Raw genomic sequence first — 142,135 nt, forward strand, 5'->3', positions numbered from 1 at the left:
AGTGTTTTATTTTTCATGAACGTTTTACAAATGTTAGATTTTTCCTTCCACTTTAACGTTAGAGTATTTTTGTGTAGATTGATGACAAAAAATGACAATTAATTCAATTGTATCCCACTTTGTAAGAACAAAATGTGGAAAAAGTCAAGGGGTGTGAATACCTTCTGGAGGCACTGTAAATCCTATGAGTACCTTACCAAACAGCACCTCCAATTCTACTTCATGGTATTGTAACTATATTGTATCTACATACCTCTCCCAACCCTTTTTTGTTTGTACCTTATTTTTCCTCCACCCAGAACGTGTTATCTGAATTTATAATTTGGGTGGTTCAAGCCCTGAATGCTGATTGGCTGAAAGCCGTGGTATATCAGACCGTATACCGTGGGTATGACAAAACATTTATTTTTACTGCTCGTTGGTAACCAGGTTATAATAGCAATAAGGCACCCCAGGGGTTTGTGATATACTGTATGGCCATATACCAAACCGCCTCGGGCCTTATTGCTTAATTATACAACGGGTGGGTCTAATCCTGAATGCTGATTGGTTAAAACCGCATTCCAGCCGGTGTCTATTCCACAAGTTACCACTGGCAAAATCTATGATGTTAAAATGCCTATTTACTCTGTTCCATCTGACTGCGCAATCCACTGTCTCATCAGCCCAGCATCGGCTTCTACCTGACCTATGGAGAGCATCAATATTGCAACGTTTTCCTCATGATCTGAGTGACGTTTCTGTATAGCTGCAAATACATGAACTATCCACCTGCGTGTACACCTGCTGCATATGACCAACTAACCTCTGGACCAAGTGGCCTTCGCTTCAGTTAACGACTGCAGGGGTCAAACGGAACATGACACCATAGTTGAACAAACTTCTTGTAAACACTGACACATAGGGCCATCACGTTCACATAGACATTAGATTATTACCTTGAATCTTCCAGTTTACCACGTGGTCGAAAGGTAAAACCATGGGTTTGATTCATTTCTATAGAAACACCTCATCAAGTCATATTATTGATATTAGATTTTAGCTAGAATCTTGGCAGCCATCCAGGGATTAATTATATTTTTCCATTTCCTCAAATGAAAGTGCTCATAAATGGTGGATACATTTTTCTCTTATCTTCCAGACTTGTTAATATAGCCTTTGACAAAATGGTTGTTTGTTGATAAGGTGAGAGATGGATGTCTCAAAGGGAACATTTGAGATTGATATAATGAAAGGAGAAGGTGAATATTTTATCCTGAAAAGAGTGGAGATATGAGAAACTAGATAGTGCTGTTTCTTGAATTAAGTGAAACATTGCCACCTAGTGGTCTTACTATGCTACTTCTATGTTCAATATTCCTATGTGCTGTTTGTATTTTGCAGTCTGCACTCTTCATGATGGCCTCCGGACATTACTTCTGTGTGGCTTGAGATGCATGCTAAAACGCTGCATATCTGTCTACCATCCTAGGTCCCTTGCAGAAGAAATGTGAAGATTGTCTGTCAGTGGAACCACTGCTCCCCAAAATCTTCCAGAATGACTTACCATTGTTTGGAGTCAACCTGAGTGGATGATTGACAGCTAGCGACACGCAATATTAGATTATGTGTTCCTAGATATGACAGAAAATAAGTACTTTTTCTTCTGGATCCCTTGAGATATATGTGGCCACCTGCTCATCGAACATCTTATTCCAAAATCATGGGCATTAATATGGAGTTGGTTCCCCCTTTGCTGCTATAACAGCCCCCACTCTTCTGGGAAGGCTTTCCACTACATGTTGGAACATTGCTGCGGGGACTTGCTTGCATTCAGCCAGAAGAGCATTAGTGAGGTTGGGCACTGATGTTGGGCGATTAGGCCTGGCTCGCAGTCAGCGTTCCAATTCATCCCAAAGGTGTTCGATGTGGTTAGTCAAGTTCTTCCACACCGATCGACAAACCATTTCTGTATGGACTTCGCTTTGTACACGGGGGGCATTGTAATGCTGAAACAGGAAAGGGCCTTCCCAAACTGTTGCCACAAAGTTGGAAGCACAGAATCTTATAGAATGTCATTGTATGCTGTAGCGTTAAGATTTCCCTTCACTGGAACCAAACTTTACAATTGGCACTATGCATTGGAGCAGGTAGCGTTCTCCTGGAATCCGCCAAACGCAGATTAGTCCTTCGAACTGCCAGATTGGGAAGCGTGATTCATCACTCCAGAGAATGCGTTTCCACTGCTCCAGAGTCCAATGGCGGAGAGCTTTACACCACTACAGCAGACGCTTGGCATTGCGCATAGTGATCTTAGTGATCTTAGCTTGTGTGCGGCTGTTCGGCCATGGAAACCCATTTCAATGAAAAGTTGTGCCGACATTGCTTCCAGAGGCAGTTTGGAACTCTGTAGTGAGTGTTGCAACCGAGGAGACAATTATTACCAGCTACGTGCTTCAGCCCTCCCGTTCTGAGCTTGGGTGGCCTAGCACTTCACGGCTGAGCCTAGACATTTCCACTTCACCATAACAGCACTTAGTTGATTATGGAGATTTCATGCCTGTGCACTCAGTTTTATATGCCTGTCAGCAACGGATGTGGTGGTAAATAGCGAAATCCACTCATTTGAAGGGGTGTCCACATACCCTAAACAAAAGTATCAATGCATCCCTAGCTGTGAACCTATCAACTCCCACCAGGGAGAGAAGCCACATTGCTCAAACTGATATTTATGGTTCCTGTTTGCATTCCATGCAGAAAACATTACTATAACGCTAGTGACATTTTATGCAACCAAATCGAAACACTTGAGCCGAGAGTCAAATGAAGCTAGGGCAGAATGCATTTGTTCCCAGCAACTGCAAAAATCGATTCTCATTCTATGGTGGGAAAAGTGCCCAGTCGTCATACTTGAGTAAAGGTAAAAGAGAATTGAGAATGACTCAAGTGAAAGTCACCCAGTAAAATACTTCAGTAAGTCTGGAAGTATTTGGTTGTAAATATACTTCAGTATCAAGAGTAAAACATATTTAATTCCTTATACTAGGCAAACCAGACTGCATGATTGTATTCATTTACAGATTGCCAAAACACATTTACAAATTAAACATGTTTAGTGAGTCTGCCAAATCAGAGGCAGTAGGGATGTTCTCTTGATAAGTGTGAATTGGACCATTTCTGTCCTGTTAAGCATTCAAAATGTAACGAGTACTTTTGGGTGTCAGGGAAAATGGAGTAAAAAGTACACCTCTTTAGGAATGTAGTGGAGTAAGTTGTCAAATATAAAGTACAGCTACACCAAAATGTTTACATTACACCCCTGCTCAGCTTAGAGAAAGTAAATCCTTCGTTTATTTTCCTTTGTCTGAACCAGACAAAAAAAAAAGTGAATACTGTCCAGCGCTTTCTCCCCTCCCAAACCCCACTAGATGGCGCATGGAGTAGAAAACCACACTAATTGACAAGACTTCAGAAACGTCAAGAGAACCATAAAGCTAGGCCCATTGACAATGTAAATACACACACGGACCAAAGATTAAACACAACATCCTTCCTTGACCTTTGGGTCATGTTAAAACGGCAAAGGTCCAAGGCACTACATCTCAGTGCAAGGGGCTTCACTACAGTCCCTGGTTCAAATCCAAGCAGAAGCGCATAGGGCAGGGCACAATTGGCCAAGCATCATCTGGGTTTGGCAGTCATTGTAAATAAGTTTGTTCTTACCCGAATTGCATAGTCAAAAATAAACCTTAGCCTGGAATCTAAACAGAAGTATGGATTCCAGGACATCTAGATCCACAGAATGCAATAATCTGTTATAGCTATGCATCAAAGGATGGGATTCAAACGGCAGAAATCTGAAGCAGCACAGGTATCAATAAAGCACACATGGAAGGGGTTTTGACAATTGTATTTATTGTTTAGTACAACCGTTAAGTCAACTAGTAACATTATCTATTGAGATGCCAAATTGCATTCCATGTGTAGGCCCAGTCTTCCAGTAACATCATAGATACACAAGCCTGGGGGGGAAAAAAAAAGTTAATTCATGGACCTACAACAGCAAAGTCATGTGCTTTGAGACCAAACCCCACTTCACATAAGCAAAAAAAAAAAACTGCAGTGGCACAAAGATTAGACTTGGGGTGAGTTGAATGGCACCCTATTCAGTGCACTACTTTGGGTAGTGCATTAGGGAATAGGATCAGGGTGCCACAGACCTTTAAAAGAGACTAGCAGTTCTCTGAATAGTAAAAGATGCCATACAACACCTGCAGTGAAAAAGGTGAAATCGATCAACATGTTACCAACACAGATGAACAACCATTGATCAATAACTATTATTAGCCAGATGTAACAGAGACAAGATTCCAAAACGGCACTATGGAAGAGATCATGTCAAGGACCTATGCATAGAGACATGCTTCCTTGAAGTACATATACTGCCAATTTTCATTAGGTCTGAAGATGCAATGACAAAAGCTAAATAGCCAAAGAAATGGTCTGTATGAAATGGTCACTAGCGGTCAAACCCTTGTCTCCTCAATTTCTCTCAAAGGACTTTAGCTCCTCTCCAATGCATTGAGAGGAATTGACAGCTAGTAACTTAGACAGCCATGGAATAGAAGCAACAAGGGAACAAAAATAGCCACATGTAAAGCTATTGCAAGTACACTTATAGCAGGAGAGTAATTGAATTCACAAACAGGGAGAACTTTATTATTTTCTTCAAAAAGGTAGGTGGCAGTGAAGACAAAAATACTGGCCATTAACTAAATATAAATCAATCTTTGGATATGTAAAAAACCCTCTAGTATACAATCCCCAATAGACAGATATTCAGTTCTCGGCACCGCCCTCTTTGGTTTCCTTCTTGGCCCGCACCTCTTCCAGTTTCTTGTCCTGAGAAGAAATAGACGTTCAAAACAGTGACATTATCCTTCAAAACATTTAAACAGACCGTACAAAGCGTGGCTTGTCAGTGACAACAACGTATATTCATATTTTCCATCAACAATCTGTCATGGTTGACCAGTGACATTGGTGTTAACTGTTAGAAGTAATCAACATTTTGATTTCTCACTGAGGTCTCCCAACTCTGAACACAGAGATAAGTGATCAAGTCCTTGAGACCCCCCCCCCCCCTGCTACAACTGGTAGCAGGGTCAGACTGTCACTGCAAGAACGGTTTGCATGTAAACGATAGCAAGAGGCCAACATACCTTCTCCTTGAACTTCTCACTCATGGCTGCCTGAAGGGCCTCCTTGTTCTCTTTGTTGGCTTCCATCTTCTGGTTAAGCTTCTCCTCAGCTATCTTGCTGAAGTTGTTGTTCTCTTCCATGGCTTTCCTTTGCACCTCCTTCTCATGCTCCCTCTTCTCAGCTAGGTGCTTCAGAACCTCTGCTTCATGGGACTGGAGGATGGCGCAAGGGGGAGAGGAGCTTGATTGACACCCAACAAAACATTTGACTACTGCAATACTGTAGAGCAGGGCTCCCCAAAAGGCAGAAACCAGGCCAAATACAGCCCCCAAGTTCAGAGTAAATAATGTTGAGGCTGGACATTAATAAAAACCAGCACCAAGTGATTTTAATTTGGTACATTTGTTCCAAAGTATTACCCCTCTAAAAAGGTTATCCTATACAAATATAAGCAAGGATTAGGTTTAGTCAAATATCAGTTTGGGCTTGTCGGTCAATTCGCAGTCTACAAATTGTGCAATTATGTTCTGGGCCCCCTCTAGTTAATCTCAGGCATAGAGGCATGTAATGCATCATGGCAAAAGGTTAACGTGTATCCACACACTAGCTCTATCTATCTATACTGCTCATATAAAGGGAACACTTACAACACAATGTAACTCCAAGTCACTGTGAAATCAAACTGTCCACTTAGGAAGCAACACTGATTGACAATAAATTTCACATGCTGTTGTGCAAATGGAATAGACAATAGGTGGAAATTATAGGCAATTAGCAAGACACCCCCAATAAAGGAGTGGTTCTGCAGGTGGTGACCAGACCACTTCAGTTCCAATGCTTCCTGGCTGATGTTTGTGACTTGAAAGCTGGCGGTGCTTTCACTCTAGTGGTAGCATGAGACGGAGTCTACAACCACACAAGTGGCTCAGGTAGTGCAGCTCAATGCGAGCTGTGGCAAGAAGGTTTGCTGTGTGTCAGCGTAGTGCCCAGAGCATGGAGGCGCTACCAGGAGACAGGCCAGTACATCAGGAGACGTGGAGGAGGCCGTAGGAGGGCAACAACCCAGCAGCAGGACCGCTACCTCCGCCTTTGTGCAAGGAGGAGCACTGCCAGAGCACTGCAAAATGACCTCCAGCAGGCCACAAATGTGCATGTGTCTGCTCAAACGGTCAGAAACAGACTCCATGAGGGTGGTATGAGGGCCCGACGTCCACAAGTGGGGTTTTGCTTACAGCCCAACACTTTGCAGGACTTTTGGCATTTGCCAGAGAACACCAAGAATGGCAAATTCGCCACTGTCGCCCTGTGCTCGTCACAGATGAAAGCAGGTTCACACTGAGCACATGTGACAGAGTCTGGAGACGCCGTGGAGAAAGTTCTGCTGCCTGCAACATCCTCCAGCATGACCGGTTTGGCGGTGGGTCAGTCATGGTGTGGGGTGGCATGGCATTTCTTTGGGGGGGGGGGGGGCGCACAGCCCTCCATGTGCTCGCCAGAGGTAGCCTGACTGCCATTAGGTACCGAGATGAGATCCTCAGACCCCTTGTGAGACCATATGCTGGTGCGGTTGGCCCTGGGTTCCTCCTCATGCAAGACAATGCTAGACCTCATGTGGCTGGAGTGTGTCAGCAGTTCCTGCAAGAGGAAGGCATTGATGCTATGGACTGGGCAGCCCGTTCCCAAGACCTGAATCCAATTGAGCACATCATGTCTCGCTCCATCCACACTGTCCAGGAGTTGGCGGGTGCTTTAGTCCAGGTCTGGGAGGAGATCCCTCAGGAGACCATCCGCCACATCAGGAGCATGCCCAGGCGTTGTAGGGAGGTCATACCTGGTCATACCTGAGCCTCATTTTGACTTGTTTTAAAGGACATTACAAAGTTGGATCAGCTTGTGGTGTGGTTTTCCACTAATTTTGAGTGTGACTCCAAATCCAGACCTCCATGGGTTGATAAATTTGATTTCCATTGATAATTTGTGTGATTTTGTCAGCACATTCAACTATGTAAAGAAGTATAAGAATATTTCATTCAGATCTACAGTGTTATTTTAGTGTTCCCTTTATTTTTGAGTAGTATATATATTTATTTAAAGGTAGTTATATTTCAGGATATAATTAAGCAATATATGGTATTGATATAACTATTTGTTCACTAGTTGGTGGTACCAAAAGTACAGTTTTTGTTCATTAGCTTGTTTGCTTTTTTTTTTTTTTTTTAACAGGGAGACAGCACTTTATTGCCATGACTGATGAAAACTTGTGGCTCAGTCTTGTCCATCTGCAGCAGACATATGGTGAGCAATATGTCTGGAATATTGAAACAACCAGTACACCATGTAGCAGCTTTTTTTGGTCCTCCAATAACCGGTGTCTGCGTTAAAAATCATAATCTGTCAACCTCTAGAGACATCACTACAGACCCTGATTTGATACTGGGCACCATCACAACCAGCCGTGATCAGGAGTCCCATAGGGCAGTGTACAATCGGCCCAGCGTCATCCGGGTTAGGGGAGGGGTCGGCCGTCATTGTAAAATAAGCATTTGTTCTTAAGTAACGTTCCTAATTAGAAAAGTATTATACTGCTCAATTCAATTTGTGACAAGTCTATTAGCCAATATATGTTACAATAGTATTTAAGTGACTTATTTTATCTAGTAAAAAACAGTTCAACTAAACATAAAGAATCACAAAATGCTTAGTGATAAATTAGCTGTATTATTAGTTCAGGATTCAAAAGCTGACATTTTTTTATAGGAGCACATAAATGTGTTCATTTTAAATAAAATTAAAGTTACTGGTTGAAATATTTTTGGTTTTCCATGTTCAAGCACATTGTACCCCCAAATATTTGCATCATTAAGAAAGAAAGTGTTCAGCTGCTCTTTTAAGGGACAGGCCATTAGTGGTAATCTTTGTCTGTGCTAGTTGCAGACAGCAACAGCAAACTAATATTGAAAAACTGCATGTGGTCAAAACAGTGCAACTAGCCAAGAAACAGACAAAGTCACACTTCAGTAGCCTCTCAGGTCAAGTTGACCAACTTCTATATTTGGGCTTGGGATTGAAAAACTTCCCAAATTGTGTGACCACCCAACATAGCTGGTGAAATAACATTGTTAACCATCAAAACATAGCCATTTAATATCCTATTCCCACACCTAGTAAATACATTCCCCAAAATGTGTCAGTCAAGGCTAGGATTTTCACCCCCCAAATATGTTTTTAGATAACAATATACACCCTTATTCATGGGTGAGGGTAGGTGACCTTTTTTCTGAGCAAGTTTTACCTTTAGAGGACCCCTTTTAGCTCAAGAGCACACCCATAAGCAAAACCTCAGTCTAGCATCTTTAACTGGAGCACAATCTACCTTCCTCCTTTCCTCTGCAGCCTCCAGTTTCCTCTGGATCTCCTCCAGGGACAGGTCCTTCTTCTTGGGGGGAGACAGAGGGAACTCTCCCTTGGCATCTGGAGCTGGAGTGCCCAGGATCACCTCAAACGCCTGGCCAGATGCACGTTTGTCAATCTCTTTAACCTGAATATCTATGAGCGGACAAATTGTGCATGTTATTAAATCAAAGTTCATTGGTGGGCCACAGAGATGCAACAAATTGCGTGTGTTGCAACAGTGCAATAACTAACAATATACACATAATCCAAAAATCAGAAGCAGCAATGCCAGAGTCCAGAAAATATATAAGTGCATATAGTCAGCATATGACTAGAAACTGTACATCAGCCATAGTTATATAATGAGCCATGACTAGAAAGCAGTATACACAAATGAACTCCAGATGAGGAATACATGCAGGCTGACAGAGATAAGGGAATGGGGCAGTCATTGGTAAAACTGAAACTAGAAAGTGAACGTCACAGGGAGAAAGGGTACAGAGAAGGCCACTGTGTGGACATTAAACTAGGGTTCCCCCCTCCAAAAACCAATGCATCTGTCACCTGGACTGCTGGGAATAGACGTGACTGGTCAAAACAATACAGTGGAAGCGCATCATTAGACTGGCTTCCACTTGGTCATTTCTTTCAGATGGAGGGGTGAGAAACTACTAATTTCACAGCTTTCAAAATCACAACCTACCTCCACAGGAGGCCGCCATTTCAGCAGTGGACAGCAAGTCAATGTACCTGGAAGAAAGTTTAGTCACATTTACTTACAGCCCTTTTAACACTAGCAGTTGTCAGTGCCTTTACAGTAACCCAGCCTTAACCCCAACAACCAAGCGTGCCAACACTTGCTATTGCATTAGTACATCCTTGAACATGAAGAACCACACTCCCAAGGACTGGATGAAAACTCCATCTCATCTTTACAAGGTGCCTGAATAACAGCACTAGCACCCTCTAGTGGGATAGAAACACAATTTACTGTGTGTTTAGGTGGAAGACTGACGAAACAGCAGGGTAAAGCAAAACCAGGTCCACTCAGTGGCGACATCCTTCGGTCATGTTCAACAACGACCAAACACCCTATTAATGTAGCCTATTTTAAAAAGCTGTCTGGAATTCATTCACAGCTAAATAACTACATGGCACATTAAACTACATTAGCCACATGCAATCAAAATACTACTGTAGATTGGCCCCTTCAATGCCCATCTACAGCGTCTCAGTTCAAAGTATGCATGCAACAGAATGGCACTAACAGGCCATGGTTAGAACAAAAAGGCTAGAGCTTTCCGAAATTGCAGGGTATTGAAAATGCGATTGGGAAGCTGTAGAGATATTTGGCAGCTATAACCCAGACGAAGCCAACAAACCTAATCTATGAATATTCAAGCAGGAGATATTCAACACAAGCTGCAATGGTGCACATAGCGATCTATCTATAAGCCACAGGGGGACAAAGAAAAGAAAAAGTTCCAACCGCCGCAAATTCGAGAGCACGCCAAACTGCAAGAAGAATGCGAATCGCCGCATACATTTGAATGTACAGGAATTTGACTGAAATGGTGCTACTAAAAGACAGACAATGATGCTGAGGTGTGTAAACAGTTCGCGATAAATTGGGAGGGACACCTGCAGCAATCAAAAGCTGTTGTCTTGAGGTTGACAAATAATAGGTAACGTTTCAGGGTCAACACAAAACTGTCGTATAGCTTCCAAAATATCAATTAATGGCTATTTCGTTTGATTGCAACTAACGTCAATGAGACGAGTTACAAACAAAGAGGAGCGCGTGTTCAAGGCAGCTCCGCCCGTTTAGCTATTCGCATGCTGCACCTCACCACACCAAGAGCGTAACGTTAAGTTTAATTTTTTTAAATAGGCCAGAAGTCAACGAGAAATAATTTAAAACGTCAAAGCTCATAATTGTTAATGGCGACTGAACGCTTCAAATACCGATGGTAGCGTTCATTTTGCAAAGCACCCTGCAAACAAAATGTTTAAAAAGTAGTTAATGGAAACGCATCAGTTGATGGCTGACCAAAGTAGAAAAATTAGCTTCTTTAGCTTATCTTTCAAAGTGACGTGTATATTATTTCTGTAAATTCATGACTTTACTAGCAACGTCGTGTGGTCAATAAAATAATTTGCGTCAGACTATCAAGTGTGCATCCCTAACCAGCAAGTAAAAAGTGTCAAGACAAACACTCATTGGTCGACGACAACTAACGTTAATCACCGTCTGAAGCTGAACAGATCAAATATGGTTAACGTTATTGTGGAACAACAAGTCATCCACCATTAGCTCCATGTTCTTTTTTACAATTGCATACATTTTCATCAATGAAAGACATGAAGTTACCAATGTCTGAGCAACAACCTTTAACGTTGACTAGTTACTGTAGGTTGGTTGCTAATTAACGTTAAAACAAATGTATTTTTTTTAAACGATGTCGTTTAGCCAAGATTGAAGCTGAGGTAACACATTCTATCACCACTTGACAAAAAAAATGTTTAAGGTAAAACCAGTACCATCATAAATCAGGCAAGATTACCTACAATTACAATCTTTAAGTCATATTTTTGGTACGGATAACGTTAGCTATATTACACCCACCTTAATAAACAGTGAAACAAAATTCTCCTTAACAGCCAGACTTTGACCGCGAATTCTATGCTCGAGCATGGCCAGTTCGCGCATAAAAAGCCCCAAATGTGTGTCGTCAAAGACAATTCTACAATTCTATTGGCTGTTTCTTACTCTCTCCGCACTCCTGGTAGTTGTAGTTTTAGTGCTTTCTAGATGTCAACACAGATAGACGAGAATCCTCCAATAATTTCAGTTACTTTGGTAATGAACTTTAAATTAACATATAAATGGATTGTTTCAATTTAATTGATAAAAAAATATGGGTATTTTGGGGAAGAAATGTCAATAGTGTGTCTTTGACCTACATCAGTCAGTCAGCCCTTGAATGAAGTGTGTGATGATTCAGGGTGTGCGCCATTACATAAGTCTTCATTGTTTAGCTCCAACTAACCAGATGTGGGTTCTCGACCGGGCGCTCTAGAGGACTGTAGGGTAGCTAGCTATACGATTTATTTACGTTTTGATCACGTTGTCTGCACTATTTTATTTTTTGCAGCATCCTCCATAGTCATGACTGTCATTGTGTCCTACTTTGTTTTTATCACACAGAGATATATGACTGCAAAGGATCCATGGAATGACCCATATTTCCTCCGGAGCCAGAAAGCTGCAGTCATACATCATTTACCAACCATTTGTCTGACGTCAGAGGACTTGCGAGGACTACACCCCCAATCCTGAAAGAAGTCAGCTTCAGCTGGGACCATAGTCACCAAGAAAACAATTGGTAAAACACTGCGCCGTGAAGGACTGGAATCCTGTAGCGCCCGCAAGGTCCCCCTGCTCAAGAAAGCACATATACATGCCCGTCTGAAGTTTGCCAATGAATATCTGAATGATTCAGAGGACAACTGGGTGAAAGTGTTGTGGTCAGATGAGACCAAAATGGAGCTCTTTGGCATCAACTCAACTCGCCGTGTTTGGAGTAGGAGGAATGCTGCCTATGACCCCAAGACACCATCCCCACCGTCAAACATGGAGGTGGAAACATTATGCTTTGGGGGTGTTTTTCTGCTAAGGGGACAGGACAACTTCACCACATCAAAGGAACGGTGGACGGGGACATGTACCGTCAAATCTTTGGTGAGAACCTCCTTTCCTCAGCCAGGGCATTGAAAATGGGTCATGGATGGGTATTCCAGCATGACAATGACCCAAAACACATGGCCAAGGCAACCAAGGAGTGGCTCAAGAAGAAGCACATTAAGGTCCTGGAGTGGCTTAGCCAGTCTCCAGACCTTAATCCCATAGAAAATCTGTGGAGGGAGCTCAAGGTTTGAGTTGCCAAACATCAGCCTCAAAACCTTAATGACTTGGAGAAGAACTGCAAAGAGGAGTGTGACAAAATCCCTCCTGAGATGTGTGCAAACCTGGTGCCCAACTACTTCTATGATAGAGTTCAATGTGTCAAATCAGAGGGCCTGTTGTCCGGACCTCTGGCAGTCTCTATCGAGGTGCCACAGGGTTCAATTCTCGGGCCGACTCTCTTCTCTGTATACATCAATGATGTCGCTCTTGCTGCGGATGATTCTCTGATCCACCTCTACGCAGACGACACCATTCTGAATACCTCTGGCCCTTCTTTGGACACTGTGTTAACTAACCTCCAGACGAGCTTCAATGCCATACAACTCTCCAACGACAAATTTGACAGAGCTTGAAGAATTCCGAAAAATATTATGGGCAAATGTTGCACAATCCAGGTGTTGAAAGCTCTTAGAGACTTACCCAGAAAGACTCACAGCTATAATCACTGCCAAAGTTGATTCTAACATGTATTGACCCAGGAGATTGAATACTTCCTAATCAAGATATATATTTAGTGTTTCTTTTTCCATAATTTTTTCAACAAATGTTCAACATTTTCTTCCACTTTTACATTATAGTATTTTGTGTCGATCGTTGACCAAAAATGACAATTCAATCCATTTTAATCCCACTTTGTAACACATCAAAATGTGAAGAAAGTCAAGGGGTGTGAATAGTTTCTGAAGGCACTGTAGTTGGAGGATTTCATTTGCGACAGCAGCACTGTTTACTTTCAGTGTTCTCTGCTGCTGTAGCTTATACTGCTGTAACCCACTATGGTTTTGTATTCCATCAGCATTCCCAGTCCTGCTGTGCTGTGTTGAGAGAGAACGAGAGAGTGTGTGTCTGTGCGTGCGTGTGTGCACTGTGTAAGGCTTAAAAACAGCTGTAGTATTAACACTGATCACATCATTAAAGGGATAAACTGCAAGGAACTTTACCCCCCACTTAATCTATCTGAAAAAAAGGAATTAGGTTCAGTGAGACAGACATGTTTTTTATATGTTGAGTTTATGGGATAATCCCTATCACTCCATGACAAATCTTAGAAAATTGGGGTAAGGGGGTGAGAGCATACATAAGGTTAAGGCATAATACTTAGGCTATTGACGAATTAGTTAACACAATGCTTCTGTTGGACAATGATGCCTCAAAGAGAAGCAAGAATCACATTTCTTTAAGATATCAGACTAATATCTGTTTGGCACCTTGTTTACCATCCTTTCAAGTCACCATATGGTGGTCCCCTTCAGGCAAGATGGTTAACAGGCGTTACATCCCCCTTTCTCATTGTCTACACCCATCTACCATCATCCAGCTAATGCATAATTAGGATTGAATGATGGTGACTAATTATGAATAATGGTGGTAAGTGGTAGAACAATGTATTCCCATAATGTCAGTAGTCTTTTTAGTGTGATCCCTGACAAAATTGAATCCATGACCTTGCCATTGCCAGCACCATGCATGCTCTTACCAACTAAGCCACATACTTCTTCGGACAGTATCTTCTTCCTACATGCACCAGTAGCTAAGATTCATGGGCTAGATGAAACGTATGTTTTGTGATTGAATACACTCAAGGCCTCTGTATTAGACACACAAAAAGAAAGGTGGTTATGTAAATGTTAGTGTTGGGATAGAAGCGGAATTAAACTTCAATCAATTTGAAACGACAAACTATTTAATTTCATTATATTTTTAGCTCGATTCTCTATCCTGATGGCAAAGAAAAACAATAACCCAGATTTAGAAGAGGCATTGATTTTGTTCAGGCTGTGATGTCGAGCTCTCTGAATATTTTAAACTTCCCTGGGTTTATATTTAGATTGCAATTTTGCTGTTTGTGTCACTTCGGTTCTAGCTCACTATTTAACCAATTGCATTCTATATCAGTTGTACATACCTTAGTTGAATGCACTGATTGTAATTCGGTCTATATAAAACTAACTAAACATATATCATCTAAAAAATAACTAAAATATACATACATAAGGCATTTTCAATACAAAGCTTTTGTATTGTCATGGCATTGTGTGAGATCTTTCCAGAGTTTGTGTGACTGTACAGAGAGGATCCTGCTCTCTCTTTCCAGGCCAGTGAAGTCAGTGTTCATTGATTGAACTGCTGTAGTTCAGCATGCTACCCATTTAAATTGTCTTGCTATAATCGCTGAGTTACCTTGACCTTTCTGGTATGGCCTCATCATTTGAACTGTATATCTATCCATGGATACATCCATCCCCTGTTTGTGACAAAGCCAGAGCCTACACGGTCAGGCACATTCTGTTGATTGATCTGGCATTGCCATCAAAACAAATCACATGCCATGTGTACTTGTAAAATAAACAAGCATAGTATGAGAAAATATATGTTTATTTTTGCACCTCAATCAAGGAGAGATTTCAATCACAATGTGTTCGAGTTCCCTGGTTTAATAAAGGATACTTAAAAAAGGATCTGCTGCATTGTCTGCTCCTGTACAAATTGTTTAGGAGGGGTGCCTCATCTGTGCCCTGGAGAGCAGAATGAGCAGATGGTGCCTGCCAGCCTGCCACTGTCCCCCTCCCAACCTGGCAGCTCTGGTCTCCCCCACTGATTGGTCTGGTCCTCTATTCCACGACAGGAAAAAGACAGAGTGACATCATTGACCAATATGTGCAGATGTGACATGTGTGTGGCAGGGGATTTGGGGACTAGTTGAGGCAATGTCTATCTCTCTCTCTCTATAAAGCCTCGTGTTAATTTGAGGGTTCAAGTGTTTACACCAGATTAAAGCAGTTTATAGTTGTTGCTCATCTACATACCAAAACATCAAAAATGTACATTTGGGTCCACCAAAAATATCCTTGTGGGTCTTCCAAAACTATCAGATGAACCCATGTTTCAAATAACCCCCATAATCTATGTTAGCTGCCCATTTCCTTTTACACATCCTATTAAAAAAGTATGCGAACCATGGAAATTCTTTAACTAGGTTAGGTCCACTATGTAGTCTGTCATTCACAAAACAATTTCTGTATACAACAGGTCTTTGTTGCTGTTCGGCAGCATAAGGATTCCTCTAGTCTCTTGTTCTGGTAATTTAAATCCCATTTACACAATTAAATGGAGGTTATCTGACTTCAGGTTGTGAGGTGCGAAGGGCAAACTGCATGGTGGATCTGTAGCCTAGAGATGAAACAGAGGCTAACTGGTACACACACACACATTTGTTTTACTATCCAAGTGGGAACCAAAACATGTATTCATCCCATTCAAAATTCTGTTTTCTTTAACCCCTAACTCTTTAACCCCTAACTCCCCTAACTCTTTCTGCGAAAGCGATCAAATCAGTCGAATGAAGCACAGCAACTGGACGCAAACCATAGTTTGCAGTGCATCAGTACCACTGTCATGGAGGACGTAAACTCAAGCACCAAAGTAACAACTGAGGTGGAACCAACAACAGGAGTGGAACTCACCCAGCCTCCCAGACCTGCAGTCGAGAGGAGACTACCAGGGCACAGACCGTATGTGAAGTGGCCTGGCGCCAGTGACAAGAAGTTGTGGGAAACAGTGAACACTGACCTTACCTTGACCCTCGAGAAACTTCGAGGCACAGTGGAGAAGAAGTTGGAGAGAATGGGGGACATCATCTATGAGTACGGGACAGAAGGATTTGGAGTGGAAGAGGCAAAAGGCGGGAGAAAAGTTCCAACCCCACCAGTTTCCAGGAGGCAACAAGAAATCAAGCGCCTCGTTCAAGAAAGGCGACAGCTTAAGAAACAGTGGAAGAAAGGCTCGTAAGTGGAAAAGGAGGGCATAGAGGCACTTCAGGCTGACATCAAAACCCGGTTGGCATCCCTCCGTAGAGCAGAGAACCTACGGAAACGCAGAAGGAAGAAAGAACAAACTAGAACTCGATTCTATAAAGATCCTTTCAAGTTCCTTAAAAGTTGCTTCACGAAGGAAAAAAGTGGAGCTCTAAAAACAACAAAGAAAGACCTAGAGGAGCACCTGAGAACAACAAACTTTGACTCAAAGCGACATGAACATCTGGCCATCCCATCAGTTATCCCACCCATTGAACCCCCGGAACATCATATTGAGACCAGCCCTCCGACGTGGAAAGAGGTGGAAAACACAGTTCGACGGGCAAGAACAGCATCATCCCCGGGGCCAAATGGAGTCCCGTACAAAGTGTATAAGAATGCACCAGACGTCCTGAGGTTCCTCTGGAGGCTTATGAGAACAGCTTGGCAAAAGAAGATAATACCCAAAGTGTGGCGTAGGGCACCTGATCCCTAAGGAGAAGGATGCAGTGAACATCAGCCAATTCCGCCCAATCTCCTTACTGAATGTCGAGGGTAAAATCTTCTTTAGGGTCATTACACAGAGGATGGCCGAGTACCTGCAAAGGAATGCGTACAACGATACATCTGTACAGAAGGCAGGAATATCAGGGTTCTCTGGTTGCTTGGAACATTCCAGCATGATCTGGCACCAGATCCAAATGGCCAAGGTGGAGAAAAGGGACCTCCATGTAGTCTTCCTCGACCTTGCCAATGCATTTGGCTCTGTGCCCCATGAACTCCTGTGGTCTGCCTTCAGATTTTTCCACATACCGGACACCATCACAACCCTGTTGAAGTCGTACTTCCAGGATCTGCAGTTCTGCTTCACCACCTCAGAGTTCACCACCTCATGGCAGTGCCTGAATGTAGGTATAATGGCGGGGTGTACCATTTCTCCGTTGGCATTCATAATGGCAATGGAGGTTATCATCAGCTCCTCAAAAATAGGTTGCTGGTGGACAGCGAGTCGACTCTGGTTTCCGCCTCCCTCCACTCAGAGCCTACATGGACGACATTACAACATTGACCACCACTGTCCCATGCACCAGGAGACTGCTCAGAAAACTCGAGGAGAACATCAGCTTGGCCCGTATGAAGATTAAACCATCCAAGTCACGCAGCATCTCGATTGTGAAGGGAGTACTCTCTGACCTGAAATTCTTAATCGGAGATGACCAAATCCCAACAGTGTCTGAGCAGTCGGTAAAAAGCCTTGGAAGGTGGTATGATGCAAGCCTGAAGGACAAAGACCAGGTGCAACAGCTGCGCAAAGACATCAGTAGTAGCCTACAGTCCATCGACAACACCCAGCTACCTGGAAAGTTAAAGGCCTGGTATCTGCAGTTTGGTCTCCTACCCCGGGTGTTGTGGCCCTTAGCAGTGTATGAGGTTCCAATCTCAACAGTGGAGAAGATGGAAAGAGGAGTCACAGGCTACTTAAAGAAGTGGCTCGGAGTTCCACGATGCCTTACCACCATAGGCCTCTATGGAGATGGTGTCCTCAAGCTGCCCCTCACCAGTCTAACAGAGGAATTCAAGTGTGCAAAAACCAGGCTCCAGATGACACTGAATGAATCTCGAGACCCAGTGGTGAGCAACAACGCGCCGACCTTGGCAACTGGGCGCAAATGGAGGCCTGGAAAAGCAGTCCAGGAGGCAACAGCAGCCCTCAGACATGCTGACATTATGGGTCATGTTCAGCAAGGGAGAGGAGGCCTTGGGCTAACAAGCCGTGCTGCTTGGAGTAAGGCCACTGCACCAGAGCGGCGGAAGATGGTAGTGCAGGAAGTACGCCATCAGGAGGAGGCTGCAAGGTGGGCCAAGGCAGTCTTTCTTTCCAAACAGGGACAGTGGACTCGATGGGACAGTGTGGAGAAGAGGAAGATCAGCTGGAAGGATCTGTGGGCCATGGAAGCGAGGCGGTTGAGCTTTTCCATCAGAGCAACATGACGTCCTTCCAACACCAGTTAATCTTCACCAATGGTATCGTGACTCCGGACTGTGCCCTCTGTTCCATGCCAGCTAACCTCAGGCACATTCTCACAGGGTGTAAAACAAGCCTCACCCAAGGACGCTACACTTGGCGTCACAACCAAGTCCTTTAAAACCTTGCGTCCGCCCTGGAGGACAAGCGAGCTGCCACCAACTCCCTACCACCCCCAGCAGCATCACACCCCTTACGGACAAACTTTGTCCGCAACTTCTCCAAACCATCCAGGAACAGTTTGGTGACGAACAATGCCTTTTCCAGCATGATGGAGCACCTTGCCATAAGGCAAAAGGGATAACTAAGTGGCTCGGGGAACAAAACATCAATATTTTGGGTCCATGGCAAGGATACTCCCCAGACCTTAATTCCATTGAGAACTTGTGGTCAATCCTCAAGAGGCAGGTGGACAAACAAAAACCCACAAATTCTGACAAACTCCAAGCATTGATTACGCAAGAATGGGCTGCAATCAATCAGGATGTGGCCCAGAAGTTAATTGACAGCATGCCAGGGCGGATTGCAGAAGTCTTGAAAAAGAAGGGTCAACACTGCAAATATTGACTCTTTACATCAACTTCATGTAATTGTCAATAAAAGCCTTTGACACTTATGAAACGCTTGTAATTATACTTCAGTATTCCATAGTAGCATCTGACAAAAATATCTGAAGACAATGAAGCAGCAAACTTTGTGGAAATGTATATTTGTGTCATTCTCAAAACGTTTGGCCACGACTACATGGAACCCAAAATGCTTCTAACTGGAACCAAAAAGGGTTATTCTCTGGGGATGACCAAATAACCATTTTGGAACCCTTTTTTCTTCGTGTACAATGATACACAAAAGTCAACTGATAGCATGAGGGAGAACACAATGGGTGGTTATTGGTCTGTGGTTCTCTTGGAGGGCTACCACTGTGAAGCAGTTTTTTCTAGTATCACTACACAGACAATAACACACACACACACACAGCAGCAGCAGCAGCTGATCTTCAGGAAGCATATCCCTGCGAGACAAAGGAGAAAAAAAATCCCATTTCAGGAGCACTAAGGTCTGGCTCTACGTGCTGTGGCTGGAGATGACCCACTGCTTCTAAGAAGTGGGGATGAAGTAGTCCCAGTTCCCAGTCTGGCCAAACATGGCCTCATGTTGTAAAGGTCTGTTTAAGAAAACAAGGCTGATGTGATGTTTGGCTAAGTCCTCAGAGGAAGAGAGGTGGCTATAACATGTGCAGGTAGCTTGAAACATCTATGAACTCAGTTACAGCATCTTGGATTTCTGCGACTGCAGCTATGCTGTATGGATTTACCCAGCATAACAATATCATTTTTGCAAATATTGATATAAGAGGCACGGAACATCTATATGGTGTTTAGATACAACCATAACTTATGTAAGGAGTGTTACATAATATCCTTCTCAGCTTCTCCTTTCTCTACTTGGGAGCCTGCGAGCTGCATCCCAGCTCCCACCTCCCTAGCTATACCATTCACTCTCCAGGCACAGTGTGTGTGTGTATTTCAGTGTTTATGTCAGTGTGCCCACAGTGCACTCCACTGTACTGCACGGCACATGAAAACACACAGAAATACATCCCGTGCTGTCCATTTGGACCAAAGTAGAGGAGCACAAACCGCTTGGTATTAAATTAGACTGAATATGCAAATGTAATAGCAAGGGCTACAATTTTGCTGTTTTATTTACGTGATTCTAATATTCCACTGAACAGCCCAAAATGGTTTACAATGAAATCTGGAGGGGAAATCCTTGTGAGATTTCTTTTGATTTTTGATACAATGTAGAATAATAATTAGGTCATCACACCTTTACTAAAAGTATTTGGATAAAAGACTAAGGAAATCTGAATGAGCTAATGCATTTGTTGGTAGAATGTAGGTTGCATGTTTAAAGACTGATACCTAGAATACCTGTGAAGATTGTTGACAAAAAAATGTGCTCAATACTTTTTCAGGCCTTTTTTGTATACCCTTTGCCCTTGTGGTAAATACTATAACCTCATGTTATGCTCAAACACCTCAATGTCAAGACTTGAACACTAAATATAGTGGCATTATTTGGAGGAGTGATTGAGGTATCCCTATGCCCTCAGGTTGTTGAGGATGAGGCCAAAGCTGCCCTATCACAGCCCCAGATTAGTGATATGACCTCTTGATGACTCAGGGCAGGCGTCAGACAGGGGCATCATCCTGGTGTCTCTGTCCCATTAGCTGATCAGCTCTATATTATTCTCCCTGATCTGACACATACACACAACACACATACGCCATGTCCTCGACCCCCCCTATCGCTGCAGCTCACAGATAATGGTCACGTCTTGGGCCTGTTGCCTAATGAGGACCAACAGATGGGACGGACTCTCTCTCTCTCTCAGTCTCTTTCCCAGTCTCTCTCTCTGTCTTTCTCTCCCAGTCTCTCTCTGTCTCTCTCTCTCAGTCTCTCTCTCTCTCTCTCTCTCTCTCAAGGCATAGCATAGCTGATTGTCTCTGTGTGGAGTGGGATGGTGATAACACACTGCAGTGTTTTCCATTGACAGGGCTATTTCTAGACCACACTGTGTTGCTGCATGATGTCCACGTCCTCATTCTAGGAGATTAGACCTTGAAGTAGAAGTAAACAAGCAAACACATCTATTGATCAGAGGTTGATAGCTTAAATGAGTTCATGAATAATTCACTAAGCAAAGCATCAATGATAATTGCATTGGACATTAACACTGAAACTGTTCTCCATCAGCATTTCTAGATATGCATAAGGCCTACTTGTTTTACAAACACAGTACAACCATATTACAGTCTGACCTACATCTCTGTTATTGTAGACGTATCAGGATGTTCAGCTATGTTGTGCATCCTGCTCTTTGATGATGTTTGGCCTTTTGCAATAAAGTAGAAAATGCAACTTGAGAAATGCCTGTTTACCTTATATAGTCAAAACTATTCAAAAAACACCAACTATGTGGAAAGTGCTGAAATTACATCCTTGACCAAAAGTGATACTGATACACATAACATGGATACATATTAATTGTAGTGCTTCCCTGGCTGGCTTCCTCTATGCCCCAGAAACAGGGAAGAACCCCGCAGTGTTGGTACCAAACATACAGCAGTGAAGTGAGAGCCTGACCCACTTGGGAAACGGTTATTGCTTCATGTTAGGATTTGTCTGAGCCCTGGAGCCTGCTGGAGGCAGGGGAGCTCACAGCAGAGAGAGATGGAGGGGAGGGGGGAGGGAGAGAGAGATAGAGTGAAAGAGAGGTAGAGGGAGGGAGGGTGAGGGCCTATGGAGAGAGAGCGAGAGATAGAGGCTGGCTCAATGGATGGGTAGGCAGGGGTACAGAGAGAGGGGGAGATAAAGAGAAAGAGAGGGAGATAAAGACAGAGACCTTGAGGGAGAGAGAGGCTGACTATATGATAGTGTGCAGGAGGGGTGGGTTTGGAATCGCGTTGCTGAATCAGGGCTCGTTACCATCACAGCGTTCCTCTGGGACCATGATGTCAGGGCAGAATGGGGGGATGTGGAGGGAAGAGGAAAGCAAAGGGAGGCAAAGATATTGGGAGGAAGGAGGAGGTAGACAGCGAAGAGAGGAGAAGGAAGATGAAAAGGGAGGAGCAAATGAGGAGGTGGTAACCACAAGGGTATTGACAGAAGAGAGTACAGGGGTGATATAAAGTACAGATGGCTGTAATGCTACAAACTAACAACCACTAAAGTCTTTAGGGGTGAATGGAGACATATGGCAGAGAGCAATTTAGGAGTGATATCACTCTTATCCTATGATATCACTTATCTTTGGATATTACTCTAAGCCCTTTTAAGCCAGAATCAATGCAGCCAGAGTTTGGTGGTATCAGTTTAATCCGTTTTACACAGGGTTGTAGAGATTAAAAATACAATCAATATCATTTTGTTTTGCTACCAACACTGAGTGGTTCAAATTGTAATCCAATCTGGAAGTATTACTCTGATCCTGACATTATTATACCAACAGACTTTAATATTACAGTAAGAGATACAGCTGCCATTGAGAACTTCTGGTGTGGTGAGGTCCAGATGCCATGTTAACTCCTGGCATGGGGGACTCTAGTCTGCCATTTCAAAGTATAATCTGACCACTTCACCAGGGCTTTTGGGTAGCACTAAATTCAGCTCCATCACAACATGACAGATCTCTTTAGCGGCCCGGAATAGCAGGCGTATTTAATAACAGGTACATTCTCCGAAAGGAATGTCTCTGAACTGTTACAACCCAAAGGGAGAGACAAACAAAGTGATTGCACAGCTTTGGGCACACATTTTGTACCCCACCAGTCCCATGTGGTTGGCTTGCTCGTGGTCTTTATTGGACAGCAGCCTCTTAGTCTCTCTCAACCTGAAAAACAGTCAGGAACTCCCCTTCTCCCCCTCCCCTTCTCATTCACATGAGTGAATTAAGGTCTGGTGGCAGCAGAGAGGAACTGTGTTTGCATAGGGATTGTACCTTGATTCATTCCAATTCCCAGTGGGGGACAGCTGTTGCTGTTGAACACAGCGTGAATGGAGTCAATCAATATTCTAGCGCTACAACCGGTCACCATGTAGACCAGCAGGACAGTCACAATGGATGGGAATAATCACCATGGCAGCAGGTGTTGTCCCCTCTAGAGCAGGCTAAGTGGTATTGACAGTTGCTATCAGGACTCCGTAATCTAAGATAATAGTTTAATTTATCGATGTAACTTGGATCAAAATGTTGTTATTGACAGACCCTTAAACTCAATCATGTCGGAGACAATTTCCAATGTTTTTCTAAGATTTGTGCAAGACATTGATCTTTGGCATTTTACACATAAGGCATGTTATTTTAGCGATAATGATTTGATACCATATGAAAATAGTCTCTTGAGCCAGACGGCTTTCTTCCACAATCTTTGAATGCTTCATAGGCTTCCGTTTCTCCAAGGTTGGGGATATCCGAGATGTCGGATGTGAATAGGGCAAGATAATCTGCATTTTGCAATGCTGTATGAGAGTGATGCTAAGCTGAGGTTGTCTGACACAGTTTATGTGATGAGAGCGACACACACACCACCCCAGTGTGATGCCAAGCTGACGCTGCCAGCCTCCGCCCCATGCGAGGAGGGATGATGTAATTTACTTAAATTGCACTGTTGGTTAGGGTCTATACGTAAGCATTTCACTGTAAGGTCTACATCTGTTTTATTCGGTGCACGTGACAAATAAACGTTGATTTGTCTGCCGCCTCAGTTGTGTGTGTCTATGTGGATGTGGGCCGTGTTCACAGCCTTGTGTTTTGTCTATGGACAAAGGATGAAGTCACTGCCAAGCATGGCTCTGGTGGCGAGGAGGAGAAGGGGTGGTGGTGGACAGGGAGGAGAACAGGGAGAAGAAGGAATATGAGGAGGGGAGCCAAAATCATCAAACCTGCAGTTATTTCATAAATGCCTTTTTGAAAAGAATACCTCCACCTGCTGAGCCTGCTTCACAGGATAAAAGAAAACACATCCCTAACAACAACCTTGTTTTTAGTGGTAGAGTAATGTTTTGGACTTATCTTGTACCCCCGTTATCTTCCCAGTTGGAATCTTCCAGACACTTGTATGAGAGGATTAGGGCCTAGGCTGGCTGACCATCATTCATAATAATGTTTTGGTCACACTTACCCAAACACAGAATTGTGCAACAGTCTAATTTGTTTTGAAAAGGGCACTGAACACAAGACTGGCCAATAGATATGGCTGTCAGTTAAAAGGTGGACTCTATGGGAGGACATCCCATACACTACTGCTCTGGTGCCTGAAATGATCAATGGACTGCATCTCTAGTATCCACTGTGAATAGTCTTACTGGATATAAAAGTAGAAATCAAATGTACAAAATGTTACCACAAAGAAACCTCCTTCACTCTCGCTCTCTCTGTCTTTCTGTCGTTCTCGCTCTTTGTCTCCCACTGCTTTCCCTTTTACCCATTCTCTATCCTCCCTATGTCTCGTCTCTCTCTTTCCTCCCTGTTCCTGCCGAGGCTGTGCTTGGGATGGATGGCACGTTGAGCTACACGTGATAAAAAGGCTGCTCCACTCTGAGAAGGCTGGCATACACACACTCTCTCTCTGACCCTCATCTCCATGGCACCAGTACCAGCCTGATCAACAGCTCTAGATCGCTCGCTTTCTTTGTTTCTCCCTCGATTTTTCCATCTCTCGAACCCCAACTCTCTCTGTCTCTCTCTCTCTCTATCGGTCGGTCTCTCTCTCTGTCCGTTGGTCTGTCTTTCTGTCTCTCCCTCGGTCTGTCTCTCCGTCTGTCTGTGTAGTTACTAGATCATCCTGTGATACAGTCTTATCAGACATGCCCTGGTCATGCAGGGTGATGCAGCAATCCTAGTTCTGGATCATTAGGGATGGGATGGAGGGAGGGGTAAGCCATTGAGTTGATGTCGAAAAGTATTGGAAAGTTTGACTAAAATCTGTTAGTTACATGACATTAATCTGATCGTAATAGAACCACAGTACATTTCAGCCAATCTATTATAGTACATTTCCTCAATCTGTTTGTATTGGTTTATGGTTTTAACCACATGTATTAGTTACATTTCCTGTTAACCCTGGTGCAGTCATAGAATCTTGGACGACATATCTGATCAACTCTTATTTGGAGGAGTGCCGGTAGTACACTTCCATTATCATTACATCTCTTCTCTACACAATGTGTCTATCGTGCCCCCTCCTTTCCTCCCTCCCTTGGTACTGATACAGTCTCCATCTCAGGCTGCTTATCTTGCCAGCACACAGAACATTGTTATCCCTCGAGTTAAAAATGGGACAAAGCTCTGCTCCACTCACTACTGTAGAAAGACACAGGCACATATGAATGTGTCCCTTTGGCTTGGGAGGATTACAGTTCAATACAAGACACTGGGGCAGTCGATAGTGTGGCAGAGAGGGAAGGAGTAGGACCTAGCTTGGCACTAGCTGTTATTATAGAAGATAGAAGTTTTTATTGTTGTCTGTATTTTGTATGGTTGTCTATGTGTGTTCATTGCTGTGTCTGTGTTGGCTGATGCAATCGAGACAGACAGACAGACAGACAGACAGACAGACAGACAGACAGACAGACAGACAGGCAGACAGGCAGACAGACAGGCAAACAGTCAAGCAGACAGACAGGAAGGAACGATTACAGGCAGGCAGACAGTCTGACAGGCAAGCAGAAAATAGTGGTGTAGATCCTAGCAGAACATATTCACTTTCTAGACTAGAGCGAGCATCAGGACAACACAGGGTGTGTCAGCAACTCAACACTCAGCAACTGATGACTTTCATTGGTTGTGATGAACATTCTATTTGTTGGATTGGGGGCGAACAATGAATGTGCAGTAGTCTAACATTCTCTAGGTCTTTGTCGTTCAATTAGTTAAGACCGATACATTTATCTATTCGATCTGGTTACAGCTCTTATTCCAGACAGTGTCTCTTTGTGCCACAGACATAACAGAGACTGTCACAACAAGCCGACATGCTGAAGTCTGGGTGGTTAGTAAGGAAATGGCTCCCCCTGGTGGACATAGAGTACCACATTAGACACTAACACACAGCATCACTGACAAGTCCATCTCTAATGTCTAGCCATCAGTGATGGACAAAGTACCCAATTGAAATACTTGCGTAAAAGTAAAGATTCAAGTAAAAGTGTAAGTCACCCAGTAAAATACTACTTCAGTAAAAGTCAAATTGGTTGTTGTTTGTTTTGTTTTATTTAACTAGGCAAGTCAGTTAAGAGCAAATTATTATTTACAATGACGGACTACACTGGCCAAACCCGCACGACGCTGGGCCAATTGTGCGTTGCCCTATGGATTCGAACCAGAGTGTCTGTAGTGACACCTATAGCACTGAAATGCAATTCATTAGACAGCTGAGCCACTCGGAGCCCAAATATACTTAAGTGTCAAAAGTAAAAGTATAAATCATTTCACATTCAACAAACCAGACGGAATCATTTTCTTCTTCATACTCCAACACTCAGACATCACAGACAGTAGGGATGACCAGGGATGTTCTCTTGAGAAGTGTGTGAATTGGAGTAAGAAGTCAATTCCTTTACTAGGAATGTAGTGAAGTAAAAGTAGTCAAAAATATAAAATAGTAAAGATACCCCAAAAAACTACTACTACTTGTCCTGCTAGCCTTAGCCCTTGTCCATGCCCATGCAGTGGGCAAAGCTGTTTGTAATGTCATTGGAACCAGTTTTGTCCACTGGGTGTTTTACAAAAAATAATTACATTCTCCAACTTGGTACCTAGGTGATCCAATATACACTATATACACACAAGTATGTGGACACCCCTTCAAATGAGTGGATTTGGCTATTTCAGCCACACCAGTTGCGGACAGTTGAATAAAATCGAGCACACAGCCATGCAATCTCCATAGACAAACATTGGCAGTAGAATGGTCTTACATGCTCTAATAAATCAGTGAGTTCAATGTGGTACCGTCATAGGATGCCACCTTTCCAAAAAGTCAGTTCGGCAAATTTCTGTCCTGCTAGAGCTTCCCCAGTCAACTGTAAGTGCTGTTATTGTGAAGTGGAATCGTCTAGGAGCAACAACGGCTCAGCCGCACTCAGGAGCGCCATGTACTGAAGCACATAGCATGTAAAAATCATCTGACCTCGGTTGCAACACTCACTACAGAGTTCCAAGCTGCCTCTGGAAGCAACGTCAGCACAATAACTGTTCGCCTGGAGCTTCATGAAATGGGATTCCATGGCCAAGCAGCCGCACACAAGCCAAAGATATGTAAATCTCACTGCCATTGGACTCCCGAACAGTGGAAACGCGTTCTCTGGAGTTATGGATCACGCTTCACCATCTGGCAGTCCAATGGACGAATCTGGGTTTGGAGGAGGAAGAATATTGTTCTGGTACTCTTTTTCATGGTTCGGGCTAGGCTCCTTAGTTCCAGTGAAGGGAAATCTTAACCCTACATCATACTAGGGGACCAACTCCATATTAATGCCCATGATTTTGGAATTCGTTTTTCGAAGAGCAGGTGTCCACATACCTTTGGTCATGTAGTGTACTTTACAATATGCAAAACATAATGTTACTCCTGGGTTCGCAGCAGGACTGAGGTATTCTAAGACGGAAGTTGAAGAACCACCTCTGGCTTAGAAGAAAAACAGCAAACACCAATTATCTATGTGAATCTTTGTGGATTTATTATAGCATGTTGCCTACCCACCTGAAAGAATCGACATGTGGAATTATGCTAAATACAATATACTGCACATACCACAACTGAGAACAGGGTACACTACGAGACACACCTCTGATTTTTCCTCCCCATAGAATGAGCATTTACCTTGAGTTATTACATGAACGACTCCAGTAATAAGTACATCACAAATAAGAGCATCAGTTGCCTGCACTTCAGACAAAACCATACAAAGATACACACAGCCCAAACATTTCATAAAAAGACGATTGAAAATACAGCATGTTCATTCTCTTGTATTGTATCGTGAATGTATATTCACTATATGAACACATGTATATATAGTGAATAGACTCTTCCTCGCGTAATATCACAATATATACAACAGTGTAATAACTGGCATCCTGTAATGTTAAACAGTATATATTGGCATTAATTACTAAGTACTGTATATGGCTGTCCTTCTGTTCACCGTGCATCTGGTCCTGAGTGTTCATATCATTAGTCTATATCGTGATCATGCATATCTCCCTTCTCACAGCTCTATTAATGTGTTGATGAGTGAAATAGAACAGATACAAGTTCTCTCAGACAGGCTGCTAGGTGCAGGCACGGACTGGCCACAGGGCAGTTCGGGCAAATGCCAGATGGGCCAGTCTAAATTTTTGTTTTTGTGCAGAATTACCATTACTTAGATAATACTAGGGGCTTCAAGAAAAAAAGTGGGCCGGTGTGCTGGCCTCCAGGGGGGGTAAAAAAATGGGCCTGTGTGAATGCCCGGGCTGTCCGTCTGTGGCTGAGTGGAGCAGCAGGAGGCAGAAGGCATGCTGCCATCTCCATACATGATGCAACACTTTGGTGGTGGTGTTGCTTGGTGCTTGCTCCCATGCCCAGACAACAGGCATATGCTGACCACACTGCAAGTGCACAAGCCTTCCATCTCCAAGGCCTTGCTGTGAGTGTGGGTGGTATTCCTCTTTGAGCCGGTACATCATTAACATATGTACTGTTGTGATAAATGTGACATTTTTCTATACAGTTTATCATCAAAGACCTGGTAGACGTCTTCTACGGGACAAATAGCCCAAATACTGTTTAAAATTACTTCAGAGATATAGGGGAGGGGGTGTTGGTAAATTCAATCTAGAGTGTGCTCTGGGCATCCCTAAATTCAGTGTTGTCAGATTGTCCGTTCCTAAATTCAAAGGAGTAGGATTGATCAGAGCATTCTGACCTTACAACGAGAGTCAAGCACCCAAGCTAACTGGCTAACGTTGACTATCTACTTCCAGACTAAAATGAGAGAACACCTCACTCTGCTAGGGTGAGTAAAATAGTCAGAGCTGGTTAGGCTGTTTTCATGTCATCCAGAGTGTTGGTGACTGTAACTGTGCTGCTGGCAATGCTTTTTTGGCCGACGTTTACTGACACCGGCCATATTCAACGGGTGTTGAGCGTTCATAAATTAGTTATTCTGTGCTCTGGCACCCTCAGACGAAAGTGCTCTGAAATCGGAGTAGATAACCAGAGTGAATTTACGAACGCACCCATAGAACACAACAAAGCAGGTTTGTGTCAACTGCTACCAGGCACATTTTCTGAGAAGTCTGGAAAAATATAAATCCTTTTAATGAAAGACAGCCTTGAGCTGAGAGGAACACAACAGCAGTTTTCACATGCCGTTGTGAAACTGTTACACCAGCTTTACACTAGTGTACACACCCTTATGTTATAGTAGGATAAATGGTTTCCATAGCTAGGGCTGACAGTGAAGAGCAGAATCAACAGCCTCTGCATAATCAAAACAGTTGCTTTGTGAGGTGTTAAAAGTTCAGTTTGTTATGTAATTGCCAGCTGAAAAGTACCAGCGGCCTGGGTTGGCCACAAGTCCGCCAGAACCAGGGCCCAGTGAGACACGGGTGCCCGCGTAGATGGAAACAGAAAAGTCTGAGCCTACATTGAGGTAAATCCTGTATGGAAATGCGCCAACAGCGTCAGACTGCTTCAACAGTACATGGTTGGCAGTGAGAAACCATTTTAGGTTCATTTCAGGAATGTTTTAAAAGATAGGGACTGGATTGTCAGGCTACTCATAATGTTAGCTTTAGCATCTAGCTAACCTTTGCAAATAAACACATCAACACTTCTGGTCACAATCACAGCAATCATCTCGATCCATTAGCTTTAGCATTAGCCCCATTGGTTGTCATTAAAACCATTTGAACAACGTTTAAAAACCCATACATGCAGTACATACCACACTGCCACTCTGTATTATAGTCTCAGATGTGAATTCATGATTACATCAATGTCCGTGTGACACCGAAAGAGGAAGCCAGCTGCCTCTTGTTATACAGTTAACTCACTCTCACCTCATTCTTCATACACATCCAGTACATTATAATACATCATTACTTTCTCTTCCAGACCAATCAAAAAGCTCTGAACCACTATTGGCCACTAGGATCCGCCCATCGTCGCACATGATTGGCTGTGTTGAATCAGTGGCCAATTAATAGACACCAGTAGGATATTGGAAATGTTTTATTTTTTCACTTGTGACTTCTCCGTTGCTGAATGTTTTGAGTCTTGATTGAATCATAAAAATGTGTAGTGTACAACAGTATATAATCAGCATACATCCATTGTTTCTCATGGCAGTGTGTTGGAGTAGAGGTGATCTTTCCACCCACACACACCAACGCTTTTCTTAAGAGTCTTTTCAGATTGGGTGATAGAGACTATTCCCTGTCCATCCTATCATCATCCTTCTCTCTGCAGCTCAGCTGCTGTTCAAAACAGGCCCATCATTCTCCTTCATCGGTCCTTCTGTATCGTTCTACCCATCTATCCCGCTTCTCCAGTTCTCATCAGCTTCACCGGAGGTAAACATCGGTGCTAGTTAGGGGCCTCCCCCCAGGCAGCCTTATGATCCCTCATTCCTCTCAGAGCTCTCTGTAGGGAGTGGGGCCTCCTCTGCCGTGGGAGACTGGGCTTCTCCCAGACCATCTAGACAGAGACAAACCAACAGGACTGCAGTTAGTTAGCATTTTCCACCTAATTTCACCAGGAAAGACCCATGGGGTTAAAATCCTATTTTGTGAACAGAACCTGGAACCCTGGGCAAATAATTTTGTTTTAGGCCTACATCTACTAAATTAGACACAGAGACCGAGAGAGACACAGAACACAAAAAAACAGGTTAAGCTAACCCACCTGTGAGGTGGAGCTCGGACAATTTGAGTTGCAGGTCAGTGGGGTTGACCCCAGCCGGTGAACCCAGGATGTCAGGTAGGGCATTCCTTCTCCCCGAGCGACCCGAGGATGCAAAGTCCAGCTTGGGCTCTACCACCTCCGTCATCTCCCCAGGATCAGAACCCTGCTACTGCTGCCTGGGAGAGGGGGAATGAAGGGAGAGAGAGAGAGACATAGAGGGTAAAGAAATAGTCACACCAAAAATATCTACTCTTTAGGATGAACTATTTTCTAGTGCCGTTTTTGTCCACAGGAGGGAGTCCTTGAAATATTGCAGAGACCTCAGATTTCTCACTTGTTTTTTTGCACCACTAAAGCATTTCAATTTTTGTCCCTCCCCCCCAAAAAAACAGGTAACACATCTAATAGGACACTTATCTTCTAATGTTCCACCTCAGCTAGAACAGGGCTGTATTCATCAGAGATGCAGCTCAGATGGACGTCATCCGTTTGTCAGTTTCATCTGGGACATGGCTGGAAACAATAGCTTTCTCCTCTTTGTACATACTGGCTGGCTGGCTGCCTGCCTGCTCTCATGGTGACCGCTGTAGTTGGGGAGTCTGTTTTGCATTCTCTAAGCTACATAAGTGACAGGCAGAATTACATCCCCGGTCTCACGCTATTGCGGGAGTGCACACAGCTAAACACCAGGGTTGGGCTCAATTCAGAATTGACTTCCACTCAACTCATGAGTTGAAATTCTAAATTGGCCACACCACAGGACATAGAATTTGAATTCAAGTGTCAGGAAGAATTTAATTCCGTGCAATTCAAATAAGTTACACTCAGTCATAGAACATAATTTTAATTGAATCTGACAGGTCACACTTCCAGATACGAAAGAATATATCCCTTTTCTCTGGAAACTATGTTAATATACTCTTTTAACTTTAGTGCTTAGAATATACCATTATATTTTCATTTGTTTAGCCTATTTCTGAAGGCCTCAGGGTCAACTTGAGTTAAACGAATGCATTCTGGGAAATGTAGTATTCCCCCCATTGAACAAAATCTAGGTAATTCATGAAATATAGTAACTTTGAATATTTGCATACAGGTTCTGTTTTCCATGATCATTACATTTTAAGAGAGTTTGTCCTGAAAATCTATTGCTTATGCATGTACATGTAATATATACACGCCCCGTTTATATACACACACAATATATACGGGTCGGCAGGTAGCCTAGTGGTTAGAGTGTTGGACTAGTAACCATAAGGTTGCAAGATCGAATCCCCGAGCTGCAAGGTAAAAAATCTGTTGTTTTGCCCCTGAACTAGGCTGTGATTGAAAATAAGAGTTTGTTCTTAACTGACTTTCCTAGTTATATCTTTTTTTTTACATTTATGTTCAAGATGTACACTTTTTATTAGGTACACCACCCGTTCACAAAAATGGTTAGCTCCTACAGGCACATGAGTCACCTAGACTTGGCTTGCTACAGTGCCTTGCGAAAGTATTCGGCCCCCTTGAACTTTGCGACCTTTTGCCACATTTCAGGCTTCAAACATAAAGATATAAAACTGTATTTTTTTGTGAAGAATCAACAACAAGTGGGACACAATCATGAAGTGGAACGACATTTATTGGATATTTCAAACTTTTTTAGTAAATCAAAAACTGAAAAATTGGGCGTGCAAAATTCTTCAGCCCCTTTACTTTCAGTGCAGCAAACTCTCTCCAGAAGTTCAGTGAGGATCTCTGAACGATCCAATGTTGACCTAAATGACTAATGATGATAAATACAATCCACCTGTGTGTAATCAAGTCTCCGTATAAATGCACCTGCACTGTGATAGTCTCAGAGGTCCGTTAAAAGCGCAGAGAGCATCATGAAGAACAAGGAACACACCAGGCAGGTCCGAGATACTGTTGTGAAGAAGTTTAAAGCCGGATTTGGATACAAAAAGATTTCCCAAGCTTTAAACATCCCAAGGAGCACTGTGCAAGCGATTAATATTGAAATGGAAGGAGTATCAGACCACTGCAAATCCTCCAAGACCTGGCCGTCCCTCTAAACTTTCAGCTCATACAAGGAGAAGACTGATCAGAGATGCAGCCAAGAGGCCCATGATCACTCTGGATGAACTGCAGAGATCTACAGCTGAGGTGGGAGACTCTGTCCATAGGACAACAATCAGTCGTATATTGCACAAATCTGGCCTTTATGGAAGAGTGGCAAGAAGAAAGCCATTTCTTAAAGATATCCATAAAAAGTGTTGTTTAAAGTTTGCCACAAGCCACCTGGGAGACACACCAAACATGTGGAAGAAGGTGCTCTGGTCAGATGAAACCAAAATTGAACTTTTTGGCAACAATGCAAAACGTTATGTTTGGCGTAAAAGCAACACAGCTGAACACACCATCCCCACTGTCAAACATGGTGGTGGCAGCATCATGGTTTGGGCCTGCTTTTCTTCAGCAGGGACAGGGAAGATGGTTAAAATTGATGGGAAGATGGATGGAGCCAAATACAGGACCATTCTGGAAGAAAACCTGATGGAGTCTGCAAAAGACCTGAGACTGGGACGGAGATTTGTCTTCCAACAAGACAATGATCCAAAACATAAAGCAAAATCTACAATGGAATGGTTCAAAAATAAACATATCCAGGTGTTACAATGGCCAAGTCAAAGTCCAGACCTGAATCCAATCGAGAATCTGTGGAAAGAACTGAAAACTGCTGTTCACAAATGCTCTCCATCCAACCTCACTGAGCTCGAGCTGTTTTGCAAGGAGGAATGGGAAAAAATGTCAGTCTCTCGATGTGCAAAACTGATAGAGACATACCCCAAGCGACTTACAGCTGTAATTGCAGCAAAAGGTGGCGCTACAAAGTATTAACTTAAGGGGGCTGAATAATTTTGCACGCCCAATTTTTCAGTTTTTGATTTGTTAAAAAAGTTTGAAATATCCAATAAATGTCGTTCCACTTCATGATTGTGTCCCACTTGTTGTTGATTCTTCACAAAAAAAATACAGTTTTATATCTTTATGTTTGAAGCCTGAAATGTGGCAAAAGGTCGCAAAGTTCAAGGGGGCCGAATACTTTCGCAAGGCACTGTATATAAAGCAGGCATTCAGTTGCTGTTCTATTGAACGTTAGAATGGGCAATACAAGCGACCTAAGCGAATTTGAGGATGGTTTGATCATCTGTGCCAGGCGCGCCGGTTCCAGTATGTCAGAAACGTCCTGGGCTTTTTATGCATGAGTGTCTAGGGGTTACTAAGAATGGTGCGACAAACAAAACATCCAGTCAGCCTCAGTCCTGTGGGCGAAAACAGCTCGTTGATGAGAGGTCGAAGGAGAATGGCAAAAATCATGCAAGCTAACAGGCAAACAACGACGCAGTACAACATTGGTGTGCAGAACGGCCTCTCGGAAGGCACAACTCGTCGGTCCTTGACACGGATAGGCTATTGCAGCAGACGACCACACCTGGTTCCATTCAGCTAAAAACAAGAAGAAGCGGTTCCCAGTGGGCATGCAATCACCAACACTGGACAATTGAGGAGTGGAAAGACATCCTGGTCCGATGAATTCCAGTTCCTGTTGCGTCATGCTGATGGCAGAGTCAGAACTTGGCGTAAGCAGCATGAGTCCATAGCCTAATTCTAAATGGTGTCAATAGTACAGGTTGGTGGCGTAATGGTGTGGGGATGTTTTCCTGGAACACATTAGGTCCCTTGATACCAATTGAGCAACCTTTCCATACTCCGAAGAATTCAAGCTGCTCTGGAGGCAAAGGGGGGGGGGGGGGGGGGGGGGGTTTCAGACCTGGTACTAGATGGGTGTACCTAATAAACTGTTTGTATAGACAACACCTAATATATAAATAATTTTCATTGAATTTCACTGAATTCAATTTCCTTTAAATTAGAATTGCAATTCTGTATCCTGTTTACTACTTCAAAATGAAATTAGAAAAAAGTCAAGAATTCAATTCTGAATTGAGCCCAACCCTGACACACACAGCGATAGGAAGAAAGAAAACTGCACAATGTGCACATGCATTTATACACAAATACACTCACACACATTGAGCTGATGTTTCTATGGCAACGGGTGAAAAACCACCTCTGGCAAGCAAATGAACCATTCCCTCTTCTCTTTCCCAGTATTCAGTTCTCTTGAAATAACCCAGTCTTCTTCAGTACAATCCATGTCTCCACAACCATATTGAGGTGCCACACACACACACACACACATTAAAGGACAGGGGCCACAGGTTGGCCATCTGTTAGCACTGAGCACTAGCGTGAGCCTAATGGTTCCTCCTCATATCCATCACTGGTTTGTCATGGCCTAGTTTCAATATGACGTCATCATAATCACTGTGTCCTGGTGTCACACAACCCTTTCATGCAATCACACACACAAACACAACTCCTCGCCGGTCACATGTTGACTGGTGTCGGGCAAACACTGGCATAAGGTGGGAGGATTGGTAAGTCCTCATACCATGTCAACATAATAACACAGCAGTTGAGTGTTCTGACATGGGTAAGGAGATGTGTGCATGCACACGATGGCCCTTTGTCAACAGTTATTATCGCTCTCACTTCACACTGCTTACCCTCTCCCTTTCTCTCTCTGCTCATCCACTTTTAAATCACTCCCACTCATCCTGTCCTTGTCTCTCTCCACAATCTCATATAGAATCTCTCCCTCCAGTCTCCATTTCTCTGTTTTGACCCTGGCCTATTTCATAGTGAAAATAGGCCAGAAAAACGATAATACATTTCAAATTGGCGTTTTTCTCCAACTGAAATTGCTTTACATTCAATAGGATACTAGACATCTCACCCCAGGCCCTTCAGTAGGGTACGATAACACATCACATTCCCAGGCTTTTCAATTGGCACCCCCTACAGAGACCTTAGGGAGTGGATATGAATGTGTGGCTGTGTGTGTGCTAAGCTCTGCCCTCTGTCTCCAGACCGTTAAGTGTGTGTGTAGGCGTCTAGGAAGGCAGGAGGACAGTTTCTTCCTCTTCCCCTCTCAGGCCTTCACATGTCAGAGCTTCTCTTTGTGTGGCCCTTCCAGCCTCCAGAAGCAGAGAAGACAAGCTGCAATTAGCATGGGCAGGTCTACAGCTGCATTCATGGCTACATACATTACATTACATTACATTACATTACAGGAGAGGCCTGTCACGGTCTGTCTGCTGAAATCATAAGACGCATTACAAGCAGGCAGGAGACAACAGGACTAATCAGGGCCAAGCAGGACCATCATGCAATGGGGAAGGCTGACAAACAGATGCACTCCAAACAAGTCTGATGGTCTCCAGAAAAGTACAGAATGTGTTATCCAGGGTTGGCTGGCTGACAGAAAGGAAACAGGTCTACTGCGCTCCAGATATGCGTGTGTTATCCAGGATTGGCTGGCTGAGACAGACAGGAAACAGGTCTACTGTTATCCAGGAGATGTTTGTGTTATCCAGGGTTGGCTGGCTGAGACAGACAGGAAACAGGTCTACTGTTATCCAGGAGATGTTTGTGTTATCCAGGGTTGGCTGGCTGAGACAGACAGGAAACAGGTCTACTGTTATCCAGGAGATGTTTGTGTTATCCAGGGTTGGCTGGCTGAGACAGACAGGAAACAGGTCTACTGTTATCCGGGAGATGTTTGTGTTATCCAGGGTTGGCTGGCTGAGACAGACAGGAAACAGGTCTACTGCGCTCCAGATATGCGTGTGTTATCCAGGATTGGCTGGCTGAGACAGACAGGAAACAGGTCTACTGTTATCCGGGAGATGTTTGTGTTATCCAGTGCTGGCTGCTTCAGATGTGTGTAATACCACAATCCACAGCCATCAACGACAGTTGAAAAGGAATACATTATGTTTTGATCTATACATCGCTGTATAAAAAAATAAATAAAACATTTGTCTAGCAAATGGAACACTTCTGAACCAAACCTGACTAATGCACAGCATCTGCAGTGGAGGCTTAGAATAATGACCCCACTAGGTCTTGTTGGGAGGGATCATTTTGTATAGAAACGGTGACCTATATAATAAATAGGATTGTTTCGTCAGACAATATCTGTGGTGTGTACTGTGTAGAAGACAATACTAAAGCCAGGTAATATACAAGCATTTTGCTAAACCTGCAATAACAACTGCTAAATGTGTATGTGACCAATAAAATGAGATTTGATAAAAGAACTCTTCATTCAAATCGTCAGAGGGCAAGGGTTGTTACAACGCTGCTAAGCATAGAGAGCTCAATAGGCTTCTGACATGGAGTTAGTGGGGCTCACTTCCCTTCCTTAATGTAGATCCAAAAACCTGGATACACTACAAAGTAAGTGATAATAAATGGTGCCAATTACTCACAGGGCCTTTAACTAACTGCATGTCTAACCGGGCACCGGTTAGTTGAGGTAGTAAGTACAGTTGAAGTCAGAAGTTTACATACACTTAGGATGGTGTCATTAAACCTCGTTTTTCAACCACTCCACACATTTCTTGTTAACAAACTATAGTTTTGGCAAGTCGATTAGGACATCTACTTTGTGCATGACAAGTAAACTTTCCAACAATTGTTTCCAGACAGATTATTTCACTGTATCACAATTCCAGTGGGTCAGAAGTTTACATACACTAAGTTGACTGTGCCTTTAAACAGCTTGGGAAATTCCAGAAAATGATGTCAATTAGCCTATTGGAGGTGTACCTGTGGATGTATTTCAAGGCCTACCTTAAAAACTCAGTGCCTCTTTGCTTGACATCATGGGAAAATCAAAAGAAATCAGCCAAGACCTCAGAAAAATTATTGTAGACCTCCACAAGTCTGGCTCATCCTTGGGAGCAATTTACAAATGCCTGAAGGTACCACATTAATCAGTACAAACAACACTACGCAAGTATAAACACCATGGGACCACAAAGCTGTCATACCGCTCAGGAATGAGATGCGTTCCGTCTCCTAGAGATGAACGTACTTTGGTGCGAAAAGTGCAAATCAATCCCAGAACAGCAGCAAAGGATCTTGTGAAGATGCTGGAGGAAACGGGTACAAAAGTATCTATATCCACAGTAAAACAAGTCCTATATCGACATAACCTGAAAGGCTGCTCAGCAAGGAAGAAGGCACTGCTCCAAAACCACATAAAAAAGCCAGACTACGGTTTGCAACTGCATATGGGGACAAATATAGTACTTTCGTGGAGAAATGTCCTCTGGTCTGATGAAACAAAAATAGAACCGTTTGGCCATAATGACCATCGTTATGTTTGGAGGAAAAAGGGGGAGGCTTGCAAGCCGAAGAACACAATAACAACCGTGAAGCACGGTTGAAGCACAGCATAATGCTGTGGGGGTACTTTGCTGCAGGAGGGACTGGTGCACTTCACAAAATAGATGGCATCAAGAGGAAATAAAATTATGTGGATATATTGAAGCAACATCAAGACATCAGTCAGGAAGTTAAAGCTTGGTCGCAAATGGGTCTTCCAAATGGACAATGACCCCAAGCATACTTCCAAAGTTGTGGAAAATTGGCTTAACGACAACAAAGTCAAGGTATTGGAGTGGCCCTGACCTCAATCACATAGAGAACTTGTGGGCAGAACTGAAAAAGCGTGTGCGAGCAAGGAGGCCTACAAACTTGACTCAGTTACACCAGCTCTGTCAGGAGGAATGGGCCAAAATTCACCCAACTTATTGTGGGAAGCTTGTGGAAGGCTACCCGAAACATTTGACCCAAGTTAAACAATTTAAAGGCAATGCTACCAAATACTAAGTGAGTGTATGCAAACTTCTGACCCACTGGGAATGTGATGAAAGAAATAAAAGCTGAAATAAATCACTACTATTATTCTGACATTTCACATTCTTAAAATAAAGTGGTGATCCTAGCTGACCTAAAACAGGGCATTTTACTAGGATTAAACGTCAGGAATTGTTAAAAACTGAGTTTAAATGTAGTTGGCTAAGGGGTAGGTAACCTTCCGACTTCAACTGTACATGCAGGTAGTGTTAAAGTGACTATGCATATGACAATAGAGACTAGCAGTGGTGTAAATAGGGGGAGAGGGGGGCAATGCAAATAGTCTGGGTAGCTATTTGACTAGATGTTCAGGAGTCTTATAGCTTGGGGGTAGAAGCTGTTTAGAAGCCTCTTGGACCTAGACTTGGCACTCCGGTACTGCTTGTCGTGCGGTAGCAGAGAGAACAGTCTATGACTAGGGTGGCTTGAGTCTGACCATTTTTAGGGCCTTCCTCTGACACCGCCTGGTATAGAGGTCCTGGATGGAAGAAAGCTTGGCCCCAGTGATGTACTGGGACGTACACACTACCTTCTGTAGTGCCTTGCGGTCGGAGGCTGAGCATTTGCCATACCAGGCAGTGATTTAACCAGTCAGGATGCTCCCGATGGTGCAGCTGTAGAACCGTTTGAGGAAGAGGACCCATGCCAAATCTTTTCAGTCTCCTGAGGGGGAATAGGTTGTCGTTCCCGCTTCACAACGGTCTTGGTGTGCTTGGACCATGTTAGTTTGTTGGTGATGTGGACACCAAGGAACTTGAAGCTCTCAACCTGCTCCACTACAGCCCCATCGATGAGAATGGGGGTGTGCTCATCCTCTTTTTCCTGTAGTCTACAATCATCTCCTTTGTCTTGATCACATTGAGGGAGAGGTTGTCATCCTGGCACCACACGGCCAGGTCTCTGACCTTCTCCTTATAGGCGGTCCCGTCGTTGTCGGTGATCAGGCCTACCACTGTTGTGTCATCGGCAAATGTAATGATGGTGTTGGTGTTGTGCCTGGCCGTGCATTCATGAGTGAACAAGGAGTACAGGAGGGGACTGAGCACGCACCCCTGAGGGGCCCCTGTGTTGAGGATCAGCATGGCAAAAGTGTTGTCACCTACCCTTACCACCTGGGGGTGGCCCGTCAGGAAGTCCAGGATCCAGTTGTAGAGGGAGGTGTTTAGTCCCAGGGTCCTTAGCTTATTGATGAGCTTTGAGGACACTATGTTGTTGAATGCTGAGCTGTAGTCAATGAATAGCATTCTCCCTTTTGTCCAGGTAGAAAAAGGCAGTGTGGAGTGCAATAGAGATTGCATCATCTGTGGATATGTTGATGAAATATGCAAATTGGAGTGGGTCTAGGGTGGGTCTGGGATGATGGTGTTGATGTGAGCCATGACCAGCCTTTCAAAGCACTTCATGGCTATAGACGTGAGTGCTATGGGTCAGTTGTCATTTAGGCAGGTTACCTTAGTGTTCTTGGGCACAGGCTCTACGGTGGTCTGCTTAAAACATGTTGGTATTACAGACTCAGACAGGGAGAGGTTGAAAATGTCAGTGAAGACACTTGCCAGTTGGTCAGTGCATGCTTGCAGTTCACGTCCTTGTAATCCGTCTTGCCCTGTAAATGTTGACCCGTTTAAAAGGTTTTACTCACATCGGCTGCGGAGAGCATGATCAGTCTTTTGGACCAGCTGGTGCTCTCATGCATTTTTGAGTGTTATTTGCCTAGAAACGACCATAGAAGTAGTTTAGCTTGTCTGTTAGGCTTGTGTCACTGGGCAGCTCTTGGCTGTGCTTCGCTTTGTAGTCTGTAATAGTTTGCAAGCCCTGCCACATCCGACGAATGCCAGAGCCGGTGTAGTACGATCCGATCTTAGTCCTGTATTGGCGCTTTGCCTGTTTGATGGTTCGGAGGGCATAGCAGGATTTCTTAAGCTTCTGGGTTAGTCCCGCTCCTTGAAAGCGGCAGCTCTACCCTTTAGCTCAGTGCGGATGCTGCCTGTAATCCATGGCTTCTGGTTGGGGTATATATGTACGTCACTGTGGGGACGACGTCATCGATGCATTTATTGATGAAGCCAATGACTGATGGGGTGTACTCCTCAATGCCATCGGAGGAATCCTGGAACATATTCCAGTCTGTGCTAGCAAAACAGTCCTGGAGCTTATCATCTACCTCATCTGACCACTTTATTGATCTAGTCACTGGTGCTTCCTGCTTTAATTTTTGCTTGTAAGCAGGAATCATGAGGATGGAATTATGGTCAGATTTGCTAAATGGAGGGCGATGGAGAGCTTTGTTTGCATCTCTGTGTGTGGAGTCTAGGTGGTCCAGAGTTGTTTTCCCTCTGGTTGCACATTTGACATACTGAGAGAAATTTAGTAAAACAGATGTAAGTTTCCCTGTATTAAAGTCCCCAGCTACTAGGAGCGCCGCCTCTGGGTGGGCGTTTTCTTTTGGCGGAATACAGCTCATTCAAATGCTGTCTTAATTCCAGACTCTGACTGTGGTGGTACGTAAACAGCTAGTGTGGTCTACAGCTTATCATGATACTCTACCTCAGGTGAGTAATAGCTCGAGACTTCCTGAGATATTGTGCACAGCTCTTGTTTACAAAAATACATCATCCGCCGCCCCTTATCTTACCAGACGCCGCTGTTCTATCCTGCCGGTACATCGTATAACCAGCCACCTGTATGTATGTTGATATTGTCGTCGTTCAGCCACGACTTCGTGAAGCATAAGATGTTCCAGTTTTTAATGGCCTGTTGGTAGTTTAATCTTCCGCTTAACTCTCCGATTTTATTCTCCAAAGATTGCACGTTTGCTAGCAGAATGGAGGGAAGTCTGTTTATTCCATCACTCGCTCACTTATTCTCAGAAGGCAGCCCGCCCTTCGGCTCCTCTTTCTCTGCGCAGAACACGGGGATAGGGGCCTGTTCCCGAGGAGGCAGTATATCCTTCGCGTCGGGCTCGTCAGAGTCGTGAAAGGAAAAAAAGGATTCTGATAGTCTTTGGTGAGTAATCGGAGACCTGATGTCTAGAAGTTATTTTCGGTCATAAGTGACGGTAGCGGCAACATTATGTACAAAATAAGTACAAAAATAATTAACAAACAACGCAATTTATTTTATTTCACCTTTATTTATTTAACCAGGTAGGCCAGTTGAGAACCAGTTCTCCTTTACAACTGCAACAGAAAGAGGAACATATAAACAAACAAAACCCACCCATGGCTGCACCCCTGCCCAGTCATGTGAAATCCATAGTCGGGCCTAATTTATTTCAAATGACTGATTTCCTTATATGAACTGTAACGCATAACATTTTTTAAATTGTTGCATGTCCAATTTATATTTTTGTTCAGAATACTTTAAAAAAATATATATCTGGTTAATATCCCAGAGATCGATCTTTTATGATTTCTCATTGGATCTCCCGAGCTTAACACCATTCATTGAAACACTGCCATAAGTCATTTTGAGACACAAAATAGAATCTGAAATGAACGGCTTTGTCAGAGCTTTGGATTTCATACATTTCTGATCCAGTAATAAATAATAAAAAATACAAAGTCACCCGTGGGCCACATCTCAGTCTGACTGTCCCTAGATGACTGGGCGTGTGTCATTATCCATCCTTAAATATGAGAGTGGAGCTCAGGATAGCTGAATGAGGTCACAAACACCATAGCAGCTATCCTACATTACTGGAATCAGCCCTCGTTGTCAAAACTGACTTGACTTGATAGGGGACTCTGGGAAGGGACAGTGTGTATACTGTACTAGCTGCAAGGGAAATGATGTGTTACAAAGCCAACACAGCCATCTGAAGTTCCGGTTTAATAAATGATGCTAGGGATTACTGCTCTCTCTATTTATAGTTTCCTCCTCATGCTCTTGATTATTTTCTTCCCTTTCTCCACTCCGTGTGTTATTATAAAGCTTAATGTGTTCTACTGGCTGCCATGGTAACAGCAGCATTGCAATCAGCCTCTCCATAGGATGGAAGGTGAAACCCTGCAGAAATGGGGGGGGGGGGGTGAGAGCGAGCAAGTGAAGGAGCGCAAAAGGAGGGAGAGACAATGAAAGAGTGATAATGAGTGAGAGGGATAGAGATATTCTTTACATTCTGTTTACACTGACTGGTTGTCCTTTGTTTCAGGGGATTCATGGGTCATTATTTTTTACAGTCGGTTGGGTGAAGCCCAATCAATATTGCATCTTTCAGTGCATTCACAGAGAGAAAGAGAGGAAAGGAAGAGAGAAAGCCATGAGGAGGAGAGTAGAGGAAGAGAAGATGGCAAAAGAGAGGTAGACCGATCCAGTGAGACAGCTTGATCACAAGCCCCCAGACTCACACGTCCCAGTAGACCTCTCGCTCGCCACTGATCCCCAGAACGTTTACACAGCATCTCGCCTCATATTTCACAAGCTAAGTTCTCAGACGAAGACTAATCAGAGGAGACTTGCATTCGGTGGCTCTCTCTCACAGGAGATCTTAAAGGCTGAATGTGACTGTTCGTCTAGCTACCTGGTTGTGCCTCAGGCTACCACCCACCTAGATGAGCCACCTCTAGCTACAAGTTTAACAAGTGTGCCCTCAGTAAAAGGTGCTACACTGAAGTGTCCACTTTAAGAACAAGTTGTTTGGAGCGAGAGAATCAATCTGCTACTCCCGTTCTTTATCACACAATATCCAGAAGGAAAAATTGGTAATAAAATGTCATAACTAGTTAACTGTCAGGTTGTAACCTAGTCCTGGTTGAAAAGACATCAGATAAAGATGTATTTTTTTCGCCTGGAACAGACCAGATGCCATATCTTGGTTGTTATCGGTCAATCATCCCATGTAGCATTATATTTCCTTCCTTGTGAACACTGGTGATCAGGTTCAAGAGGCCCTTATCATGAAACCATAAAGTCTTTCTTCTGAGAGACGTCAGAAGTTAACAATGATTAACTCTGGGGTTCAAAGTGTGTTCTAACCCATAAAAACAAACTGTCAAAAACATGACAAATGAAGCAGAAAGAGTGTGTGTGTGTGTGTGTGTGTGTGTGTGAGCAGAGTGCCCTCGTGATCACCAAACAAGCAATCCATTGTGCTCCTTTCCAGAGGGTCAATCACAGCGCTGCATCCATGGTCATTCAGACTCATTAGCATATTTCCAGAGGGATTTAGAGCCAGTCTGGCCCCGCTCCATAACATGGGGCTTATACTATTTGTTTTCTTTCAAATACTTTAGCTGCGTTTCGTTGACCGATTTGATCAACGATGTGGCAAAGGTTGACGTGGCTCAAGCCTAATGAGATAGTTAAACTATTGAACTAACGGTTAGTGGAGATGACAGAGACAAAACTCATATTACACTTAATGCAATTGCGAGCTGCAGTATCAACTCGCCGTTTATTGAAAACATTCTGGTGCATTTACTCATAGCGTAAATGATTGTGAGAGGAAAATGCCACCCTGAGAACTTTATGGAGTAAAAAGGGGGTCAACAACGAGCTGAATCTGAGACTTGAGAAGAGATGAGAGAGAAGAGGAGACTTGGAGTCGGAGTCCCCAACATGTGACAACAGCCTGTGCCAATAGCAACAACCAACCATCACACATCAATATTTTAGCCCACAGCCTCTTGCAAGAGTGTGTACAAGACAAGGCTGTCCCCTCTCGCCACATTCCCCCGTCCCTCGTCTAAACAGACATGTAAACAGCGCTGTGCCGTGGGTCACATCTCTTCTCTCTATCTGGCCTGCACGTGCTTCTCTCTCTTGCTGGACAGGGCCACACACACGCACAGAGAGAGACACGGCCCGCAGGCAGTGTCTGACAACAGCGCTTGGCTGGAAGAGGGACAGTGGCACAGAGACAAAAGAGCAGAACACACACACCTCGTCTCATCCTGATGGTACAACTACACTGACACAGACACACACACATTCTCTCATCCTGACGGCACAACTAGACTGTAGACACACACACCACTATTACATTGACTATATTGTTGTTCTGTTTTTGTCAGAGATTCAAGAGGGATCTTCAGGTCACTCAATGCGAGCCCTTATTAATAAAAGCCTAATTAATAGTACCAATTGAAATCAAATTGAACCCACCATTGTGGCTGAGACCAACTTAACAGACTCTACCTTAGGCAATCTATGAAATGAGCTCTTCAGAATATATTATTGCTGCCTAGTAAACATAAACTATGTCTGTCGGACGAACTGTTTAGGAGAGTTAGAGAACTGGTTACAAATGATCTAATGAGATCGACACTCGATTCTCCATCATTATACATTATCCCAGGTCCCAAATGGCACATTACTCCCTATATAGTGCACCACTTTTGATCAGAGCCATATGGGCCCTAGTCAAAAGTAGTGGACTACATTAGGAATAGCATGCCATTTGATATGCATGGTCTTGTCTGAAGATTCAGAATTATAAAAGGACTAGTCCTATTGATCTTTGGCTGATGGCTTAGTACTTACTGAAAAAAAAAAGACATCCTGACAGAAATCAAGATGGCGCTGAAGAACATGGCTGACGTTTTACATTCTCCCAAAGAATTGTGCAATTTTCATTTTCTTTTGTGTAACTTATTTACTTACTTATTGTGGAACATAATGCTGCTGCTACCGTCTCATGACCGAAAATAACTTCTGGACATCAGAAAAGCGATAACTCACCGTGGACTGGAAGAAACGTTTACCTTTAATGATTTCGACGAGAAAGATATCCTGCTTTCACTGGAACAGGCCCAGATCCACACTTTTTGCGTGAAGAAAAGACGGCGGAAAGGGGATGCAGATCTGGGAGGCGAGCGAGTAATCCGGAGGCGAGCGAGTAACCCGGAGGCCAGCGAGTAATCCGGAGGCCAGCGAGTAATCCGGAGGCCAGCGAGTAATCCGGAGGCCAGCGAGTAATCCGGAGGCCAGCGAGTAACCCGGAGGCCAGCGAGTAATCCGGAGGCCAGCGAGTAATCCGGAGGCGAGCGAGTAACCCGGAGGCCAGCGAGTAACCCGGAGGCCAGCGAGTAATCCGGAGGCCAGCGAGTAACCCGGAGGCCAGCGAGTAACCCGGAGGCCAGCGAGTAATCCGGAGGCCAGCGAGTAATCCGGAGGCCAGCGAGTAACCCGGAGGCCAGCGAGTAACCCGGAGGCCAGCGAGTAACCCGGAGGCCAGCGAGTAATCCGGAGGCCAGCGAGTAATCCGGAGGCCAGCGAGTAACCCGGAGGCCAGCGAGTAACCCGGAGGCCAGCGAGTAACCCGGAGGCCAGCGAGTAACCCGGAGGCCAGCGAGTAACCCGGAGGCCAGCGAGTAACCCGGAGGCCAGCGAGTAACCCGGAGGCCAGCGAGTAATCCGGAGGCCAGCGAGTAATCCGGAGGTGAGCGAGTAATCCGGAGGCGAGCGAGTAATCCGGAGGCGAGCGAGTAATCCGGAGGCGAGCGAGTAATCCTGAGGCGAGCGATTAATCCGGAGGCGAGCGATTAATCCGGAGGCGAGCGAGTAATCCGGAGGCGAGCGAGTAATCAGGAGGCGAGCGAGTAATCCGGAGGCGAGCGAGTAAACTCCCAATGCCTTCCCTTCTTCTTGCTAACATGCAATCATTATAAAATAAAATAAAATAAAATGACCAACTATTAAGATTATCCTTCCATCGGGACATTAAAAACTGAAACAGCTTATGTTTCACCGAGACGTGGCTGAACAAAGAAACAGACAATATAGAGCTGGCAGGATTTTCCATGCACCGGTAGAACAGAGACGCTACCTCTGGAAAGACGAGGGGTGGGGGTGTGTGTCTATTTGTCAATAACAGCTGGTGCACAATGTTTAATATTAAAGAAGTCTCTAGGTATTGCGCGCCTGAGGTAGAGTACCTTATGAAAAGCAGTCGACCCCGCTACCTACCAAGAGAATTTCATAGCCGTCTATTTACCACCACAAAGCGAAGCTGGCACTAAGACCGCTCTCAATCAACTCTATAAGGCCATAAGCAAAGAAGAAAATGCTGACCCAGAAGCGGCGCTCCTAGTGGCCTGGGGACTTTAATGCAGGCAAATTTAAATCAGTTTTACCAAATTTTTACCAGCATGTCACATGTCCAACCAGGTAAAAAAAAAAAAAAACCTAGACCATCTTTACTCCACAAACACACAGAGATGCGTACAAAGCTCTCCCTCGCCCTCCATTTGGCAAATCGGACCATAATTCTATCCTCCCGATTCCTGCTTACAAGCAAAAACTAAAGCAGGAATGCTACACTACAGGACTGTTTTGCTAACACAGACTGGAATATGTTCCGGGATTCATCCAATGGCATTGAGGAATACACAACCGCAGTCATCGGCTTCATCAATAAGTGCTTGATCAATAGGCCTGATCACCAACAATGATGAGACGGCCTATAGGAAGGAGGTCAGAGAACTGGCAGTGTGGTGCAAGGACAACAACCTCTCCCTCAAAGTGAGCAAGATAAAGGAGCTGATCGTGGACTACAGGAAAAGATGGAACAAACAGACCCCCATTAACACCGACGGAGCTGTAGTGGAGCGGGTCGAGAGCTTCAAGTTCCTTGGTGTCCACATCACCAACAAGGGTCCAAACACACCAAGACAGTCGTGAAGAGGGCACGACAACACCTTTTTCCCCTCAGGAGACTGAAAAGATTTGGAATGGGCCCCCAGATCCTCAAATGGTTCCTGACCGGTTGCATCACTGCCTTGTATGGCAACTGCTCGGCATCAGACCGTAAGGATCTACAGAGGGTAGTGTGAACGGCCCAGTACATCACTGGGGCCAAGCTTCCTGCCATCCAGGACCTATATAATTGGCGGTGTCAAAGGATAGCTCATAATATTGTCAGAGACTCCTGTCACACAAGTTCTAGACTGTTTTCTCTGCTACCACACGGCAAGTGGTACCAGAGAACCAAGTCTAGGACTAAAAGGCTCCTCAACAGCTTCTACCCACAAGCCATTAGACTGCTGAACAATACATTTAAAAAATAGCCACCGGACAATTTACATTGACCCCGCCCGTCTTGTACACTACTGCTACTCGTGGTTTGTTACCTATGCAGTCACTTCACCCCCACCTACATGTTCAGATTACCTCAACTAGCCTGTACCGCTGCACACTGACTCGGTACCAGTGCCCCCTGTATATAGCCTCGTTATTGTGTTACATTTTATTTTAGCCTACTTGGTAAATATTTTCTTCTTCCTGAACTGCACTGTTGGTTAAGGGCTTGTAAGTAAGCATTTCATGGTAAAGTGTACCCTTGCTGTATTCGGCGCATGTGGCAAATAAAGTTTGATTTGATAACTACACTGTAAACACGCGCACACACACGAGACGGCTGCAGCAGGGGGATTGACATTGAGCAACCTCAGAGAAACAGGTCAGACTGGAGGCCCTTCATTTGAAATTCCACGTAGGGAGTAATGTGTGTGTTTGTGCTGCCTGCTGTCTGTGGAAGCCTATTGAGTTACAGCTGTCTGTGCAGCCCCGCTGTCTGTGCAGCCCCGCTGTCTGTGCAGCAGCCGTCTGTGCAGCAGCCGTCTGTGCAGCAGCCGTCTGTGCAGCAGCCGTCTGTGCAGCAGCCGTCTGTGCAGCAGCCGTCTGTGCAGCAGCCGTCTGTGCAGCAGCCGTCTGTGCAGCAGCCGTCTGTGCCCATCAGAGGCTGTTGGGGAGTGCCACACACACTCATGAAAACACACACATTCATGCTTGTGCTGGGGAGCGAACAGACGGACTGATGGACGGACTGGAGGGTGAAGGTCAGCCTAACCCAAAGAGCAAAGCAGCCAACTCATCCTTCTCTCCAGAGAGGACTCCTCCCTTACTATAATCACTCTGTCCTCTACAGTGTACCTATCAAATAGAGGATCATTATTTGTCTGCTGTGCTTGTGCGTGCGAGTGAGTTATATATATATATATATTTGTGTGTGTTATACTCTCAGTGAAATCACAGATCCCCTGGAGAACCTTGACTGACATTTACCAACGTTTACCAAAACATCCCTTGTGAAACGCCACCCTGCCATAGGTCACAGCAAAGGTCAACAACCTTCAGCTTCAGTCAATCACTGACTGGGTTGCCATTCTTAGGTCACTGGCCTGCACAATACAATACAGAGGAGTAATAAAATACTAGCATTTATTATTTCGCTGCTCACACACACACACACACACACACAGTGGTCTAGCAACCAAACCAAAGGCTGAAGCCTCACATCAATATGAAGTGAATTCACTGCACTGTTTTGAACTACATAGTGACAACTGAAAAACAACATGTCATCTTGTTACAAGGACACCCCAAAGCCTGTCTATCCCCTCCATCCCTTCATAGGCCTACAGATCATCTTCCTTACAGCAACTGTTCACCACAGTGCAGTGAATTCACTCTGCTGCCAATGACTGGAACGAATTGCAAAAATCTCTGAAGCTGGAGTCTTATCTCCCACTCTAACTTTAAGCATCAGCTGTCAGAGCAGCTTACCGATCACTGTACCTGTACACAGCCAATCTGTAAATAGAACACTCGACTACCTCATCCCCATAGTATTACTTACCGTCTTGCACCCCAGTATCTCTACTTGCACATCATCTATCACTCCGGTATTAATGCTAAATTGTAATTATTTTCACCACTATGGCCTATTTATTGCCTACCTCCCTACTCTTCCACATTTGCACACACTGTACATAGATTATTCTATTTATTTTATGTTATTCACTGTACGTTTGTCTATGTGTAACTCTGTGTTGTTGTTTGTGTCGCACTGCTTTGATGTATCTTGGCCAGGTCGCAGTTGTAAATGAGACCTTGTCAACTGGCCTACCTGGTTAAATAAATAAACATATTGGTCTTCATAACCACCTCATGTCAGACAACAGGAGGAGTATGAAGAAGTGGGATCATGTTGATGGAATGGTACTGAGAGCTACAGCTTTCTCCTTCCCGTTCCACACACACACGCACGCATGCACGAGTAAAAGGCAATGAAACACCTTCCCGGCTGGCCACCATCACATTACACAGCAGCTCACTTAGTGGTGGTGTGGGGGGGGGGGGGGTTGAGTGGTTGTGTATGTGGTCTCCATCACATTACACAGGAGCTCACGTAGTGATGGAAACATCAGCTTGTTTTTTATAAAACCAGCCGACCACCACCGCAATGAAATCAGTTAGAATATGGAGTATAGAATGGTAGTGTTAGCTAAGGTTCTCTCTATCTCTCGCTACAGGACCACCCACCCAGGGCCTAGGCAGAGTGAGAGGGAGCAGCAGTAACCCATAGTCAGTCTCTTTTATAAGGGACACTCACCACTCTCTGTTAAAGATCTAGTACAGTCATTTCAGCTTTTTCCCCTTTGTTTTGTGTCATATTGTACAACAGCTGATGAAACTAACACTGTAAAAGTGTAAAAACATTTGATCAGTGTTATTTCCTGATTGTATTTTAATCAGGAGGTTTGCATTAGCAGGAGTTTTGGATTTCCATGGTGACATCACCATGCGGTAAACTGGTTAATAGACCAATTTCAGTTTTCCCCTCCCCATTCAGACCACCCCCAGACCTTCCTAGCAAAATGATTATTGCTTGGGAAAGTTGCCAAAAAGCTATTTTTGCCCATTTTAAATGGAAATCTATTACAGTAAGGTACTAAATTGTTACCCAGAAATGGCTGCATTGGGACTTTAATGGACCTCCAAACGTCTTAAGAGGGCCAGATGGGCAGAATGCTGATGATATGGAGGAGGAGGAAGAAGAGGGAGAGAGAAAGAGGAAGGATGAGGTTAAGTGGTTTCGCTGATTACAATAACAGCCTCTGTTCCATTCCATTCCCTGGGATACACAGAATATGATTTTTCTTGCATCTGAAATGTCACTTGAGCCTGGAGCGAGTCCTGAGAGGAGCGAGTCCTGTGAGGAGCGAGTCCTGAGAGGAGCGAGTCCTGAGAGGAGCGAGTCCTGAGAGGAGCGAGTCCTGAGAGGAGCGAGTCCTGAGAGGAGCGAGTCCTGAGAGGAGCGAGTCCTGAGAGGAGTGAGTGAGTGGTGCTGTAACTGGTCAGAGGTCAATAAGCCACTTCACTGATAAAGAACCAGCCAGAGCCAGTCTGTCATTTCACAAAGTATGTAGCCTACTGTCCATATCTTTCATTCTATGTATATTATTCCAGGTGACCAGCTGGACGTAGTCAAACTGTTTGCCAGGTGTGAAATAGTGGTTGTTGAAAGGACTACGCCTAAAAAAAACTAAAAGGAGTGTCACTGTTAGTTATTTCACTTCCTGTACTACAAGAGAGAAGATGTGTCTGAAAAGCAGTGGCACCATGGGGAGATGGGAGCTCTGTCATTGTCCGACTAACCCACACACCAAACTGACAGCAGACTACACAGGCACTGTGATATTGGTCTCCTGGGTCATTGTCCCTTCTAGTCCTAGATCTGTTCTTTCTTCTATCATCACAAAAGAGATGATGAAAGCACACCAGATATGTAAATAGACAGAAGCACACACACGGCTGGTGGTACCTTAATTGGAGAGGACGGGCTCTTTGTAAAGGCTGGAAGGGAATAAATGGAATGGTATTGACCATTCCATTCCAGTCATTATTAAAAGTCATCCTCCCCTCAGCAGCCTCCTGTGACACACACAGCAGAGGAAGAGTTCAATAAACTGCTATCTGATCTAATTTCAAGACAATGGCTTCAGACAGAGCAGGCTTGTATACAGGCCTCATAAGATCACAGTTTTGATCTGGCTTGCCTTGTCAGATTCAGCAGAGCTGCTCAAATAAGCCATCATGGTGCCCCAGGCTAACTTTTCCTGCATTTTCTATCTTGACATTTGTGCCTCCAAGGTTGACACGATAGACAAACAAGACAGGTCTGAGGCAGGCTAGATCGTAATAATTATGGGTCCCCAGTGCACAAATAACTGCTCATCACCCCATGGAGACAGATGTCAAAATGTTATACATTCTGTTTTTTCAGAGAACCGTGGAGAAGCAGATGAAAACCAGTTTAGAGGGCTGAGGGGGAGCAAGCATTTATGAAAACTACCAACTTGGTCTAAATATGTCTAATTCTGTTGGAGAATATCAACAATTGCCGTTATTATAGAGCATTATGATGATCAGTTAGCCACAGTACCGTAGTACCCTTTGGCCGCCCACGTGTTGGGGCAATTACACATTGGAACAGAGCTGAAAGCTTTGCTTCATCAGCCCTAAAGGCAACACTAGGCGTGCTCATCTAGAAGTGACAGATCAGTAGGCCACTGTCGTCAAGTAATAAAGAAGCATTAAAGAAAGGCCTAACCCTACCTTCACATTCTCATTCATTCCATTCTAAATGTTTGTAATTGCCATAGAAAGCCCACGTTAGATACCATAGCTGGCTTGCTTATAGGTGTACAACGGTCATTTTATTGCGCATATATTTGACAATGAATTAAAGAATTCATTTTGAATATATTGTAGCTCTGAAATGGCCTACGTCAGATTCCTAGGTAAAAAGCATAAATCTTGCTGTTGACGCACTATTCCATAGCCTTTATTGGATTTAAATTTACCAAAAACGTGTGACATTGCAGACTACAACTATCCCGCTCACATCCCATACAGGTGGTTATGATGTGCAACAATATAACAACAATGTAGCCTATCATTCTCCATCTCCAGTGGGCTACTAGTAGCACTCACCTCACCAACTGGATCAGTGCGCGTGCCAAGGAACAGCAACGTGTCCGAAGTTGTGACTACCCGGCCACCATCCTCCTCTTCGCGGGGGGAAAAATGAAATTATGCCGTAGTGTGGTATTCCCTTTTCTTAAAGTAGAATAATCCGATCAATTACCACCGAAATTGGTCCACTTCATGTTATACGGATCAGGTTTCCCGTTCTTCTTGTGCCTCAATGTACGCTCGCAGCGCAATTGAAAAGAACGTACCAATATTTTTTTAAAGAAGGGGCGCACAATTCCTACAGTTTTTCTGAACGTTAACAAATGTGATATCTTTAACCTTTTTTGCATTACATAAAATATATTCAGTTGAAAATAATGTTTTATTAAGATTATATGAAGTCCTGGCCAATAAAAGCCATAATGATGAGCAAATAACAACCAGCCCTCCAAAATGGAACAGGCGCAGTTTTGTCCAATAGCGGAATTGAGAGAATGTGGATTGTGTTTCAGGATTTATCCGGTGTCCTAATCGCTGTGTGCGTTTACACAGGTCTCCAAGATTTGTTGATAAAATGCATTTGTGATCTGCAAGATGTACGGGGGTAATGAATGGGCTAATAATCATAATCACTATTAAAGGATGAATTAGGCCTAATTAGCACCTTCTTTAGAGGCCCAGTGCAGACAAAAAAATATTTTTATGTGTTTAATATATATTTTCAAACTATGAGGTTGGAATACATCGGTGAAATTGTGAAAATCATGATAATGGCCTTTTAGTATAAGATATATTTGAAAAGACTGCCTCAAAATGCCTGTTTTGGTGGGTTGGAGTAATAGCCTGTGGTAAATGAGTTAATAAACCTCTGCCAATAACAGCTCGGTTTCAGTTTTCCCCTAACTACTCAGACCACTACCAGATAGTCCTAGCAAAAGTATTGATTGAGAAAATGCTCTTTGCTGAGAATCTATTTGTTTCCTTTTGACCATTTTTATTGAAAACAATCACAGTAGGGTACTTATAGTAATTGTTACCCAGTAATGATTTGAAAATGAGATATGCATAGATAATAATGGAGAGTAGCAGCAGCGGAGAAGGGGGGGGGGGGTGCAATGCAAATAGTCTGGGTAGCCATTTTGATTAGATGTTCAGGAGTCTAATGGCTTAAGGGTGGAAGCTATTTAGAAGCCTCTTGGACCTAGACTTGGCGCTCCTAGTAATTAACCGTTTTCGGCCCAAATTGGTGAAAGCGCAGAAGCATACAAAAATATTTGGTTTCCCTTCAATACAGATTGCTATAACATATGCTGTGTTAGCAGATATGTAAAATACCTATCCAGGCATTGTAAGATCTGAAATGTATCAGTGACGCCTGGGCAGAGGAACGCGACCAACATGATGGCCTTGTTCCTCTGATGGTGACGACAGAGATGGTTGCCTCGCTTCGAGTCCTTGGGAAACTATGCAGTATTTTGTTTTTTTTATGTATTATTTCTTACCCCAAGAAATCTTAAGTATTATTACATACAGCCAGGAAGAACTATTGGATATAAGAGCGACACCAACTTACCAACATTACGACCAGGAATACGACTTTCCCGAAGCGTATTCTCTGTTTGGACCACCATCCAGAACAACGGATCTTATCCCAGAAGCTGATCCAAGACAACGGCGCCGCAGAAGGGGCAGACGGAGTGGCCTCCTGGTCAGGCTACGTAAACGTGCACATTGCCCACCGCTCCCGAGTATACTACTCTCCAATGTCCAGTGTCTTGACAACAATGTAGACGAAATTCGAGCAAGGGTTGCCTTCCAGAGAGAGATCAGAGATTGTAACATTCTCTGTTTCACGGAAACATGGCTCTCTCGGGATATGTTGTCGGAATCGGTTCAGCCAAAGGGCCTCTCCATGAATCGCGCCAACAGAGATTAAACACCTCTCTGGGAAGAGGAAGGGTGGGGGTGTATGCTTCATAATTAACGACTCATGGTATAATCATAACAACATACAGCAACTCAAGTCCTTCTGCTCACCCAACATAGAATTCCTCACAATCAAATGCCAGCCATATTACCTTACAAGAGAATTCTCGTCAGTTATCTTCACAGCTGTGTACATTCCCCCTCAAGCAGACACCAAGATGTCCCTGAAGGAACTTCACTGGACTATGTAAACTGGAAACCATATATCCTGAGGCTAGATTTATTGTAGCTGTGGATTTCAACAAAGCAAATTTGAGAACAAGACTACCTAAATTCTATCAGAATATTGATTGCGCTTTGCGTGGGGGTAATACACTCGACCACTGCTACTCTAACTTCCACGATGCATACAAAGCCCTCCCTTCAGGCAAATCCAACCACGATGCCATCTTGCTCCTACCGTCATATAGGCAGAAACTCAAACAGGATGCACCAGTGACGAGAACTATTCAACGCTGGTCTGACCAATCGAAATCCACGCTTCAAGATGGTTTTGATCACACGGACTGGGATATGTTCCGGTCAGCCTCAGAGAATAACATCGACCTTTACGTTGACTCGGTGAGTGAATTTATAAGGAAGTGCATTGGAGATGTTGGACCCACTGTGACTATTAAAACCTACCCTAAACAGAAACCGTGGATGGATGGGGACATTCGCGCAAAACTGAAAGCACAAACCATCGCATTTATCCATGGAAAAAGGTCTGGGAATTTGCTGAATATAAACAGTGTAGTTATTCCCTCCGCAAGGCAATCAAACAAGCGAAATGCCGGTACAGGGACAAAGTGGAGGCCCAATTCAACGGCTCAGACATGACACGTATGTGGCAGGGTCTACAGGAAATCACGAACTACAAAAAGAAAACCAGCCACGTCACGGACAACGACGTCACACTTCCAGACAAACTAAACACCTTCTTTGCCCGCGTTGAGGAAAATATAGTGCCACCGCCGCAAGCCGCTAACAAGAACTGAGGCGCCCCTCTTCTTCTCCGTGTCTGACGTGAGTAAAACATTTAAACGTGTTCACCCTCGCAGGGCTGTTGGCCCAGACGGAATACCTAGCCACGTCCTCAGAGCATGAAAGACCAGCTGGCTGGTGTGTTTACAGACACATTCAATCATTCCCTATCCCAGTCTGCTGTCCCCACATGCTTCAAGATGGCCTCCATGGTTCCTGTACCCAGGAAGGCAAAGATAACTGAACTAAATGACTACCGCCCCGTAGCACTCACTTCTGTCATCCTGAAGTGCTTTAACTTAAGAGACTAGTCAAGGATCATATCATTTCCACCTTCCGGCAACCATAGACCCACTTCAGTTTGCATACCGCCAAAACAGGTCCACAGACGATGCAATCGCCATCACACTGCACACTGCCCTATCCTATCTGGACAAGAGGAATACCTATTTAAGAATGCTGTTCATTGACTACAGCTCAGCATTCAACACCAAGGTACCCTCCAAGCTCATCGTCAAGCTGGGGGCCCTGGGCCTCAACCCCGCCCTGTGCAATTGAGTACTGGACTTTCCTGACGGGCCTCCCCCAGGTGGTGAACGTAAGAAACAACACCCCTACCTCGCTGACCCTGAACACTGGGGCCCCACACGGGTGCGTGCACAGCCCCCATGTGTACTCCCTGTTCACCCACGACTGTGTGGCCATAGCACGCCTCCAACTCAACCATCAAGTTTGCAGACGACACAACAGTAGTGGGCTTGATTACCAACAACGACGAGACAGCCTACAGGGAGGAGGTGAGGGCACAGAATGTGGTGTCAGGAAAACAACTTCTCACTCAACGTCAACAAAAAAAAGATGATCGTGGACTTCAGGAAACAGCTGAAGGAGCCCCCCCACCCCAACACCTACATTGAAGGGACACCAGTTGAGAAAGTGGAAAGTTCCCCGGCATACACATCAATGACAAACTGAAATGGTCCACCCACACAGACAGTGTGGTGAAGAAGGCGCAACAGCGCCTCTTCAACCTCAGGAGGCTGAAGAAAAGTGGCTTGTCACCCAAAACCCTGACTAACTTTTACAGATCCACATTCGAGAGTATCCTGTCAGGATGTATCACAGCCTGGTACGGCAACTGCTTGCCCTCAACCGCAAGGCTCTCCAGAGGGTGGTGCGGTCTGCACAACGCATCACCGGGGGCAAACTACCTGCCCACCATGACATCTATATCACCCGATGTCACAGGTAGGCAAAAAAAAGATCATCAAAGACAACAGCCACCCGAGCCACTGCCTGTTCACACCGCTACCATCCAGAAGGTGAGGTCAGTACAGGTGCATCGAAGCTGAGACAGAGAGACTGAAGAACAGCTTCTATCTCAAGGCCATCAGACTGCTAAACAGCAGCCACTAACTCAGAGAGGCTGCTGCCTACATGGGAGACCCAATCACTGGCCACTTTAACAAATGGATCACTAGTCACTTTAAACGATGCCACTTAATAATGTTTACATATCTTACAATACTCATATCATATTTATGTACTGTATTTTATACCATCTATTGCACCTTGCCTATGCCGCTTGGCCGTTGTTCATCCTTATATTTATATGTACATTTTCTCATTCACCCCTTTTAGATTTGTGTGTATTAGTTGAGGTTGTTGGGGAACTGTTAGATTACTTGTTAGATATTACTGCACTGTCGGAACCAGAAGCACAAGCATTTCGCTACACTCGCATTAACATTTGCTAACCATGTGTATGTGACAAATAAAATGTGATTTGATTTGAACATGCGTGCCAATTAAAGATCTTGACTACTCAGATGCAAGGCCAAATTAGGGCGTAATCCAGCCCAGGTGTGCAGCCTGGTTGGTTGTTAAAAGCTACCTCAGTTTTATCAATTGTAGCATAGCAGAGGCACGCTGTCCTCTAACCTACAGAGTCACATTAGTTGGTGGCATGGGACTCATGATGGCAAACACGCTCAGGTTATTGTTCAAGCAACTGGTTTGGTTTTTACTTGTGGAAAACTTCTTAATCTCTCCTGCTTTGTCATATACTTATAGCGCTGACACATGGCGAACACCGCAATTTGACAATCGTCCACGCTTTAAACAGCCTCCACTCCAACAAACAGTTTCAAGGCCAGTTCGAGTAGAAACTGTCGCTGTGACGTGCCATTCAGACTACATGGAGATAGTCGTGAAGGCTGATCTGTTTAAACTCGGTAATCTAATCGACGTGGATGACCTGCGACTTGGAGTTGAACAGTACCAAGACCAAGAGCCGTGTAGGGCTACAGCTTCAGCAGCCGGAGATGAGTACAGAATATTTGCAGCACTTTCGGACTGTGGAACCAAGTACATGGTAATATATATTTTTTTAAATTCACTAGTTGACTTCTTGAAACAACCTTCTCTTAAATGCTGCTTTGTGACTCCACAGCTGAACGAAGACTCATTGATCTACGCAAACCTCCTCAGATATACACCCAGAACCACACCAGATGGTGTTATTCGAATGGCTGGTGCTGTAATCCCAATTGAGTGTCATTATGAAAGGTGAGTTTAGGCTATACTGTTGTATGACGGTCATAGGAATCCTGCGTTGACCTATTGGTGTATTTACCGGTCTGTACTTTCTGTTTCAGGAAGTACAGTTTGGACAGCTCTTCTCTCCAGCCGACCTGGATCCCTTTCACCGCCACAGTGTCTGCTGAAGACACCCTGCAGTTCTCATTGAAGTTTATGACAAGTGGGTATATAAATCCTGGGCTGCATTTCGCAGGGTACAATTTTGTTGACCATTCAGATAATAAATCAAAAGGATACAATGGTGCTCTCCCAGAAGCTTGGTAAAACCCGGGAATTGAATGTTCAGATATCAAATGTATTTATATAGCCCTTCTTACATCAGCCCTTCTTACATCAGCAAGCAATGTAGGTGTAGAAGCACGGTGGCTAGGAAACTCCCTAGAAAGGCTCTGAGGGGTGGCCAGTCCTCTTCTGGCTGTGCCGGGTGGAGATGTTCAAATGTTCATGCATGGTCAAATAATAATCACAGTAGTTGTCGAGGGTGCAACAGGTCAGCACCTCAGGAGTAAATGTCAGTTGGCTTTTCATAGCCGATCATTGAGAGTATCTCTACCGCTCCTGCTGTCTCGAGTTGAAAACAGCCGGTCTGGGACAGGTAGCACGTCCGGTGAACAGGTCAGGGTTCCATAGCCGCAGGCAGATATAAATGTACTATGTAGCACAAATGCCCCTCTGACATGCAAAATACAGAATCACATCAGACAACTGTTATTGGGGACACTTCTATCTGCAACGTTATACAGTTTGCCTCCTAAACATGGCCCTCATTTTAATCCATTATTAGATGCTCACTAGTTGAGCGCCTCTTGACAATATGTTCTGGCCGTGGTAGTTTTAATAGCGACTCGTGTTCGTACCTTTGAAACGCATCGCTTGCAGTACGGTCTTTCTTTACTGCCATTTCCTTTCCAGGTGACTGGCTCTATGAGCGGGGTTCTGGAGTCTACTTCCTGGGTGATCCCATCAACATTGAGGCGTCTGTCAGGGTTGCTCACCACACCAGGCTCAGGGTCTTTGTTAGCAGCTGCGTGGCCACACTGGACCCTGACAGCAACTCTGTCCCCAGATATGTCTTCATTGAGAGTGATGGGTAAGCAGGGGGGGGGGATGACTTAGAATGACTTATCCGGCTGGCCCGTAGAGAACGATAGAAGATGCCATTTGAGGGCTTCCACCATTTTTATGGTTTCTTTGAGATGTCTTAATTGGTTACTAAGGAAGATGCCCCAATATGTATTTTAATATCTCCCTCCAGGTGCTTGACGGATTCCCAGCTGCCTGGTTCCCGCTCTGGTTTCATGCGTAGAACCCAGGACAACAAGCTCGGGTTCCACATTGATGCCTTTAGGTTCTACCAGGAGGACAGGGCAGAGGTGAGGGCGGTATTTAATAAAAACAATGTTGTAGAGGCCATTATGGGTACTGTAGTTAAATTATTCTACAGTAACATAATTTACAGACATTATGTAGGCTACTGTGATTCTGCATCTTTGTTTTGCTTATCCTGTTTTTCACAGCTGTACATCACCTGCCACCTTATGGCAGTCCCTGTCATGGACCATGCAGAGCCTAGCAACAAGGCATGCTCCTTCATTGATGGCAGGTGGGATAAGTCACATTTCCTTAGCTACTGGGCTGTGACCTATTCACTGGAATAACCATAGCTTTTTAAAAAAGTGTGTGCTCTTGGTCCATGAGTAGATCTTTCATACATTTCAGATGGAGGTCTGCTGATGAGAATGATTTGCTATGTGGGCCTTGTCCAAGCCTGAGTAGACAGAAGGGGGTTGATCAAGCTCCAGCACAACGTCCCCTCAGTCCAAGACTAGGTGGTAGCCAACTTGAACCTCGTGTCTACCGCAACAAACCCCCAGCCTCTGGTGACAATTGGAGTATTGGGATGAAGGCCAAGAAAGGTGTATTTGACATCTTAATCCCTCTATTCCATCACCACCTTCTCAAAACACATTGCAGGGGCGGGACCTTCTCCAATATGGAAATTGGGGGAAGACTAATTGAGTGTCTTGACTGCAAATGTATGTGTTGTCCTTTTAGTATGGGACCAGGATACTACTTTGGGCCCCATGATTGTCCTCCCAAGTAAACAGAAGAGTACACCTCTATCTCCACGGACGAGTGGAGGTATCGATATACCTGGCTTCCCTGCCTCAACAGGGGACAGGAAGCCCGTATCACCTGGCAGTCTTTGGCGTGGCATGGACTTCAAGAGAGGTAATTTGACTCTGACATGGCATAATCTTATTCCTTATGTAGTGGACTACCTTTGAACAGGTAGTCTTGAGAACCCAACCCTAGGCAACAGCAGTGACTAGGGTCTGGTTTCAATGACTGACTCGTTTGGCAACTTCTCCCAACAAATCACGAGGCAGAACGTCATGATTTGAAACCAAATTTTGCAGGGAATACCTTTGCAGTGGTTTTAGTGAAGGTAGTTGAGGCGAACTAGCCACTTGCATAATGCACTCATTAAAAATAACTGATCTCCATCTTGCTAGCTACTATTTTGTATGTATTCAACCGGTTAAGGTAGTGACTTAGGCATCTATGCCAAACTCGCATTCTAGTACGTACAGAAGTGTAAAGCCAGTTTTTAAAATGTGTGGGAGGCAACCAGGATGTCTAGACTATTGCCCAGACCATGATGCACTGGTCAAAAGTAGTGCACTCTATAGGTCATCGGGTGCCACTTCGGACACCTGTCTTTTCCTATCCCTATAGGCTAGCAATTCTGCCAACACTAGCTGTGTTAATCTGTTACATTTAATTCCAGGACCTTATTTCGCCCAATCCCAAAATGAGGTTAGTCCCTTGGGCCCAAGGGTCGGACCCAACAACAAGCACGGTCTCGTTAGCTCTGCAACATATGATGGCTTCGTCAGGCAGAAAGAACTAATCGCCCAACGAGGTAATGACAGTACGTTACTGTTTTGAATGTATGATAATTGCATGTAGGCTCTGTGCTAAATCGTCTGTTCTCAGAGCTGGAGGCCACTCCAGACCCTGAGTTGATTCCTGCACCTGAGCCCATTGGAGACCTTGAGGTTACCACAGAGAAAGAGGGTCTGGGTGAAGAGGAGGATCAGTATGAGATTGGAACCTATTGAAAGGGTATGTATGGGATGATGGTACTGCTATTTTAGAGGGAAATAACCTGCACATGGCAAGCAGGTTAGCACTTATTGGGATGGCTCCGCAGAATGTTCACTAGCTGGCACAGCCACAAAGTAATAAAATATGATTTTTAAACATTAACCTCACTGCCAACCCTAATGCCTAACATTAAATTAAAAGCATACATTGTTACAATGTAGCCAATTTTGACTTTCCATCTGGCACATCTAGTGGGAATTGCTCGGTATTGTCCTGGAGGCAGAACTGTCTCAATAAATGTCAACCTGCACATGGCAATTGCCAGTATCACTTAAATATCTGCTTTTGATGTGGTTTCATAAAGAAGGGATATGTTCCCAGTCCACTATCCAATTTCTAGAATTGGAAGGCGCTGTTGTTGTGGGTGGCCCATAATAGACTTGCTCCAAGCAGCAGCAGACTCCAACTCACTGAGGTTGGTGCCGGTCCTGATGTCCCAGCACACAAGGAGGATGACCCTACAACAAAGTGACATAAGCACCACATCTGCTCCTGGCGACGTCAACCAGGGACGGGACTACCACAACACTGAGACGATGCCTGTTAATCTCTCTGAAAAATAAATGATTTAATGCTACTTCGACTGACTTTCTGTCTTCACCATTATGCACTACATGCTAGAGTAATCTGAAATATTGCCTTCATTTGTTAAAAAAGTGAGGGCCTGTTTGCGTAGCCAGACATCACATCCTGGATTAATGTGACTCTGTCCCAAGGTTCCTGATTGAGCATGTAAGCTACAGGGCATTCTGAGACATTGGGCTTGCTATGAAGGGTCTGAGGAATGGGTGGACTGCACAGGAGGTTGGTGGCCCCTTAATTGGGAAGACCGGGCTTGTAACTGCAGTGGAATGGTATGAAACCCATGGTTTCCCGTCTTCCCTCAACCTCCACTGGCGGACTGGAACCAGAAATCGGCACTGGCATTTCTAACTGGTCCTTTTCCATAATCCGCCCCTCTTTTGAGAGACTTCGACTATTGTCCAGAAGGATAATTTAGTGCTAAAACCCAAGTGTTTGGGTTTAGTGTGGTGTGGGCCTAGCCTCAATCAATGGAAAGTTCCTCCCTGACTACATTGCAGATGCCTACCAGATCTTAAAATGCCTGGTTATGTATATAACAAATCAGCTAACCACATACAGCACTTGATGACGTGGCACACAACCACTGGTTGCAACGCTTAAGCATCTAGTTGGGCAGGCGCTACGGGATTGCCACAGCACCTGTTCTGATTTCCAAAAGCCAGAGATGAGAAATTATCAGGTGCCAATTCACACAAATTATATGGCTGCTTCTAGACAGGCAGCACAATTCTGCTCTTTTTCCACTAATTGGTTTAGACCAATCGCAACAGATTTTCAAATCGGATTGGTCAAGAGGCCAATTAGTGAAAAAATGAGCAGAATTGGGCTGCCTGTCTAAATGCAGCCAATGGCCTTAGGGTTCTAGGCCCATATTCCCAAAGCATCTCGGACTATAGAACAGCTTACCAATGGATCGGTTTTGCCTTTTAGATCAGTGCACTAGAGCCTTGTTCACACTGCAAGGCCTAATGCTCACATCTGTCTTTCAAAAAAAGTATGTATTTCACCTTTTTAACCAGGTAGGCTAGTTGACAAGTTCTCATTTACAACTGCGACCTGGCCAAGAAAGCAAAGCAGTGCGACACAAACAGGGTTACACATGGAATAATCAAACGCAGTCAACACAATAGAAAGTGTATATACAGTGTGCAAATGAGGTAAGGCAATAAATTGGCCATAGTGGCAAAATAATTACAATTTAGCAATTAAACACTGGAGTGATGTGCAGAAGATGAATGTGCAAGTAGAGCTACTGGGGAGCAAAAAATATATAACAGTATGGGGATGAGGTATTTACAGCTGAGCTATGTGCAGTGATCTGTGAGCTGCTCTGACAGCCAGTGCTTAAAGTTAGTGAGGTAGATATGAGTCTCCAGCTTCAGTGATTTTTGCAATAGGTTCCAGTCATTGGCATCAGAACTGGAAGGAAAGGTGACCAACGGAGGAATTGGCTTTGGGGATGACCAGGGAAATATACCTGCTGGAGCGCGTGCTACGGGTGGGTGCTGCTTTGTTGTTTTGGAATGCTGACTCTCCAAGCTAAGGTGACAAAGCCTACCATGGATGTTCCCAGTTACTTTGAATGTTAAAAATGATCGTGTTAGAACACTTAAACCCTCAAAGGACAATGAAACAATTTTCTGGCTTGCCACAGCAGTCAACTAGCTAGCTAGGTAGCTTTCTAGCACATTCAATAATTTGTCTAAGCAATACATGTTCTTGTCAACCGACTAACTAGCAAGCAACAAGATATGTACAATAGCAGTCTAAAAACCACGAGGGCAAATAGATCAAATTTGACCGTTAGACACAAGTCGCATGGCCAGGAATCAAATTTGTATCTGATTTCAAACCACCTTGGAAGGTCAGGTCCAGCACCAGACAAAAGCGGTCGCTTAGGGTCCCCGGACACTAGGGGGCCCCCGACCCAAAAAGGTTTATACACATATACAGTACAAGCCAAAAGATCAGACACACCTACTCTGCTAACCATGTGTATGTGACAAATAAAATTTGATTTGATTTGATTTGATTCAAGGGTTTTTCTTAATTTTTTACTATTTTCTACATTGTACAATAATAGTGAAGACATCAAACTATGAAATAACACATGGAATCATGTAGTAACCAAAAAGGTGTTAAACAAATCCAATTTATATTTATTCAAAGTAGCCACCCTTTGCCTTGATGACAGCGTTGCACACTCTTGGCATTCTCTCACTTAACTTCATGAGGTAGTCATCTGGAATGCATTTGAATTAACAGCTGTGCCTTTTTCAACTAGGCAAGTCAGTTAAGAACAAAATCTTATTTTCAATGACGGCCTAGGAACACTGGGTTAACTGCCTTGTTCAGGGGCAGAACGACAGATTTTTACCTTATCAGCTCGGGGATTCGATCTTGCAACCTTTCGGTTACAAGACCAACGCTCTAACCACTAGGCTACCTGCTGCCTTGTTAAAACTTTGTTTGTGGAATTTCTTTCCTTCTTAATGCCTTTGAGCCAATCAGTTGTGTTGTGACATGGTAGGGGTGGTATACAGAAGATAGCCCAAATTGGTGAAAGACCAAGTCCATATTATGGCAAGAACAGCTCAAATAAGCAAAGAGAAAGGACAGTCCATCACTACTTTAAGACATGAAGGTCAGTCAATCTGGAAGATTTCAAGAACTTTTCTTCAAGTGCAGGTCGCAAAAACCATAAAGCGCTATGATGAAACTGGCTCTCTTGAGGACCGTCACAGGAAAGGAAGACCCAGAGTTACCTTTGCTGCAGAGGATAAGTTTATGCATGCGCAAACCAGCTGGCTGGTGTGTTTACAGACACTTTCAATCATTCCCTATCCCAGTCTGCTGTCCCCACATGCTTCAAGATGGCCTCCATGGTTCCTGTACCCAGGAAGGCAAAGATAACTGAACTAAATGACTACCGCCCCGTAGCACTCACTTCTGTCATCCTGAAGTGCTTTAACTTAAGAGACTAGTCAAGGATCATATCATTTCCACCTTCCGGCAACCATAGACCCACTTCAGTTTGCATACCGCCAAAACAGGTCCACAGACGATGCAATCGCCATCACACTGCACACTGCCCTATCCTATCTGGACAAGAGGAATACCTATTTAAGAATGCTGTTCATTGACTACAGCTCAGCATTCAACACCAAGGTACCCTCCAAGCTCATCGTCAAGCTGGGGGCCCTGGGCCTCAACCCCGCCCTGTGCAATTGAGTACTGGACTTTCCTGACGGGCCTCCCCCAGGTGGTGAACGTAAGAAACAACACCCCTACCTCGCTGACCCTGAACACTGGGGCCCCACACGGGTGCGTGCACAGCCCCCATGTGTACTCCCTGTTCACCCACGACTGTGTGGCCATAGCACGCCTCCAACTCAACCATCAAGTTTGCAGACGACACAACAGTAGTGGGCTTGATTACCAACAACGACGAGACAGCCTACAGGGAGGAGGTGAGGGCACAGAATGTGGTGTCAGGAAAACAACTTCTCACTCAACGTCAACAAAAAAAAGATGATCGTGGACTTCAGGAAACAGCTGAAGGAGCCCCCCCACCCCAACACCTACATTGAAGGGACACCAGTTGAGAAAGTGGAAAGTTCCCCGGCATACACATCAATGACAAACTGAAATGGTCCACCCACACAGACAGTGTGGTGAAGAAGGCGCAACAGCGCCTCTTCAACCTCAGGAGGCTGAAGAAAAGTGGCTTGTCACCCAAAACCCTGACTAACTTTTACAGATCCACATTCGAGAGTATCCTGTCAGGATGTATCACAGCCTGGTACGGCAACTGCTTGCCCTCAACCGCAAGGCTCTCCAGAGGGTGGTGCGGTCTGCACAACGCATCACCGGGGGCAAACTACCTGCCCACCATGACATCTATATCACCCGATGTCACAGGTAGGCAAAAAAAAGATCATCAAAGACAACAGCCACCCGAGCCACTGCCTGTTCACACCGCTACCATCCAGAAGGTGAGGTCAGTACAGGTGCATCGAAGCTGAGACAGAGAGACTGAAGAACAGCTTCTATCTCAAGGCCATCAGACTGCTAAACAGCAGCCACTAACTCAGAGAGGCTGCTGCCTACATGGGAGACCCAATCACTGGCCACTTTAACAAATGGATCACTAGTCACTTTAAACGATGCCACTTAATAATGTTTACATATCTTACAATACTCATATCATATTTATGTACTGTATTTTATACCATCTATTGCACCTTGCCTATGCCGCTTGGCCGTTGTTCATCCTTATATTTATATGTACATTTTCTCATTCACCCCTTTTAGATTTGTGTGTATTAGTTGAGGTTGTTGGGGAACTGTTAGATTACTTGTTAGATATTACTGCACTGTCGGAACCAGAAGCACAAGCATTTCGCTACACTCGCATTAACATTTGCTAACCATGTGTATGTGACAAATAAAATGTGATTTGATTTGAACATGCGTGCCAATTAAAGATCTTGACTACTCAGATGCAAGGCCAAATTAGGGCGTAATCCAGCCCAGGTGTGCAGCCTGGTTGGTTGTTAAAAGCTACCTCAGTTTTATCAATTGTAGCATAGCAGAGGCACGCTGTCCTCTAACCTACAGAGTCACATTAGTTGGTGGCATGGGACTCATGATGGCAAACACGCTCAGGTTATTGTTCAAGCAACTGGTTTGGTTTTTACTTGTGGAAAACTTCTTAATCTCTCCTGCTTTGTCATATACTTATAGCGCTGACACATGGCGAACACCGCAATTTGACAATCGTCCACGCTTTAAACAGCCTCCACTCCAACAAACAGTTTCAAGGCCAGTTCGAGTAGAAACTGTCGCTGTGACGTGCCATTCAGACTACATGGAGATAGTCGTGAAGGCTGATCTGTTTAAACTCGGTAATCTAATCGACGTGGATGACCTGCGACTTGGAGTTGAACAGTACCAAGACCAAGAGCCGTGTAGGGCTACAGCTTCAGCAGCCGGAGATGAGTACAGAATATTTGCAGCACTTTCGGACTGTGGAACCAAGTACATGGTAATATATATTTTTTTAAATTCACTAGTTGACTTCTTGAAACAACCTTCTCTTAAATGCTGCTTTGTGACTCCACAGCTGAACGAAGACTCATTGATCTACGCAAACCTCCTCAGATATACACCCAGAACCACACCAGATGGTGTTATTCGAATGGCTGGTGCTGTAATCCCAATTGAGTGTCATTATGAAAGGTGAGTTTAGGCTATACTGTTGTATGACGGTCATAGGAATCCTGCGTTGACCTATTGGTGTATTTACCGGTCTGTACTTTCTGTTTCAGGAAGTACAGTTTGGACAGCTCTTCTCTCCAGCCGACCTGGATCCCTTTCACCGCCACAGTGTCTGCTGAAGACACCCTGCAGTTCTCATTGAAGTTTATGACAAGTGGGTATATAAATCCTGGGCTGCATTTCGCAGGGTACAATTTTGTTGACCATTCAGATAATAAATCAAAAGGATACAATGGTGCTCTCCCAGAAGCTTGGTAAAACCCGGGAATTGAATGTTCAGATATCAAATGTATTTATATAGCCCTTCTTACATCAGCCCTTCTTACATCAGCAAGCAATGTAGGTGTAGAAGCACGGTGGCTAGGAAACTCCCTAGAAAGGCTCTGAGGGGTGGCCAGTCCTCTTCTGGCTGTGCCGGGTGGAGATGTTCAAATGTTCATGCATGGTCAAATAATAATCACAGTAGTTGTCGAGGGTGCAACAGGTCAGCACCTCAGGAGTAAATGTCAGTTGGCTTTTCATAGCCGATCATTGAGAGTATCTCTACCGCTCCTGCTGTCTCGAGTTGAAAACAGCCGGTCTGGGACAGGTAGCACGTCCGGTGAACAGGTCAGGGTTCCATAGCCGCAGGCAGATATAAATGTACTATGTAGCACAAATGCCCCTCTGACATGCAAAATACAGAATCACATCAGACAACTGTTATTGGGGACACTTCTATCTGCAACGTTATACAGTTTGCCTCCTAAACATGGCCCTCATTTTAATCCATTATTAGATGCTCACTAGTTGAGCGCCTCTTGACAATATGTTCTGGCCGTGGTAGTTTTAATAGCGACTCGTGTTCGTACCTTTGAAACGCATCGCTTGCAGTACGGTCTTTCTTTACTGCCATTTCCTTTCCAGGTGACTGGCTCTATGAGCGGGGTTCTGGAGTCTACTTCCTGGGTGATCCCATCAACATTGAGGCGTCTGTCAGGGTTGCTCACCACACCAGGCTCAGGGTCTTTGTTAGCAGCTGCGTGGCCACACTGGACCCTGACAGCAACTCTGTCCCCAGATATGTCTTCATTGAGAGTGATGGGTAAGCAGGGGGGGGGGATGACTTAGAATGACTTATCCGGCTGGCCCGTAGAGAACGATAGAAGATGCCATTTGAGGGCTTCCACCATTTTTATGGTTTCTTTGAGATGTCTTAATTGGTTACTAAGGAAGATGCCCCAATATGTATTTTAATATCTCCCTCCAGGTGCTTGACGGATTCCCAGCTGCCTGGTTCCCGCTCTGGTTTCATGCGTAGAACCCAGGACAACAAGCTCGGGTTCCACATTGATGCCTTTAGGTTCTACCAGGAGGACAGGGCAGAGGTGAGGGCGGTATTTAATAAAAACAATGTTGTAGAGGCCATTATGGGTACTGTAGTTAAATTATTCTACAGTAACATAATTTACAGACATTATGTAGGCTACTGTGATTCTGCATCTTTGTTTTGCTTATCCTGTTTTTCACAGCTGTACATCACCTGCCACCTTATGGCAGTCCCTGTCATGGACCATGCAGAGCCTAGCAACAAGGCATGCTCCTTCATTGATGGCAGGTGGGATAAGTCACATTTCCTTAGCTACTGGGCTGTGACCTATTCACTGGAATAACCATAGCTTTTTAAAAAAGTGTGTGCTCTTGGTCCATGAGTAGATCTTTCATACATTTCAGATGGAGGTCTGCTGATGAGAATGATTTGCTATGTGGGCCTTGTCCAAGCCTGAGTAGACAGAAGGGGGTTGATCAAGCTCCAGCACAACGTCCCCTCAGTCCAAGACTAGGTGGTAGCCAACTTGAACCTCGTGTCTACCGCAACAAACCCCCAGCCTCTGGTGACAATTGGAGTATTGGGATGAAGGCCAAGAAAGGTGTATTTGACATCTTAATCCCTCTATTCCATCACCACCTTCTCAAAACACATTGCAGGGGCGGGACCTTCTCCAATATGGAAATTGGGGGAAGACTAATTGAGTGTCTTGACTGCAAATGTATGTGTTGTCCTTTTAGTATGGGACCAGGATACTACTTTGGGCCCCATGATTGTCCTCCCAAGTAAACAGAAGAGTACACCTCTATCTCCACGGACGAGTGGAGGTATCGATATACCTGGCTTCCCTGCCTCAACAGGGGACAGGAAGCCCGTATCACCTGGCAGTCTTTGGCGTGGCATGGACTTCAAGAGAGGTAATTTGACTCTGACATGGCATAATCTTATTCCTTATGTAGTGGACTACCTTTGAACAGGTAGTCTTGAGAACCCAACCCTAGGCAACAGCAGTGACTAGGGTCTGGTTTCAATGACTGACTCGTTTGGCAACTTCTCCCAACAAATCACGAGGCAGAACGTCATGATTTGAAACCAAATTTTGCAGGGAATACCTTTGCAGTGGTTTTAGTGAAGGTAGTTGAGGCGAACTAGCCACTTGCATAATGCACTCATTAAAAATAACTGATCTCCATCTTGCTAGCTACTATTTTGTATGTATTCAACCGGTTAAGGTAGTGACTTAGGCATCTATGCCAAACTCGCATTCTAGTACGTACAGAAGTGTAAAGCCAGTTTTTAAAATGTGTGGGAGGCAACCAGGATGTCTAGACTATTGCCCAGACCATGATGCACTGGTCAAAAGTAGTGCACTCTATAGGTCATCGGGTGCCACTTCGGACACCTGTCTTTTCCTATCCCTATAGGCTAGCAATTCTGCCAACACTAGCTGTGTTAATCTGTTACATTTAATTCCAGGACCTTATTTCGCCCAATCCCAAAATGAGGTTAGTCCCTTGGGCCCAAGGGTCGGACCCAACAACAAGCACGGTCTCGTTAGCTCTGCAACATATGATGGCTTCGTCAGGCAGAAAGAACTAATCGCCCAACGAGGTAATGACAGTACGTTACTGTTTTGAATGTATGATAATTGCATGTAGGCTCTGTGCTAAATCGTCTGTTCTCAGAGCTGGAGGCCACTCCAGACCCTGAGTTGATTCCTGCACCTGAGCCCATTGGAGACCTTGAGGTTACCACAGAGAAAGAGGGTCTGGGTGAAGAGGAGGATCAGTATGAGATTGGAACCTATTGAAAGGGTATGTATGGGATGATGGTACTGCTATTTTAGAGGGAAATAACCTGCACATGGCAAGCAGGTTAGCACTTATTGGGATGGCTCCGCAGAATGTTCACTAGCTGGCACAGCCACAAAGTAATAAAATATGATTTTTAAACATTAACCTCACTGCCAACCCTAATGCCTAACATTAAATTAAAAGCATACATTGTTACAATGTAGCCAATTTTGACTTTCCATCTGGCACATCTAGTGGGAATTGCTCGGTATTGTCCTGGAGGCAGAACTGTCTCAATAAATGTCAACCTGCACATGGCAATTGCCAGTATCACTTAAATATCTGCTTTTGATGTGGTTTCATAAAGAAGGGATATGTTCCCAGTCCACTATCCAATTTCTAGAATTGGAAGGCGCTGTTGTTGTGGGTGGCCCATAATAGACTTGCTCCAAGCAGCAGCAGACTCCAACTCACTGAGGTTGGTGCCGGTCCTGATGTCCCAGCACACAAGGAGGATGACCCTACAACAAAGTGACATAAGCACCACATCTGCTCCTGGCGACGTCAACCAGGGACGGGACTACCACAACACTGAGACGATGCCTGTTAATCTCTCTGAAAAATAAATGATTTAATGCTACTTCGACTGACTTTCTGTCTTCACCATTATGCACTACATGCTAGAGTAATCTGAAATATTGCCTTCATTTGTTAAAAAAGTGAGGGCCTGTTTGCGTAGCCAGACATCACATCCTGGATTAATGTGACTCTGTCCCAAGGTTCCTGATTGAGCATGTAAGCTACAGGGCATTCTGAGACATTGGGCTTGCTATGAAGGGTCTGAGGAATGGGTGGACTGCACAGGAGGTTGGTGGCCCCTTAATTGGGAAGACCGGGCTTGTAACTGCAGTGGAATGGTATGAAACCCATGGTTTCCCGTCTTCCCTCCACTGGCGGACTGGAACCAGAAATCGGCACTGGCATTTCTAACTGGTCCTTTTCCATAATCCGCCCCTCTTTTGAGAGACTTCGACTATTGTCCAGAAGGATAATTTAGTGCTAAAACCCAAGTGTTTGGGTTTAGTGTGGTGTGGGCCTAGCCTCAATCAATGGAAAGTTCCTCCCTGACTACATTGCAGATGCCTACCAGATCTTAAAATGCCTGGTTATGTATATAACAAATCAGCTAACCACATACAGCACTTGATGACGTGGCACACAACCACTGGTTGCAACGCTTAAGCATCTAGTTGGGCAGGCGCTACGGGATTGCAACAGCACCTGTTCTGATTTCCAAAAGCCAGAGATGAGAAATTATCAGGTGCCAATTCACACAAATTATATGGCTGCTTCTAGACAGGCAGCACAATTCTGCTCTTTTTCCACTAATTGGTTTAGACCAATCGCAACAGATTTTCAAATCGGATTGGTCAAGAGGCCAATTAGTGAAAAAATGAGCAGAATTGGGCTGCCTGTCTAAATGCAGCCAATGGCCTTAGGGTTCTAGGCCCATATTCCCAAAGCATCTCGGACTATAGAACAGCTTACCAATGGATCGGTTTTGCCTTTTAGATCAGTGCACTAGAGCCTTGTTCACACTGCAAGGCCTAATGCTCACATCTGTCTTTCAAAAAAAGTATGTATTTCACCTTTTTAACCAGGTAGGCTAGTTGACAAGTTCTCATTTACAACTGCGACCTGGCCAAGAAAGCAAAGCAGTGCGACACAAACAGGGTTACACATGGAATAATCAAACGCAGTCAACACAATAGAAAGTGTATATACAGTGTGCAAATGAGGTAAGGCAATAAATTGGCCATAGTGGCAAAATAATTACAATTTAGCAATTAAACACTGGAGTGATGTGCAGAAGATGAATGTGCAAGTAGAGCTACTGGGGAGCAAAAAATATATAACAGTATGGGGATGAGGTATTTACAGCTGAGCTATGTGCAGTGATCTGTGAGCTGCTCTGACAGCCAGTGCTTAAAGTTAGTGAGGTAGATATGAGTCTCCAGCTTCAGTGATTTTTGCAATAGGTTCCAGTCATTGGCATCAGAACTGGAAGGAAAGGTGACCAACGGAGGAATTGGCTTTGGGGATGACCAGGGAAATATACCTGCTGGAGCGCGTGCTACGGGTGGGTGCTGCTTTGTTGTTTTGGAATGCTGACTCTCCAAGCTAAGGTGACAAAGCCTACCATGGATGTTCCCAGTTACTTTGAATGTTAAAAATGATCGTGTTAGAACACTTAAACCCTCAAAGGACAATGAAACAATTTTCTGGCTTGCCACAGCAGTCAACTAGCTAGCTAGGTAGCTTTCTAGCACATTCAATAATTTGTCTAAGCAATACATGTTCTTGTCAACCGACTAACTAGCAAGCAACAAGATATGTACAATAGCAGTCTAAAAACCACGAGGGCAAATAGATCAAATTTGACCGTTAGACACAAGTCGCATGGCCAGGAATCAAATTTGTATCTGATTTCAAACCACCTTGGAAGATCAGGTCCAGCACCAGACAAAAGCGGTCGCTTAGGGTCCCCGGACACTAGGGGGCCCCCGACCCAAAAAGGTTTATACACATATACAGTACAAGCCAAAAGATCAGACACACCTACTCTGCTAACCATGTGTATGTGACAAATAAAATTGGATTTGATTTGATTTGATTCAAGGGTTTTTCTTAATTTTTTACTATTTTCTACATTGTACAATAATAGTGAAGACATCAAACTATGAAATAACACATGGAATCATGTAGTAACCAAAAAGGTGTTAAACAAATCCAATTTATATTTATTCAAAGTAGCCACCCTTTGCCTTGATGACAGCGTTGCACACTCTTGGCATTCTCTCACTTAACTTCATGAGGTAGTCATCTGGAATGCATTTGAATTAACAGCTGTGCCTTTTTCAACTAGGCAAGTCAGTTAAGAACAAAATCTTATTTTCAATGACGGCCTAGGAACACTGGGTTAACTGCCTTGTTCAGGGGCAGAACGACAGATTTTTACCTTATCAGCTCGGGGATTCGATCTTGCAACCTTTCGGTTACAAGACCAACGCTCTAACCACTAGGCTACCTGCTGCCTTGTTAAAACTTTGTTTGTGGAATTTCTTTCCTTCTTAATGCCTTTGAGCCAATCAGTTGTGTTGTGACATGGTAGGGGTGGTATACAGAAGATAGCCCAAATTGGTGAAAGACCAAGTCCATATTATGGCAAGAACAGCTCAAATAAGCAAAGAGAAAGGACAGTCCATCACTACTTTAAGACATGAAGGTCAGTCAATCTGGAAGATTTCAAGAACTTTTCTTCAAGTGCAGGTCGCAAAAACCATAAAGCGCTATGATGAAACTGGCTCTCTTGAGGACCGTCACAGGAAAGGAAGACCCAGAGTTACCTTTGCTGCAGAGGATAAGTTTATGCATGCGCAAACCAGCTGGCTGGTGTGTTTACAGACACTTTCAATCATTCCCTATCCCAGTCTGCTGTCCCCACATGCTTCAAGATGGCCTCCATGGTTCCTGTACCCAGGAAGGCAAAGATAACTGAACTAAATGACTACCGCCCCGTAGCACTCACTTCTGTCATCCTGAAGTGCTTTAACTTAAGAGACTAGTCAAGGATCATATCATTTCCACCTTCCGGCAACCATAGACCCACTTCAGTTTGCATACCGCCAAAACAGGTCCACAGACGATGCAATCGCCATCACACTGCACACTGCCCTATCCTATCTGGACAAGAGGAATACCTATTTAAGAATGCTGTTCATTGACTACAGCTCAGCATTCAACACCAAGGCACCCTCCAAGCTCATCGTCAAGCTGGGGGCCCTGGGCCTCAACCCCGCCCTGTGCAATTGAGTACTGGACTTTCCTGACGGGCCTCCCCCAGGTGGTGAACGTAAGAAACAACACCCCTACCTCGCTGACCCTGAACACTGGGGCCCCACACGGGTGCGTGCACAGCCCCCATGTGTACTCCCTGTTCACCCACGACTGTGTGGCCATAGCACGCCTCCAACTCAACCATCAAGTTTGCAGACGACACAACAGTAGTGGGCTTGATTACCAACAACGACGAGACAGCCTACAGGGAGGAGGTGAGGGCACAGAATGTGGTGTCAGGAAAACAACTTCTCACTCAACGTCAACAAAAAAAAGATGATCGTGGACTTCAGGAAACAGCTGAAGGAGCCCCCCCACCCCAACACCTACATTGAAGGGACACCAGTTGAGAAAGTGGAAAGTTCCCCGGCATACACATCAATGACAAACTGAAATGGTCCACCCACACAGACAGTGTGGTGAAGAAGGCGCAACAGCGCCTCTTCAACCTCAGGAGGCTGAAGAAAAGTGGCTTGTCACCCAAAACCCTGACTAACTTTTACAGATCCACATTCGAGAGTATCCTGTCAGGATGTATCACAGCCTGGTACGGCAACTGCTTGCCCTCAACCGCAAGGCTCTCCAGAGGGTGGTGCGGTCTGCACAACGCATCACCGGGGGCAAACTACCTGCCCACCATGACATCTATATCACCCGATGTCACAGGTAGGCAAAAAAAAGATCATCAAAGACAACAGCCACCCGAGCCACTGCCTGTTCACACCGCTACCATCCAGAAGGTGAGGTCAGTACAGGTGCATCGAAGCTGAGACAGAGAGACTGAAGAACAGCTTCTATCTCAAGGCCATCAGACTGCTAAACAGCAGCCACTAACTCAGAGAGGCTGCTGCCTACATGGGAGACCCAATCACTGGCCACTTTAACAAATGGATCACTAGTCACTTTAAACGATGCCACTTAATAATGTTTACATATCTTACAATACTCATATCATATTTATGTACTGTATTTTATACCATCTATTGCACCTTGCCTATGCCGCTTGGCCGTTGTTCATCCTTATATTTATATGTACATTTTCTCATTCACCCCTTTTAGATTTGTGTGTATTAGTTGAGGTTGTTGGGGAACTGTTAGATTACTTGTTAGATATTACTGCACTGTCGGAACCAGAAGCACAAGCATTTCGCTACACTCGCATTAACATTTGCTAACCATGTGTATGTGACAAATAAAATGTGATTTGATTTGAACATGCGTGCCAATTAAAGATCTTGACTACTCAGATGCAAGGCCAAATTAGGGCGTAATCCAGCCCAGGTGTGCAGCCTGGTTGGTTGTTAAAAGCTACCTCAGTTTTATCAATTGTAGCATAGCAGAGGCACGCTGTCCTCTAACCTACAGAGTCACATTAGTTGGTGGCATGGGACTCATGATGGCAAACACGCTCAGGTTATTGTTCAAGCAACTGGTTTGGTTTTTACTTGTGGAAAACTTCTTAATCTCTCCTGCTTTGTCATATACTTATAGCGCTGACACATGGCGAACACCGCAATTTGACAATCGTCCACGCTTTAAACAGCCTCCACTCCAACAAACAGTTTCAAGGCCAGTTCGAGTAGAAACTGTCGCTGTGACGTGCCATTCAGACTACATGGAGATAGTCGTGAAGGCTGATCTGTTTAAACTCGGTAATCTAATCGACGTGGATGACCTGCGACTTGGAGTTGAACAGTACCAAGACCAAGAGCCGTGTAGGGCTACAGCTTCAGCAGCCGGAGATGAGTACAGAATATTTGCAGCACTTTCGGACTGTGGAACCAAGTACATGGTAATATATATTTTTTTAAATTCACTAGTTGACTTCTTGAAACAACCTTCTCTTAAATGCTGCTTTGTGACTCCACAGCTGAACGAAGACTCATTGATCTACGCAAACCTCCTCAGATATACACCCAGAACCACACCAGATGGTGTTATTCGAATGGCTGGTGCTGTAATCCCAATTGAGTGTCATTATGAAAGGTGAGTTTAGGCTATACTGTTGTATGACGGTCATAGGAATCCTGCGTTGACCTATTGGTGTATTTACCGGTCTGTACTTTCTGTTTCAGGAAGTACAGTTTGGACAGCTCTTCTCTCCAGCCGACCTGGATCCCTTTCACCGCCACAGTGTCTGCTGAAGACACCCTGCAGTTCTCATTGAAGTTTATGACAAGTGGGTATATAAATCCTGGGCTGCATTTCGCAGGGTACAATTTTGTTGACCATTCAGATAATAAATCAAAAGGATACAATGGTGCTCTCCCAGAAGCTTGGTAAAACCCGGGAATTGAATGTTCAGATATCAAATGTATTTATATAGCCCTTCTTACATCAGCCCTTCTTACATCAGCAAGCAATGTAGGTGTAGAAGCACGGTGGCTAGGAAACTCCCTAGAAAGGCTCTGAGGGGTGGCCAGTCCTCTTCTGGCTGTGCCGGGTGGAGATGTTCAAATGTTCATGCATGGTCAAATAATAATCACAGTAGTTGTCGAGGGTGCAACAGGTCAGCACCTCAGGAGTAAATGTCAGTTGGCTTTTCATAGCCGATCATTGAGAGTATCTCTACCGCTCCTGCTGTCTCGAGTTGAAAACAGCCGGTCTGGGACAGGTAGCACGTCCGGTGAACAGGTCAGGGTTCCATAGCCGCAGGCAGATATAAATGTACTATGTAGCACAAATGCCCCTCTGACATGCAAAATACAGAATCACATCAGACAACTGTTATTGGGGACACTTCTATCTGCAACGTTATACAGTTTGCCTCCTAAACATGGCCCTCATTTTAATCCATTATTAGATGCTCACTAGTTGAGCGCCTCTTGACAATATGTTCTGGCCGTGGTAGTTTTAATAGCGACTCGTGTTCGTACCTTTGAAACGCATCGCTTGCAGTACGGTCTTTCTTTACTGCCATTTCCTTTCCAGGTGACTGGCTCTATGAGCGGGGTTCTGGAGTCTACTTCCTGGGTGATCCCATCAACATTGAGGCGTCTGTCAGGGTTGCTCACCACACCAGGCTCAGGGTCTTTGTTAGCAGCTGCGTGGCCACACTGGACCCTGACAGCAACTCTGTCCCCAGATATGTCTTCATTGAGAGTGATGGGTAAGCAGGGGGGGGGGATGACTTAGAATGACTATTATCCGGCTGGCCCGTAGAGAACGATAGAAGATGCCATTTGAGGGCTTCCACCATTTTTATGGTTTCTTTGAGATGTCTTAATTGGTTACTAAGGAAGATGCCCCAATATGTATTTTAATATCTCCCTCCAGGTGCTTGACGGATTCCCAGCTGCCTGGTTCCCGCTCTGGTTTCATGCGTAGAACCCAGGACAACAAGCTCGGGTTCCACATTGATGCCTTTAGGTTCTACCAGGAGGACAGGGCAGAGGTGAGGGCGGTATTTAATAAAAACAATGTTGTAGAGGCCATTATGGGTACTGTAGTTAAATTATTCTACAGTAACATAATTTACAGACATTATGTAGGCTACTGTGATTCTGCATCTTTGTTTTGCTTATCCTGTTTTTCACAGCTGTACATCACCTGCCACCTTATGGCAGTCCCTGTCATGGACCATGCAGAGCCTAGCAACAAGGCATGCTCCTTCATTGATGGCAGGTGGGATAAGTCACATTTCCTTAGCTACTGGGCTGTGACCTATTCACTGGAATAACCATAGCTTTTTAAAAAAGTGTGTGCTCTTGGTCCATGAGTAGATCTTTCATACATTTCAGATGGAGGTCTGCTGATGAGAATGATTTGCTATGTGGGCCTTGTCCAAGCCTGAGTAGACAGAAGGGGGTTGATCAAGCTCCAGCACAACGTCCCCTCAGTCCAAGACTAGGTGGTAGCCAACTTGAACCTCGTGTCTACCGCAACAAACCCCCAGCCTCTGGTGACAATTGGAGTATTGGGATGAAGGCCAAGAAAGGTGTATTTGACATCTTAATCCCTCTATTCCATCACCACCTTCTCAAAACACATTGCAGGGGCGGGACCTTCTCCAATATGGAAATTGGGGGAAGACTAATTGAGTGTCTTGACTGCAAATGTATGTGTTGTCCTTTTAGTATGGGACCAGGATACTACTTTGGGCCCCATGATTGTCCTCCCAAGTAAACAGAAGAGTACACCTCTATCTCCACGGACGAGTGGAGGTATCGATATACCTGGCTTCCCTGCCTCAACAGGGGACAGGAAGCCCGTATCACCTGGCAGTCTTTGGCGTGGCATGGACTTCAAGAGAGGTAATTTGACTCTGACATGGCATAATCTTATTCCTTATGTAGTGGACTACCTTTGAACAGGTAGTCTTGAGAACCCAACCCTAGGCAACAGCAGTGACTAGGGTCTGGTTTCAATGACTGACTCGTTTGGCAACTTCTCCCAACAAATCACGAGGCAGAACGTCATGATTTGAAACCAAATTTTGCAGGGAATACCTTTGCAGTGGTTTTAGTGAAGGTAGTTGAGGCGAACTAGCCACTTGCATAATGCACTCATTAAAAATAACTGATCTCCATCTTGCTAGCTACTATTTTGTATGTATTCAACCGGTTAAGGTAGTGACTTAGGCATCTATGCCAAACTCGCATTCTAGTACGTACAGAAGTGTAAAGCCAGTTTTTAAAATGTGTGGGAGGCAACCAGGATGTCTAGACTATTGCCCAGACCATGATGCACTGGTCAAAAGTAGTGCACTCTATAGGTCATCGGGTGCCACTTCGGACACCTGTCTTTTCCTATCCCTATAGGCTAGCAATTCTGCCAACACTAGCTGTGTTAATCTGTTACATTTAATTCCAGGACCTTATTTCGCCCAATCCCAAAATGAGGTTAGTCCCTTGGGCCCAAGGGTCGGACCCAACAACAAGCACGGTCTCGTTAGCTCTGCAACATATGATGGCTTCGTCAGGCAGAAAGAACTAATCGCCCAACGAGGTAATGACAGTACGTTACTGTTTTGAATGTATGATAATTGCATGTAGGCTCTGTGCTAAATCGTCTGTTCTCAGAGCTGGAGGCCACTCCAGACCCTGAGTTGATTCCTGCACCTGAGCCCATTGGAGACCTTGAGGTTACCACAGAGAAAGAGGGTCTGGGTGAAGAGGAGGATCAGTATGAGATTGGAACCTATTGAAAGGGTATGTATGGGATGATGGTACTGCTATTTTAGAGGGAAATAACCTGCACATGGCAAGCAGGTTAGCACTTATTGGGATGGCTCCGCAGAATGTTCACTAGCTGGCACAGCCACAAAGTAATAAAATATGATTTTTAAACATTAACCTCACTGCCAACCCTAATGCCTAACATTAAATTAAAAGCATACATTGTTACAATGTAGCCAATTTTGACTTTCCATCTGGCACATCTAGTGGGAATTGCTCGGTATTGTCCTGGAGGCAGAACTGTCTCAATAAATGTCAACCTGCACATGGCAATTGCCAGTATCACTTAAATATCTGCTTTTGATGTGGTTTCATAAAGAAGGGATATGTTCCCAGTCCACTATCCAATTTCTAGAATTGGAAGGCGCTGTTGTTGTGGGTGGCCCATAATAGACTTGCTCCAAGCAGCAGCAGACTCCAACTCACTGAGGTTGGTGCCGGTCCTGATGTCCCAGCACACAAGGAGGATGACCCTACAACAAAGTGACATAAGCACCACATCTGCTCCTGGCGACGTCAACCAGGGACGGGACTACCACAACACTGAGACGATGCCTGTTAATCTCTCTGAAAAATAAATGATTTAATGCTACTTCGACTGACTTTCTGTCTTCACCATTATGCACTACATGCTAGAGTAATCTGAAATATTGCCTTCATTTGTTAAAAAAGTGAGGGCCTGTTTGCGTAGCCAGACATCACATCCTGGATTAATGTGACTCTGTCCCAAGGTTCCTGATTGAGCATGTAAGCTACAGGGCATTCTGAGACATTGGGCTTGCTATGAAGGGTCTGAGGAATGGGTGGACTGCACAGGAGGTTGGTGGCCCCTTAATTGGGAAGACCGGGCTTGTAACTGCAGTGGAATGGTATGAAACCCATGGTTTCCCGTCTTCCCTCCACTGGCGGACTGGAACCAGAAATCGGCACTGGCATTTCTAACTGGTCCTTTTCCATAATCCGCCCCTCTTTTGAGAGACTTCGACTATTGTCCAGAAGGATAATTTAGTGCTAAAACCCAAGTGTTTGGGTTTAGTGTGGTGTGGGCCTAGCCTCAATCAATGGAAAGTTCCTCCCTGACTACATTGCAGATGCCTACCAGATCTTAAAATGCCTGGTTATGTATATAACAAATCAGCTAACCACATACAGCACTTGATGACGTGGCACACAACCACTGGTTGCAACGCTTAAGCATCTAGTTGGGCAGGCGCTACGGGATTGCCACAGCACCTGTTCTGATTTCCAAAAGCCAGAGATGAGAAATTATCAGGTGCCAATTCACACAAATTATATGGCTGCTTCTAGACAGGCAGCACAATTCTGCTCTTTTTCCACTAATTGGTTTAGACCAATCGCAACAGATTTTCAAATCGGATTGGTCAAGAGGCCAATTAGTGAAAAAATGAGCAGAATTGGGCTGCCTGTCTAAATGCAGCCAATGGCCTTAGGGTTCTAGGCCCATATTCCCAAAGCATCTCGGACTATAGAACAGCTTACCAATGGATCGGTTTTGCCTTTTAGATCAGTGCACTAGAGCCTTGTTCACACTGCAAGGCCTAATGCTCACATCTGTCTTTCAAAAAAAGTATGTATTTCACCTTTTTAACCAGGTAGGCTAGTTGACAAGTTCTCATTTACAACTGCGACCTGGCCAAGAAAGCAAAGCAGTGCGACACAAACAGGGTTACACATGGAATAATCAAACGCAGTCAACACAATAGAAAGTGTATATACAGTGTGCAAATGAGGTAAGGCAATAAATTGGCCATAGTGGCAAAATAATTACAATTTAGCAATTAAACACTGGAGTGATGTGCAGAAGATGAATGTGCAAGTAGAGCTACTGGGGAGCAAAAAATATATAACAGTATGGGGATGAGGTATTTACAGCTGAGCTATGTGCAGTGATCTGTGAGCTGCTCTGACAGCCAGTGCTTAAAGTTAGTGAGTTAGATATGAGTCTCCAGCTTCAGTGATTTTTGCAATAGGTTCCAGTCATTGGCATCAGAACTGGAAGGAAAGGTGACCAACGGAGGAATTGGCTTTGGGGATGACCAGGGAAATATACCTGCTGGAGCGCGTGCTACGGGTGGGTGCTGCTTTGTTGTTTTGGAATGCTGACTCTCCAAGCTAAGGTGACAAAGCCTACCATGGATGTTCCCAGTTACTTTGAATGTTAAAAATGATCGTGTTAGAACACTTAAACCCTCAAAGGACAATGAAACAATTTTCTGGCTTGCCACAGCAGTCAACTAGCTAGCTAGGTAGCTTTCTAGCACATTCAATAATTTGTCTAAGCAATACATGTTCTTGTCAACCGACTAACTAGCAAGCAACAAGATATGTACAATAGCAGTCTAAAAACCACGAGGGCAAATAGATCAAATTTGACCGTTAGACACAAGTCGCATGGCCAGGAATCAAATTTGTATCTGATTTCAAACCACCTTGGAAGGTCAGGTCCAGCACCAGACAAAAGCGGTCGCTTAGGGTCCCCGGACACTAGGGGGCCCCCGACCCAAAAAGGTTTATACACATATACAGTACAAGCCAAAAGATCAGACACACCTACTCTGCTAACCATGTGTATGTGACAAATAAAATTGGATTTGATTTGATTTGATTCAAGGGTTTTTCTTAATTTTTTACTATTTTCTACATTGTACAATAATAGTGAAGACATCAAACTATGAAATAACACATGGAATCATGTAGTAACCAAAAAGGTGTTAAACAAATCCAATTTATATTTATTCAAAGTAGCCACCCTTTGCCTTGATGACAGCGTTGCACACTCTTGGCATTCTCTCACTTAACTTCATGAGGTAGTCATCTGGAATGCATTTGAATTAACAGCTGTGCCTTTTTCAACTAAGGCAAGTCAGTTAAGAACAAAATCTTATTTTCAATGACGGCCTAGGAACACTGGGTTAACTGCCTTGTTCAGGGGCAGAACGACAGATTTTTACCTTATCAGCTCGGGGATTCGATCTTGCAACCTTTCGGTTACAAGACCAACGCTCTAACCACTAGGCTACCTGCTGCCTTGTTAAAACTTTGTTTGTGGAATTTCTTTCCTTCTTAATGCCTTTGAGCCAATCAGTTGTGTTGTGACATGGTAGGGGTGGTATACAGAAGATAGCCCAAATTGGTGAAAGACCAAGTCCATATTATGGCAAGAACAGCTCAAATAAGCAAAGAGAAAGGACAGTCCATCACTACTTTAAGACATGAAGGTCAGTCAATCTGGAAGATTTCAAGAACTTTTCTTCAAGTGCAGGTCGCAAAAACCATAAAGCGCTATGATGAAACTGGCTCTCTTGAGGACCGTCACAGGAAAGGAAGACCCAGAGTTACCTTTGCTGCAGAGGATAAGTTTATGCATGCGCAAACCAGCTGGCTGGTGTGTTTACAGACACTTTCAATCATTCCCTATCCCAGTCTGCTGTCCCCACATGCTTCAAGATGGCCTCCATGGTTCCTGTACCCAGGAAGGCAAAGATAACTGAACTAAATGACTACCGCCCCGTAGCACTCACTTCTGTCATCCTGAAGTGCTTTAACTTAAGAGACTAGTCAAGGATCATATCATTTCCACCTTCCGGCAACCATAGACCCACTTCAGTTTGCATACCGCCAAAACAGGTCCACAGACGATGCAATCGCCATCACACTGCACACTGCCCTATCCTATCTGGACAAGAGGAATACCTATTTAAGAATGCTGTTCATTGACTACAGCCCAGCATTCAACACCAAGGTACCCTCCAAGCTCATCGTCAAGCTGGGGGCCCTGGGCCTCAACCCCGCCCTGTGCAATTGAGTACTGGACTTTCCTGACGGGCCTCCCCCAGGTGGTGAACGTAAGAAACAACACCCCTACTTCGCTGGCCCTGAACACTGGGGCCCCACACGGGTGCGTGCACAGCCCCCATGTGTACTCCCTGTTCACCCACGACTGTGTGGCCATAGCACGCCTCCAACTCAACCATCAAGTTTGCAGACGACACAACAGTAGTGGGCTTGATTACCAACAACGACGAGACAGCCTACAGGGAGGAGGTGAGGGCACAGAGTGTGGTGTCAGGAAAACAACTTCTCACTCAACGTCAACAAAAAAAAGATGATCGTGGACTTCAGGAAACAGCTGAAGGAGCCCCCCCACCCCAACACCTACATTGAAGGGACACCAGTTGAGAAAGTGGAAATTTCCTCGGCATACACATCAATGACAAACTGAAATGGTCCACCCACACAGACAGTGTGGTGAAGAAGGCGCAACAGCGCCTCTTCAATCTCAGGAGGCTGAAGAAAAGTGGCTTGTCACCCAAAACCCTGACTAACTTTTACAGATCCACATTCGAGAGTATCCTGTCAGGATGTATCACAGCCTGGTACGGCAACTGCTTGCCCTCAACCGCAAGGCTCTCCAGAGGGTGGTGCGGTCTGCACAACGCATCACCGAGGACAAACTACCTGCCCACCATGACATCTATATCACCCGATGTCACAGGTAGGCAAAAAAAAGATCATCAAAGACAACAGCCACCCGAGCCACTGCCTGTTCACACCGCTACCATCCAGAAGGTGAGGTCAGTACAGGTGCATCGAAGCTGAGACAGAGAGACTGAAGAACAGCTTCTATCTCAAGGCCATCAGACTGCTAAACAGCAGTCACTAACTCAGAGAGGCTGCTGCCTACATGGAGACCCAATCACTGGCCACTTTAACAAATGGATCACTAGTCACTATAAACGATGCCACTTAATAATGTTTACATATCTTACAATACTCATATCATATTTATGTACTGTATTTTATACCATCTATTGCACCTTGCCTATGCCGCTTGGCCGTTGTTCATCCTTATATTTATATGTACATTTTCTCATTCACCCCTTTTAGATTTGTGTGTATTAGTTGAGGTTGTTGGGGAACTGTTAGATTACTTGTTAGATATTACTGCACTGTCGGAACCAGAAGCACAAGCATTTCGCTACACTCGCATTAACATTTGCTAACCATGTGTATGTGACAAATAAAATGTGATTTGATTTGAACATGCGTGCCAATTAAAGATCTTGACTAATCAGATGCAAGGCCAAATTAGGGCGTAATCCAGCCCAGGTGTGCAGCCTGGTTGGTTGTTAAAAGCTACCTCAGTTTTATCAATTGTAGCATAGCAGAGGCACGCTGTCCTCTAACCTACAGAGTCACATTAGTTGGTGGCATGGGACTCATGATGGCAAACACGCTCAGGTTATTGTTCAAGCAACTGGTTTGGTTTTTACTTGTGGAAAACTTCTTAATCTCTCCTGCTTTGTCATATACTTATAGCGCTGACACATGGCGAACACCGCAATTTGACAATCGTCCACGCTTTAAACAGCCTCCACTCCAACAAACAGTTTCAAGGCCAGTTCGAGTAGAAACTGTCGCTGTGACGTGCCATTCAGACTACATGGAGATAGTCGTGAAGGCTGATCTGTTTAAACTCGGTAATCTAATCGACGTGGATGACCTGCGACTTGGAGTTGAACAGTACCAAGACCAAGAGCCGTGTAGGGCTACAGCTTCAGCAGCCGGAGATGAGTACAGAATATTTGCAGCACTTTCGGACTGTGGAACCAAGTACATGGTAATATATATATTTTTTAAATTCACTAGTTGACTTCTTGAAACAACATTCTCTTAAATGCTGCTTTGTGACTCCACAGCTGAACGAAGACTCATTGATCTACGCAAACCTCCTCAGATATACACCCAGAACCACACCAGATGGCGTTATTCGAATGGCTGGTGCTGTAATCCCAATTGAGTGTCATTATGAAAGGTGAGTTTAGGCTATACTGTTGTATGACGGTCATAGGAATCCTGCGTTGACCTATTGGTGTATTTACCGGTCTGTACTTTCTGTTTCAGGAAGTACAGTTTGGACAGCTCTTCTCTCCAGCCGACCTGGATCCCTTTCACCGCCACAGTGTCTGCTGAAGACACCCTGCAGTTCTCATTGAAGTTTATGACAAGTGGGTATATAAATCCTGGGCTGCATTTCGCAGGGTACAATTTTGTTGACCATTCAGATAATAAATCAAAAGGATACAATGGTGCTCTCCCAGAAGCTTGGTAAAACCTGGGAATTGAATGTTCAGATATCAAATGTATTTATATAGCCCTTCTTACATCAGCCCTTCTTACATCAGCAAGCAATGTAGGTGTAGAAGCACAGTGGCTAGGAAACTCCCTAGAAAGGCTCTGAGGGGTGGCCAGTCCTCTTCTGGCTGTGCCGGGTGGAGATGTTCAAATGTTCATGCATGGTCAAATAATAATCACAGTAGTTGTCGAGGGTGCAACAGGTCAGCACCTCAGGAGTAAATGTCAGTTGGCTTTTCATAGCCGATCATTGAGAGTATCTCTACCGCTCCTGTTGTCTCGAGTTGAAAACAGCCGGTCTGGGACAGGTAGCACGTCCGGTGAACAGGTCAGGGTTCCATAGCCGCAGGCAGATATAAATGTACTATGTAGCACAAATGCCCCTCTGACATGCAAAATACAGAATCACATCAGACAACTGTTATTGGGGACACTTCTATCTGCAACGTTATACAGTTTGCCTCCTAAACATGGCCCTCATTTTAATCCATTATTAGATGCTCACTAGTTGAGCGCCTCTTGACAATATGTTCTGGCCGTGGTAGTTTTAATAGCGACTCGTGTTCGTACCTTTGAAACGCATCGCTTGCAGTACGGTCTTTCTTTACTGCCATTTCCTTTCCAGGTGACTGGCTCTATGAGCGGGGTTCTGGAGTCTACTTCCTGGGTGATCCCATCAACATTGAGGCGTCTGTCAGGGTTGCTCACCACACCAGGCTCAGGGTCTTTGTTAGCAGCTGCGTGGCCACACTGGACCCTGACAGCAACTCTGTCCCCAGATATGTCTTCATTGAGAGTGATGGGTAAGCAGGGGGGGGGGATGACTTAGAATTACTATTATCCGGCTGGCCCGTAGAGAACGATAGAAGATGCCATTTGAGGGCTTCCACCATTTTTATGGTTTCTTTGAGACGTCTTAATTGGTTATATTGGAAGATGCCCCAATATGTATTTTAATATCTCCCTCCAGGTGCTTGACGGATTCCCAGCTGCCTGGTTCCCGCTCTGGTTTCATGCGTAGAACCCAGGACAACAAGCTCGGGTTCCACATTGATGCCTTTAGGTTCTACCAGGAGGACAGGGCAGAGGTGAGGGCGGTATTTAATAAAAACAATGTTGTAGAGGCCATTATGGGTACTGTAGTTAAATTATTCTACAGTAACATAATTTACAGACATTATGTAGGCTACTGTGATTCTGCATCTTTGTTTTGCTTATCCTGTTTTTCACAGCTGTACATCACCTGCCACCTTATGGCAGTCCCTGTCATGGACCATGCAGAGCCTAGCAACAAGGCATGCTCCTTCATTGATGGCAGGTGGGATAAGTCACATTTCCTTAGCTACTGGGCTGTGACCTATTCACTGGAATAACCATAGCTTTTTAAAAAAGTGTGTGCTCTTGGTCCATGAGTAGATCTTTCATACATTTCAGATGGAGGTCTGCTGATGAGAATGATTTGCTATGTGGGCCTTGTCCAAGCCTGAGTAGACAGAAGGGGGTTGATCAAGCTCCAGCACAACGTCCCCTCAGTCCAAGACTAGGTGGTAGCCAACTTGAACCTCGTGTCTACCGCAACAAACCCCCAGCCTCTGGTGACAATTGGAGTATTGGGATGAAGGCCAAGAAAGGTGTATTTGACATCTTAATCCCTCTATTCCATCACCACCTTCTCAAAACACATTGCAGGGGCGGGACCTTCTCCAATATGGAAATTGGGGGAAGACTAATTGAGTGTCTTGACTGCAAATGTATGTGTTGTCCTTTTAGTATGGGACCAGGATACTACTTTGGGCCCCATGATTGTCCTCCCAAGTAAACAGAAGAGTACACCTCTATCTCCACGGACGAGTGGAGGTATCGATATACCTGGCTTCCCTGCCTCAACAGGGGACAGGAAGCCCGTATCACCTGGCAGTCTTTGGCGTGGCATGGACTTCAAGAGAGGTAATTTGACTCTGACATGGCATAATCTTATTCCTTATGTAGTGGACTACCTTTGAACAGGTAGTCTTGAGAACCCAACCCTAGGCAACAGCAGTGACTAGGGTCTGGTTTCAATGACTGACTCGTTTGGCAACTTCTCCCAACAAATCACGAGGCAGAACGTCATGATTTGAAACCAAATTTTGCAGGGAATACCTTTGCAGTGGTTTTAGTGAAGGTAGTTGAGGCGAACTAGCCACTTGCATAATGCACTCATTAAAAATAACTGATCTCCATCTTGCTAGCTACTATTTTGTATGTATTCAACCGGTTAAGGTAGTGACTTAGGCATCTATGCCAAACTCGCATTCTAGTACGTACAGAAGTGTAAAGCCAGTTTTTAAAATGTGTGGGAGGCAACCAGGATGTCTAGACTATTGCCCAGACCATGATGCACTGGTCAAAAGTAGTGCACTCTATAGGTCATCGGGTGCCACTTCGGACACCTGTCTTTTCCTATCCCTATAGGCTAGCAATTCTGCCAACACTAGCTGTGTTAATCTGTTACATTTAATTCCAGGACCTTATTTCGCCCAATCCCAAAATGAGGTTAGTCCCTTGGGCCCAAGGGTCGGACCCAACAACAAGCACGGTCTCGTTAGCTCTGCAACATATGATGGCTTCGTCAGGCAGAAAGAACTAATCGCCCAACGAGGTAATGACAGTACGTTACTGTTTTGAATGTATGATAATTGCATGTAGGCTCTGTGCTAAATCGTCTGTTCTCAGAGCTGGAGGCCACTCCAGACCCTGAGTTGATTCCTGCACCTGAGCCCATTGGAGACCTTGAGGTTACCACAGAGAAAGAGGGTCTGGGTGAAGAGGAGGATCAGTATGAGATTGGAACCTATTGAAAGGGTATGTATGGGATGATGGTACTGCTATTTTAGAGGGAAATAACCTGCACATGGCAAGCAGGTTAGCACTTATTGGGATGGCTCCGCAGAATGTTCACTAGCTGGCACAGCCACAAAGTAATAAAATATGATTTTTAAACATTAACCTCACTGCCAACCCTAATGCCTAACATTAAATTAAAAGCATACATTGTTACAATGTAGCCAATTTTGACTTTCCATCTGGCACATCTAGTGGAAATCGCTCGGTATTTTCCTGGAGGCAGAACTGTCTCAATAAATGTCAACCTGCACATGGCAATTGCCAGTATCACTTAAATATCTGCTTTTGATGTGGTTTCATAAAGAAGGGATATGTTCCCAGTCCACTATCCAATTTCTAGAATTGGAAGGCGCTGTTGTTGTGGGTGGCCCATAATAGACTTGCTCCAAGCAGCAGCAGACTCCAACTCACTGAGGTTGGTGCCGGTCCTGATGTCCCAGCACACAAGGAGGATGACCCTGCAACAAAGTGACATAAGCACCACATCTGCTCCTGGCGACGTCAACCAGGGACGGGACTACCACAACACTGAGACGATGCCTGTTAATCTCTCTGAAAAATAAATGATTTAATGCTACTTCGACTGACTTTCTGTCTTCACCATTATGCACTACATGCTAGAGTAATCTGAAATATTGCCTTCATTTGTTAAAAAAGTGAGGGCCTGTTTGCGTAGCCAGACATCACATCCTGGATTAATGTGACTCTGTCCCAAGGTTCCTGATTGAGCATGTAAGCTACAGGGCATTCTGAGACATTGGGCTTGCTATGAAGGGTCTGAGGAATGGGTGGACTGCACAGGAGGTTGGTGGCCCCTTAATTGGGAAGACCGGGCTTGTAACTGCAGTGGAATGGTATGAAACCCATGGTTTCCCGTCTTCCCTCCACTGGCGGACTGGAACCAGAAATCGGCACTGGCATTTCTAACTGGTCCTTTTCCATAATCCGCCCCTCTTTTGAGAGACTTCGACTATTGTCCAGAAGGATAATTTAGTGCTAAAACCCAAGTGTTTGGGTTTAGTGTGGTGTGGGCCTAGCCTCAATCAATGGAAAGTTCCTCCCTGACTACATTGCAGATGCCTACCAGATCTTAAAATGCCTGGTTATGTATATAACAAATCAGCTAACCACATACAGCACTTGATGACGTGGCACACAACCACTGGTTGCAACGCTTAAGCATCTAGTTGGGCAGGCGCTACGGGATTGCCACAGCACCTGTTCTGATTTCCAAAAGCCAGAGATGAGAAATTATCAGGTGCCAATTCACACAAATTATATGGCTGCTTCTAGACAGGCAGCACAATTCTGCTCTTTTTCCACTAATTGGTTTAGACCAATCGCAACAGATTTTCAAATCGGATTGGTCAAGAGGCCAATTAGTGAAAAAATGAGCAGAATTGGGCTGCCTGTCTAAATGCAGCCAATGGCCTTAGGGTTCTAGGCCCATATTCCCAAAGCATCTCGGACTATAGAACAGCTTACCAATGGATTGGTTTTGCCTTTTAGATCAGTGCACTAGAGCCTTGTTCACACTGCAAGGCCTAATGCTCACATCTGTCTTTCAAAAAAAGTATGTATTTCACCTTTTTAACCAGGTAGGCTAGTTGACAAGTTCTCATTTACAACTGCGACCTGGCCAAGAAAGCAAAGCAGTGCGACACAAACAGGGTTACACATGGAATAATCAAACGCAGTCAACACAATAGAAAGTGTATATACAGTGTGCAAATGAGGTAAGGCAATAAATTGGCCATAGTGGCAAAATAATTACAATTTAGCAATTAAACACTGGAGTGATGTGCAGAAGATGAATGTGCAAGTAGAGCTACTGGGGAGCAAAAAATATATAACAGTATGGGGATGAGGTATTTACAGCTGAGCTATGTGCAGTGATCTGTGAGCTGCTCTGACAGCCAGTGCTTAAAGTTAGTGAGGTAGATATGAGTCTCCAGCTTCAGTGATTTTTGCAATAGGTTCCAGTCATTGGCATCAGAACTGGAAGGAAAGGTGACCAACGGAGGAATTGGCTTTGGGGATGACCAGGGAAATATACCTGCTGGAGCGCGTGCTACGGGTGGGTGCTGCTTTGTTGTTTTGGAATGCTGACTCTCCAAGCTAAGGTGACAAAGCCTACCATGGATGTTCCCAGTTACTTTGAATGTTAAAAATGATCGTGTTAGAACACTTAAACCCTCAAAGGACAATGAAACAATTTTCTGGCTTGCCACAGCAGTCAACTAGCTAGCTAGGTAGCTTTCTAGCACATTCAATAATTTGTCTAAGCAATACATGTTCTTGTCAACCGACTAACTAGCAAGCAACAAGATATGTACAATAGCAGTCTAAAAACCACGAGGGCAAATAGATCAAATTTGACCGTTAGACACAAGTCGCATGGCCAGGAATCAAATTTGTATCTGATTTCAAACCACCTTGGAAGGTCAGGTCCAGCACCAGACAAAAGCGGTCGCTTAGGGTCCCCGGACACTAGGGGGCCCCCGACCCAAAAAGGTTTATACACATATACAGTACAAGCCAAAAGATCAGACACACCTACTCTGCTAACCATGTGTATGTGACAAATAAAATTTGATTTGATTTGATTTGATTCAAGGGTTTTTCTTAATTTTTTACTATTTTCTACATTGTACAATAATAGTGAAGACATCAAACTATGAAATAACACATGGAATCATGTAGTAACCAAAAAGGTGTTAAACAAATCCAATTTATATTTATTCAAAGTAGCCACCCTTTGCCTTGATGACAGCGTTGCACACTCTTGGCATTCTCTCACTTAACTTCATGAGGTAGTCATCTGGAATGCATTTGAATTAACAGCTGTGCCTTTTTCAACTAAGGCAAGTCAGTTAAGAACAAAATCTTATTTTCAATGACGGCCTAGGAACACTGGGTTAACTGCCTTGTTCAGGGGCAGAACGACAGATTTTTACCTTATCAGCTCGGGGATTCGATCTTGCAACCTTTCGGTTACAAGACCAACGCTCTAACCACTAGGCTACCTGCTGCCTTGTTAAAACTTTGTTTGTGGAATTTCTTTCCTTCTTAATGCCTTTGAGCCAATCAGTTGTGTTGTGACATGGTAGGGGTGGTATACAGAAGATAGCCCAAATTGGTGAAAGACCAAGTCCATATTATGGCAAGAACAGCTCAAATAAGCAAAGAGAAAGGACAGTCCATCACTACTTTAAGACATGAAGGTCAGTCAATCTGGAAGATTTCAAGAACTTTTCTTCAAGTGCAGGTCGCAAAAACCATAAAGCGCTATGATGAAACTGGCTCTCTTGAGGACCGTCACAGGAAAGGAAGACCCAGAGTTACCTTTGCTGCAGAGGATAAGTTTATGCATGCGCAAACCAGCTGGCTGGTGTGTTTACAGACACTTTCAATCATTCCCTATCCCAGTCTGCTGTCCCCACATGCTTCAAGATGGCCTCCATGGTTCCTGTACCCAGGAAGGCAAAGATAACTGAACTAAATGACTACCGCCCCGTAGCACTCACTTCTGTCATCCTGAAGTGCTTTAACTTAAGAGACTAGTCAAGGATCATATCATTTCCACCTTCCGGCAACCATAGACCCACTTCAGTTTGCATACCGCCAAAACAGGTCCACAGACGATGCAATCGCCATCACACTGCACACTGCCCTATCCTATCTGGACAAGAGGAATACCTATTTAAGAATGCTGTTCATTGACTACAGCCCAGCATTCAACACCAAGGTACCCTCCAAGCTCATCGTCAAGCTGGGGGCCCTGGGCCTCAACCCCGCCCTGTGCAATTGAGTACTGGACTTTCCTGACGGGCCTCCCCCAGGTGGTGAACGTAAGAAACAACACCCCTACTTCGCTGGCCCTGAACACTGGGGCCCCACACGGGTGCGTGCACAGCCCCCATGTGTACTCCCTGTTCACCCACGACTGTGTGGCCATAGCACGCCTCCAACTCAACCATCAAGTTTGCAGACGACACAACAGTAGTGGGCTTGATTACCAACAACGACGAGACAGCCTACAGGGAGGAGGTGAGGGCACAGAGTGTGGTGTCAGGAAAACAACTTCTCACTCAACGTCAACAAAAAAAAGATGATCGTGGACTTCAGGAAACAGCTGAAGGAGCCCCCCCACCCCAACACCTACATTGAAGGGACACCAGTTGAGAAAGTGGAAATTTCCTCGGCATACACATCAATGACAAACTGAAATGGTCCACCCACACAGACAGTGTGGTGAAGAAGGCGCAACAGCGCCTCTTCAATCTCAGGAGGCTGAAGAAAAGTGGCTTGTCACCCAAAACCCTGACTAACTTTTACAGATCCACATTCGAGAGTATCCTGTCAGGATGTATCACAGCCTGGTACGGCAACTGCTTGCCCTCAACCGCAAGGCTCTCCAGAGGGTGGTGCGGTCTGCACAACGCATCACCGAGGACAAACTACCTGCCCACCATGACATCTATATCACCCGATGTCACAGGTAGGCAAAAAAAAGATCATCAAAGACAACAGCCACCCGAGCCACTGCCTGTTCACACCGCTACCATCCAGAAGGTGAGGTCAGTACAGGTGCATCGAAGCTGAGACAGAGAGACTGAAGAACAGCTTCTATCTCAAGGCCATCAGACTGCTAAACAGCAGTCACTAACTCAGAGAGGCTGCTGCCTACATGGAGACCCAATCACTGGCCACTTTAACAAATGGATCACTAGTCACTATAAACGATGCCACTTAATAATGTTTACATATCTTACAATACTCATATCATATTTATGTACTGTATTTTATACCATCTATTGCACCTTGCCTATGCCGCTTGGCCGTTGTTCATCCTTATATTTATATGTACATTTTCTCATTCACCCCTTTTAGATTTGTGTGTATTAGTTGAGGTTGTTGGGGAACTGTTAGATTACTTGTTAGATATTACTGCACTGTCGGAACCAGAAGCACAAGCATTTCGCTACACTCGCATTAACATTTGCTAACCATGTGTATGTGACAAATAAAATGTGATTTGATTTGAACATGCGTGCCAATTAAAGATCTTGACTAATCAGATGCAAGGCCAAATTAGGGCGTAATCCAGCCCAGGTGTGCAGCCTGGTTGGTTGTTAAAAGCTACCTCAGTTTTATCAATTGTAGCATAGCAGAGGCACGCTGTCCTCTAACCTACAGAGTCACATTAGTTGGTGGCATAGGACTCATGATGGCAAACACGCTCAGGTTATTGTTCAAGCAACTGGTTTGGTTTTTACTTGTGGAAAACTTCTTAATCTCTCCTGCTTTGTCATATACTTATAGCGCTGACACATGGCGAACACCGCAATTTGACAATCGTCCACGCTTTAAACAGCCTCCACTCCAACAAACAGTTTCAAGGCCAGTTCGAGTAGAAACTGTCGCTGTGACGTGCCATTCAGACTACATGGAGATAGTCGTGAAGGCTGATCTGTTTAAACTCGGTAATCTAATCGACGTGGATGACCTGCGACTTGGAGTTGAACAGTACCAAGACCAAGAGCCGTGTAGGGCTACAGCTTCAGCAGCCGGAGATGAGTACAGAATATTTGCAGCACTTTCGGACTGTGGAACCAAGTACATGGTAATATATATATTTTTTAAATTCACTAGTTGACTTCTTGAAACAACCTTCTCTTAAATGCTGCTTTGTGACTCCACAGCTGAACGAAGACTCATTGATCTACGCAAACCTCCTCAGATATACACCCAGAACCACACCAGATGGCGTTATTCGAATGGCTGGTGCTGTAATCCCAATTGAGTGTCATTATGAAAGGTGAGTTTAGGCTATACTGTTGTATGACGGTCATAGGAATCCTGCGTTGACCTATTGGTGTATTTACCGGTCTGTACTTTCTGTTTCAGGAAGTACAGTTTGGACAGCTCTTCTCTCCAGCCGACCTGGATCCCTTTCACCGCCACAGTGTCTGCTGAAGACACCCTGCAGTTCTCATTGAAGTTTATGACAAGTGGGTATATAAATCCTGGGCTGCATTTCGCAGGGTACAATTTTGTTGACCATTCAGATAATAAATCAAAAGGATACAATGGTGCTCTCCCAGAAGCTTGGTAAAACCTGGGAATTGAATGTTCAGATATCAAATGTATTTATATAGCCCTTCTTACATCAGCCCTTCTTACATCAGCAAGCAATGTAGGTGTAGAAGCACAGTGGCTAGGAAACTCCCTAGAAAGGCTCTGAGGGGTGGCCAGTCCTCTTCTGGCTGTGCCGGGTGGAGATGTTCAAATGTTCATGCATGGTCAAATAATAATCACAGTAGTTGTCGAGGGTGCAACAGGTCAGCACCTCAGGAGTAAATGTCAGTTGGCTTTTCATAGCCGATCATTGAGAGTATCTCTACCGCTCCTGTTGTCTCGAGTTGAAAACAGCCGGTCTGGGACAGGTAGCACGTCCGGTGAACAGGTCAGGGTTCCATAGCCGCAGGCAGATATAAATGTACTATGTAGCACAAATGCCCCTCTGACATGCAAAATACAGAATCACATCAGACAACTGTTATTGGGGACACTTCTATCTGCAACGTTATACAGTTTGCCTCCTAAACATGGCCCTCATTTTAATCCATTATTAGATGCTCACTAGTTGAGCGCCTCTTGACAATATGTTCTGGCCGTGGTAGTTTTAATAGCGACTCGTGTTCGTACCTTTGAAACGCATCGCTTGCAGTACGGTCTTTCTTTACTGCCATTTCCTTTCCAGGTGACTGGCTCTATGAGCGGGGTTCTGGAGTCTACTTCCTGGGTGATCCCATCAACATTGAGGCGTCTGTCAGGGTTGCTCACCACACCAGGCTCAGGGTCTTTGTTAGCAGCTGCGTGGCCACACTGGACCCTGACAGCAACTCTGTCCCCAGATATGTCTTCATTGAGAGTGATGGGTAAGCAGGGGGGGGGGATGACTTAGAATTACTATTATCCGGCTGGCCCGTAGAGAACGATAGAAGATGCCATTTGAGGGCTTCCACCATTTTTATGGTTTCTTTGAGACGTCTTAATTGGTTATATTGGAAGATGCCCCAATATGTATTTTAATATCTCCCTCCAGGTGCTTGACGGATTCCCAGCTGCCTGGTTCCCGCTCTGGTTTCATGCGTAGAACCCAGGACAACAAGCTCGGGTTCCACATTGATGCCTTTAGGTTCTACCAGGAGGACAGGGCAGAGGTGAGGGCGGTATTTAATAAAAACAATGTTGTAGAGGCCATTATGGGTACTGTAGTTAAATTATTCTACAGTAACATAATTTACAGACATTATGTAGGCTACTGTGATTCTGCATCTTTGTTTTGCTTATCCTGTTTTTCACAGCTGTACATCACCTGCCACCTTATGGCAGTCCCTGTCATGGACCATGCAGAGCCTAGCAACAAGGCATGCTCCTTCATTGATGGCAGGTGGGATAAGTCACATTTCCTTAGCTACTGGGCTGTGACCTATTCACTGGAATAACCATAGCTTTTTAAAAAAGTGTGTGCTCTTGGTCCATGAGTAGATCTTTCATACATTTCAGATGGAGGTCTGCTGATGAGAATGATTTGCTATGTGGGCCTTGTCCAAGCCTGAGTAGACAGAAGGGGGTTGATCAAGCTCCAGCACAACGTCCCCTCAGTCCAAGACTAGGTGGTAGCCAACTTGAACCTCGTGTCTACCGCAACAAACCCCCAGCCTCTGGTGACAATTGGAGTATTGGGATGAAGGCCAAGAAAGGTGTATTTGACATCTTAATCCCTCTATTCCATCACCACCTTCTCAAAACACATTGCAGGGGCGGGACCTTCTCCAATATGGAAATTGGGGGAAGACTAATTGAGTGTCTTGACTGCAAATGTATGTGTTGTCCTTTTAGTATGGGACCAGGATACTACTTTGGGCCCCATGATTGTCCTCCCAAGTAAACAGAAGAGTACACCTCTATCTCCACGGACGAGTGGAGGTATCGATATACCTGGCTTCCCTGCCTCAACAGGGGACAGGAAGCCCGTATCACCTGGCAGTCTTTGGCGTGGCATGGACTTCAAGAGAGGTAATTTGACTCTGACATGGCATAATCTTATTCCTTATGTAGTGGACTACCTTTGAACAGGTAGTCTTGAGAACCCAACCCTAGGCAACAGCAGTGACTAGGGTCTGGTTTCAATGACTGACTCGTTTGGCAACTTCTCCCAACAAATCACGAGGCAGAACGTCATGATTTGAAACCAAATTTTGCAGGGAATACCTTTGCAGTGGTTTTAGTGAAGGTAGTTGAGGCGAACTAGCCACTTGCATAATGCACTCATTAAAAATAACTGATCTCCATCTTGCTAGCTACTATTTTGTATGTATTCAACCGGTTAAGGTAGTGACTTAGGCATCTATGCCAAACTCGCATTCTAGTACGTACAGAAGTGTAAAGCCAGTTTTTAAAATGTGTGGGAGGCAACCAGGATGTCTAGACTATTGCCCAGACCATGATGCACTGGTCAAAAGTAGTGCACTCTATAGGTCATCGGGTGCCACTTCGGACACCTGTCTTTTCCTATCCCTATAGGCTAGCAATTCTGCCAACACTAGCTGTGTTAATCTGTTACATTTAATTCCAGGACCTTATTTCGCCCAATCCCAAAATGAGGTTAGTCCCTTGGGCCCAAGGGTCGGACCCAACAACAAGCACGGTCTCGTTAGCTCTGCAACATATGATGGCTTCGTCAGGCAGAAAGAACTAATCGCCCAACGAGGTAATGACAGTACGTTACTGTTTTGAATGTATGATAATTGCATGTAGGCTCTGTGCTAAATCGTCTGTTCTCAGAGCTGGAGGCCACTCCAGACCCTGAGTTGATTCCTGCACCTGAGCCCATTGGAGACCTTGAGGTTACCACAGAGAAAGAGGGTCTGGGTGAAGAGGAGGATCAGTATGAGATTGGAACCTATTGAAAGGGTATGTATGGGATGATGGTACTGCTATTTTAGAGGGAAATAACCTGCACATGGCAAGCAGGTTAGCACTTATTGGGATGGCTCCGCAGAATGTTCACTAGCTGGCACAGCCACAAAGTAATAAAATATGATTTTTAAACATTAACCTCACTGCCAACCCTAATGCCTAACATTAAATTAAAAGCATACATTGTTACAATGTAGCCAATTTTGACTTTCCATCTGGCACATCTAGTGGAAATCGCTCGGTATTTTCCTGGAGGCAGAACTGTCTCAAATGTCAACCTGCACATGGCAATTGCCAGTATCACTTAAATATCTGCTTTTGATGTGGTTTCATAAAGAAGGGATATGTTCCCAGTCCACTATCCAATTTCTAGAATTGGAAGGCGCTGTTGTTGTGGGTGGCCCATAATAGACTTGCTCCAAGCAGCAGCAGACTCCAACTCACTGAGGTTGGTGCCGGTCCTGATGTCCCAGCACACAAGGAGGATGACCCTGCAACAAAGTGACATAAGCACCACATCTGCTCCTGGCGACGTCAACCAGGGACGGGACTACCACAACACTGAGACGATGCCTGTTAATCTCTCTGAAAAATAAATGATTTAATGCTACTTCGACTGACTTTCTGTCTTCACCATTATGCACTACATGCTAGAGTAATCTGAAATATTGCCTTCATTTGTTAAAAAAGTGAGGGCCTGTTGCTTCCAACTGACATTTCCTAGTTTAGTCTTTGGTCTATTGGTGTTTGCGTAGCCAGACATCACATCCTGGATTAATGTGACTCTGTCCCAAGGTTCCTGATTGAGCATGTAAGCTACAGGGCATTCTGAGACATTGGGCTTGCTATGAAGGGTCTGAGGAATGGGTGGACTGCACAGGAGGTTGGTGGCCCCTTAATTGGGAAGACCGGGCTTGTAACTGCAGTGGAATGGTATGAAACCCATGGTTTCCCGTCTTCCCTCCACTGGCGGACTGGAACCAGAAATCGGCACTGGCATTTCTAACTGGTCCTTTTCCATAATCCGCCCCTCTTTTGAGAGACTTCGACTATTGTCCAGAAGGATAATTTAGTGCTAAAACCCAAGTGTTTGGGTTTAGTGTGGTGTGGGCCTAGCCTCAATCAATGGAAAGTTCCTCCCTGACTACATTGCAGATGCCTACCAGATCTTAAAATGCCTGGTTATGTATATAACAAATCAGCTAACCACATACAGCACTTGATGACGTGGCACACAACCACTGGTTGCAACGCTTAAGCATCTAGTTGGGCAGGCGCTACGGGATTGCCACAGCACCTGTTCTGATTTCCAAAAGCCAGAGATGAGAAATTATCAGGTGCCAATTCACACAAATTATATGGCTGCTTCTAGACAGGCAGCACAATTCTGCTCTTTTTCCACTAATTGGTTTAGACCAATCGCAACAGATTTTCAAATCGGATTGGTCAAGAGGCCAATTAGTGAAAAAATGAGCAGAATTGGGCTGCCTGTCTAAATGCAGCCAATGGCCTTAGGGTTCTAGGCCCATATTCCCAAAGCATCTCGGACTATAGAACAGCTTACCAATGGATCGGTTTTGCCTTTTAGATCAGTGCACTAGAGCCTTGTTCACACTGCAAGGCCTAATGCTCACATCTGTCTTTCAAAAAAAGTATGTATTTCACCTTTTTAACCAGGTAGGCTAGTTGACAAGTTCTCATTTACAACTGCGACCTGGCCAAGAAAGCAAAGCAGTGCGACACAAACAGGGTTACACATGGAATAATCAAACGCAGTCAACACAATAGAAAGTGTATATACAGTGTGCAAATGAGGTAAGGCAATAAATTGGCCATAGTGGCAAAATAATTACAATTTAGCAATTAAACACTGGAGTGATGTGCAGAAGATGAATGTGCAAGTAGAGCTACTGGGGAGCAAAAAATATATAACAGTATGGGGATGAGGTATTTACAGCTGAGCTATGTGCAGTGATCTGTGAGCTGCTCTGACAGCCAGTGCTTAAAGTTAGTGAGGTAGATATGAGTCTCCAGCTTCAGTGATTTTTGCAATAGGTTCCAGTCATTGGCATCAGAACTGGAAGGAAAGGTGACCAACGGAGGAATTGGCTTTGGGGGTGACCAGTGAAATATACCTGCTGGAGCGCGTGCTACGGGTGGGTGCTGCTTTGTTGTTTTGGAATGCTGACTCTCCAAGCTAAGGTGACAAAGCCTACCATGGATGTTCCCAGTTACTTTGAATGTTAAAAATTATCGTGTTAGAACACTTAAACCCTCAAAGGACAATGAAACAATTTTCTGGCTCGCCACAGCAGTCAACTAGCTAGCTAGGTAGCTTTCTAGCACATTAAATAATTTGTCTAAGCAATACATGTTCTTGTCAACCGACTAACTAGCAAGCAACAAGATATGTACAATAGCAGTCTAAAAACCACGAGGGCAAATAGATCAAATTTGACCGTTAGACACAAGTCGCATGGCCAGGAATCAAATTTGTATCTGATTTCAAACCACCTTGGAAGGTCAGGTCCAGCACCAGACAAAAGCGGTCGCTTAGGGTCCCCGGACACTAGGGGGCCCCCGACCCAAAAAGGTTTATACACATATACAGTACCAGCCAAAAGTTCAGACACACCTACTCATTCAAGGGTTTTTCTTAATTTTTTACTATTTTCTACATTGTACAATAATAGTGAAGACATCAAACTATGAAATAATACATGGAATCATGTAGTAACCAAAAAGGTGTTAAACAAATCCAATTTATATTTATTCAAAGTAGCCACCCTTTGCCTTGATGACAGCGTTGTACACTCTTGGCATTCTCTCACTTAACTTCATGAGGTAGTCATCTGGAATGCATTTGAATTAACAGCTGTGCCTTTTTCAACTAGGCAAGTCAGTTAAGAACAAAATCTTACTTTCAATGACGGCCTAGGAACACTGGGTTAACTGCCTTGTTCAGGGGCAGAACGACAGATTTTTACCTTATCAGCTCGGGGATTCGATCTTGCAACCTTTCGGTTACAAGTCCAACGCTCTAACCACTAGGCTACCTGCTGCCTTGTTGAAACTTTGTTTGTGGAATTTCTTTCCTTCTTAATGCCTTTGAGCCAATCACTTGTGTTGTGACATGGTAGGGGTGGTATACAGAAGATAGCCCAAATTGGTGAAAGACCAAGTCCATATTATGGCAAGAACAGCTCAAATAAGCAAAGAGAAAGGACAGTCCATCACTACTTTAAGACATGAAGGTCAGTCAATCTGGAAGATTTCAAAAACTTTGAACATTTCAAGTGCGGTCGCAAAAACAATAAAGCGCTATGATGAAACTGTCTCTCATGAGGACCGTCACAGGAAAGGAAGACCCAGAGTTACCTTTGCTGCAGAGGATAAGTTTATTAGACTTACCAGCCTTAGAAATTGCAGACCAAATAAATGCTTCACAGAGTTCAAGTAACAGACACATCTCAACATCAACTGTTCAGAGGAGACTGTGTGAATCAGGCCTTCATGGTCGAATTGCTGCAAAGAAACCACTACAAAAGGACACCAATAAGAATAAGAGACTTGCTTGGGCCATGAAACACTAGCAATAGTCCAAATTGGAGATTTTTGGTTCCAACTGCCGCTTCTTTGTCAGACACAGAGTAGGTGAACGGAAAATCTCCACGTGTGGTTCCAACCATGAAGCATGGAGGAGGAGGTGTGATGGTGCTTTGCTGGTGACACTGTAGGTGATTTATTTCGAATTCAAGGCACACTTAACCAGCCTGACTACCACAGCACTCTGCAGCAATAAGACATCCCATCTGGTTTGCGCTCAGTGGGACTATCATTTGTTTTTCAACAGGGCAATGACCCAACACACCTCCAGGCTGTGTAATGGCTATTTGACCAAGAAGGACAGTGATGAAGTGCTGCATCAGATGACCTGGCCTCAACAATCACCTGACCTCAACCCAATTGAGATGGTTTGGGATGAGTTGGACCGCAGAGTGAAGGAAAAGCAGCCAACAAGTGCTCAGCATACGAGGGAACTACTTCAGGATTTCCTCAAGAAAAAGCATCCAGGTGAAGCTGGTTGAGAAAATGCCAAGAGTGTGCAAAGCTGTCATCAAGGCAAAGGGTGGCTACTTTGAAGAATCTAAAATCTAAAATATTTAATGCTGACCAGCAAATGTGCATTGTAAATGTGCATTGTAAAGCTCTGAGTAATTAACAGTTTTTTGGCCCAATTTGGTGAAAGCGCCGAAGTCTACAGAAAGATTTGGTTTCCCCTCGCTGCATATTGCTATAACATATGATTTGTAAGCTGATGTGTAAAATACCTATCCAGGAGTTTTAAGATCTGAAATGTATCAGCGACGTCTGGGCAGAGGAACGCGGCCAACAAGAATGCGTTTCTCTGATGGTGTCGACAGAGATGGTCGGCTCGCTTCGAGTCCTTAGGAAACTAGACAGTATTTTTTTTTTAATGTATTATTTCTTACCCCAGGAAGTCTTAAGTCTTATTACATGCAGCCGGGTAGAACTACTGGATGTAAGCGCGACGCCAACTTACCAACATTACGACCAGGAATATGACTTTCCCGAAGTGTGGTTGTGGTCCTCTGTTTGGACCACCACCCAGGACAATGGATCTGATCCCAGAAGCTGACCCAAGACAAAGGCGCCGCAGAAAGGGCAGACGGAGCGGCCTACAGGTCAGGCTCAGTAAACGTGCAAATCGCCCACCGCTCCCGAGTATACTACCTGCCAATGTTCAGTGTCTTGACAACAAAGTAGACAAATTTGAGAAAGGGTTGCCTTTCAGAAAGAGATCCGAGATGGTAACATTCTTTGTTTCATGGAAACATGGCTCTCTCGGGATATGTTGTCGGAATCGGTTCAGCCACCGGACTTCTCCATGCATCGCGCCGACAGAGATTAACACCTCTCTGGGAAGAGGAAGGGCGGGGGTGTATGCTTCATGATTAACGACTCATGGTGTAATCATAACAACATACAGCAACTCAAGTCCTTCTGCTCACCCAACCTAGAATACCTCACAATCAAATGCCAGCCAAATTACCTTCCAAGAGAATTCTCGTCAGCTATCTTCACAACTGTGTACATTCCCCCTCAAGCAGACACCAAGATGGCCCTGAAGGAACTTCACTGAACTCTATGTAAACTGGAAACCATATATCGTGAGGCTGCATTTATTGTAGCTGGGATTAACAAAGCCAATTTGAGAACAAGGCTACCTAAATTCTATCAGCATATTGATTGCACTTTGCACGGGGGTAATACACTCCACCACTGCCACTCTAACTTCCGCGATGCATACAAAGCCCTCCCTCAGGCAAATCCAACCACGACGCCATCATGCTCCTATCGTCTTATAGGCAGAAACTCAAACAGGATGTACCAGTGACAAGAACTATTCAACGCAGGTCTGACCAATCAAAATCCATGCTTCAAGATTGTTTTGATCACGCGGACTGGGATATGTTCCAGTCAGGCTCAGAGAAAAACATCGACCTTTACGATGACTCGGTGAGTGAATTTATAAGGAAGTGCATTGATGATGTTGGACCCACTGTGACTATTAAAATCTACCCTAACCAGAAACCGTGGATGGATGGCGACATTCGCGCAAAACTGAAAGCACAAACCATCGCATTTAACCATGGAAAAAGGTCTGGGAATTTGGCTGAATATAAACAGTGTAGTTATTCCCTCCGCAAGGCAATCAAACAAGCGAAATGCCGGTACAGGGACAAAGTGGAGTCCCAATTCAACGGCTCAGACACAACACGTATGTGGCAGGGTCTACAGGAAATCATGAACTGCAAAAAGAAAACCAGCCACGTCACGGACAACGACGTCACACTTCCAGACAAACTAAACACCTTCTTTGCCCGATTTGAGGATAATATAGTGCCACCGCCGCAAGCCGCTAACAAGAACTGCGGCGCCCCTCTTCTTCTCCGTGTCTGACGTGAGTAAAACATTTAAACGTGTTAACCCTCGCAGGGCTGCTGGCCCAGACGGAATACCTAGCCGCGTCCTCAGAGCATGCGCAGACCAGCTGGCTGGTGTGTTTACAGACACTTTCAATCATTCCCTATCCCAGTCTGCTGTCCCCACATGCTTCAAGATGGCCTCCATGGTTCCTTTCCCCAGGAAGGCAAAGATAACTGAACTAAATGACTACCGCCCCGTAGCACTCACTTCTGTCATCCTGAAGTGCTTTAAGAGACTAGTCAAGGATCATATCATTTCCACCTTCCGGCAACCCTAGACCCACTTCAATTTGCATACCCCCCAAACAGGTCCACAGACGATGCAATCGCCATCACACTGCACACTGCCCTATCCCGTCTGGTCAAGAGGAATACCTATTTAAGAATGCTGTTCGTTGACTACAGCTCAGCATTCAACACCATAGTACTCTCCAAGCTCACCGTCAAGCTGGAGGCCCTGGGTCTCAACCCCACCCTGTGCAGCAGGCTCCTGAACTTCCTTACGGGCCACCACCAGGTGATGAAGGTAGGAAGCAACACTTCCACTTCGCTGATCCTCAATACTGGGGCCGTACAAGTGTGTTCAGCCCCCTCCTGTCCTCCCTGTTCACCCATGACTGCGTGGCCACACACGCCTCCAATTCAATTATCAAGTTGCAGACGACACAACAGTAGTAGGCTTGATTACCAACAATGACGAGACAGCCCACAGGGAGGAGTTGAGGGCTCTGGGAGTGTCGTGCCAGGAAAATAACCTCTCACTCAACGTCAACAAAACAAAAAAAAGAGATGATCGTGGACTTCAGGAAACAGCTGAGGGAGCACCCCCCTATCCACATCAACGGGACTGCAGTGGAGAAAGTGGAACGCTTCACTGACAAACTGAAATGGTCCACTCACATAGACAGTGTGGTGAAGTAGGCGCAACAGCACCTCTTCAACTTCAGGAGGCTGAAGAAATGTGTCTTGGCCCTTAAAACCCTCACAAACCTTTACTGATGCACAATCGAGAGCGTCCTGTCGGGCTGTATCACAACCTGGTATGGCAACTGAACCGTCCGCAACCTCAGGGCTCTCCAGAGGGTGGTACGGTCTGCCCAACGCATCACTGGGGGCAAACTACCTGCCCTCCAGGACACCTACAGCACCCGATGTCACAGGAAGGCCAAAAAGATTATCAAGGACAACAACCACCTGAGCCACTGCCTGTTCACCATGCTATCATCCAGAAGGTGAGGTCAGTACAGGTGCATCAAAGCTGGGACCGAGAGACTGAACAACAGCTGCTATCTCAAGGCCATCAGACTGTTAAATAGCCATCAATCGTACATTAGCGGCTGCTGCCTATATTCATAGACATGAAATCACTGGCCACTTTAATAAATGTAACACTAGTCATTTGAATAATGTTTACATATTTTGCATTACTCATATGTACACTACCGTTCAAAAGTTTGGGTTCACTTAGAAATGTCCTTGTTTTCCATCAAAACATACATGAAATGAGTTGCAAAATGAATAGGAAATATAGTCAAGATGTTGACAAGGTGATAAATAATAATTTTTAATTGAAATAATAATTGTGTCCTTCAAACTTTGCTTTCATCAAAGAATCCTACATTTGCAGTAATTACAGCTTTGCAGACCTTGGCATTCTAGTTGTCAATTTGTTGAGGTAATCTGAAGAGATTCTACCCCATGCATCCTGAAGCACCTCCCACAAGTTGGATTTACTTGATGGGCACTTCTTACGGTCAATCTACTCCCACAACATCTCAATAGGGTTGAGATCCGGTGACTGTGCTGGCCACTCCATTATAGACAGAATACCAGCTGACTGCTACTTCCCTAAATCATTTTTGCATAGTTTGGAGCTGTGCTTTAGGTCTTTGTCCTGTTGTAGGAGGAAATTGGCTCCAATTGAGCGCCGTCAACAGGGTATGGCATGACATTGCAAAATGGAGTGATAGCCTTCCTCAAGATCCGTTCCTCAAGATCCCTTTTACCCTGTACAAATCTCCCACTTTACCACCACCAAAGCACCCCCAGCCCATCACATTGCCTCCACCATGCTTGACAGATGGCATCAAGCACTCCTCCAGCATCTTTACATTTTTTTCTGCATCTCACAAATGTTCTTCTTTGGGATCCGAACACCTCAAACTTAGATTTGTCTGTCCATAACACTTTTTTCCAATCTTCCTCTATCCAGTGTCTGTGTTCTTTTGCCCATCTTAATATTTTATTCTTATTGGCCAGTCTGAGACATGGCTTTTTCTTTGCAACTCTACCTAGAAGGCCAGCATCTCGGAGTCACCTCTTCACTGTTGACGTTGAGACTGGTGTTTTCCATGTACTATTTAATGAAGCTGCCAGTTTAGGACCTGTGAGGCATCTGTTTCTCAAACTAGACACTCTAATGTACTTGTCCTCTTGCTCAGTTGTGCACTGGGGTCTCCCACTCCTCTTTCTATTCTGGTTAGAGCCAGTTTGAGCTGTTCTGTAAAGGGAGTAGTACACAGCGTTGAACGAGATCTTCCGTTTCTTGGTAATTTCTCGCATGGAATAGCCTTCATTTCTCAGAACAAGAATAGACTGACGAGTTTCAGAAGAGAGTTCTTTGTTTCTGGTCATTTCCAGCCTTTAATCAAACCCACAAATGCTGCGGCTCCAGATACTCAACTAGTCTAATGGGCAGTTTTATTGCATCAGCACAACAGTTTTCAGCAGGTTTTTTTTAATGATCAATTAGCTTCTTAGCTAACACAACGTGCCATTGGAACACAGGAGTGATGGTTGCTGATAATGGGCCCCTGTAAACCTATGTAGATGTTCCATTAAAAAAATCTGCAATTTTCAGCTACAATAATCATTTACAACATTAACACTGTCTACACATGTATTTTTGATCAATTTGATGTTATTTGCTTTTCTTTCAAAAACAAGGAAATTTCTAACTGACCCCAAACTTTTGAACGGTAGTGTATATACTGTACTCTATTCTATTCCACTGTGTCTTAGCCTATGCCGCTCTGACATTGCTCGTCCATATATTTCTATATTCTTAATTACATTCCTTTACTTAGATTTCTGTGTATTGGGTATATGTTGTGAAATTGTTAAATATTACTTGTTAGATATTATTGCACTGTTGGAGCTAGAAACACAGGCATTTCACTACACCCGCAATAAAATCTAAACATGTGTATGTGACCAATAACACTTGATTTTATTTGTTTTTCAACAGGACAACAACCAAACACACCTCCAGGCTGTGCAAGGGCTATTTGACCAAGGAGAGTGATTGATTGCTGCATCAGATGATCTGGCCTCCACAATCACCCAACCTCAACACAATTTAGATGGTTTTGGATGAGTTGAACCGCAGAGTGAAGGAAAAGCAGCCAACAAGTGGTCAGCATATGTGGGAACTCCTTCAAGACTGCTGGAAAATCATTCCAGGTGAAGCTGGTTGAGAGAATGTCAAGAGTGTGCAATGCTGTTATCAAGGCAAAGGGTGGCTACTTCGAAGAATCTCAAATATAAAATAGATTTTGATTTGTTTAACACTTTTTTGGTTACTACATGATTCCATATTTCACAATGTTGATGTCTTCAATATTATTCTACAATAAAGAAAATAGAACAAATAAAGAAAAATCCTTCAATGAGGAGGTGTGTCCAAACTTTTGACTGATACTGTATATCTTTTTTGGGGAACTTAGTCAGACTCTCAATTTACTGTTGAGAGTTAGAATAGTAGAATACAGAAAGTGCAAGTTTGAAATTTGTTTATGCATCAGCAGTTTTTATCTAGTTTTGTCAGTCGCTGACAGTCACTCAATTAGCCATGTCTGCAATTAAAATTGATTGGTAAATTAGTCTCGGCAGTTATCTAAACTTGTAATAATTGCCTAATACCAACCGGGCACGCAGGGCATGTGCACAGGGGCCCTGACTTCCATGGGGCCCCATTGATTTTGTTAGTCACTCTCACTCAGATATCATTTTTATTTATTTTTATTTCACCTTAATTTAACCAGGTAAGCTAGTTGAGAACAAGATCTAATTTACAGCTGGCATAAGTCATGGCAAAATGTGTAGAATTGCAGGAAATTAGCTTTAAAACTGCAACGTTTTCTCTACGCCCCATGGCAAAATATGTAGAATTACAGGAAAACCTTTAAAAGACAATTGTTTATCTCTACCGTCAACAGGGGGGCACAAAAAAAATTGACCCACCACCAAATCTCGCTTAGGGTCCACAAAAGGATAGACGAAGGTGGTTCGAAATGTGGCTTGAAATATCTGATTCCATGTGCTTTTTGACTGTTCAGACTGCAGGAAAATGAACCGATTCAAATCGGATATACAAAAGAATAGGATTTGAGTCACTTCAATCTGAGAAGCCATGTGAATACAGGCCCTGAACTCTAGGGACAGCAACACCCTGTCAACCATCGTCATCATTCACGACTTGATTGGTATCAGTTGTGTTAGTTAGTGCTTGCTGGAACAAAAATCCTTCACCCACACCAGCATTGGTTTCGTCAAACATTCATGTGTGGCAGGGTATCAGAATATTTTCTCCCTCATCAAATACAATTGGACACTCATTGTTCTTTGTATTGACTGGAGAGTTTATACTTCAGATTAGGAGTGTGGTTCCCTTGAAGAAACCACTGTCTAATTCTTAATCACTTTCTATTGTTTTCTTTAGCTTATGTTGCTGGTGAAGAACAGTATGAGGATGTATGAACTTGTATGATGTATGAATTTTGCCATTGGCATTTAGTGTAGAAAGCTGCATTCGTTTGTTGAAAAGAGGGGCCGATGATAGATGCATGGACAGAGAATATAAAGTTACCCAACTGAAGCATTTTGAAGAAGGTCAAGGAATGCCGTCAATTGGGGCTTACACCATCTGTGTAGAATATACTGAGGACGACTATGATCATATCGATAAACTCAGACCTCAACAACAATGGCCGCCATGTGTCTCTGGATGAACTGGGCTGTATTCAGTAGTCGGATTCTGTTGCTAAACATTTTGTCTATCGCAAAACGTTTTGCAACGGAAAAACGTTTACCATTTACTCTAGGAACCAAACAGCACAAAAGGAACATTTTCCGTTTGGAGGAAGACGTTTTGCAATGGAATCTGACTAATGAATACACCCGTTTTTAGGTCACAGAACAAAATGGCTCTCAGAATTCAAAAGCCCTCATGATCTCAATTCTCTTTATGCAACCCTCAGATTCTATGGTCTACTCAAACAAGTTGGGGTTCTCACAAGTTCCAGATAATAATGTCATCACCAGGGGGATTCGTGTTGAATAAATTAATGTGTAAAATTGTATTTCAGAATGTAGTGATACTCCATATTTAGAGCACACGATTGAGTATAATGACACCAAGGTGTTGTCTGTATCATGTACAGTTGAATCAGAAGTTTACATACACCTTAGCAAAATACATTTACACTCAGTTTTTCCCAATTCCTGACATTTAATTCTAGTAAAAATGCCCTGTAATAGGTCAGTTAGGATCACTACTTTATTTTAAGAATGTGAAATGTCAGAATAATAGTAGAGAATTATGTATTTCAGCTTTTTTTTCTTTCATCACATTCCCAGTGGGAATGTTTACATATTAATTGAGTTTACATACTAATTGAGTGTATTTGGTAGCATTGTCTTTAAATTGTTTAACTTGGGTCAAACATTTTGGGTAGACTTCCACAAGCTTCTCACAATAAGTTGGGTGAATTTTGGCCCATTCCTCCTGACAGAGCTGGTGTAACTGAGTCAGGTTTGTAGGCCTCCTTGCTTACACACGCTTTTTGAGTTCTGGCCACAAATTTTCTATAGGATTGAGGTCAGGGCTTTGTGATGGCCACTCCAAAACCTTGACTTTGTTGTCCTTAAGCCATTTTGCCACAACTATGGAAGTATTCTTGGGGTCATTGTCCATTTGGAAGACCCATTTGCGACCAAACTTTAACTTCCAGACTGATGTCTTGAGATGCTGTCTGGATATATCCACATAATATTCCTGAGTCATGATGCCTTCTATTTTGTGAAGTGCACCAGTCCCTCCTGCAGCAAAGCACCCCCACAACATGATGCCGCCACCCCCTCACTTCACAGTTGGGATGGTGTTCTTCGGCTTACAAGCCTCCCCCTTTTTCCTCCAAACATAACAATGGTCATTATGTGTAAACAGTTCCATTTATGTTTCATCAGACTATAGATTTCTCCAAAAAGTATGATCTTTGTCCCCATGTGCAGTTGCAAACCATAGTCTGGCTATTTTATGGCGGTTTTGGAGCAGTGGCTTCTTCCTTGCGGAGTAGCCTTTCAGGTTGTCGATATAGGACTTGTTTTACTGTGGATATAGATACTTTTATACCCGTTTCCTCCAGCATCTTCACAAGGTCCTTTGCTGCTGTTCTGGGATTGATTTGCACTCTTCGCACCAAAATATGTCAATCTCTAGGAGACAGAACGCATCTCCTTCCTGTGCAGTATGACGGCTGCGTGGTCCCATGGTGTTTATACTTGCGTACTATTGTTTGTACAGATGAACTTGGTACCTTCAGGCGTTTGGAAATTGCTCCCAAGGATGAAGCAGACTTGTGGAGGTCTACAATTATTTTTCTGAGGTTTTGGCTGATTCCTTTTGATCTTCCCATGATGTCAAGCAAAGAGGCACTGACTTTGAAGGTAGGCCTTGAAATACATCCACAGGTACACCTCCAATTGACTCAAATTATGTCAATTAGCCTATGAGAAGCTTCTAAAACCATGACATCATTTTCTGGAATTTTCGAAGCTGTTTAAAGTTACAGTCAACTTAATGTATGTAAATTCTGACCTACTGGAATTGTGATACAGTGAATTATAAGTGAAATAATCTGTCTGTAAACAATTGTTGGAAAAATTACTTGTGTCATGCACACAGTAGATGTCCTAATCGACTTGACAAAACTATAGTTTGTTAACAAGAAATTTGTGGAGTGGTTGAAAAACAAGTTTTAATGACTCCAACCTAAGTGTATGTAAAATTCTAACTTCAACTGTAAGTTCACAGATCATTGGTCTTACAGAGGGAACGTATAGGCCTAAAATGGCCTCTTTTATCATGTTTATCTATTTTATTGTCTTTGATACAATACATGTAAAAAGCATATCAAACATCCTAACTCACGGTAAGTTCCTATTTTTGAGAATTGCCTGAACAATCTGAGAAATTGCCCCTGTCTACTCATTTGCCAGCCCAATTACTATAGATAGATTTTTCAGTTGATTAAGGAATCTGTAAGTAGCTGCTACAGATGACTTCTTAACTACTCTAACAACATAACATCAAGTATCAAGTGCAAACAAGTCCAACTGGGGTAAATGGACCATGTTTTAATGCTGATGCTTCTCCCTTCTGATGTGGAATAATCAGGGAAAGAGGTGATTTACACATTTGACTGTCCAGGATTTATCAACACGCATGAAGATTATTTATAGGTGAATGTGTGTGTGTCTTCCACTTATTACAGTATACGGTTGTTTTTAATATAAAAATGTAATTCTGAACTTTAAACCTCAGTTAGAATGTGAGCTATTTACATTGCTAAATTATTAAACGCATCAGCAGCTGATTAGTCCAGATGATGGATTGAAGACACCCATGGACATATCACCGTCGACGGTGTTGAGTTACAGTCTAACAAAAGGGTGTACCTGATTCTTCAGACACGCCCTGTTGCTGCTTGGATAGCGTCGAAGGAAACTACGCGTAGTTCAACAACGTTTTCAAGTAACTTGTTGACAATTTGGAGTTTTCTTCGTTTAATTAGGACTGGGGTATTCGTTCTAAACTGAAATGGGAGCGTGTATGGCATTGTGTTCAATCGCTAGCTGTGTAAGTATAAATTATTGAACTTCCTATTTGTCATTTTGCTCACTTTGTTAGAGTGAGAGTGTGCAACGACGTTTGTTTTTGGGTCCTTATGTAAACACAGACACTGTTTTCCCAGTATATTCTAATATGTTATGTTGATCTGACGTGGTTTTAAATACTTTCTTTTGAAAACAGACACTTGTTTTGTCGGACAATTAACATGGTTTTATTTGCTGAAGAAGTCAGCAGTTTCATGTTAGGCTAATTTCCTGTTTCTATGCAGTTTCAGTGCGTCACGCTGTCCCCTCCCACCCCAAATCATCTGCGTGACTGAAATGATTCCTTTTCATATTCGATTCCATGTTGCGGGCGAATTCAATAATAATGTTTAGTATATTTGTTAGTCACTGAACGTTTTCTAAGCCTGCTTGAGCAATAGAACGTGAATTTCATCCAATTTTGGGGACCCCCACACCACTAAAATGACCATGCAGAGAGTGTTAGGCCTATTGACCCTTTCTATTGAAGAGTTTATACCACATTCTTACGTCACCATAAAGCCCTGTGTCTGTTTTACCTACAATGGCTACACCCTTTGAGAAAAAGCTTGTAACTACTGCTCCACTTTATGGCCTACCCTGGTGCATACAGCCTGCATTTGGAAAGAATTCAGACCCTTGACATGGTCCACATTTTGTTACTTTACAGCCTTATTCTAAAATTGATTTTTTTTAAATAATCTCAATCTACCCACAATACCCCATAATGACAAAGTGAAAACATGTTTTTAGAAATTTTAGCAAATGTATTCAAAATTTTAAAAAAACATACCTTATTTACATAATTATTCAGACCCTTTGCTATGAGACTTGAGCTCAGGTGCATCCTATTCCCATTGATCATCCTTGAGATGTTTCTACAACTTGATTGGAGTCCACCTGTGATACATTCAATTGATTTGACATGTTTTGGAAAGGCATACACCTGTCTATATAAGGTCCCACAGTTGACAGTGCTTAAGGTCCCACAGTTGACAGCTCTGAGACAAGATTGTGTCGAGGCACAGATCTGGGGAAAGGTAACAAAACATTTCTTCAGCAATGAAGGTCCCCAAGAACACAGTGGCCTCCATCATTCTTAAATGTAAGAAGTTTGGAACCACCAAGACTCTTCCTAGAGCTGTTTTTCAGGGACTGGGAGACCAGTCAGGATCGCCGGGGAAAGATGGACGGAGTAAAGTACAGAAAACCTTGATGAAAACCTGCTGCAGAGTGCTCAGGACCTCAGACTGGGGGTGACGGTTCAACTTCCAACAGGACAACAACCCTGACCACACAGCCAAGACAATGCAGGAGTGGCTTCGGGTCAATTTTTATGTCCTTGAGTGACCCAGCCAGACCCCATACTTAAACCCAATCGAACATCTTTGGAGAGACCTGAAAATAACTGTGCACCGACACTCCCCATCCAACTTGACGGAGCTTGAGAAGAATGGGAGAAACTCCCCAAATACAAGCTTGTAGCGTCATCCCCAAGAAGACTCCGCTGTAATCGCTGCTAAAGGTGTTGTAACAAAGTACTGAGTAAAGGGTCTGAATACTTATGTAAATGTGAGATTTCAGTTTTTTATATTATATAAATTTCAAAAAACCTGCTTTTTTGCTTTGTCATTGTGTATGTTGAAATGGGGGGAATAATACATTTCTGAATGCACTGTAACATGCAATCATTTAATGAAGGATGGCTGATCCTTCCCAGCTACCACATAATAGGCTTCCCTGTGCTTGACTAAACTATGCTTCACACATCTCTGGGCTGATCCAGCTTATACCTCTAGTTCACACAGCATCTCTTGACTTGACAGTCTTCATGAATCATCAGAGAGCAGTGAGATGCCTCCCAAGGAGCATTGTCCTTCTGTGACCTCATACAACACATACACACCACTGGGGTCTTCCTCAATTCATCAGTCCTGATTGCTCCAGTTCCTCTCCACGCTTCTTCTTAAAACACATTGGAAAGGGACCTTGGATCTCCACCAATATGTTATGAGGGAAAACAAGGAATCATGAGAAAGAGCATGCATCAGACGGCTGTGTTAGTGTTCATTGCTGTACTGTAATTGTATGATGCAATGATGCAACGCAATGGTTGCCGTGACAATTTGTTTTGTTTTTTAAAGCTTATCAAATTGTCACTTTACAGTGAAACGCTTGCTTAAGAACCTTTCCCAACGATGCAGAGTTTTATATTATTAAATAGTAACCAACACTAGGAATACAATACACAGGAATGGAGCTGTATAAAGGGAATAACGGGCAGTGGCGCACAGTAGATTTGTTGCAAACACACAAACCATGCATGTATTTGCCAGATTATCTCTCTGGCACACCCAAAATTTGACTTGTCTGCAATCTATCTAGGCATCATGTCTGTGTGGCTCCGCTCCCTGTCTGCTGTCAGGATGCTGTCCCTCCACCTACAACTCCACTGTGTCCCGGCTGGCCTTCTCCTTCCTGCTGCTGCTGGGGTCCCTGGTCTCTGTCATCATGATCCTACCTGGCATGGAGGCTCAGCTCAAGAAGGTAACACCACATAACACAACCCTGGTCTTGGTTGCTTGATGAGGAGCATTGCCTGAAACCTACACATTTGTGTTAGCTCCCTGAACTAGTGCCAAGGTTTTAGCTCAGTGGGTTAACACAGACTTGTGGCTTGCAGGAGACTGGTTCTTACCCAGTTGGTGTCACAAGTTGGTGTAGAAGGCCCTGTGGTTGACAACTTTTTGACCTGTGTTACGTAGATTGTTGGTTCAATTCTTACTATGTTTCTTCACTGATCTATCAGATACCTGGGTTCTGTGTTGGTGGAACTTCCATAACCATACCAGGCATTGAAAACAAGGTGAACTGTGATGTCATCGTGGGCTACAAGTCTGTGTACCGCATGTGCTTTGCCATGGCCTGCTTCTTCTTCCTGTTCTCCATCATCATGATCCGTGTTCGCAGCAGCAAGGACCCCCGAGCCTCACTACAGAACGGGTATGTAGCAGACTTTTATTGTAGTGGATAGTGATCTTTGGGAATACATTGCCCTCTGCTGGCCAGTCCAGGGCAGTGAAGCATCTCCCCCACACCCTTATTTGTTTACATACCAGTATAAAATATTGCATTCTTGTTTGTATCCTGGCAAGGAAACAAAACACGAAGCGGATATAACTTCTTTAGGAAAGAAACACTGTTGGAAACAAACATTGTGGTGTCATCCAGAGTCACATTTATTTATTTTACAAGCTATAGCACAATGTTTTACATACAGCAGGAGCAAATAGGTTGGCCTGCTAAATTCATTTTTTTAGCCATGGAAAAAAACTTTGCGATATTGCCCTATAAAATATGACCAGTATTTTATTAATGGCGTACAGACACATGACTTGTTTTTTGTATGAAGTGATGTATTGAATGAATGCTTGTGGCTTTGTCCTCTCAGATTCTGGTTCTTCAAGTTCCTTATACTGGTGGGAATAACTGTAGGAGCCTTCTTCATTCCAGATGGGACATTCAACACAGGTATACTCTATTATATTACTTCAATGTTAAATAGCTTCCTCAACACTAATAACCAGTGGCAATTTTAACTAAAATATTGGTGGGGAAAACGCAATCGACGACGCTCGTGCATCAAAACTACGACACTGGCTACACACAGAATCATAAAACACGGGACGAGATGTTAACTGTCCATTGTGCCAATAGATGGAATGCACTCGCATGAGATTTGCCGTGATGTTGACAGAGTGGCATGGGAGGTTTATTTCTTAGACTGGGTTAAGATGTCAATTTTGGGACACATCCTCAGTAGTGTGCCTTCGAATCAGTGGGTCTTTTGGCCTTTAATCACTAAACACCCTCATCAAAGGTGGCCAGCTAAAGGGTGATCAAGCCTTAGCTTGTGTCCCATGCCCAATTAAGATGTCCCACGGGACTATGCAAGGCAGGGGCGTCCTCTTCCCTGATCCAGCCCTACAGCTGACCGCATACCTCATATGCCCTCCTCAAGTTGGAGGGATCTGAATTGGGTTCTCAGGTGGGGGTGGGGGGTCATGAAGTTATAGCCCAGCAAGGGTCCTTCCGTTTGATCCAGATCCACTGGCTGCCTCTTTCAGCTGCTTGAGAAACTGCTCTGACGGTCTGCCGCAGAGCCTGTCCATCGATTCCAAGTTCTTTCAGCAACCTGATGGTGGAAGAAGCCACGAATACTCTGCATCCCACTTCAACTGGCCAGACTTCTGCATTCCAGCCACGCTGAGTTGCGTCTGCTGCCAACTCTGTGTAACGCAGTTTCTTACGCTCGTAGGCCTCTTCAACAGAGTTTTCCCACGGGACTGTGAGCTCTATGATGTACATAGCCTTTTGTGAAGGGGACCAGAGTACCATGTCTGGCTTAAGGTTGGTAGAAGCAATCTCAGGTGGAAGAATTAGTTGCTGGCCAATATTGACAAGCATCTTCCAGTCCCGGGCCATGGCTAGGTGTCCAGTTTCTGGCTTCGTAGGAGGATACTTGGGCCTTTTCTGTCCCTCCCGGATGAATGTTGTTGTTTTGACGGGATTGCTTGTTTTTGGAGGTAATGAATTGGTTGCACTCCTCTTGGTCTCAAGTGCTGCAGCCAGGCTCTTGAGGACCTGATTGTGCCTCCAGATGTAGCGGCCTTGTGAGAGGCTGGTCTTGCAACCTGTCATTATATGCCTGAGAGTCGCTGGAGCTGGGCAGAGGGGGCAGGTCGGGTCCTCGCCATACCATTGATGTAGATTTTTTGGTGATGGAAGCACATCATAAACAGCTCTTATGATGAAGCTGATGTTGCTTGCCTCCATTTGCCAAAGCTCACTCCAGTTGATCTTTCTCCTCTCCAGGCCTTCCCACCGCGTCCATTGCCCTTGTTTAGCAAGAGAGACAGCCTTTGCACTTCTTGCAGTCTCCTCCTGTCTGCACACCTCCTCGACCACCAGCTTCCTGCGTTCAGATGTTGTTGCCTTATGGAACGTTGGTTTGCTTGCTGCCAGGCCAAAGCCTCCTCTTCCATGCTGGATATTCCCCACAATGTCTTGGTGTCTCAGGGCTGATGTTGCTTGCTGCACAGCCTTGGATGATGTCCATTTCCGTCCAATGCACTAATAACCAATCCCAGAAATTAGTTTGGCGTTAAAACATTTGGGTTATTAACAGTTTAAGGCTACTTCCCTTATCTTTAGCTTATATTGCACGAAAGACCACAGTAATCGAGCATACTTTTTACAAAGTAAACTTAGCTAGTAATCGGTCTGCAATATTGCAACACTGCGTGTGTCTGCCTGTTACGAAGGGGCCTGGTTAACAATATGCAACATTTGCATAAGGGAATGCTATTCCCTTCATCTATTGTACAGTTATATCAAAGATGTATAACTCTTCTTCTACATGTGGTTCCATGTGTATTAGTTTGCCATCAAACATCAACAATAAGACATAGTCTATAGGATATTATAGCTAGCCTACCTTAAAATAGATGGTAGCCACTGCTTCATGATCCACCACCAACCACATAATGATCAAATCAAATTTATTTATATAGCCCTTCGTACATCAGCTGATATCTCAAAGTGCTGTACAGAAACCCAGCCTAAAACCCCAAACAGCAAGCAATGCAGGTGTAGAAGCACAGTGGCTAGGAAAAACTCCCTAGAAAGGCCAAAACCTAGGAAGAAACCTAGAGAGGAACCAGGCTATGTGGGGTGGCCAGTCCTCTTCTGATAAGTTTGAAAATGATTTGCTAGGAGATAGCAAAGTTAGTTGACATTAGAGGTCGACCGATTTAGGATTTTTCAACACCGATTATTGGAGGACCAAAAAAGCTGATACCAATTAATCGGACAATAAATACATTTTTACAAATTATTTAATTGAATTTATTTGTAATAATGACAATTACAATTACTGAATGAACACTTATTTTAACTTAGTATAATACATCAATAAAATCAATTTAGCCTCCAAATAAATAATGAAACATGTCAATTTGGTTTAAGTAATGCAAAAACAAAGTGTTGGGGGAGAAAGTAAAAGTGCAATATGTGCCATGTAAAAAAGCTAACGTTTAAGTTCCTTGCTCAGAACATGAGAACACATGAAAGCTGGTGGTTCCTTTTAACATGTCTTCAATATTCCCAGGTAAGAAGTTTTAGGTTGTAGTTATTACAGGAATTATAGGACTATTTCCCTCTATACCATCTGTATTTCATATACCTTTGACTATTGGATGTTCTTATAGGCACTTTAGTATTGCCAGTGTAACAGTATAGCTTCCATCCCTCTCCTCGCTCGAACCAGGAACACATCGACAACAGCCATCCTTGAAGCAGCGTTACCCATGCAGAGCAAGGTGTGATTATGATTGTTTTTTACAAGATAAGTTTAATGCTAGCTAGCAACTTACCTTGGCTTACTGCATTCGCGTAACAGGCAGGCTCCTCGTGGAGTGCAATGTAATCAGGTGGTTAGAGCGTTGGACTAGTTAACTATAAGGTTGCAAGATTGAATCCCCGAGCTGACAAGGTAATCTGTCGTTCTGCCCCTGAACAAGGCAGTTAACCCAGTGTTCCTAGGCCGTCATTGAAAATAAGAATGTGTTCTTAACTGACTTGCCTAGTTAAATAAAGATTAAATAAAGGTGTAAAAAAATAAATAATAATCTTCCAAATCGGTGTCCAAAAATACAGATTTCCGATTGTTATGAAAACTTGAAATCAGCCCTAATTAATCGGCCATTCCGATTAATCGGTCGACCTCTAGTTGACATATTTCACCTAGCTTGAAGACATGGTAAACAACTAGCTAGCTATGACATTGACACATCAGTCCAATCAAAATTACACAGCATAAAACCTTGCTTTATCTGTGGCCAATAGCATTGAGCTTTCATGGGTGGGCACTTCTACTGTAAACCAATGGAGCACTGAATAAGGGCTTCTGATGGCTCGCTCTCCCAGTAGATGCTGCGGTCAGGTAGTGTCCCCATGAGTGGACATACCCTCAGCCAAACACGCGCAACCAGAGAAGTTCAACAACGCCTGCGCTCTGTACTTTCTTTGTCTGACCCTCCACCACAGAAAGCACTGAGCAAGGCTGGAACAGTTACATTTTGGGGTTGCATTTTGGGGCTGCCTGACTCAACAAAAATGTACCAATACAATGGGAAAGCGACCACATACTTTATTAGATCAAGCTTCTTTAAAAAAATAATTTAAATTGTTTGCTAACTGATATGATATATTATTGTGACATGAAATAACAGAATTGCATGCAAATCTCCTGGATATTGGTGGGCGCGGCCCAAGTGACGCATCGCCACTGCCAATGACGTGTAGTCAATTATGGTAAATGAATCACCCATTGCACATTTAGTCTTAACAACTCACCGTGTGTTCCAGTGTGGTTCTACTTTGGCGTAGTGGGTTCCTTCATCTTCATCATCATCCAACTGATCCTGCTGGTGGATTTTTCTCACACCTGGAACCAGTCCTGGCTGGAGAATGCTGAGGATGGAAACAGCAAGTGCTGGTTTGCAGGTACTGATTGTTAATACAGTCTGCTAATTTTAAATTAGTGTTGTCTACCTCCATTTAAGTTTACTTTTTGTCAATGTTTTCTCCAGGTTTGGGGTCAGTTCTATTTTTATTCAGTCAGTTCAGGAAGTAAACTGACATTTCCCTGAGTTCCTGACAAATATTGCTATTTCAGTTTAATTCCTGAATTGAAGACAAATTGACCCTGGTTTTCTAGTGCAAATGAAAAATAATTTAATGTGATATTCTTATGTTTCCCCTCCCACAGCTCTCCTGTCGTTCACGGTGCTACACTATGCCCTGGCCTTCTCTGCTGTGGTCTTGTTCTATGTCTATTACACCACGGGAGATGACTGCACTGAACACAAGATCTTCATTAGCCTTAACTTAATCTTTTGCATCATCATCTCCATTGTTGCCATCCTGCCCAAAGTTCAGGTGAGGTTTCAGTCTCGAAAGATCGAAACATGCACACTGAAAGTTCCCACAGTTTTTTATAGAGTACAATGTTTCTTTGAGGAACAAGACTGAAACAGCCTGCACTCCTTGAAATACATACACATACTGAAGTTCATTCTGGAGTGTAAATATTAGCAATGTTTGCAATTATCAAAGATCATCAAAATGTTAACTACAATATTTAACTGAGTTATAGATCTGTTATTCTCATTGAAAGCACAATTAAGTGGTAGATCTGTTCTATCTGCGCTATTTCTATGCTTAAGTTTAGTTTTTGTCTTTTGATTTTGTACACCCGTTTCAAACAGCTGAAAATACAATATTTTTGGTCATGGAAATTATATTTCACAGCTGTAGTGATACAAGGATTTTCTACACAATGACTGCTTGTATTGTCACACAGAAATTAGGCAAACTGTTTGAACTTTAGCAACCAGGAAATGGTCGTGCAATATCTGCATATTGCACCTGTGAACAATGTGTTCATGTGAATGTTGAACAGTTAGACTAATGTGTCATGTCTGTCTTGTTTATTTACTTATGTATTTTTTTTCCCCCAGGAGGCCCAGCCTAGCTCAGGCCTGCTCCAGGCCTCCCTCATTTCCCTCTACACCATGTATGTCACATGGTCTGCCATGACCAACAACCCCAGTAAGTTTCATCATGACCATACTGATGACCCTGTTCAGAATCATGGTTCACAATGCTCGTAACCCTGACTCACATGGCTGCATACTGACTCATGGAATTCATGTAATGCGAAGTCTGCAACAAAGACTGTGAAGAAGCATATTTTACCTGAAATGAGTTGCAACCAAAAATCACGAGAGCAAAAAATAGATGTGACTCTCGTTTTAAAAGCATAACATTTTGGCCTTCATCGGTATGGCAGTATTATCTTTCTTCCTACAGACCGTAAGTGTAACCCCAGCCTGCTGAGTCTGGTCAACAACACCCCCAGCCCTACACCTGCCCCAGGACAAGAGGTCCAGTGGTGGGATGCACAGGGCATCATAGGACTGGTCATCTTCTTCTTCTGCACACTGTACGCCAGGTATGACATCACAACCTAGAGTAAGGTTCTCTCCAATCCTGGGGACCCACAGGCAGTGGTGGAAAAGGTACCCAAAAGCCATACTTGAGTAAAAGTAAAGATACCTTTCAGGAAAACGACTCATTTAGAAGATAGTCACTCATTAGACTTTTACTCGAGTAATAGTCTAAAAGTACATTTTAATATCAGCTACTTTAAGTATGAAATGTTAGCGCCATAAATCCGAAAAGCAAAAACAGACAGATCTTTTATTTGGTTTTAGCTTTTCTGGAAGGTAAGTCTTACGGATGCAAAAAGTGCTCAGATAACACTTAAAAAGACATCTCTTACAGACAAAATATAGCCACTAAACATAAGCAGTTACAATCAGTCACTTTGCTTGAGAATTTTTTTTGTATAGAACCCTATAGTTCGTTTTTTTTAAGGTAACTCAAAGTACATGTACAGATCTGCACACAACCTCACTGTAGGAATATGAGGACATCACCACTGATGGAACTGGATTCGAAATCAGTGTGTCAGGTCATACCTTTAACATGAACACCTATGACTTGTGAATTTTAAATGTGACAAAACGCATAAGGCATCCATCCCTTTCCTTGGGCTTGCTAGCATTAAGGTGTCATTACTTGAAGTTTAATTTGCAGTTCATCTTCAGTAAAATATGTTTTTCAAAGTTTCTGGAATCTAGCCCTGCTCTCATTGGGCTGAAAACAAATCCTGCAATGCTGAACAGCCTTTCACATGCAGTTGAGGCAGGCAAGAGTGTGTTCAACCTCAGACTGCTGGGAAGGACTTGAGCAACTCCCTATGATCAGCTGAACAGGCCAGGTATCTGTCCAGCTGTTTGGAGCTTAATTGTGCTTGAGATGTCTTCATGGCACCAGTTAATCAGAAGGACCATCACCTAGCTGCAGGGTTCTTCCATGTGGTCCTTGATGTAGTACATTCCTGAAATACAAGGAAGATGACAATAGAAATCATGCAGTTATGTTTTTTGTGAGCCTACATTAATCCATCCCCCATCTATATAAATCGAGCAACAAGGCGAAGTAGGCTGCCCATTGGACTGAACTTGAAAGTCAGGATTGTAGTTTAAATGGCTGCTTCTCAAATCTATGATGTGTCAAAATGTACACTATACAAAAGTTGTTTAGGAATAAAATATTGTTAATGAACCACATTTTGTTTTAACCATTCTGATGGTGGCGTCATCCTTCGTCCAAGTTGTGAATTTGGGGAAAAGGATTGCAGCTGCGATCAGCTCAGGTTCTTGAAAAGTGGCTGACGTGCTTCGTCAGTCCCAGTTATAGCGCATCCACCAGAGGCTTACAGTACTTCAGGGACAACTTGATTCGGTCAAGTTTTGTGATCAGCAAGTTGATAGCTGGAAGTAGCCACCCTACCTGGACATTGCTTTCAGCCTGAAGGATGTTGATGGCCTTTGCCCCTGGGCTCATGGTGGAAGCATACTCTGTGGGGAAGGTGACTTCAGCTGGGTTGAACCTGCGGAAGAAAAAAAAATACTACTGTTTCCCAACCTACAAAGGGGACCACTAACAATTTCACCTGATTTAACAACTGTAATCAATGGCTGGATGAGTAGTTGACTAAATGATAGTGTATGGCAACAATATGTGAAACGGTTATTATTCCCCAAGCAAAGGGTCAGGAAATACTGCAACCTATTTATGATATTCAAGACCTTACATTATAAAATACAATCCTTACTTACATTGGAACCTTGAACTCTGTGCAGAGAACTGACGGCAACCTCTCCTTTGACGATCCTCAGTCTTTCTACAACCATGAACCAGGAGTTCCACCTTGTAGCATTCGGGCTTCGCTGCTGGAGGTCGCAAGTATCTTCATTGGTTTTGGCTGCAAGTGTAGATCTCCTGCATTTGTTCCAAAGTGCTTGGCACTTGCCAAATGTTGAACAGAACACTTTATTTTGTAAGCCTCACTGGATGTTGCTTTCGGAGCATTGCCTGTAGAGCCTTAGTGGAGTAGGTGGCAAGCACAACACTGGTGCTTCGGCAGCTGGTACTTTCAACCATCTACATTCAGGATTGTTGCCACATCAATCTCCTCTTGTTCCTTTTCACCATCGTCCTGGCTAGCTGCCAGTGCTTCGACTGCCTCGTTGTTTTCACCTTCTCCAAAAACTTGTAAAGCTTTGAATAAGGTTGTCTGTTCTCACAAAGACTATCTTACTCTGGGTTTCGAACTCAGAATGGATGTCATTTAGGGCGCCTGCCAACACGTCAAAGGTGTGCGATCCTCTCAACTGTTTACAGGCCAGGGCTGCAGAGCATCTGAGACTGTCAGGGTCTATCCAATGGGCTGTAACACCAATGAAGCTCCGTCTTCTTGCAGACCAGCAGTCGGTGGTGGTGGCGTTGTGGTCAACTCCTCTCATGCCCTCAGTCACCTTAATTAATCCTGGAGTGCAGTGTGGGCCTTTAATGGTTCTTGTTCTACTACAGCGAATAGTTGGAGCCCTTGGACCATATACTTCACTACAGCTTTGTCGATGGATTTGAGACGCTGCCTTCAATAATGTGCTCTGCTTGATGGTGGCGGGAGTGTGAGGCATGTTCTCTTCAATGTGTTTGCTGTCAGTTCTCTAAAAATCTTAAGATGGTGTATGTGCTTTCTCTGAAAAAAAAAAAAATAATAATAATAATAATAATAATAATAATAAAATACAGTTACTTAACTAGGTAACTCCCATCACCAAATACTTAAGGTATAGGATCCTAATTTTAACGCTATAAACAACATTAGATAAGTGAGTTTGACCAATGAATATTACAATGTTCATTGATCTAGCTAAAATAAGTCTACAGTAATTAGCTAGGTGAGAAGAACAACTTTATCAACTAACACAAGGAATAACATTTCTAGCTAAACTAGTGAGTGTTAGCTAACATTGGAAACCTAACGTTAGCTAGCTTGACCAGGAGTGTTTTAGAGAAAAGGGTATTTAGCTTGACTAACGTTACATGCTGACCACACCGCTCACGTCGCGTGCTCGAGCGTTGCAAAATAAATGTAAAAATCTGTTATTCAATTATTGCGCCAACGAGCGTCTGCGTTGCCATCTCCTCATTGGTTTTACCCACATGGGTGACTGAAAGACAAACGAGGTTGGTGGCGGTAATGCACTTCATTTATGAAAGTTGCCAATGGCAATGTAAAGGGAAGGAAGAGAGATGACTAGAAATTATTTGGTTGCCGGTTTTATGTTGATTAATTGGCAGAGTAGAGGACTTTGCATTTCAGGTGAAATAACAACTCAATGTTTATATCCCAGGACAAATTATCTAGAAAGTGCAAGCTAACTAGTGAAATTGCCATAAATGTTTAATGCTTTTCGAACTGTCCCCAAGTTCGGAGTTTGTTTTGATCATTAAACCTGCATGTCGTGTTTGGTGTGGGGCGACAAAATGTATGTATGCATGATGGCGCATGCTCGCAGCCGGTTTGGGTTCGGTGTTAGCTGATGGAAATGTGACCAGATTCGGACTAGTGTAGCACTCCGTATTTTCAACATTGTTTAAGAAATATTACCATTACCAACAGTGCTCTTGTGATCAAGCCATCAATGTTTTGTGATTATTGGTGTTGTAAAAATGTTAGCTAATGGGTTAGCAATTAGCATGTTTGACATTTTAGTGGAAATACTACAACTATCAGCATTTTGATAGCAACATTAGCAAATCTGTTAGCTATATTTCAGAGGTAAAAGGTTCGCTATTAAATGTGTGGTATGTCGCGCAGTCGAATTTTACGATATACAGCGTGTCCTACAAAAATGTGTATACATATTACCTTTTTGAAAACTCAATTTACATAAATTGCAATAAAAATCGGTGGTCAGCTAGCTAGAAGGGTGTCTTTAGTCGCAAAACTTAGTTATTTTCCAGTCCATTTAAATGTTGCGCTCAAGTTTACTTAGTCCTCCAACCGCTAGTGTGTCCAAAGTTGGGGGCTGTGCGTTATTTGGGGGGAATTGGCTATGTCAGTTCGATTTGCGTTAATGTCAGTTAACAAAGCTTCCCAAATCTGGGCACATTTTTAGCCAGCTAAAGTAGGTAGTTAAACTATTTAGGTATAGGATTAGCTAGCATCTAGCTAACTAACACTGCTTGTTGCATTAGCAAACATGGGCTAGTTAGTTTTTAGCAAGCTAACGGCGGCGATTTCTTCGACGCTAGTATTTCCTGAACTTTTGGTAAACCTAACAGACATTTCATCTGATGGAATGAAGGGTTCATCCTGAGAAAATAAAACATTTATTTTAGATACAGCCAAGGGTGTTTGTCCTCCGGAACTGAAACCGGCTGCACGCGTGCATAAATATATTTTGTCCCCCCACACCAAACGCGATCACGACACGCAGGTTAAAATATCAAAACAAACTCTAAACCAATTATATTAATTTGGGGACATGTCGAAAAGCATTAAACAAATATGGCAATTTAGCTAGCTAGCTTGCACATGCTAGCTCATTTGTCCTATTTAGCTAGCTTGCTGTTGCTAGCTAATTTGTCCTGGGATATAAACATTGAGTTGTGCATTTCAGGTGAAATAACAAGGTCCTCTACTCCGCCAATTAATCCACACATAAAACGGTCAACCAAATCATTTCTAGTCATCTCTCCTCCTAGGCTTTTTATTCTCTTGACTTTATATTGCGATTAGCAACTTTCATAAATTAGGTGCATTATCACCACCGACCTCGTCTTTGTCACTCACGTGGGTATAACAAATAAGATGGCACGTGGGTACCTGCTTCAATAAACCAATGAGGAGATTGGAGAGGCAGGACTTGCAGCACGATCTGCTTCAGAAATAGAACTGACTTCTATTTTAGCCCTTGGCAATGCAGACGCTCGTTGGTGCGTGCAGTAATTGAATAATATAGATTCCTAAATGTATTTTGCGACATGAGCGGTGTAGTCAGGTGGTAAAGCGATGTCGGACATGATTGAGTAGATTACTGTTTTGCGAGTGACAGCCTCCCAGTGGGTGGGGTTTATACTTAAGGGCCCTTGGGTTTGCCCAAACATATGAGGATTGGCTCAACTCTGCTTGTTTGTCGTCGCCTGCTGCCTAGCTAAACGAGTTCACCCATCAGTGCGCCGACTCACCGACATTGCTTGTCTTTTTTTTTTTTTCTCCAACATTGTTCGTTTTTTAATTTCTTCCAGCTTCAGGTTGATTTGAATTTGTAGCAAGTAATGAAGGTGTCGGGAAATGTATCGGCGTGAAAGTATACATTTTCTTTTGAAAATGTAGTGAAGTAAAAGTCGACAAATATAAATTGTACAGTACAGATATACCCTAAACTACTTAAGTACAGTAACAAAGTAGAAATACTTTGTTACTTTACACAACTACCCACAGGACTGGACCGGGTACTCTTCGTAGCAGCCCAGACCAGAGACACCTGATCAAAGTACCGTGCTAGATTAAGCCTGTGGATCCCCAGGACTGAATTTGAGAAACACTGGTTCAGAGCTCTTTCAAATGAGATCCAGACCCTTTGAGCCTGTCCACATCACTTACTTTTTTTCCTGACTGGTTTCCTGCTCTTTCCCTCTTCTCGCCTGCAGCATCCGTTCGTCCAACAACACCCAGGTGAACAGGCTGATGCAGACAGAGGAGGACCAGGGTCTGGCTGCAGACGACCACGAGGCGGCCATGGGGGAGGACGGGGTCAGACGGGCTGTGGACAATGAGGAAGATGCGGTCACCTACTCTTACTCCTTCTTCCACTTCAGCCTGTGCCTGGCCTCCCTATACATCATGATGACACTCACCAACTGGTACCAGTAAGTAGCTCTGGTTTTCTTTGGTTATATGTGATGGGAGAGGTATGTGTACAGGTATAACTGCGGTGATTCACATTGTTTAAGACCTGGATACATGCGTCAGCTCCCCAATTTAATGCCAGGGCTTTAGGTCAGCAGGCTTACAGTCTTGTGGTACTCAGACAACCTGATTTTCAAACCAACACAGTCTACTATGTGGTTTTGAGATGGTAAATAAAATGTGATTGATCCTGATTTCTCCCCAGACCTGACGCAGACTACCAGGCCATGCAGAGCAGTATGCCAGCAGTGTGGGTGAAGATTAGCTCTAGCTGGATAGGCTTGGCTCTCTACCTCTGGACCTTGGTAGCTCCTGTCATCCTCTCTAACCGAGACTTCAACTAAAGGCATACACCTTCCATCCAGAGCTGTCCCAAATGGTACCTCTATTCCTAAGTAGGAATAGGGTAGGTGTCTTTTCAGATTTGCTTTACTGTTTGGCATGTTATGAGTCACACTACTGGGTAAAAACATTTTCATTGTGCTGCTTGAAGAAGGGGACCACTGTCGTTTTTTTTATGTCCAGGCTTGTCTCATTGACTAGACATAACATATTAAACAAGAATCTGGGACACTCAAATGAGTATGATAGGCAGCGTTTGGTATGGTTACATAAAACCGGTTACTTAAGGCAAAAACGAAAGGAGGGTGGTTGGCTGGGTGGGTGAATCATCACGGACAATTTTAGATAATTGGCAACTTTGTGACAACTTAATTCTGTTTAGCTACTTTGCAAGTACTTAGCATGCTAGCTACCTTTTAACCTTAATCCTTAAGCATCTAGATGGTCATACCAAGGATCATTTAGCAACTTGATTTAGAATTTTAGGACCCCTTTCGGTATACATAAAATAATGATATCAAGCTTTAATTATTTGAATCAGGTGTGTAGTGCTTGGGCAAAACCCAAAACGTGCACCCCTTGGGATCCCGAGGACCGAGTTTGGGAAACTCTGGTGTAGAGAATCATTGTAACATCTAAACCCTTGTGAAATATACCTTTTTTCCATAACCAAAAATATTGTATTTTCAGCTGTTTGAAGATGGTGTACAAAACCGAAAGTAACACACACAAATGAAACTTCAGAATGGGAAACATAGAAAAGTGACAGATCTATACCACACTTCTATCTGAATTTGGCCCGGTAGCCCAAAAAGTTACACATTGCATATTTCCATAAATGTTTTTACTAGTATCGGGCTACCTTCAGACGAGGCTTCTTGGCATCCTAGAGCAACGTTTTCGTGAGGAACGATTTATTTTATTTATTTATTTTCCCCAAGGATGTCTCATGGTCTGGCAAACACCTCTAGCTTGGCCACCTTCCACCACAAATGCGGAAGGCTGCCATTGGTGGATTGAGACTCAGCCCACGCAAACAAAACGTATCTTTTACAGACAGCTTTGATGGTGTTTTTTGTTGTTGAAATCATTATGCTAACTACATTTCCGCGGGGGTGCGGCTGTCGACTCTAGGGGGTAACTACTAGCCTAGCCAACGTTAGCCGCCTAGCTAACGTTAGTCGCAATAAATTAGAATTTTTAACATTGCATATTGTACAAATTACAATTGGAAACGTACACATTCATATCATACGAAATGGAATATTTCACATACACAAATTAATACCTACCATACCAAACATCATACTAATTTCTGTTTTCCGTTTACTATTTTAAGTCTACCTATGAGTCCAGGTTGTTGTTAGCCATGAGGTTGGTTTTATCATTCTGTTTTTTTTATATACATGCATACAAAAAATTTTGCTTGGTTTGACGCTTAACATATCTGGTCAGCGACTCTACTAAAACGTAAAAGTGCCTTTTTAAACCTACAGATTTGCTACACAATAAACTAGCTTTATATTCAAATGTGTATATGTTTTGTCATACCTTAACAGATTTGTATCTCTAATGCCTCTCCTTATGTTTAAATGTAATAAATCTGATCATCTCTGAAATGTCGTTCTGTTATTTTAAGCATTCATGGTATCCTGTAGGTGGGACTGTTGCCAATCAAATTACTGTATTTCTGCGAGATTCTCTTTGAGATTAGTTCTATGCACCTCTTTCATATAAGTAGAAAGTGCCCTTAGTACTTCTTTTGGGACATATTTTAAGAATTGTGTCTCTGCCATTCTCCCTCAAAAGTGAAAAATGTTAGCTCAATTCGCCAGGACCACCAATGCATAATGTAAAATAATTTTAATCCATAGAGACGTGAAGGAGAAGCTCGTCGGATGTTGATCTCTTCTCGGCTGGGTCCTCATTTGTTACGAATTAAATGGCATTTCCCATGTAATGGCTGCAGCAACTTTAATCAAGTGCTTTACTCTGTTCAACACTACTCCTACTTCATTCTGTCCGCGGGACATTCCAGCACAGGAGAAGTAAAGGAAACAGACCAAAAATGTGTCATCACATGATGTCATCAGTCTAAGCCAACAGGGATTCCAGATCCTCCCATAGCCTCTGGCTTCATTCCATCACCTGACCACAATCACGCTCCAACAGGATTATTCTTATTTCCTTGTGACGCAGGATTTCTCTCTCGAAGGAGGGAGAGTTCCCCATCACAAGATCGGCATGAGGAGGGGGTTTTACACAAGTCCAACGGTGTATTTATTGAGGACCAAATGGGTTCTGGGGTCATCGATCTATTACAATAGATTAGAATCAACTGTGTAGTAGGGTCAGACCAGATTCATGCAGGAGGGAGGATGGCTACTAGCATCCCAGGAGGATTGCTTGGCAACTCTCTGGTATAGAATATAACCCGGCAACTCTCAGTATAGAGCTACTGTCAGGTTATAATCTATACCAGTGGGTTGGCAGGTTAACCTGGCAGCTCTAAGTATGTAACCTAGCAACTCTGGCAGAGTATATAACCTGGCAACTCTCTGGTACACAGTGCTTTCAGAAATTATTCAGACACCTTGACTTTTTCCAGATTTTGTTATAGCATTGTTCTAAATATAATCAGAAATACCTTATTTACATAAGTATTCAGACCCTTCGCTATGAGACTTGGTCAGGGAGGTGACCAAGAACCCGATGGCTACTCTGACAGAGCTCCAGAGTTCCTCTGTGGAGATGGGAAAACCTTCCAGAAGGAAAATCATCTCTGCAGCACTACACCAATCGGGCCTTTTAAGGTAGTGGCCAGACAGAAGCCACTCCTAAGTAAAAGGCACATCACAGCCTGCTTGGAGTTTGCCAAAAGGCAAATAAAGGACTCTCAGACCCTGAGAAACAAGATTCTCTGGTCTGATGAAACCAAGATTTTATTATCTGTCGTGAATGCCAAGTCTGGAGGAAACCTGGCACTATCAATATGGTGAAGCATGGTGGTGGCAGCGTCATGCTTTGAGGATGTTTTTCAGTGGCTGGGACTGGGAGACTAGTCAGGATCGAGGGAAAGATTAACAGAGCAAAGTACAGAGAGATCCTTGATGAAACCTGCTCCAGAGCACTCGATCTCAGACTGGTGCAAAGGTTCACCTTCCAACAGGACAATGACCCTAAGCACACAGTCAAGACAATGCAATGCTCCCCACCCAACCTGACAGAGCTTGCGAGGATTTGCAGAGAAGAATGGGAGAAACTCACCAAATACAGGTGTGCCAAGCTTGTATGGTCATACCCTAGAAGACTTGAGGCTGTAATCGCTGCCAAAGGTGCTTCAACAAAGTACTGAGTAAAGGGTGTGAATACTTATGTTTTCTGTTTAATTTCTGTTTAAAAAAAAATACATTAGCACAACTTACTAAAAACCTGTTTTTGTTTTGTCTTGATTGGGTATTGGGTGCAGATTTGATGAGAGGTGAAAAAACTATTTAATCCATTTTTGGAAAGGCTGTAATGTAACAAAATGTGGAAAAAGTCTAAATGTTCTGAATACTTCCCGAATGCACTATAGGATATAAACTGGCAACTCTCTGGTATATAGTAGTATATAACCTGACAACTCTGGTATAGAATATCACCTGGCAACTCTCTTGTATAGCATCCAACCTGCCAAATCTCTGGTATAGTATATAACCTGGCAATTCTCTGGTATAGTATACAACCTGACACCTCCCTGGTATAGAATACAACCTGACACCTACCTGGTATAGAAGACAACCTGGAAACTCTCTGGTAGAGTATATATACAGTTGAATTCAGAAGTTTACATACACCTTAGCCAAATACATTTCAACTCAGTTTTTCACAATTCCTGATATTTAATCCTAGTAAAAATTCCCTGTCTTAGATCAGTTAGGATCACCACATTATTTTAAGAATGTGAAATGTCAGAATAATAGTAGAGGGAATTATTTATTTCAGCTTTTATTTCTTTCATCACATTCCCAGTGGGTCAGAAGTTTACATGCACTCAATTAGTATTTGGTAGCATTGCCTTCAAATTGTTTAACTTGGGTCAAACGTTTTGGGGAGCCTTTCACAAGCTTCCCACAATAAGTTGGGTGAATTTTGGCCCATTCCCCCCAACAGAGCTGGTGTAACTGAGTCAGGTTTGTAAGCCTCCTTGCTTGTACACGCCTATTCAGTTCTGCCCACAAATGTTCTATGGGATTGAGTTCAGGGCTTTGTGATGGTCACTCCAATATCTTGACATTGTTGTCCTAAAGCCATTTTGCCACAGTGGCTTCTTCCTTACTGAGCGGCCTTTCAGGTTATGTCGATATAGGACTCGTTTTTACTGTGGAAATAGATTATTTTTTATCTGTTTCCTCCAGCATCTTCACAAGGGCCTTTGCTGTTGTTCTGGGATTGATTTGCACTTTTCGCACCAAAATATGTTCATCTCTAGAAGACAGAACGCGTCTCCTTCCTGAGTGGTATAACGGCTGCGTAGTCCCATGGTGTTTATACTTGCGTACTATTGTTTGTACAGATGAACATGGTACCTTCAGGCATTTGGAAAATGCTCCCAAGGTTGAGTCAGACTTGTGGAGGTCTATATTTTTTTTCTGAGGTCTTGGCTGATTTCATTTGATTTTCCCATGATGTCAAGTACAGAGGCACTGAATTTGAAGGTAGGCCTTGAAATACACCCACAGGTACATCTCTAATTGACTCAAATTATGTCAATTAGCCTATCAGAAGCTTCTAAAGCCATGACATCATTTTCTGGAATTTTCCAAGCTGTTTAAAGGCACAGTCAACTTAGTTTATGTAAACTTCTGACCCACTAGAATTGTGATACAGTGAATTATAAGTGAAATAATCTGTCAACAATTGTTGGAAAAATTACTTGTGTCTAACTTACTTGCACTAAGTAGATGCCCTAACTGACTTGCCAAAACTATAGTTTGTTAACAAGAAATTTGTGGAGTGGTTGAAAAACGAGTTTTAATGACTCCAACCTAAGTGTATGTAAACTTCCAACTTCAACTGTATGTTACTAACAAATGATAGGGAAGATTCCCTAGTGGGCTAAGCCGATATGGTGGTTTGGTGGGAAAAAGGAAGTGTGTGTGGATTGAGCGAGAGCGGGAAAGACCAGAGGGATCACTACACACAGTACTATTATAATTATATTATTTTAAATGCTAATCCTTTCCACATGAACATTCACTCATTCGGGAATAATTGCAATCAAGATATATACAGTGGGGCAAAAAAGTATTTAGTCAGCCACCAATTGTGCAAGTTCTCTCACTTAAAAAGATGAGAGAGGCCTGTAATTTTCATCATAGGTACACTTCAACTATGACAGACAAAATGAGATTTTTTTTCTCCAAAAAATCACATTGTAGAATTTTTATGAATTTATTTGCAAATTGTCCAAGACCAAAGAGCTGTCAAAGGACACCAGAAACAAAATTGTAGACCTGCACCAGGCTGGGAAGACTGAATCTGCAATAGGTAAGCAGCTTGGTTTGAAGAAATCAACTGTGGGAGCAATTATTAGGAAATGGAAGACATACAAGACTACTGATAATCTTCCTCGATCTGGGGCTCCACGCAAGATCTCACTCCGTGGGGTCAAAATGATCACAAGAACGGTGAGCAAAAATCCCAGAACCACACAAGGGGTCCAAGTGAATGACCTGCAGAGAGCTGGGACCAAAGTAACAAATCCTACCATCAGTAACACACTACGCCGCCAGGGACTAAAATCCTGCAGTGCCAGACGTGTCCCCCTGCTTAAGCCTGTACATGTCCAGGCCCATCTGAAGTTCGCTAGAGAGCATTTGGATGATCCAGAAAAAGATTGGGAGAATGTCATATGGTCAGATGAAACCAAAATATAACTTTTTTGGTAAAAACTCAACTCGTTGTGTTTGGAGGACAAAGAATGCTGAGTTGCATCCAAAGAACACTATACCTACTGTGAAGCCTGGGGGTGGAAACATCATGCTTTGGGGCTGTTGTTCTGCAAAGGGACCAGGACAACTGATCCGTGTAAAGGAAAGAGTGAATGGGGCCATGTATCATGAGATTTTGAGTGAAAACCTCCTTCCATCAGCAACGGCATTGAAGATGAAACGTGGCTGGGTCTTTCAGCATGACAATGATCCCAAACACACCGCCCGGGCAACGAAGGAGTGGCTTCGTAAGAAGCATTTCAAGGTCCTGGAGTGGCCTAGCCAGTCTCCAGATCTCAACCCCATAGAAAATCTTTGGAGGGAGTTGAAAGTCTGTGTTGCCCAGCAACAGCCCCAAAACATCACTGCTCTAGAGGAGATCTGCATGGAGGAATGGGCCAAAATACCAGCAACAGTGTGTGAAAACCTTGTGAAGACTTACAGAAAACGTTTGACCTCTGTCATTGCCAACAAAGGGTATATAACAAAGTATTGAGAAACTTTTGTTATTGACCGTATTTGGAGTGGTTGGCAATTATAGTTCCACCATAATTTGCAAATAAATTCATTAAAAATCCTACAATGTGATTTTCTGGATTTTTTTTCTAATTTTGTCTGTCATAGTTGAAATGTACCTATGATGAAAATTACAGGCCTCTCTCATATTTTTAAGTGGGAGAACTTGCACAATTGGTGGCTAACTAAATACTTTTTTGCCCCACTGTATATATATATTTACGCCCATGTGTCGTGATCTTTTCTGTTGGAATCCAGTCCGTCTGCTGGAGAGTCAGTTCATCTCTTTCTCTCTCTCTCTCTCTGCTTCCCTGAAGATCAAAGTCTTTCGTGGTTAGAATGGATACCATTCAGAAATGTTACTATAGAATAGATGTTTCGGTGGTTGTCGGTCTTTGCATCCCAGGTTTACATAATTTCTAGCTGCAGACTAGTAATTAGTATTTTAGATTTGCTCTTATTCTATAGGGATCAATAGTCTCAGAGTTAAACCATTTCCAGCCGTGTAGCCAATGCTCCATGTGGTATGGTTAGGAAATCAATAACTATTCGCAATCACAGATTACGCTGTGGGTTTGCTTAGTCTTGGTACTCAAACCTGTGCCACCTCCGCTTACACCGAGATATGCATCGTCTGAGGAGGATTTCCTCAGAAGTGGTTTTTATTCGTAACACTAGAAAAGGCAGTTCTATGATACCTGATCATGTCTGTGCTCACAGGAGCAGGCCAATGACTTAGTTAAACTTTAAAGGAATCCAATTATCTCGCATTAAAGGCTTAAAATCACATTACATAATTTCACAAATAGTTTCATCTTTACTCATTCATTTTATACAATAATTAGATGCAAACCTCATAACGGAGGCACCTCTATAAACAGAGTTACGGTAATGTGGCTGTATTGTCTTTCATGAGGCCACAAACATGAAACAAAACCGACCGGGTTGTAGCTGGCTTCTCCACCGACTGTTTACACATTCTCTAAAACATGGATGTTGTTCAGTTCTCAAAATCTGTGATGTAGTAGAAGTTCCTTTGTTCTACTGTGAAACCCTCTCTTTCTACACTGCATAGCCAGGTGGAGAAAGTCTCCGCCAGGAATTTATGACCTGAGATAACAGAACCTGGGTGTAGGAGAGAGTGAGAGAGAGCGGGGGAAGCCACAGTCTATATCCAGAAAGGGCCACGTCATGACACCTGTTAATTCACTGGTATAGAATATAACCTGGCAACTTTCAGTATATAACCTGGCAACTCTCTGGTATTAAATCTGACCTGGCACCTATTTGGTATAGAATATAACCTGGAAACTCTGGTATAGAATACAACATGGCAACTCTCTGGTATAGAATAAACCTGGCAACTTTCAGAATATAACCTGGCAACTATGGTATAGAGTGTAACGTGCCAACTCTTTGGTATAGAATATAATGTGCCAACTCTATGGTATTGTATACAACCTGCCAACTCTCTGGTATAGAATATAGCCTGGCATCTCTCTGGTATAGAATATAACCTGGCAACTCTGGTATAGAATATAACCTGGCAACTCTCTGGTATAGAATTTAACCTGGCAACTCTGGTATATAATATAACCTGGCAACTCTCTGGTAGAGAAAATACCCTGGCAACTCTCAGTATATAACCAGGCAACTCCCTTGTAGAGAATATAACCTGGCAACTGGTTATAATGAATATAACCTGGCAACTCTCTGGTATAGAATACTCCGGAGACGGGCACACCGTGCACCATTCCCTAGCATTCTTCTTGCCAATGTACAGTCTCTTGACAACAAGGTTGATGAAATCCGAGCAAGGGTAGCATTCCAGAGGGACATCAGAGACTGTAACGTTCTTTGCTTCACGGAAACGTGGCTTACTGGAGAGACGCTATCCGAAGCGGTGCAGCCAACAGGTTTCTCCACGCATCGCGCAGACAGAAACAAACATCTTTCTGGTAAGAAGAGGGGCGGGGGCGTATGCCTTATGACTAACGTGACATGGTGTGATGAAAGAAACATACAGGAACTCAAATCCTTCTGTTCACCTGATTTAGAATTCCTCACAATCAAATGTAGACCGCATTATCTACCAAGAGAATTCTCTTCGATTATAATCACAGCCGTATATATCCCCCCCCCAAGCAGACACATCGTTGGCTCTGAATGAACTTTATTTGACTCTTTGCAAACTGGAAACCATTTATCCGGAGGCTGCATTCATTGTAGCTGGGGATTTTAACAAGGCTAATCTGAAAACAAGACTCCCCAAATTTTATCAGCATATCGATTGCGCAACCAGGGGTGGAAAGACCTTGGATCATTGTTACTCTAACTTCCGCGACGCATATAAGGCCCTGCCCCGCCCCCCTTTTGGAAAAGCTGACCACGACTCCATTTTGTTGATCCCTGCCTACAGACAGAAACTAAAACAAGAGGCTCCCACGCTGAGGTCTGTCCAACGCTGGTCCGACCAAGCTGACTCCACACTCCAAGACTGCTTCCATCACGTGGACTGGGACATGTTTCGTATTGCGTCAGACAACAACATTGACGAATATGCTGATTCGGTGTGCAAGTTCATTAGAACGTGCGTTGAAGATGTCGTTCCCATAGCAACGATTAAAACATTCCCTAACCAGAAACCGTGGATTGATGGCAGCATTCGCGTGAAACTGAAAGCGCGAACCACTGCTTTTAATCAGGGCAAGGTATCTGGTAACATGACCGAATACAAACAGTGCAGCTATTCCCTCCGCAAGGCTATCAAACAAGCTAAGCGTCAGTACAGAGACAAAGTAGAATCTCAATTCAACGGCTCAGACACAAAAGGTATGTGGCAGGGTCTACAGTCAATCACGGACTACAGGAAGAAATCCAGCCCAGTCACGGACCAGGATGTCCTGCTCCCAGGCAGACTAAATAACTTTTTTGCCCGCTTTGAGGACAATACAGTGCCACTGACACGGCCTGCAACGAAAACTTGCGGTCTCTCCTTCACTGCAGCCGAGGTGAGTAAGACATTTAAACGTGTTAACCCTCGCAAGGCCGCAGGCCCAGACGGCATCCCCAGCCGCGCCCTCAGAGCATGCGCAGACCAGCTGGCCGGTGTGTTTACGGACATATTCAATCAATCCCTATACCAGTCTGCTGTTCCCACATGCTTCAAGAGGGCCACCATTGTTCCTGTTCCCAAGAAAGCTAAGGTAACTGAGCTAAACGACTACCGCCCCGTAGCACTCACTTCCGTCATCATGAAGTGTTTTGAGAGACTAGTCAAGGACCATATCACCTCCACCCTACCTGACACCCTAGACCCACTCCAATTTGCTTACCGCCCAAATAGGTCCACAGAAGATGCAATCTCAACCACACTGCACACTGCCCTAACCCATCTGGACAAGAGGAATACCTATGTGAGAATGCTGTTCATTGACTACAGCTCGGCATTCAACACCATAGTACCCTCCAAGCTCGTCATCAAGCTTGAGACCCTGGGTCTCGACCCCGCCCTGTGCAACTGGGTACTGGACTTCCTGACGGGCCGCCCCCAGGTGGTGAGGGTAGGCAACAACATCTCCTCCCCGCTGATCCTCAACACTGGGGCCCCACAAGGGTGCGTTCTGAGCCCTCTCCTGTACTCCCTGTTCACCCACGACTACGTGGCCACGCACGCCTCCAACTCAATCATCAAGTTTGCGGACAACACAACAGTGGTAGGCTTGATTACCAACAACGACGAGACGGCCTACAGGGAGGAGGTGAGGGCCCTCGGAGTGTGGTGTCAGGAAAATAACCTCACACTCAACGTCAACAAAACTAAGGGGATGATTGTGGACTTCAGGAAACAGCACAGGAAACACCCCCCTATCCACATCGATGGAACAGTAGTGGAGAGGGTAGCAAGTTTTAAGTTCCTCGGCATACACATCACAGACAAACTGAATTGGTCCACTCACACAGACAGCATTGTGAAGAAAGCGCAGCAGCGCCTCTTCAACCTCAGGAGGCTGAAGAAATTCGGCTTGTCACCAAAAGCACTCACAAACTTCTACAGATGCACAATCGAGAGCATTCTGGCGGGTTGTATCACCGCCTGGTACGGCAACTGCTCCTCCCTCAACCGTAAGGCTCTCCAGAGGGTAGTGAGGTCTGCACAACGCATCACCGGGGGCAAACTACCTGCCCTCCAGGACACCTACACCACCCGATGTCACAGGAAGGCCATAAAGATCATCAAGGACATCAACCACCCGAGCCACTGCCTGTTTTGATTTGAATAAAGCCTGGCAACTATCAGTATATATCCTGTCAACTCTCTGGTAGAGAACGTAACCTGGCAACTCCCTGGTAGAGAATATAACCTGACAACTTTCTGGTACAGAATAAACCTGGCAACTTTCAGAATATAACCTGGCAACTCTATGGTATAGAATAAAACCTGGCAACTCTCTGGTATAGAATATAACCTGGCAACTATCAGTATATATCCTGGCAACTCTCTGGTAGAGAACATAACCTGGCAACTCCCTGGTAGAGAATATAACCTGGCAGCTTTCTGGTATAGAATAAACCTGGCAACTTTCAGAATCTAATCTGGCAACTCTCTGGTGTAGTATATAACCTGGCAACTCTCTGGTATAGAATCTAACCTGACAACTCTCTGGTATAGAATCTAACCTGGCAACTCTCTGGTATAGAATCTAACCTGGCAACTCTCTGGTATAGAATCTAACCTGGCAACTCTCTGGTATAGAATATAAACTGGCAACTTTCAGTAATACCTGACAACTTTCAGTATATAACCTGTCAACTTTAATGTACAGTATATAACCTGTCTACTTTAATGTACAGTATATAACCTGGCAACTCTCTGGTAATGAATATAACCTGGCAACTCTCTGGTATAGAATCTAACCTGGCAACTCTCTGGTATAGAATCTAACCTGGCAACTCTCTGGTATAGAATATAAACTGGCAACTTTCAGTAATACCTGACAACTTTCAGTATTTAACCTGTCAACTTTAATGTACAGTATATAACCTGGCAACTCTCTGGTAATGAATATAACCTGGCAACTCTCTGGTATAGAATCTAACCTGGCAACTCTGGTATAGAATCTAACCTGGCAACTCTCTGGTATAGAATCTAACCTGGCAACTCTCTGGTATAGAATCTAACCTGGCAACTCTCTGGTATAGAATCTAACCTGGCAACTCTCTGGTATAGAATATAAACTGGCAACTTTCAGTAATACCTGACAACTTTCAGTATATAACCTGTCAACTTTAATGTACAGTATATAACCTGGCAACTCTCTGGTATAGAATATAAACTGGCAACTTTCAGTAATACCTGACAACTTTCAGTATATAACCTGTCAACTTTAATGTACAGTATATAACCTGTCAACTTTAATGTACAGTATATAACCTGTCAACTCTCTGGTAATGAATATAACCTGGCAACTCTCTGGTATAGAATCTAACCTGGCAACTCTCTGGTATAGAATATAACCTGGCAACTCTCTGGTATAGAATATAAACTGGCAACTTTCAGTAATACCTGACAACTTTCAGTATATAACCTGTTAACTTTAATGTACAGTATATAACCTGGCAACTCTCTGGTATAGAATATAACCTGGCAACTATCTGGTAATGAATATAACCTGGCAACTCTCTGGTATAGAATCTAACCTGGCAACTCTCTGGTATAGAATATAACCTGGCGACTCTCAGTATATATCCTGGCAACTCTCTGGTACAGAATATAACCTTGCACCTCTCTGGTATAGAATATAACCTGGCAACTCTCTGGTACAGAATGTAACCTATCAACCTGTATGGAAAAACAAGCTAAATGTTGAGCAATTAACTACTGAAGGCTTTATGTGGCAGGGTCTACAGTCAATCACGGACTACAGGAAGAAATCCAGCCCAGTCACGGACCAGGATGTCCTGCTCCCAGGCAGACTAAATAACTTTTTTGCCCGCTTTGAGGACAATACAGTGCCACTGACACGGCCTGCAACGAAAACATGCGGTCTCTCCTTAACTGCAGCCGAGGTGAGTAAGACATTTAAACGTGTTAACCCTCGCAAGGCTGCAGGCCCAGACGGCATCCCCAGCCGCGCCCTCAGAGCATGCGCAGACCAGCTGGCCGGTGTGTTTACGGACATATTCAATCAATCCCTATACCAGTCTGCTGTTCCCACATGCTTCAAGAGGGCCACCATTGTTCCTGTTCCCAAGAAAGCTAAGGTAACTGAGCTAAACGACTACCGCTCCGTAGCACTCACTTCCGTCATCATGAAATGCTTTGAGAGACTAGTCAAGGACCATATCACCTCCACCCTACCTGACACCCTAGACCCACTCCAATTTGCTTACCGCCCAAATAGGTCCACAGAAGATGCAATCTCAACCACACTGCACACCGCCCTAACCCATCTGGACAAGAGGAATACCTATGTGAGAATGCTGTTCATTGACTACAGCTCAGCATTCAACACCATAGTACCCTCCAAGCTCGTCATCAAGCTCGAGACCCTGGGTCTCGACCCCGCCCTGTGCAACTGGGTACTGGACTTCCTGACGGACCGCCCCCAGGTGGTGAGGGTAGGCAACAACATCTCCTCCCCGCTGATCCTCAACACTGGGGCCCCACAAGGGTGCGTTCTGAGCCCTCTCCTGTACTCCCTGTTCACCCACGACTGCGTGGCCACGCACGCCTCCAACTCAATCATCAAGTTTGCGGACGACACAACAGTGGTAGGCTTGATTACCAACAACGACGAGACGGCCTACAGGGAGGAGGTGAGGGCCCTCGGAGGGTGGTGTCAGGAAAATAACCTCACACTCAACGTCAACAAAACTAAGGGGATGATTGTGGACTTCAGGAAACAGCAGAGGGAACACCCCCCTATCCACATCGATGGAACAGTAGTGGAGAGGGTAGCAAGTTTTAAGTTCCTCGGCATACACATCACAGACAAACTGAATTGGTCCACTCACACAGACAGCATTGTGAAGAAGGCGCAGCAGCGCCTCTTCAACCTCAGGAGGCTGAAGAAATTTGGCTTGTCACCAAAAGCACTCACAAACTTCTACAGATGCACAATCGAGACCATCCTGGCGGGCTGTATCACCGCCTGGTACGGCAACTGCTCCGCCCTCAACCGTAAGGCTCTCCAGAGGGTGGTGAGGTCTGCACAACGCATCACCGGGGGCAAACTACCTGCCCTCCAGGACACCTACACCACCCGATGTCACAGGAAGGCCATAAAGATCATCAAGGACATCAACCACCCGAGCCACTGCCTGTTCACCCCGCTATGATCCAGAAGGCGAGGTCAGTACAGGTGCATCAAAGCTGGGACCGAGAGACTGAAAAACAGCTTCTATCTCAAGGCCATCAGACTGTTAAACAGCCACCACTAACATTGAGTGGCTGCTGCCAACACACTGACACTGACTCAACTCCAGCCACTTTAATAATGGGAATTGATGGGAAATTATGTAAATATATCACTAGCCACTTTAAACAATGCTACCTTATATAATGTTACTTACCCTACATTATTCATCTCATAGGCATACGTATATACTGTACTCTATATCATCGACTGTATCCTTATGTAATACATGTATCACTAGCCACTTTAACTATGCCACTTTGTTTACATACTCATCTCATATGTATATACTGTACTCGATACCATCTACTGTATCTTGCCTATGCTGCTCTGTACCATCACTCATTCATATATCCTTATGTACATATTCTTTATCCCCTTACACTGTGTACAAGACAGTAGTTTTGGAATTGTTAGTTAGATTACTTGTTGGTTATTACTGCATTGTCGGAACTAGAAGCACAAGCATTTCGCTACACTCGCATTAACATCTGCTAACCATGTGTATGTGACAAATAAAATTTGATTTGATTTGATAATGAGAGGTCTCAGAGGTCTCAGAAGTCTCTTGCTGGGTAAGTCTCTGAAAGTTTAAACAGCATTTCCCATTCTTTAAAATATTCCTCAAGCTCTTTCAAATTGTTTGTTGATCATTGCTAGACAACCATTTTCAGGTCTAGCCATTTATTTTTAAGTCAAAACTAACCCGGCCTCTCAGGAACATTCACTGTCTTCTTGGTAAGCAACTCCAGCGTAGATTTGGTCTTGTGTTTTAGGTTATTATCCATCTGAAAGGTGAATTAATCTCCCAGTTTCTGGTGGAAAGCAGACTACCAGGTTTTCCTCTAGAATTTTGCCTGTGCTTAGCTCCATTCCATTGATTTTTTATCCCGAAAAACTCCCCCATCCTTTACCATTACAAGCATACCCATAACATGATGCAGCCACCACTATGCTTGAAAATGTGGAGAGTGGTACTCCAGTAATGTGTTGTATTGGATTTGCCCAAAACAACCTTTTATTCAGGACAAAAAGTTCATTGCTATTTTTGTTTAAGTATTACTTTAGTGCCTTGTTGCAAACAGGATGCATGTTTTGGAATATTTTTTGTTCTGTACAGGCTTCCTTCTTTTCACTCTGTGATTTAGGATAGTATTGTGGAGTAACTACAATGTTGTTGATCCATCCTCGGTTTTCTCTTATCACAGCCATGAAACTGTTTTAAAGTCACCATTGGCCTCATGGTGAAATCCCTGAGTGGTTTCCTTCCTCTCCGGCAACTGAGTTAGGAAGGACGCCTGTATCTTTGTAGTGACTGGGTGTATTTATACACGATCTAAAGTGTATTATTATTATCTCTGTGTGGGCTAAAGAGATTAGGTAGTCATAAAAAAAATATGTCAAACACTTATTGCACACCGAGAGTCCGTGCAACTTATTATGTGACTTGCTAAGCACATTTTTACTCCTGAACTTATTTAGGCTTGACATTTCAGCTTTTTACTTTAAAAAAAGAAAGAATTTGTAAACATTTCGAAAAACATAACACTTTGACACTATGGGGTATTGTGTGTAGGCCAGTGACAAATAAATCAATTCAGGCTGTAACACACAATGTGGACAAAGTCAAGAGGTGTGAAAACTTTCTGAAGGCACTGTGGTAATACTTTAAGTCCAGGCTTGTATATTTGATTCAGACAATACAATAATAATATAGGGAACCTCTTCACATTCTGATCTATGATCATCAAGTAATTAAGGGTTCAAGCGGCGAGAAACCCTATTGTATTTGTTGGCAGTCATTATTAATATTACATAGTAATTATTGAATTAGGGTACAGAAAAGTAA

At 43.9% G+C, this 142,135-nt stretch overlaps 8 protein-coding genes across 28 annotated transcripts; 6 read left to right on the forward strand and 2 right to left on the reverse strand.

The window, feature by feature from the left end:
• Nucleotides 1-3,877: 3,877 nt before the first annotated feature.
• Nucleotides 3,878-11,259, reverse strand: LOC110488175 (stathmin). The gene is made up of 5 exons (XM_021560268.3): nucleotides 11,201-11,259; nucleotides 9,278-9,324; nucleotides 8,555-8,727; nucleotides 5,202-5,393; nucleotides 3,878-4,881 (listed from the first exon to the last, which is right to left on the reverse strand). The coding sequence occupies exons 2-5, from the start codon at nucleotides 9,294-9,296 to the stop codon at nucleotides 4,819-4,821; spliced, it is 447 nt and encodes a 148-aa protein (XP_021415943.1). The 5' UTR covers nucleotides 9,297-9,324; nucleotides 11,201-11,259; the 3' UTR covers nucleotides 3,878-4,818.
• Nucleotides 11,260-27,581: 16,322 nt separating this feature from the next.
• LOC110488176 (cAMP-dependent protein kinase inhibitor alpha-like) lies at nucleotides 27,582-52,558 on the reverse strand. The gene is made up of 3 exons (XM_090227910.1): nucleotides 52,354-52,558; nucleotides 30,820-30,995; nucleotides 27,582-30,612 (listed from the first exon to the last, which is right to left on the reverse strand). The coding sequence occupies exons 2-3, from the start codon at nucleotides 30,962-30,964 to the stop codon at nucleotides 30,530-30,532; spliced, it is 228 nt and encodes a 75-aa protein (XP_090084036.1). The 5' UTR covers nucleotides 30,965-30,995; nucleotides 52,354-52,558; the 3' UTR covers nucleotides 27,582-30,529.
• A 4,628-nt stretch (nucleotides 52,559-57,186) lies between these two features.
• LOC110488177 (zona pellucida sperm-binding protein 3) lies at nucleotides 57,187-61,633 on the forward strand. 5 transcript variants are annotated; one of them, XM_036971610.2, is made up of 11 exons: nucleotides 57,187-57,658; nucleotides 57,737-57,852; nucleotides 57,942-58,045; nucleotides 58,798-58,975; nucleotides 59,141-59,258; nucleotides 59,403-59,488; nucleotides 59,605-59,801; nucleotides 59,941-60,117; nucleotides 60,677-60,811; nucleotides 60,886-61,014; nucleotides 61,378-61,633. In XM_036971610.2, the coding sequence occupies exons 1-10, from the start codon at nucleotides 57,251-57,253 to the stop codon at nucleotides 61,008-61,010; spliced, it is 1,644 nt and encodes a 547-aa protein (XP_036827505.2). In that variant the 5' UTR covers nucleotides 57,187-57,250; the 3' UTR covers nucleotides 61,011-61,014; nucleotides 61,378-61,633. The 5 variants fall into 5 exon arrangements, with proteins under 5 accessions (XP_036827505.2, XP_036827508.2, XP_036827509.2 ...); XM_036971613.2 differs by having other exon boundaries at nucleotides 61,435-61,633; XM_036971614.2 differs by having other exon boundaries at nucleotides 61,450-61,633.
• Nucleotides 61,634-66,216: 4,583 nt separating this feature from the next.
• Nucleotides 66,217-70,663, forward strand: LOC118946509 (zona pellucida sperm-binding protein 3-like). Of its 5 annotated transcripts, none has more exons than XM_036971615.2 (11): nucleotides 66,217-66,688; nucleotides 66,767-66,882; nucleotides 66,972-67,075; nucleotides 67,828-68,005; nucleotides 68,171-68,288; nucleotides 68,433-68,518; nucleotides 68,635-68,831; nucleotides 68,971-69,147; nucleotides 69,707-69,841; nucleotides 69,916-70,044; nucleotides 70,408-70,663. In XM_036971615.2, the coding sequence occupies exons 1-10, from the start codon at nucleotides 66,281-66,283 to the stop codon at nucleotides 70,038-70,040; spliced, it is 1,644 nt and encodes a 547-aa protein (XP_036827510.2). In that variant the 5' UTR covers nucleotides 66,217-66,280; the 3' UTR covers nucleotides 70,041-70,044; nucleotides 70,408-70,663. The 5 variants fall into 5 exon arrangements, with proteins under 5 accessions (XP_036827510.2, XP_036827513.2, XP_036827514.2 ...); XM_036971618.2 differs by having other exon boundaries at nucleotides 70,465-70,663; XM_036971619.2 differs by having other exon boundaries at nucleotides 70,480-70,663.
• A 4,577-nt stretch (nucleotides 70,664-75,240) lies between these two features.
• On the forward strand, nucleotides 75,241-79,689 carry LOC118946515 (zona pellucida sperm-binding protein 3). 5 transcript variants are annotated; one of them, XM_036971633.2, is made up of 11 exons: nucleotides 75,241-75,712; nucleotides 75,791-75,906; nucleotides 75,996-76,099; nucleotides 76,852-77,029; nucleotides 77,197-77,314; nucleotides 77,459-77,544; nucleotides 77,661-77,857; nucleotides 77,997-78,173; nucleotides 78,733-78,867; nucleotides 78,942-79,070; nucleotides 79,434-79,689. In XM_036971633.2, exons 1-10 carry the CDS (start codon nucleotides 75,305-75,307, stop codon nucleotides 79,064-79,066), a joined length of 1,644 nt encoding a protein of 547 aa, XP_036827528.2. In that variant the 5' UTR covers nucleotides 75,241-75,304; the 3' UTR covers nucleotides 79,067-79,070; nucleotides 79,434-79,689. The 5 variants fall into 5 exon arrangements, with proteins under 5 accessions (XP_036827528.2, XP_036827531.2, XP_036827532.2 ...); XM_036971636.2 differs by having other exon boundaries at nucleotides 79,491-79,689; XM_036971637.2 differs by having other exon boundaries at nucleotides 79,506-79,689.
• A 4,577-nt stretch (nucleotides 79,690-84,266) lies between these two features.
• On the forward strand, nucleotides 84,267-88,716 carry LOC149970244 (zona pellucida sperm-binding protein 3-like). Of its 5 annotated transcripts, none has more exons than XM_090227911.1 (11): nucleotides 84,267-84,738; nucleotides 84,818-84,933; nucleotides 85,023-85,126; nucleotides 85,879-86,056; nucleotides 86,224-86,341; nucleotides 86,486-86,571; nucleotides 86,688-86,884; nucleotides 87,024-87,200; nucleotides 87,760-87,894; nucleotides 87,969-88,097; nucleotides 88,461-88,716. In XM_090227911.1, the coding sequence occupies exons 1-10, from the start codon at nucleotides 84,331-84,333 to the stop codon at nucleotides 88,091-88,093; spliced, it is 1,644 nt and encodes a 547-aa protein (XP_090084037.1). In that variant the 5' UTR covers nucleotides 84,267-84,330; the 3' UTR covers nucleotides 88,094-88,097; nucleotides 88,461-88,716. The 5 variants fall into 5 exon arrangements, with proteins under 5 accessions (XP_090084037.1, XP_090084038.1, XP_090084039.1 ...); XM_090227912.1 differs by having other exon boundaries at nucleotides 88,518-88,716; XM_090227913.1 differs by having other exon boundaries at nucleotides 88,533-88,608.
• Nucleotides 88,717-93,349: 4,633 nt separating this feature from the next.
• Nucleotides 93,350-97,740, forward strand: LOC118946516 (zona pellucida sperm-binding protein 3). 5 transcript variants are annotated; one of them, XM_090227916.1, is made up of 11 exons: nucleotides 93,350-93,765; nucleotides 93,845-93,960; nucleotides 94,050-94,153; nucleotides 94,906-95,083; nucleotides 95,251-95,368; nucleotides 95,513-95,598; nucleotides 95,715-95,911; nucleotides 96,051-96,227; nucleotides 96,787-96,921; nucleotides 96,996-97,124; nucleotides 97,485-97,740. In XM_090227916.1, the coding sequence occupies exons 1-10, from the start codon at nucleotides 93,367-93,369 to the stop codon at nucleotides 97,118-97,120; spliced, it is 1,635 nt and encodes a 544-aa protein (XP_090084042.1). In that variant the 5' UTR covers nucleotides 93,350-93,366; the 3' UTR covers nucleotides 97,121-97,124; nucleotides 97,485-97,740. The 5 variants fall into 5 exon arrangements, with proteins under 5 accessions (XP_090084042.1, XP_090084043.1, XP_090084045.1 ...); XM_090227917.1 differs by having other exon boundaries at nucleotides 97,542-97,740; XM_090227919.1 differs by having other exon boundaries at nucleotides 97,557-97,632.
• A 13,063-nt stretch (nucleotides 97,741-110,803) lies between these two features.
• On the forward strand, nucleotides 110,804-127,996 carry serinc2 (serine incorporator 2). The gene is made up of 10 exons (XM_021560271.3): nucleotides 110,804-111,059; nucleotides 113,462-113,623; nucleotides 113,886-114,079; nucleotides 114,528-114,607; nucleotides 118,505-118,642; nucleotides 118,908-119,077; nucleotides 119,659-119,749; nucleotides 120,011-120,152; nucleotides 125,777-125,995; nucleotides 126,241-127,996. Exons 1-10 carry the CDS (start codon nucleotides 111,021-111,023, stop codon nucleotides 126,377-126,379), a joined length of 1,374 nt encoding a protein of 457 aa, XP_021415946.2. The 5' UTR covers nucleotides 110,804-111,020; the 3' UTR covers nucleotides 126,380-127,996.
• Nucleotides 127,997-142,135: the final 14,139 nt, after the last annotated feature.

Source organism: Oncorhynchus mykiss, chromosome 30 (assembly GCF_057628025.1).
Source record: "Oncorhynchus mykiss isolate SJ-2025 chromosome 30, ASM5762802v1, whole genome shotgun sequence".
NCBI lineage: Eukaryota > Metazoa > Chordata > Actinopteri > Salmoniformes > Salmonidae > Oncorhynchus > Oncorhynchus mykiss.

What these genes read in the sequence shown, in the direction of transcription:
- LOC110488175 (XM_021560268.3), bottom strand. An exon ending in CTGCAGAGGAAAGGAGGAAG is followed by an intron (nt 5,394 to 8,554) that starts GTAGATTGTGCT and finishes GCCATCCTCCAG; the next exon opens with TCCCATGAAGCAGAGGTTCT. An exon ending in GTGAGAAGTTCAAGGAGAAG is followed by an intron (nt 4,882 to 5,201) that starts GTATGTTGGCCT and finishes ATTTCTTCTCAG; the next exon opens with GACAAGAAACTGGAAGAGGT.
- LOC118946516 (XM_090227916.1), top strand. Translation starts at nt 93,367, where the DNA reads ATGATGGCAAACACGCTCAGGTTATTGTTCAAGCAACTGGTTTGGTTT. An exon ending in ACTGTGGAACCAAGTACATG is followed by an intron (nt 93,766 to 93,844) that starts GTAATATATATA and finishes GTGACTCCACAG; the next exon opens with CTGAACGAAGACTCATTGAT. An exon ending in TGGCATGGACTTCAAGAGAG is followed by an intron (nt 96,228 to 96,786) that starts GTAATTTGACTC and finishes ATTTAATTCCAG; the next exon opens with GACCTTATTTCGCCCAATCC.
- serinc2 (XM_021560271.3), top strand. Translation starts at nt 111,021, where the DNA reads ATGGGAGCGTGTATGGCATTGTGTTCAATCGCTAGCTGT. An exon ending in TGTGTTCAATCGCTAGCTGT is followed by an intron (nt 111,060 to 113,461) that starts GTAAGTATAAAT and finishes CAATCTATCTAG; the next exon opens with GCATCATGTCTGTGTGGCTC. An exon ending in TGGAGGCTCAGCTCAAGAAG is followed by an intron (nt 113,624 to 113,885) that starts GTAACACCACAT and finishes CTGATCTATCAG; the next exon opens with ATACCTGGGTTCTGTGTTGG.
- LOC149970244 (XM_090227911.1), top strand. Translation starts at nt 84,331, where the DNA reads ATGGGACTCATGATGGCAAACACGCTCAGGTTATTGTTCAAGCAACTG. An exon ending in ACCAGGAGGACAGGGCAGAG is followed by an intron (nt 86,342 to 86,485) that starts GTGAGGGCGGTA and finishes TGTTTTTCACAG; the next exon opens with CTGTACATCACCTGCCACCT. An exon ending in TGCTCCTTCATTGATGGCAG is followed by an intron (nt 86,572 to 86,687) that starts GTGGGATAAGTC and finishes CATACATTTCAG; the next exon opens with ATGGAGGTCTGCTGATGAGA.
- LOC118946509 (XM_036971615.2), top strand. Translation starts at nt 66,281, where the DNA reads ATGGGACTCATGATGGCAAACACGCTCAGGTTATTGTTCAAGCAACTG. An exon ending in ATTGAGTGTCATTATGAAAG is followed by an intron (nt 66,883 to 66,971) that starts GTGAGTTTAGGC and finishes TTTCTGTTTCAG; the next exon opens with GAAGTACAGTTTGGACAGCT. An exon ending in TGCTCCTTCATTGATGGCAG is followed by an intron (nt 68,519 to 68,634) that starts GTGGGATAAGTC and finishes CATACATTTCAG; the next exon opens with ATGGAGGTCTGCTGATGAGA.
- LOC110488176 (XM_090227910.1), bottom strand. Translation starts at nt 30,964, where the DNA reads ATGACGGAGGTGGTAGAGCCCAAGCTGGACTTTGCATCCTCGGGTCGC. An exon ending in GTCCGAGCTCCACCTCACAG is followed by an intron (nt 30,613 to 30,819) that starts GTGGGTTAGCTT and finishes GTCTCTGTCTAG; the next exon opens with ATGGTCTGGGAGAAGCCCAG.
- LOC110488177 (XM_036971610.2), top strand. Translation starts at nt 57,251, where the DNA reads ATGGGACTCATGATGGCAAACACGCTCAGGTTATTGTTCAAGCAACTG. An exon ending in ACTGTGGAACCAAGTACATG is followed by an intron (nt 57,659 to 57,736) that starts GTAATATATATT and finishes GTGACTCCACAG; the next exon opens with CTGAACGAAGACTCATTGAT. An exon ending in ATTGAGTGTCATTATGAAAG is followed by an intron (nt 57,853 to 57,941) that starts GTGAGTTTAGGC and finishes TTTCTGTTTCAG; the next exon opens with GAAGTACAGTTTGGACAGCT.
- LOC118946515 (XM_036971633.2), top strand. Translation starts at nt 75,305, where the DNA reads ATGGGACTCATGATGGCAAACACGCTCAGGTTATTGTTCAAGCAACTG. An exon ending in ACCAGGAGGACAGGGCAGAG is followed by an intron (nt 77,315 to 77,458) that starts GTGAGGGCGGTA and finishes TGTTTTTCACAG; the next exon opens with CTGTACATCACCTGCCACCT. An exon ending in TGGGATGAAGGCCAAGAAAG is followed by an intron (nt 77,858 to 77,996) that starts GTGTATTTGACA and finishes TTGTCCTTTTAG; the next exon opens with TATGGGACCAGGATACTACT.